Raw genomic sequence first — 123,858 nt, 5'->3', positions numbered from 1 at the left:
GGGGAAAGATCTACCTTTGCTGTGCCAGTTATTGACAAATGTCAGCCACTATGCAACTAAATCAAGGTGCACCAAGGCATGCAACTGTTGGGGCATGCCTAAAGGGGTCTGCTCAAAAGGGAATAATAATTTTATTTCTTATATACCGCTAAAACCATGGTAATTCGAGGCGGTTTACAATAAGAAGAGCTGGACAATCAGCGACATAGTTACATTGAAGAAGCAATGAATTCAGTATACAGAATAGGAGAGATAATGAACAACAAACAAAAAAACAAAGCTTTGGAGCAACTTTGGGTAATGGGGAGAGATTGTGAGATTTATTGGTACAGAGGTGTTTCTGTCTTGAAGATGACTCCCTTTCAAAGAGATTGAGTTATGTTCTTGGGTCATTATGAGACAGAGGAAGAAAAAGAAGGAACCAACTGGAGAAAATATTTCTTCACTCAATATGTAATTAAACTCTAAGATTAATTGTTGGAGAATATGGTAAAACGCAGTTAGCGTAGCAGGGTTTAAAAAGGGTTTGGAGGAGGATGTTGGGGGGGGGGGGGTTGGGGTAGGGAAATGTGTTGTGCACTTTTGTAAGACTTCGGTTATGCTTTATAGTTTACATTTCTAGCACTTCTTTGAAACTTTAATAAAAAATATTTGAACATAAAAAGGGTTTGGAATGGATAACTTCCTAAAACAAAAGTCCATAAGCCTTTATTACGATGAACTTGGGGAAAATCCATGATTTATTCCTAGGATACGGTCAGCTTGGAATGGTTACAGTGAGTTTGTTTTGGAGGCTATGTTGAGCATTGAAGAGGAAAAGGAGAGAAGAAATGAAGTGAAGAAGATATTGAAGATCAGAGGGATGAAAAGACGCCGCTTGGAGACAGACCCAGGAAAACACCATCTATCAACACTAAGGCAATTACATTCACCCAATTATTTGACTGGAGCTCTGAAGTCTCTGAGCCTCCTCTTACTTGTCCTGTATCATTACAACAGTATAGATCAAGGCATATCTGAGCAAGCCCATGGCGGTTCCAGATAGGCTATCACACACCCATCATATGTACAATCAGGAGAGGCGGGATCAGATGGTCCTCAGTGAGTTCATGAGCCAAAATAGAAGCAAACAAGATATGGCCTCTTTGCTGGATTTTGACATTTTACTACAGATGTGATTCAGACTATTTGTACATTCAAATAAATATTACTTAATTGCTACGTATTACAACTGTGATTTGATGTAGGTATGGCTCATTTTAAGCAGTTCTGAAGATAGCTTTGATTTGAAGGCACATCCAGATATGGAAATCATGGTCATATGAACTTTTTACAACTGTTATTTTGTAACCTGCCAAAAATAAGACATTCAGAAAAGTGTGCTGAACATTATTTGATATAAATAAGATGTGTGAGTATTATGCCTTATTAAAGTTATGAGGTAAGAAGTGAAATAATTCAACCCCGAAAGCAAGTATTCACTCTGCCAAAACACTTTTGAACCTTCTTGCTATCATGATATTTGCTATTCATGTTGAACTTTACTCTGTTAAAATTATCGTCAGCATAATGTTTTTTCTGTGTGTTTCTTCATAGTGGAAGATCAATTGTTAGTATGTGGTGGTCAGAATTGCTTCAGATAAGTATTTGCCTGCCATTTAACAATTCTCTCTCTTTTTAAGTTTTGGATGCACATTTCAGACACTATTTATTTTAAAAACTAACAGGCAGATGACTGAGAAAAGTTTGGTCTGGACATCCTCAAAGTTTTACCCCTGGGATAGTCTTTTGACCTTCTTTAACTGTAGGAATCTCTGAAGCCCAAGAAACATTTTTCCATTGTTTGAAGTGTTGGATAGAAATAATCCCACATCAAGGCAGAACACAGAAAGTCTTGAAAACCCATATAATTTCTACATTATAGCCACACAAAATGCTGTAAGTTATGCAATATTGCCATCTTGTGGTAGAGATAGAAATGTTGACACAAACTACATCCTGAAAGTGCTGTAAGATTGCAGTCACACATAGGGCAAAAGTCTGAAATTACTGGAATGGTCCACAAATTTAATATCTGAGCTCTAACTTTTTTCTTTTCTTTCTTTTTCTTTTTTTTTTGTAAGAGATGCAAATTAGAAATTACAGATTTTTAACTACCTCTTTAATCTGATACTGTACATGAAGACAGGATGATGGCTGAAATGTTGGTTCTATCTACTCAAATGCTACTGCGAAACTCAGACAACTGCAACAATCATGACGTCAGCTGCAAAAGAACATGGAACTAACTTGATGGAAAAATAAATCTCCAGACATCAGAGGTATAGAATAGGAATTTACTGATTGAAATATGTTAGCTTTAGGAAATGTATATAGCATAGTAGATATCTTTGAATTGTGTTCAACAGAAAAGGAAATGCTTTTCTGTTTTATTTCTCCAGTGTAGCTGGTGGGGATCCCCAAGCACCATTGAGGACCTCCTCCAAAGGTGGCCAGAACTCCCTTCTACCAAGCAGAGCAGTTGCTGGCGGCATCCTTGAGCCACTGAGGTTCCACTACCTGTGGGTTAGGGATGTAGCTGCTGCTTGCCAAGATTGGTTAAAGGGATTATCCCAGGACAAGCAGGCAGGTATTCTCACATATGGGTGACGTCATTGACGGAGCCCGGATGCGGACACCTCACAAGCAGACTTGCTTGAAGAAACTCAAAGTTTCAAGTCACCCGCACCGCGCATGCGTGAGTGCCTCCCGCCCAGTGCAGGGCGTGTCTCCTCAGTTCTCAGTTTTCCACAGAGCAAGAAGTCCGTCTTTGACTCTCTGCATTTAACTTCGTTCCTTTGTGCCTTCTATCAACCGCGGTTTATATTTTTTTCCTCACGAATCGCTGTTTTTAGTTTATTTTTTTTATTTTTAGCAAAAAAAAATAAATTTTTCTTCTTCCGATTCAAGACAAATTTAGATAAGTTTCTGTTGAACAAGAATGTGCACTGGTAGGGCTAGTCTCAGTTAGGGTGCTGGGCTTAGACCAGAGGGCCACCGCTTAAGCAGACTGCAGGGCATGATGGACCACTGGTCTGACTCAGCAGTGGCAATTCTTATGTTATTATGTTTATTTTCCGGGACAGGCCGCTCGGCCGCAGCCCGAGGGCTTCGATTTTGTGGCGGCTATTTTTCCTTCTATGTCCCGGCCTGCCACGGGCTTCAAGAGGTGTAGCAAGTGTCAATGCGTGATCTCTCTTACGGACCCTCACGGACGCTGCCTCAAGTGCCTTGGGCCGAAACATCATCCTAGGTCGTGCCTGCCTTGCCAAACACTTCAGCCTCGTGCTTTCAAGTGTCGTTGTATTTTGGTGGACAAGCTCTTCGAGATGGAGTCTTCTACTGATCCCTCAACTTCAAAGGCATCTTCGGCCTCGACTCCCACCGAGGCTCCTTCTGCGCCTCCTGCTTCCACCTCGAGCCTCATCAGACCTTCATCATTTGCAGCGGCTCTTGCTTCGACGTCATTTGCTGTATCTTCCCCTGTTTCCTCAGGTCAAATAGCTCAGCAGTCAGTTTCGCCGGTGGTGATTAAAGTGTCTAAGACTCCCAGGTCGAAGCACACTGACACTACCTCGAAGGAACCTCCAGCCAAAGCAGGTGGTCCAGTTTCAGATGTGGATCCATCCTTGCCAGCTTCTTTCCAGACCATGTTAGAGAAGCAGTTTATTCAGTTCCTTACTAACATGGGACCCAAACTGCTTCCTCTTATCCAGCCTGGGCATTCAGCAGACTCCTGTGAGGTCGAGCCGCTTCCTTTGTCCCAGTCTGACCTTACACATTCTTTGCAGGGAGCAGAGTCTCTGCACGTGTCTGGTCTTGCATCCAAGCACGTAAAGCAAGGAGCAGATTCTTTGCGAGTGCCTCGATGGGACTCCTCACACTCTATACAAGGAGCAGAGTCTTTGGGAGTGCATTGAGGTTCCTCCACCAAGCCTCTGGAGTTTCAATCTACAGCCTCTAGTCCTATTCATCCGATGGCTTCGGCTGCTCTCGTCTCTGAGGCAAAGTCTCCTCGATCCTCGAGATCTGGTTCCAGACACAGTTCTCATCGAAGTTCGAGGCCTTCCTCGAGGCATCATTCCAGGCATAGTTCTTCTTCTCAGGACAGACCATAGATTCAGGGGCAATGTTAGGAAATTCTACTTTACGGAGAGGGTAGTGGATGCCTGGAATGCGCTTCCGAGAGAGGTGGTGGAGAGTAAAACTGTGACTGAGTTCAAAGAAGCGTGGGATGAACACAGAAGATTTAGAATCAGAAAATAATATTAAATATCGAACTAGGCCAGTTACTGGGCAGACTTGCATGGTCTGTGTCGGTGTATGGCCGTTTGGTGAAGGATGGGCAGGGGAGGGCTTCAATGGCTGGGAGGGTGTAGATGGGCTGGAGTAAGTCTTAACAGAGATTTTGGCAGTTGGAACCCAAGCACAGTACCGGGTAAAGCTTTGGATTCTTGCCCAGAAATAGCTAAGAAGAAAAATTTAAAAAAAATTAAAAAAATTTTTTTAAATTGAATCAGGTTGGGCAGACTGGATGGACCATTCGGGTCTTTATCTGCCGTCATCTACTATGTTACCATCTTCCTCTAAGCTTCGATCTACTCCAACCTCGACCAGACTACCGACGCCTCGTTCGAGATCTCCGATGCCGGACCTCGAGAATATACCGGTTTCGATTGCCTCGTCCAAATCACCAGGTTCCTTTGATGCCGAAGCTTGATCTTCAACTCAGGCTGTCTTGACGTCCTCGAGTCCTTCGCGAGGCAAAGCATTGGCAGATCAGCTATCTTTCTCGTCTTTCCTCTGTCAGATGGCTGTGGACTTGAATCTTCAATTAGATACTGGCTCAAAATACTCTTAGGAGTATCTAGAAGTCATGCATCTTCCTCAACCTCCGGCAGAGTCTCTTAAGCTTCCACTTCATAAGCTTTTGAATCAGACTTTTGGTCGATGCATGGAAACACCTTTTTCCATACCAACTGTTCCAGGCAAATTGGACTCTAGGTACAAAATTGTGCATCGCAAAGGATTTGACAACACTCAGTTATCTCATCAATCCCTCCTTGTTGAGTCCTCCTTAAAGAGGTCCCATCCTTCCAAGGTTTATGCCACGTTCCTCTTGGAAGGGAAGAGAAAACTATGGACAAATTCGGATGTCGCATCTATCAAAATGCTATGATGTCCTCTAAAGTCCTCAATTCATCACTTATTTTGAATTTTTTATTTCTTTATTACCGAATTTTTGCGTTATCTGGATACTCAAATGCACTTTGAATTTCAAGAGGTTATTGCTTCTTTGTCTCAACTCAGGTTGCATCTCCTCCAGTCATCTTATGATGCATTCGGGTTGTCAGCTCGAGCAGCTGCTTGCTCTGTAGCTATTCGTCGTCTCGCCTGGCTTCGAACCATCAATATGAACCCTAATCTTCAAAACCGCTTAGCTAACATTCCTTGTGAGGGCAATGACCTCTTTGATTAATCTATCGAGGCAGCCACCAAAAAATTGTCTGACCATGAGAAATCTTTTGCTTCAATTGTCAGACCTAAGCCAAAGCCAGCTCCTGCCAAGCCTGCACGCCCTACTCTGATCTATCAATGGTGTTATGCTCCAAAGCCGGCTCCATACACTCGCCCTCCTCTTAAGAAACAACAACCTCAGAAGCAGGAAAAACCCCAACCTTCTGCTGCACCTAAGGCTTCTCAGCCTTTTTGACTGTTTAACATAGAGCATAACCTCCACCGTTCTGTCTCTGTCTCATTTTCCCCCTATAGGAGGTCGTCTCCATCATTTTTACGACCGATGGACGTTAATTACCTCCGACCTCTGGGTGCTTACCATCCTGAGAGAAGGATACTCTCTTCATTTCACTCAGGTTCCACCAGAGCTTCCTCCAAGAGAGTATCCTTCCAATCCATCCCAGACCGCCCTTCTTCTTCAGGAAGCTCAAGCTGTACTTCGACTCCATGCCATTGAACCAGTTCCTCTGGAGCAGCAAAACTGGGGGTTTTACTCCTGTTACTTCCTTGTTCTGTAGAAGACGGGCGATCTGTGACCCATTTTGGATCGCAGGGCTCTCAACAAATTTCTAGTCAAAAGTTTTGAATGTCCCTGGCATCCCTTTATCCCCTTTTCGAGCAGAACAACTGGTTATGCTCTCTGGATCTTAAGGAGGCCTATACTCATATTCCCATTCATCTGGCCTCCTGTCAGTACCTCAGATTTTGGGTGGGGAATCTGCATTATCAATACAGAGTACTACCCTTCGGCATGGCCTCGTCTCCCAGAGTGTTTAGCAAGTGCCTGGTAGTGGTAGCAGCAGCTCTACAGAATCATGGTCTTCAGGTGTATCCCTACCTCGACGACTGGCTCATTATAGATTCCACGTCTCAAGGGGTTATTGTAGTGACCCAACAGACTATCTGGTTACTACAGAGTTTGGGATTCGAGCTCAATTTTCCCAAATCTCAGCTTCAACCCTAGCAGACTCTACAATTCATTGGAGCTGTTCTGGACACTGTCCAACTCAGAGCATTCCTTCCACAGCAACGTCTGGAAGCTCTATTTCAACTCTGTCATACATTGTCTTCCCGCTCTTCCATCTCAGCGAGACACATGATGGTACTCCTAGGTCACATGGCCTCCACAGTACATGTGACTCCTTTTGCCAGACTTCACCTCAGAATTCCTCAGTGGACCCTGGCATCTTAATGGATGCAGGTTTGCGATCCTCTTTCTCGACATATCACAGTCACTCCTTCTTTGAAACAGTCTCTCCATTGGTGAATGCTCTCTTCCAATCTTTCGAGAGGCTTGCTTTTTCAAACGCCCCCTCATCAGAAGGTCCTCACGACATACTCTTTGACCTACGCTTGGGGCGCTCATCTCGATGGTCTCTGTACTCAAGGCCTCTGGACCAGTACGGATCGTCAGTGTCATATCAATCAGTTGGAACTCAGAGTGATCCTCAAAGCTCTCCACACTTTTCAACATCTTCTTCACGACCAAGTAGTCCTTGTTCGGACGGACAACCAAGTCGCCATGAATTATGTCAACAAACAGCTAGGGACTGGGTCTGCCTCCCTTTGTCGAGAAGCTCTGGTGGTTTGGGACTGGGCAATCCGCCACAACACCTTTCTCAAAGCTGTCTACATTCAAGGGGCAAAGAATTGCTTGGCGGACAACTTGAGTCGTCTACTGCAACTCACGAATGGACTCTCCATTCTTCACCTCTTCATCACATTTTTTCACAGTGGGGAACGCCTCAGATAGACCTCTTCGCAGCTCCCCACAACCACAAACTGCCTCAGTTCTGCTCCAGGATATACTCTCCTCATCACCTCGAGGCAGATGCTTTTCTTCTGGAATGGACGAATCTCTTCCTATATGCATTCCCTCCATTTCCTCTCATTCTCAAGACTCTGGTCAAGTTGAAGAACGATCATGTCACCATGATTCTAATTGCTCCTCGGTGGCCAAGACAACCTTAGTACTCCCTTCTCCTTCAACTCAGCAGCAGGGAGCCATACCTTCTACCAGTTTTTCCTTCTCTGCTTACACAGAGTCAAGGATCTCTGCTTCATCCCAACCTGCAGTTTCTACACCTGACAGCTTGGTACCTCTCAACATAACCCCTCTTCAGTTTTCTCAATCTGTAAGAGACATTTTAGAAGCTTCTAGGAAGCCTACCACTCAACAATGCTATCACCAAAAATGGCCTAGATTTTCTACATGGTGTTTTTCTCATCATAAGGAGTCTCAGCATTCCTCCTTATCTTCTGTTTTGGACTATCTTTTGCACTTATCTAATTCTGGCCTCAAGTCTACATCTATACGAGTCCATCTCAGTGCAATTGCGGCTTTCCATCAGCCTATTGAAGGGAAACCCCTCTCTGCTCATCCGGTGGTTTCCAGATTCATGAAAGGACTTTTCAATGTCAAACCTCCTCTCAAACTGCCTCCTGTGGTTTGGGACCTCAATGTTGTCCTTTCTCAACTCATGAAGCCTCCATTTGAACCAATTGATAAGGCTCATCTGAAGTATTTCACTTGGAAAGTGTTGTTTCTCATTGCCCTCACTTCTGCTCGACGAGTCAATGAGCTGCAAGCTTTAGTTGCTGACCCACCATTCACGGTGTTTCATCATGACAAGGTGGTTCTTCGTACTCATTCCAAATTCTTCCCTAAAGTGGTCTCTGAATTTCATCTCAATCAATCCATTGTTCTTCCAGTGTTTTTTCCAAAGCCTCATTCTCATCCTGGAGAATCAGCTCTTCATACTCTGGACTGTAAAAGTGCTTTGGCCTTCTACTTGGAACGCACCAAACCACACAGAACTGCTCAACTTTTTGTTTCCTTTGATTCCCAATAAGTTGGGACATCCTATTTCTAAGCTTGTATCTCTTTCTGCTATGCCCAGGCTAGATTACTCCTTCACAGTACAGTCACAGCCCATAAAGTCAGGGCAATGGCAGCTTCAGTAGCTTTCCTCAGATCTACACCTATTGAGGAAATTTGCAAGGCTGCTACTTGGTCCTCGGTTCATACCTTCACTTCTCACTATTGTCTGGATGCTTTCTCCAGACGGGATGGACAGTTTGGCCAAACAGTATTACAAAATTTATTCTCCTAAATTGCCAACACTCCCACCATCCCATTCTGGTTAGCTTGGAGGTGACCCATATGTGAGAATACCTGCCTGTTTGTCCTGGGATAAAGCACAGTTACTTACCATAACAGGTGTTATCCAGGGACAGCAGGCAGCTATTCTCATGACCCACCCACCTCCCCTGGTTGGCTTCTCTGCTAACTATCTGAACTGAGGAGATGCGCCCTGCGTTGGGCGGGAGGGCACTTGCGCATGCGCGGTGCAGGCGATTCGAAACTTCGAATTTCTTCAAGCAAGTCTGCTTGTGAGGCGTCCGCATCCGGGCTCCGTCGATGACGTCACCTGTATGTGAGAATAGCTGCCTGCTGTCCCTGGATAACACCTGTTACGGTAAGTAACTGTGCTGTTTTGGCTACCTTCAGAGGAAGTCTTCAGCTGACATAGCTTAGGGGAGGGTGGACCACCCTGGGCGGCATCTCTGTGGGGCGCCAACACCTCTCTGCCCCATGCCATGCTCGCACTCTACCTTCCATGCCCACATACCTCTTTAAAACCTTTGCCAGCATGAGCAGCTAATTCGAGCCTAATGCTTATGCAGACCTGGCTCCCTCTGAAATCACTTTCAGGTCGCTGAGCCAGGAAGTGACGATAGAAGTAAAGCCAATGCCAGTGCGACCAGCAGGCTGAAGAAGCTGCTCGTGCTGGCTAAGATTTAAAGAGGTACAGGGGTGGGAAGGGAGGGTGTGAGTGTGGTATGGGAGCGCTGGAATGGGAGGGGGTTGGTGCGGATGGAGTGGGGGGAGTAGATAGGAGTGCTCCGGAGGCACCTCCACCTCAGGCGCCTCCTACCCTTGCTACACCACTGCTTGAGGGTCCTCATCAGCTGGAGCATTTATATTTTATATTTACATTAGAGGCTCTGGTAGAGAGCCATTTACAAAGTATGTATTCTTCCAGATTAATATTTCTAAATGAATAAAGTATCTTTTTAAAAAAATTTGTAAATGGCTCTCTAATTCAGCAGCACAATCAAATAACTACTTTGAAGTTTATGAGGACGGGCAGGGATGGAAGAGATTATTTGTGGGAACAGATGGAGATTGGTTCTATTCCAGTAGGGATGGATTTGATTTCTGTCCTCGCACAACTCTCTAGGTGAAAGCACTCCAGCCCATACTGATATGTCTTGGCCATATATGGAATCCAAAAGCAAAACAAAAAGAACCAACAAAAACCTGCAGGGATAGTACACAACAAAAAAACAAAACAACAGCAGGAAAATGTACAGGACGGAAACTTTTTTTTAATAAAATGAGAAAAAGTTAAAAACAAAATAAACACATAAATTACCCAACAATTGGTACTAATGTTCTGGTGGACCGGACCCAACACGGTCCGTGTTTTAAAGAAACACTTCTTCCTCAGGGGTCCCGATCGTTGATACATTACTTTACATTACATTAGGGATTTCTATTCCACCATTACCTTGCGGTTCAAGGCAGATTACAAGTGGTTTGTCAGGACATTAGAAGTATTTAGGGAGTAGTTTGTACATTTCTTTGAGTTGCTAAGGATTACATTTGAATTGTCATGGTATTAGAAGTACATATGGAGTAGTTGCAGGTGATGCTTGGGACATTTCTGATTTAGTTAGTTTGATTTTATGTGTTTTTTGAATAGAAGGGTTTTTTATTTTTTTTTTGAAGGTTTTATAGTCTGTGGTCGAGGTCGAGTGTTGCAGCTCGAGTGGCTAGGAGGTTGTCGGACAGTTTTTTTCTTTTGATGTTTTTGGTTGGAGGGTGTATAAATAGTGCGTGGGTTTTCTTATGTCTGTTTGAGGTGGATTGAATTAGTCGATTATTCCAATAAGCTGGGCTGTCTCCGTTTATTGCTTTAAATAGTAGGCAGTAAAATTTGAAGTGTACTCTCGCTTGTATTGGGAGCCAATGTGAGTCGTGGTATGCCTCTGTGATGTGGTCGAATTTTTTCAGTGAGTAAACCAGTCTTAGAGCTGTGTTTTGTATTGTTTGTAGTTGTTTTATCATGGTTGTTGTGCAGGGGAGATATAGTATCTAGGATTAGGGATTGCACCAAGAGTTAGAATTTTTTTCTGTCAAAGAATTTTCTGACTTGCCTCAGGTTTCTCATGACTGTGATGTTTTTTTATTGTTTTGTTGATTTGTGGCTGCATTGTACAGCCTCTGTCTATTAGCACTCCCAGGAGTTTTAAAGTGGGTTGGATGTGGTATGTTGTAGAGTTTATGACAAGGTTTGTTATGGTTGGGGTTTTGTTATTTTCGAGTAGGATGAAGTTAGTTTTGTCCTGATTCAGTTTCAGTTTGTGGACTTTTATCCATGCTGCCGCTGTTTCAAGTGTTCTGTGTATTGTGTCTGCCATGGATGGTGCTGGTTGATCGAAAGGAAGGAGAATGGTGATGTCTGCATAGCTGTAGGAGGTTAGACCTTGTTTGTCTAGGTAGGAGCCGAGGGAGACAATGTTTAGGTTGAAGAGTGTGGAAGACTTTGACCTATGGGCCGCAGCGTGGGCGGACTGCTTGGCACGATGGACCACTGGTTTGACCCAGCAGTGGCAATTCTTATGTTCTTATGATTACTAAGAACATAAGAATTGCTGCTGCTGGGTCAGACCAGTGGTCCATCGTGCCAAGCAGTCCGCCCACGCAGCGGCCCTTAGGTCAGAGACCAGTGCCCTGAGACTAGCCTTACCTGCGTATGTTCCGGTTCAGCAGGAACTTGTCTAACTCTGTCTTGAATCCCTGGAGAGTGTTTTCCCCAATAACAGGCAAGTAGAGAACAGTAAATTATTTAGAGAACACTAAGTAGGAAAACCCTATTAAAGGCCCCTTTTTTCAAGCAGCGTTAAAGGCTTTTAGCATGAGCCAGTGCAGTAAATGCTCCAACGCTCATAGAATTCCTACAAGCATCAGAGCACGTACCTTGCCGGCCTGCGCTAAAAACTTCTAGCGCAGCTTGTTAAAAGAGGGGGGGGGAGTAAGATTGGTCCTTATCTTCTGAGTGAAAGATTAAAATCTGGCTGTAATTTTCTTTCCTTATAAGCAGAGAAATAGCCTTGCCATTGTTAAGGTTTTTAGTGCTGCTCATTGCAGGAGTGGTGGGAGGATTACATTAATTTTCCACATTTCTGAAATAGGCACCCTCATAGGCAGAGGGAAGAAGTCATTTTGCTGAATATTGCTTGTTCCTACTTTTCTTTCTTTCTGTGGCGAGTTAAGTTTTCAGACTACAGCTTCCAGGCTAGATTGAGAAGCTTTTAGGAGCTGCAGTAGGTGGCTGAGCCTTGATGCTTATTTGTGGTCCTCTTCTGAATAAAAAAAGAAAGCTGCAGGCTTTTCTATCTTGCCAGGTTTCAAAGAAGAATTATTTTCTTTCTTTTTAAGATTTGCAGACCCCAGGAGGCAAGACGTCCAGAATAGAAAGCTCTCAAGGCTAAGAGCTGAGAGCGAGATCGAGATATACATCGGACATTAATTTTATTTTTAACATTTCTATTCTGCATAAAACCTATGCAGATTACAATAAAACAGACATAAAATATTTACACTACATATACAATAAATGAATAAAAATAACCAACATCCATCCTATGGATATCAATAATTTCATCTAGTTACAGGCTTTCCACTTCATCCCTCCCATCATCATATTGAGAAGAATGCTTGAGGAAACAAAAGTACTTCTTAAAGGTGGACTTTACAGTGCACAAATGTTACATTCTATACAATGTGTTCCACAGTACAGGAGCAGAGTGGAGAATGGGTACAAGTGGATCGATTTTTCACTCCATCAAAGATTACAAAGACTAGGGGATACTCGAAGGAGTTAAGCTCTGGAACGCATTGCCAATTGTGTTGAGTGGATAGGTGGAGGAGGGGAGATCCCACCCTGTTCCACATCTTCTTCATCTATAGGTGGGTGTGGGGGATGGGAGATTTCACCCTGTGTTCCATATAGTCATCTATAGGTAAAACTGGGGTCTGGGAGAGCCCACCCTGTCTGTTCCACATCTTTATCATCTATAGGTAAAACGGGTGTGGAAGAGCCCACCCTGTCTGTTTCACATCTTCTTCATCTATAGGTGAAACAGGTGTGGGAGAGCCTACCCTATCTGTTTCACATCTTCATCTATAGGTGAAACTGGGATGTGGTAGAGCCTGTCCTGTTTCACATCTTCATCTATAGGTGAAAATTGGATGTGGTAGAGCCCGTCCTATTTCACATCTTCATCTATAGGTGAAACAGGGGTGTGGGAGAGCCCATCCTGTCGGTTCCACATCTTCATCTATAGGTGAAACAGGTGTGGGAGAGCCTTCCCCATGTTTCACATCTTCATGTATAGGTGAAACGGGTGTGGAAGAGCCCACCCTGTCTGTTTCACATCTTCATCTATGGGTGAAAATGGGGGTGTGGGAGAGCCCACCCTATCTGTTTCACATCTTCATCTATGGGTGAAACGTGGGTGTGGGAGTGCCGACCCTATCTGTTGCACATCTTCATCTATAGGTGAAACGGGTGTGGGAGAGCCCTCCCCATGTTTCACATCTTCATGTATAGGTAAAACGGGTGTGGGAGAGCCCACCCTATCTGTTCCACATCTTCATCTATAGGTGAAACAGGTGTGGGGGAGCCCACCCTGTCTGTGCCACATCTTCATCTATAGGTGAAACAGGTGTGGGAGAACCCACCCTGTCGGTTCCACATCTTCTTCATCTATAGGTGAAACGGGTGTGGGGGAGCCCACCCTGTCTGTTCCATATCTTCATCTATAGGTGAAACGGGTGTGGGAGAGCCCTCCCCATGTTTCACATCTTCATGTATAGGTGAAACGGGTGTGGGAGAGCCCACCCTATCTGTTCCACATCTTCATCTATAGGTGAAACGGGTGTGGGAGAGCCCACCCTATCTGTTCCACATCTTCATCTATAGGTGAAACAGGCGTGGGAGAGCCCACCCTGTCGGTTCCACATCTTCTTCATCTATAGGTGAAACGGGTGTGGGGGAGCCCACCCTATCTGTTCCACATCTTCATCTATAGGTGAAACAGGCGTGGGAGAGCCCACCCTGTCGGTTCCACATCTTCTTCATCTATAGGTGAAACGGGTGTGGGAGAGCCCACCCTGTCGGTTCCACATCTTCTTCATCTATAGGTGAAACGGGTGTGGGGGAGCCCACCCTGTCTGTTCCACATCTTCATCTATAGGTGAAACAGGTGTGGGAGAGCCCACCCTGTCGGTTCCACATCTTCTTCATCTATAGGTGAAACTGGGGGTGTGGGAGAGCCCACCCTATCTGTTTCACATCTTCATCTATAGGTGAAACGGGTGTGGGGGAGCCCACCTTGTCTGTTCCACATCTTCATCTATAGGTGAAACAGGTGTGGGAGAACCCACCCTATCGGTTCCACATCTTCTTCATCTATAGGTGAAACTGGGGGTGTGGGAGAGCCCACCCTATCTGTTTCACATCTTCATCTATGGGTGAAACGTGGGTGTGGGGGAGCCCACCTTGTCTGTTCCACATCTTCATCTATAGGTGAAACAGGTGTGGGAGAGCCCACCCTGTTGGTTCCACATCTTCTTCATCTATAGGTGAAACGGGTGTGGGGGAGCTCACCCTGTCTGTTCCACATCTTCATCTATAGGTGAAACAGGTGTGGGAGAGCCCACCCTATCTGTTTCACATCTTCATCTATAGGTGAAACAGGTGTGGGGGAGCTCACCCTGTCTGTTCCACATCTTCATCTATAGGTGAAACGGGTGTGGGGGAGCCCACCCTGTCTGTTCCACATCTTCATCTATAGGTGAAACGGGTGTGGGGGAGCCCACCCTGTCTGTTCCACATCTTCATCTATAGGTGAAACAGGTGTGGGAGAACCCACCCTGTCGGTTCCACATCTTCTTCATCTATAGGTGAAACTGGGGGTGTGGGAGAGCCCACCCTATCTGTTTCACATCTTCATCTATGGGTGAAACGTGGGTGTGGGGGAGCCCACCTTGTCTGTTCCACATCTTCATCTATAGGTGAAACAGGTGTGGGAGAGCCCACCCTGTTGGTTCCACATCTTCTTCATGTATAGGTGAAACGGGTGTGGGGGAGCTCACCCTGTCTGTTCCACATCTTCATCTATAGGTGAAACAGGTGTGGGAGAGCCCACCCTATCTGTTTCACATCTTCATCTATAGGTGAAACAGGTGTGGGGGAGCTCACCCTGTCTGTTCCACATCTTCATCTATAGGTGAAACAGGTGTGGGAGAGCCCACCCTGTCGGTTCCACATCTTCGTCTATAGGTGAAACTGGGGGTGTGGGAGAGCCCACCCTATCTGTTTCACATCTTCATCTATAGGTGTGGAACCAACAGGGTGGGCTCTCCCACACCTGTTTCACCTATAGATGAAGATGTGGAACAGACAAGGTGTGCTCCCCCACACCTGTTTCACCTATAGATGAAGATGTGAAACAGATAGGGTGGGCTCTCCCACACCCACAGTTTCACCTATAGATGAAGAAGATGTGGAACCGACAGGGTGGGTTCTCCCACACCTGTTTCACCTATAGATGAAGATGTGGCACAGACAGGGTGGGCTCCCCACACACCTGTTTCACCTATAGATGAAGATGTGGAACAGACAGGGTGGGCTCCCCCACACCCGTTTCACCTATAGATGAAGATGTAGAACAGACAGGGTGGGCTCCCCCACACCCGTTTCACCTATAGATGAAGAAGATGGGGAACCGACAGGGTGGGCTCTCCCACACCGGTTTCACCTATAGATGAAGATGTGGAACAGATAGGGTGGGCTCTCCCACACCCCCAGTTTCACCTATAGATGAAGATGTGGAACAGACAGGGTGGGCTCCCCCACACCTGTTTCACCTGTAGATGAAGATGTGGAACAGACAGGGTGGGCTCCCCCACACCCGTTTCACCTATAGACGAAGAAGATGTGGAACCGACAGGGTGGGCTCTCCCACACCGGTTTCACCTATAGATGAAGATGTGGAACAGACAGGGTGGGCTCCCCCACACCTGTTTCACCTATAGATGAAGATGTGGAACAGACAGGGTGGGCTCCCCCACACCTGTTTCACCTATAGATGAAGATGTGGAACAGACAGGGTGGGCTCCCCCACACCTGTTTCACCTATAGATGAAGAAGATGGGGAACCGATGTGGGAGAGCTCACCCTGTCTGTTCCACATCTTCATCTATAGGTGAAACAGGTGTGGGAGAGCCCACCCTGTCGGTTCCACATCTTCTTCGTCTATAGGTGAAACTGGGGGTGTGGGAGAGCCCACCCTATCTGTTTCACATCTTCATCTATAGGTGAAACAGGTGTGTGGGAGCCCACCTTGTCTGTTCCACATCTTCATCTATAGGTGAAACAGGTGTGGGAGAGCCCACCCTGTCGGTTCCACATCTTCTTCATCTATAGGTGAAACGGGTGTGGGGGAGCCCACCCTGTCTGTTCCACATCTTCATCTATAGGTGAAACAGGTGTGGGAGAGCCCACCATGTCGGTTCCACATCTTCATCTATAGGTGAAACGGGTGTGGGGGAGCCCACCTTGTCTGTTCCACATCTTCATCTATAGGTGAAACAGGTGTGGGAGAACCCACCCTGTCGGTTCCACATCTTCTTCATCTATAGGTGAAACTGGGGGTGTGGGAGAGCCCACCCTATCTGTTTCACATCTTCATCTATGGGTGAAACGTGGGTGTGGGGGAGCCCACCTTGTCTGTTCCACATCTTCATCTATAGGTGAAACAGGTGTGGGAGAGCCCACCCTATCTGTTTCACATCTTCATCTATAGGTGAAACAGGTGTGGGGGAGCCCACCCTGTCTGTTCCACATCTTCATCTATAGGTGAAACCGGTGTGGGAGAGCCCACCCTATCTGTTTCACATCTTCATCTATAGGTGAAACAGGTGTGGGGGAGCTCACCCTGTCTGTTCCACATCTTCATCTATAGGTGAAACAGGTGTGGGAGAGCCCACCCTGTCGGTTCCACATCTTCTTCGTCTATAGGTGAAACTGGGGGTGTGGGAGAGCCCACCCTATCTGTTTCACATCTTCATCTATAGGTGAAACAGGTGTGGGGGAGCCCACCCTGTCTGTTCCACATCTTCATCTATAGGTGAAACCGGTGTGGGAGAGCCCACCCTGTCGGTTCCCCATCTTCTTCATCTATAGGTGAAACGGGTGTGGGGGAGCCCACCCTGTCTGTTCCACATCTTCATCTATAGGTGAAACAGGTGTGGGGGAGCCCACCCTGTCTGTTCCACATCTTCATCTATAGGTGAAACAGGTGTGGGGGAGCCCACCCTGTCTGTTCCACATCTTCATCTATAGGTGAAACAGGTGTGGGAGAGCCCACCCTGTCGGTTCCACATCTTCTTCATCTATAGGTGAAACTGGGGGTGTGGGAGAGCCCACTCTCTCTGTTTTACATCTTGGTTATATATAAGTACATCCGTACTGGGAGGGGGAGAAGGGTCCCATCGATGTTGTTACACGTCTTCGTTAGAAGCAGCTGATTCCGTTTCCAACAGCCACCGGAAACTCCGGGTATAGGGAAAGGAACCGCGTCGGTTACACTCCTTGTGCTGAAGAGGAGGAGGAGGAGGAGGAGGCGGGGCTTCGGTTACCTAGGCGACAGCGTCCGCCCGTACGCTTTGAAAGAGTAGCGTAATAGACAAACGAGCGTTGCAAACAGAAATTATCTTTTCCGGACTGAGCCCCGCCCCATGTTTTAGAACCCTGAGCTGATTGGCTGAAGGCATGAACGGCGGTCGAGTCATTGAGCTTAGCCGCTCCGTCTGTTATGCACCTGATTGGCTCGCGAGGCAGTGGACGGTTTTCCTTCGCAATTGGTTGCTCTGAATGCGGAAGCGGAAGCGGCAGTTATGTTGTAGGTGAGATGTTCTGCGGGAATGGCCGTTTTGGTAGAGTCAAGGCTCGGTAACGGGGTGCGGTGGAGGGAGATCAGTGAGGCTTCTGGGGTACAATTTGGCTGTAGGAGGAGTTGGTGAATGTGTTGGCCGTGAACTTTTAGTCATTGATCAGTGGAGTAACTGTGAGTCTGACAGAGGCCACATGCATTGTTTGGGGGGAAGGGATGGTGATACCATGTGGTTGAGGGAGGAGAGGTTGTTAAAGCATCATTTCACTTTGTAGATTACCAGATTAATAAGGCAGATAGGCAATTACTTGGGCAAAATAAATTCAAAGACGTGCAGCAACCTGGTGTGTGTGCTTGTTCATATCTTTATATAATTATGTCTAGAACAGTGTTTAACTCTCTCCTAAAGATATACCTATCTAGTAGAGAAAAGAAGATATTGATGCCCCTGTAAAATCTAATAATAATAAATTTATCTATATACCTCACGGTTCAGTACGGTTTACAATAAGAGGTAAGAACTGTAAAAACACAGCAAATTTACACCACAAACACAGTACATTATATATAAAATAAGAAATTATTAACTTATCTAGATTACATATTTACCAAACAGATAAGTTTTTAACGATCTTCTAAAAGCCTGGTAAAAAGAATTTAAGATCAAACCACCAAAATTTTTGTTCCAAAGTCCTGCCTGAAAGGATAGGGTTCTATTAAGAAATTTTTTGTTTGCACAACCTTTTATTGAGGGGGGGAAAAGAACGTCTGTTTTCTACTAGTTCAAAATGATTTAAAACAGTGGTTCCCAACGGGGGCACTGAGAAGTTTAATGGGAACATTTTGTGTCAAAGTCATATTGGGGGGGCGTTGAGGACCAGCCGCACTCCCACTTGAGCATTTGGCAAAACCAATGGTCACTGATGGCAGCACTGTCATCTTTGTTTTGACTCTTCAACTTATTGCCACCACGCAAAGTTCTCACCACGTACTGTGCAATTTCACCAAAGCTTCTCCTCTGACACAAGCCGCCCAGGTAGAAACAGGAAGTGTGTCACAGGAGAGGCTTTAGGGCAGTTGCGCAGGACTTGATGAGAACACCTCAGAAAGAGAAAACTATGAAGAGCGCCCGCAAAGGTGAAGGGAAGGAAGGAAGGTGGCCCGATGAGGGGAAGAGGTTGAGTAGCACTGAAGAGAAGTGAAGAGGGAAGGGTAACAGACACTGAAGGGAAGTGAGGGAGGGGAGAGAGATTGAAGCAGATGCCAAAGGGGCAAGGAGAGAGAGGAAGGAGCAGGCATTGGATGGAAGTTTCATCCGGGTGAGGAAGGCCACCGCAGCCTCGCGGCTAGGTAGGGGGACAACAATGGCGCTTATGCTCAAGCCCCCACCACAGCTCCTCTCTCGATCCTGGTGCGGTTCGAGAGAGGAGTCGTGGCGGCGGCTTGAGCATAAGCGCGATTGTTGTCCCCCTACCTAGCCGCGAGGCTGCGGCGTCCTTCCTCACGCGGCTCTCACGGCTGGCAGCCGGCAAACCCTAATGCTGACATTGAATCCAAGTAAACAACCGGGGCTGCCTAAAGAAACATGGTAATCATATTCTGTCCTGAAAGCCCCCGCCGCAGCTCCTCTCTCGATCCTGCTGCAGTTTGAGAGAGGAGCCGTGGCGGCAGCTTGAGCATAGTGCACAGTGAGAGCCAGGGGCGCGCATGCGCAGTCGTATTTCCGCAACGGATCAGGGAACACGACTTTTGAGTGCGCATGCGCGGCCTAGCATTTTATTATATTAGATACAGGCCAATTTAAAAATTATTCTTGCCTCTACCAGAAGCCAATGTAACTTTCGATAGTATGATGTTACATGTTCTGATTTTTTTAGATTGAAAATTAGACGCACAGCCATATTTTGGATGATTCACATCCTCCTAATAATTAATCTTGGATTTATGAGTTGCACTATGCCTGCAAAGGTTCAAGGTGACTTACAGTAAAGATGGAGAAATAGATATGCATTACAAAACAGGTATGGATAGTCGTTATAGATCAAGAATGCATTGAAGATACATTAAGACCTTTTTGGAATTTTTGAGACAGAGATTGTTGTATTAAGCAATTAGAAAAGTTGTCAGTCTTTTTTTGCTAGTTTGTAAGAGGTGTTAGAAGCTCATCAGGAGAGGTTATTGTTAATTGGGGGGGATTTTAATATGTCCTTGAACCCCTTGTTGGACAGTTCAGCCGTGGGTACTGTAGCGGGGAGTCGTGATAGAAGAAGGTTGTCTACTTTGCTTTCGCGTTGGGGGCTTTTGGATTTATGGCGTATTTTACATCCGGATAGTCGGGAATATACTTTTTATTCGGCGGTTCATGGTTCTGATTCGCGGATTGATTATTGGTTTGGTGATAGCTTATTTTCTCGGAAGGTTTTGTCCTGTTTTATTCATATTGCAGTGTTTACGGATCATGCAGCGGTGTTGCTGGTAGTGCAGGGGGGGAGTTGGGTACGTCGGATGGTACCTTGGCGGTTTAATGATGTTTTGTTAATGGATTCGCAACAGGTAGATTATTTGGCAAAGGAATTGCAGGGTTATCTGGAGCTTAATGATCTTGAGGATATTGATCCTATTTTGTTATGGGAGGCATTGAAAGCGGTTATTCGTGGTCGGGTGATTTCACGAGCCGCATTTCTTAAGAAAGTTTGGGATCAGGCGATTGCTCTTAAACGTCAGGAATTATTGGATTTAGAAGGAGAGGTTCGTGGGCGGCGGCGCTCTGCGGAGGAAAAAGAGCGGCTGGCCTCTTTGCGGTTGGAGTTGAAAGATTTGGAATTGGCTCAGATGGCTGAGGCTTTGAATAAGATTCGTCAGGAATATTTTGAATTTAATAATCGGAATAGTAGACTTTTGGCTCATAAATTAAAATTGCAGGCAACACGGAATGATATTTCTAGTATTGTGGATGGATCTGGGGTTCGTTGTACGACCCCATAGGATATAGGGGAGGCTTTTAATTTATTTTATAAGGAGCTTTATCAGGCCAATCACTCGATAAGGGTGGAGGAGGTTGACTCTTATTTGCTTGGTTTGCCTTTACCTGTTCTTTCTTTGGAGGAGTCTTTGTATCTTTCTCGTCCGATAACGGCTTTGGAGATTGAGGAAGTAATTGGGGCGCTTCCTTTGCATACCTCTCCGGGTTTGGATGGGTTTACGAATCAGTTTTATAAAGTGTTTCAAAAAATTTTGATTCCTGTTTTGGTTCGAGTGTTTAATACTTTTGATGAGTATCATCCGTTACCGAGATCTTGGCGGTTGGCGGCTGTGACGTTGATACATAAACCGGGGAGAGATCCAGAGAGTTGTGCGGTATATCGCTCGATTTCGTTACTTAACACAGGTTATAAAATTTTCACTAAAATATTAGCGGTGAGATTACAAACTTATATGCCTAAACTGGTGCATTGTGATCAAGCGGGTTCTATTGTTCAGCGTCAAACATTTGATGATATTAAGTTAGCTTTGCATTTGATGTGGCATGCTCGTACTGTGGGGGACCCGGTAGTGGTATTATCGCTTGATGCGGAGAAGGCGTTTGATCGGGTGGGTTGGCTTTTTCTTTTTAAGGTGCTTGAGTATATGGGCTTTGGTTCGCAGTATTTGCAGTGGCTTCGCCTTCTTTATGATCATCCCCTCTCTTGTTTGAAAATTAATGGAGTGCTCCAACCGACGATAGAGTTAGAGAGAGGGACTAGATAGGGCTGTGCGTTGTCGCCTTTATTGTTCGCCCTCTCCATGGAGCCGTTGGCTTGTCGGATACGATTACATCCTTCTATTGAGGGTATTGAAGTGGGCTCCCATGCTTATAAAATTTTGTTGTATGCTGATGACATTTTACTTTTATTATGACAGCCGGAGAGTTCTTTGCCTGCGGTTCTAGGAGTTTTGGGAGAATTTGGTCAACTCTCTGGCTTTAAAGTAAATATGGCAAAATCTGAGTTATTAAATGTCACTTTATCTGATTCTCAGGTGCGTTGTTTGCAATCTCGGTTTGTGTTTTCTTGGGCACCTCATTTTATTAGGTATTTGGGAGTCAATTTGACGGCGGATTATCGTCAGTTATATGTGGTAAATTATCCTGCTCGATTACATCAGCTTTTTGAAGATTTGGAGCGCTGGGAGGGTATTTCTTTGAGTTGGATGGGACGTATTTCTGCTCTTAAAATGATGCTTTTGCCCAAATTATTATATCTTTTTTTGGCCTTGCCTATTTTGATTCCTGAGGATTTTTTTCGAAGGTTATCCCGAAAAGTTTTTGCTTTTATTTGGCGAAAGAGGCCGCCGCGGGTGCGCCATAGTGTATTATATCGAGCCAAATTGCAGGGGGGTATGGGAGTCCCCAATTTTCAGTTGTATTATCATGCGGTGTTGTTACAAGAGATTCTCATTTGGGTGTCTTTTGATAATAAACCCTGGGTACAGGTTGAGCAATATTTTTTGCCTCGGATTTCGTTATGGAAATTACCCTGGGTGCCTTTGGAGCATTTGCGATCTGCGCTTCGGACTCCTAATCCCTTTTTGCGTACTATTGTTACTCTTTGGTATAAGCTTAGGAAGAAGATGTTTCCAGAGCGGTGTTTTTTTGCTCAGATGGCCCTGTCGATTTTGCCAGGTTTTTCAGCATTGCGAGAAGGGGTGATCACGAGGCGTTGGGTTCATTTGGGTTTACTGTTTTGGGGACAGATTTGGGAGGATATGCATTTTGTTTCGTTTGAAGAGTTGCAAGCTGAGTATGATTTGGAGGCGAGAGACTCTTTTTTTTATATACTAGATTACGATCTTTTCTTTTGAAAGAGGCTTTTTGGGAGATCTCGTTGGGTACTACACGGCTAGAGATGGCTTTTCAAGGTGGTTCAGGTCCTGGGGAGGTTTCGAGAGTTTATCAGGCTTTATTGTATAGAGAGGATCCTTGGGATCCTTATCGTGTGGAGTGGGAGCGAGTGTTTCTCCATGGTAGGGGGTCCCTTAATTGGGAGGTGGTATATGAGTCTTTTTACTCCAACTCTTTCTATTAATTAGGTAGAGAATGGGTATAAGCTTTATTATATGTGGTATTTGACTCTGGTTAGGTTACATCGGATATTGGGGAAAGGTACAGAGGGTTGTTGGAGAAATTGTGGGGAGCGAGGGGATTTTTTGCATATTTGGTAGGGTTGTTCCTTGGTTAAAGAATTTTGGCATTTAGTGGGTAGTTTATTAATGCGTATTTTGAAGAAGCATTGTGTGGTGTGTATTGAATGTTGTTTATTGAATGTGGGAGTGCCTGGTTTTTTGAAGTATGAGCGGAAATTTGCTACTTGTGTGTTTACGACAGCTCGCATGGCTTTAGCTTCTTATTGGAGATCTTCGGAAATGCCTGAGATGGGTGATTTATGTCGTCGGTTGGATTACCTTCAGCTGATGTCTAAATTAACAGCTTTACGACACAATACCTTTAGTATTTATTCTAAGATTTGGGATCCTTATTTAAGTTGGAGAGCGAAGTAATTTATGTTAATTGGTTTTGCTATTGCTATCCCCTTATTCGTGATAAGGCGTAGGGGACAGACTTAAAGATCTCAATCTTTATACTTTGGAGGAAAAACTGGAGAGAGGAGATATGATAGAGACATTTAAATAACTACGTAATATAAATGTGCATGAGTTGAGTCTCTTTCATTTGAAAGGAAACTCTGCAATGACAGGGCATAAGATGAAGTTAAGAGGTGATAGTCTCCGGAGTAATCTGAGGAAATACTTTTTTACAGCAGGGGTGGTTGATGTGTGGAATAGTCGCCCGGCAGAGGTGGTGGAGACAAAGACTGTCTGAATTCAAGAAAGTATGGGACATGCACATGGGATCTCTTAGGGAGGGGAGGAGATAGTGGATACTTCGGATGGGCAGACTGGATGGGCCATTTGGCTTCTATCTACCATCATGTTTCTAGTCCAGATCTCAAGATCACTACAGTGAAAATACATTGAGGTTTGCATCCAGTGGGTTTTCAATACTTGAAAATCTATCTCATACATGTTTCTTTTAAAAAAAAAATAAAAAAATTCTTTATTCATTTTTAAAACATATACAATAAGTGAAATACAGAGTAAATTAATCTTTTTACAATATAGACATCACTTAGGTCCTACGCATTGTCTTTTGGGGCTCATCTGAGTCCAGGGCCTAAATGTTTTGCTTTCGCTTTGGTCACGGTCAGACCTCAGTTTGGTGGGTTGGGATGCTTGCTCTTTCAATGATAATCTGCTGCTGGTTTCTCTTATCTTATCTTTGCAAAAAGCTTATCTTTGCAAAAAGTAAATTCGATCAAGTCTCACCACTCCTTTCCAAGCTTCACTGGCTTCCGATAATTTCCAGAGTCCACTTCAAATGCATCTGCCTAACTTTCAAGATCCTCCACGGCATCCTTCCTCCATTAATCCCACTGTCTTGGAATTCCTCGAATCTTAGTACCACCAGACCTACCCAAAAATCGAAACTATCCTTCCCCTCATTAAAAGGCATTTCCCACCCAGGAAAACTGGGGGACTTCCCTCCTCTTTAGATTTACCGAGCTCTGGAATAACCTTACCTCCCCTCTTCGGAACCTGAGTGCTCTCCAACCCTTCCGTAAATATCTGAAAACCTGGCTTTTCTCAAAAATTTAATCACTCCCTCCTCATTTGACATCCTAGCTCTTTCTTTCCTCAGATCTCCATCTAACCCTTTCCCTGGAGTTCCTTTCTCATTACAATCCCTGTAAACCGTGCCGAGCTCTATCACCATGGAGATGGCGCGGTATACAAACCTAAGGTTTAGTTTAGTTTGTGTCTGCAATGGGCTTGATACGCCCCCCCTTTTTCTTGTTGCCTTTTCGAGTAGCAATTGCTGTATTTTTATATTTTGGTCTTTTGTTATGTGGGGTGGGAGTTTGGGGGAGGGGGAGTTGGGTGGTGGGTGGGGGTGGGTTTTTGGAACTGCGGGATTTCTGTTGTATGGTTTCTTGTACCGCTTTATCTGCCGTTGTCTTCATTGTTCCTTTTCTGGTTTGTTCAATGAAAAATTGTTACACCTTAAAAAGGCACGGGGGTGGTAAAAATTTGTATCTTAGTTGCATAAGACGCACCGACATTTCCATCCACTTTTGGGTGGAAAAAAAAGTGCGTCTTATGGAGCGAAAAATACAGTACATTTGTTTTTTTCCTATTTGAGAAATCACTTGATCAAACTTTATTTGTGAAGGTGTTTTACAAATGATAAAAAGTTGAATTTCTCTTTAAATATTGCAAACCAATAATTTTGGTTTTATCTAGTTGCTAGTTCTATCAAAGTATCTGATTATTTCAAAACTATAGCTTAAGTATTCCTTTTATGAAAGAGATTGCTAAATATTTAACTTATCTTAATTCTACTTTATCTTCACAATCATATTTCAAACATAATCAAAATATTGGGTTTTTTAAAATTACTACTCCTGGTGAAATTCTGCGCACAACCACCCCCCCCCCTCCTTTTTTGCAAAACTGCGCAAGCTGGCTTGCTGAATGCTCTGCATTGCTCTAATACTCATAGTTTTATGAATGTCAGAGCAGCACAGCATTCAGCACGCTGGCCGGTGCTAAAAATTGCTTGTGTGGTTTTGTAAAAAAGGGGGAAAATTAGCAAATTCTGCAAGTTTTATATGTCAAAATTTAAACTATTTTTGCTAATTATCATATTCCATTTAAAACGTTCAATAAAATGCTTTATTTTTCTATCTTTGTTGACTTGGCATTTTATTTTATCATGTTGTTTTCAGTTTCTATTTTCTGCTTTCCTGGCTGTTGCCTGCTTATTCTCTTTCAAGCAACTGCTATTTGTCTTTTCTCTTCTGTCCTATTAGTGCTGCCCAATTCATGATTCAAATCGGTTCACCGATTCACTTCGGGTGAACCGATTCGAATCGATTCAAAACAAGCAAACAAAAAAATTGGTTACTGATTTGGCTGACCCTCCCCCCTCACCCCCTAAAGCAGGAGCGGCAGCGCTGCTCTTGCTGGCTGGCTGCTACCACACCTGCTTTAGAGGGTGAGGGGGGAGGGTCAGTCGGGAAGTACTGCTGTCCGGCTTCCCCCCGGCGTCCGTTCCCCCCCCCCCCAGACTCCCCGCACCGTTTACCTTTGAGGAACAGCCTGCAGATAAAATCGCGATGCTAGCGATCTTTGCATTGCTTCTGAGCTGTTTCCTCCGCCGCAAGACCGCGGCAGAGGAAGCAGCTCAGAAGCAGTGCAAAGATCACTAGCATCGCAATCTTATCTGCAGGCTGTTCCTCAAATGTAAACGGTGCGGGGAGGCCAGGGGTGAGCTGGACACCAATGGGAGGCCAGGGGGAACACGCAGGCCTTCCGGAGGGGGGGGGGGGGGGTTGAGCAGCCCTTTGGGGTGGGGGATGGGACAGGCCTTCAGGAAGGACAGGCAGGCAGGCCTTCAGGGATACAGGCCTTTAAGGGGGGGGACAGGCCTTCAAAGGGGACAGGCAGGCCTTCACGGGTGGGATGCAGGCCTTTAAGGGGGGGACAAGCCTTCAATGGGGGTAGACAGGCCCTCAAGGGGGGACAGGCCTTCAGGGGGGACAGACCTTCAAGGGAGGGACAGACAGGCAGGCCTTCAGGGGGGATGCAGGCCTTCAAGGGGGCGACAGGCAGTCCTTCAGGGGTGGGATGCAGACCTTTAAGGGAGGACAGGGCTTTAAGGGGGGGGGACAAGCCTTCAGGGATGGTGGTACAGGCCTTCAGGGGGACAGGCAGGCCTTTAGGGGTAGGGTGCAGGCCTTCGGGGGGGACAGACCTTCAGGGGATGGGGGCACTAGTGTAGAAGTACATGGAGGAAGAGAAGGAAGGGGGCAGTTCAAAGTGACGTGCATATGCCGAACGTTGGTGGGGGGAAGAAATAATGGGTCTGAAAACAGAGGAGAGGGAGAGAGATGATGGACAATGGGATTTAGGGAGGGAAGGAACAAAAAAGGAAAGAAGTTGGACACAAGGGATGGTGTGGAGGGGGGATAGAGATACTGGATAGGAGGGTAGTTGGGAAAAGAAAAGGAGAGATGGTGGACCCTGGGGTGGTGGGGAAGGAGGGAGAGATGCTGGATGAAAGGGTAGTTAAGAAAAGGTGGATCTGTAGAGGGAGACGAAAAAAAGGAAAGATTCCAGACCTCCTGGGGAGGGAAGGGAAACGGAAGGGGAGGACAGAAATGGCAGATGGATGGTTAGCAAGCAGAAAGAAGGAGACCCTGGCAAGCAGGTTATCAGAAGACAACCAGAACCTGGGACCAACAAGATTTGAATAATGACCAAACAAAAAAAGGTAGAAAAACTAATTTTATTTTCTATTTTGTGATTACAATATGTCAGATTTGAAACGTGTATCCTGCCAGAGCTGGTGTTAGACTGCAAACGTGAGCTAGGATTTAACAGAGAGAGGAAAAGTCTTTTTTGTTTGTTTATTTTGTTTACACCACAGTACCAGTGTGGTTAGGAGAAGGCAAAGGGGGTGAAGAGGCTATAAAATAAACCCACCAGGATGTTTGGAAAAAAAACCCCAAAAGGCTGAATCGAATCAAAATTATTTTTCCTGAATCGGGCAGCACTACTGTCTATTCCCTCATTCCACCTGCCTCTGACATATTGATCATTCCTTTTTTGCTCTTTTCTGCCTCTCTCACCCTTCTTTTAACTTTTCAGCTACCTATCAAATTTCTATCTTATTTACCATTTCCCATCTCATTCCTTTCTCAGCCCTCCATTCCCTTTCATCTTCAAAATACTCCCAATTTCCATATTTCTGCCCTCTGTAATAACTATCCTTCCATCCGTTTCCTTGCCACCGTCTCTTTCTGGGTACTTCCATTCTCAGTGTATTCCTTTCTCCACCTATTTAGCCCAGCATCTGTTCCCTGTCCCTTCTCTCTTCCCTCCTGAACTCGCCCGCATTCTCTCACTTTCTTCCCTTACTCCCGTTTACAAGCACCTCTCCATCAACCCTGCTGCTCTTGCATCCAACATCGTCCTCTTTCCTCCCTCTCCCTCCCTCTCATCCACTCCCTTGTCCATCTGTGTTGTCTTCCTTCCTTGAGCCCTTGGTCCAATATCTCTCTTCCCCATCACTCAGTGCAGCATTTTCTCCCTTCTTCTGCCATATCCAACATTTCTATTTCTTTCCCCCTGTCCACCATCTCTCTCTGTCTCTCCCTTCTGGATTTTTGTAGGATTAATATGAGGTTGTGTGTTTGCAGGTTTACCAATCACTGTGTGGATGAGGGGGGGAGTTAATTACTTCTGCTGCTGCTGGCCGCTCATCTTTAGCACCCGGAATGCAGGACATGCTGTGGAGTTGTTCTCTTGGTCCTACGACTGAGTGCATTTAGCTAGAAATCTGTTCACAGCAACTTCCTTCTCTGCTTTTGAGTGTTCCGAGGCTGGCCATCATCACCCAGCACAGCAGGAATGATGTCAGAGAATCCAGAGAGGCACGAAGTAGAAGATGGTGAGACCCTAGTGTACCACGAAAGGCAACGGCTCGAGCTCTGTGCCATCCACGCATTGAACAATGTCCTACAAGAGAAGCATTTCAGCCAGGAAGCGGCAGATGACATCTGTAAGAGGTAGGCCGTAGTAGTGATCTTTGATGACAGAGTGAAGAGCGGGAGGTGATGGATCCACTCCTCTACCTCTCTGGGTAGAACCAAACCCTGGAGACAGTACAGATAGGCAGGGCACTCTGAGAACAGGCATCTTGTGGTGCAAGAGGGCTTCGTACTGAGAGAGTTTGCTTTGTTTTTCAGGCTCGCACCAGATTCACGCTGGAACCCACACCGCAGTGTCCTGGGCACAGGCAATTATGATGTTAATGTGATAATGACAGCTCTTCAGTCTCTGGACTTTGCAACTATATGGTGGGATAAGCGCAGGTGGTGAACCTTATTTCATTCTGTCTTGTACATCCCATTAATTTCCCTCTGCAGGGCAGAAATCTCCTCTACCTCCAGTGTAGTCTCTGTTTCTTCCTTCCCAGATATTGGAGAGCGCCTCTAAAAAAAACCTGGGGTGTCCCCAGTTTGCTCTTTGTTTTATTCCCCCACCCATTGGGACTGACCGATTTTTGTTTCCTTCTCTTAGGAATCTCAGCGATTAAAATCTTTTGTTCTTTTGTAACACGTAGGTCCTTGGAGCAACTGGAACTATGCAATATCCATGGTTTTATTGTGAATATCCCGTCAAGAGTCTCCTTGGGCTTACTTTCACTACCATTCCGGCGTAGACACTGGATTGCTGTACGGAAGATTAATGGACTTTATTATAACTTGGATTCAAAGCTGAAAGTGCCACTAGTGATTGGAGATGACACAAATGTCAGGTAATCCTTTTGCTCCTCTTCCATATAATCTGGAAGGAAACTTTGTGCTGGTTAAAATAGTCTTTCATCTCCTCCTTGTAATACTGTTGTTTAACAAAAAGGCAGAGATTACAAGGGAGGTGGTGGAGAGGAAAATGATGACATGATTCCAAAAAGCGAGGGAAGAACACAGAGGATCTCTAATCAGAAAAGGAATGGTACAAATTGAAGAACTAAGGCTGGTACGGTCTGTGTCCTGTATATGGCAATTTTGTTTAGGATGGGCAGGGGAGGGTTTGGATGGGGACTCCAGTAATTTGGAACATGAGGACAGTGCTGGGCAGACTTTTAGGGGCTGATTCTATAAATGGGCGTCTCGATGTCCTGGCCTGTCACGGGCTTCAAGAGGTGTAGCAAGTGCCAGCATACGATTTCTCTTATGGACCCACACCGTCAGTGCCTCAAGTGCCTTGGGCCGAAACATCAACCGCAGTTGTGCCTGCGCTGTGCTACGCTACAACCTCGAGCCTTCAACCGTCGTATTTTGGTGGATCAGCTCTTCGGGATGGAGGGATGGATTATTCCTCTGATTCCTCGACTTCGAAGGCGGTCTTGACTTCGACCGAGGCCCCTCCTGCTTCAGTGACTTCCACCTCGAGCCTCATCAGACTTCCGTCGTTTGCAGCGGCTCTCTCTTCAACGACATCTGCTGTATCTTCCCCTGTTTCCTCAGGTCAGATAGTTCAGCAGCTATTTCCACCGGTAGTGATTAAAGTGCCTAAGGCACAATCACACTACCTCGGTGGAACCTCCAGCCAGAGCAGGTGGTCCGGTTTCAGACGCGGATCCAACCTTGCCGGCTTCCTTCCAGACCATGTTGGAGAAGCAATTCATTCAGTTCCTTACTAATATGGGCCCGAAGCTTCTTCCTCTTTTCCCCCCTGGGCATTCAGCAGACTCCCACGTGGTCGAGCCGCTTCCTTTGCCTCAGTCTGAGCTTATACACTCTTTGCAGGGAGCAGAGTCTCTGCGAGTGACTGGTCTGGCATCAAAGCACGTAAAGCAAGGAGCAAAATCTTTGCAAGTGCCTCAGCAGGAATCCTCACACTCTATACAAGGTGCAGAGTCTTTGGGAGTGCATCGAGGTTCCTCCACCAAACCTCTGGAGCTTCAATCTACAGCCTCCAGTCCTATCCATTCTTCGATAGCATCTGCTGCTTCTGTCTCCGAGGCGAAGTCTCCTCGATCTTCGAGATCTGCTTCCAGGCACAGTTCTCATCGATGATCGAGGCCTTCATCGAGGCATACATCCAGGCATGATTCTTCTTCTAAAGAACGACCTTCTTCAATTAAGCCTCAGTCTCTTCCTCTTTCGACACCGTCTCCTCGAACGAGGTCTCCAATGCTGAACCTCGAGGAAGCAGCGGTTTCAATTACATTGTCTAAGTCTCCATATTCTTTTGATACCTTTTTTCATGCCGAAGCTTCATCTTCGACCCAGGCTGCCTCGACGTCCTCGAGTTCTTTGCGAGGCAAACCATTGGCGGATCAGCTATCTTTCTCATCTTTTCTTCGTCAGATGGCTGTGGACTTGGATCTTCAATTGGATACTGGCTCCAAATACTCTAACGAGTATCTCGAAGTCATGCATCTTCCTCAACCTCCAGCAGAATCACTTAAGCTTCCTCTTCATAAGCTTTTGAATCAGACTTTTGGTCGATGTCTGTAGACAACTTTTACCATACCAGCTGTTCCAGGAAAATTGGACTCTAGGTATAAAACTGGGCATCGCAAAGGGTTTGACAACTCAGTTATCTCAATCCCTGCTTGTCGAGTCCTCCTTGAAGAGGCCCTATCCTTCCAAGGTTTATGCCACCGTTCCTCCTGGTAGGGAAGGGAAAACTATGCACAAATTTGGACGTAGCATCTATCAAAATACTATGATGTCCTCTAAAGTCCTCAATTATAATTTCCATTTTATTACTTATTTAGAGTTCATTTCTCTATTACCAAAGTTCTTGACTTATTTGGATACTCAAAAGCACTTTGAATTTCAAGAAGTCCTTGCTTCTTTATCTCAACTCCGATTGCATCTCCTCCAGTCATCTTATGATGCCTTCGAGTTGTCTGCCCGAGCAGCTGCTTGCTCTGTAGCTATGCTTCGTCTTGCCTGGCTTCGTACCATTGACATGGACCCTAATCTTCAAGACTCCTTAGCTAATATTCCTTGTGAAGGCAATGAATCTATCGAGGCAGCCACCAAGAAATTGTCTAACCATGAAAAATCCTTTGCTTCTATTGTCAGACCTAAGCCAAAGCAGGCTCCTGCCAAACCTGCACGCCCTGCTCCTATCTATCAACAGTGTTTTACTCCGAGGACGGCTCCTTACACTCGCCCTCCTCTTAAAAAACAGCAGCCTCTGAAGCAACAAAAACCTCAACCTTCTGCTGCACCTAAGGCTACTCAGCCTTTTTGACTGTTTACAATAGAGCATAACCTCCACCGTTCTGACTCTGCCTTCTTTTCCCCCTATAGGAGGTCGTCTCCATCTTTTTTACCATCGATGGATGACAATTACATCTGACCTCTGGGTACTTACCATCATCAAGGAAGGATACTCTCTTCATTTCACTCAGGTTCCTCCAGACCTTCCTCCAAGAGAGTATCCTTCCAATCCTTCCCAGACCGCCCTTCTTCTTCAGGAAGCTCAAGCTCTGTTTCATCTCCATGCCATCGAACCAGTTCCTCTGGATCAGCAGAACAAGGGGTTTTACTCCCGTTACTGGATCTCAAGGAGGCCTACACTCATATTCCCATTCATCCGGCCTCCCGTCAATATCTCAGATTTTGGGTGGGGAATCTGCATTATCAATACAGAGTGCTGCCCTTCGGCCTGGCTTCATCTCCCAGAGTGTTCACCAAGTGCCTGGTAGTGGTAGCAGCAGCTCTAAGGAACCATAGTCTTCAGGTATTTCTCTACCTCGATGACTGGCTCATCAAAGATTCAACATCTCAAGGGGTTATTGAAGCGACCCAACGGACTACCTGGTTCCTACAAAGTTTGGGATTCGAAATCAACTTTCCCAAATCCCAGCTTCAGCCCTCTCAGAATCTACAATTCATTGGAGCTATTCTGGACACTGTCCAACTCAGAGCATTCCTCCCACAACAACGTCTGGAAGCTTTTCTTCAACTCTGTCACACAGTGTCTTCCATCTCAGTGAGACACATGATGGTACTCCTCAGTCATATGGCCTCCAAAGTACACGTGACTCCTTTTGCCAGACTTCACCTTAGAATTCCTCAGTGGACCCTGGAAACTCAATGGACGCAAGTTTGCGACCCACTTTCTCAACACATAAGTCATTCCTTCATTGAAGCAATCTCTCCGTTGGTGGATGCTCTCTTCCAATCTCTCCAGAGGCTTGCTTTTTCAAACGCCTCCCCATCAGAAGGTCCTCACGACAGATTCTTCGACCTACGCTTGGGGAGCTCATCTCGATGGTCTCCGTACTCAAGGCCACTGGACCAGTACGGATCGTCAGTGTCATATTAATCTGTTGGAACTCAGAGCGATCCTCAAAGCTCTCAACGCTTTTCAGCATCTTCTTCACGACCAAGTAGTCCTCATTCGGACGGACAACCAAGTCGCCATGTATTATATCAACAAACAGGGACAGGATCTGCCTCCCTTTTGTCAGGAAGCTCTGAAGGTTTGGGACTGGGCAATACGCCACAACACCTTCCTCAAAGCTGTCTACATTCAAGGGGCGAAGAATTGCATGGCGGACAACTTGAGTCGTCTTCTGCAACTCACGAATGGACTCTCCATTCTTCACCTCTTCATCACATTTTTTCACAGTGGGGAACGCCTCAGATAGACCTCTTCGCAGCTCCCCACAACCACAAACTGCCTCAGTTCTGCTCCAGGATATACTCTCCTCATCACCTCGAGGCAGATGCTTTTCTTCTGGAATGGACGAATCTCTTCCTATATGCATTCCCTCCATTTCCTCTCATTCTCAAGACTCTGGTCAAGTTGAAGAACGATCATGTCACCATGATTCTAATTGCTCCTCGGTGGCCAAGACAACCTTAGTACTCCCTTCTCCTTCAACTCAGCAGCAGGGAGCCATACCTTCTACCAGTTTTTCCTTCTCTGCTTACACAGAGTCAAGGATCTCTGCTTCATCCCAACCTGCAGTTTCTACACCTGACAGCTTGGTACCTCTCAACATAACCCCTCTTCAGTTTTCTCAATCTGTAAGAGACATTTTAGAAGCTTCTAGGAAGCCTACCACTCAACAATGCTATCACCAAAAATGGATTAGATTTTCTACATGGTGTTTTTCTCATCATAAGGAGCCTCAGCATTCCTCCTTATCTTCTGTTTTGGATTATCTTTTGCCCTTATCCGATTCTGGCCTCAAGTTTACATCGATCAGAGTCCATTTCAGTGCAATTTCGGCTTTCCATCAGCCTATTGAAGGGAAATCCCTCTGCTCATCCGGTGGTTTCCAGATTCATGAAAGGACATTTCAATGTCAACCCTCCTCTCAAACCGCCTCCTGTGGTTTGGGATCTCAATGTTCTTGCTCAACTGATGATGCCTCCATTTGAACCAATTGACAAGGCTCATCTGAAGTATTTCACTTGGAAAGTGATGTTTGTCATTGCCCTCACTTCTGCTCGATGAGTCAGTGAGCTGCAAGCTTTAGTTGCTGATCCACCTTTCACGGTGTTCCATCATAACAAGGTAGTTCTTCGTATTCATCCGAAATTCCTCCCTAAAGTGGTATCAAAATTTCATCTCAACCAATCCATTGTTCTTCCTGTGTTCTTTCCTAAGCCTCATTCTCATCCTGGAGAAGTAGCTCTTCTTACTCTGGACTGTAAACGTGCTTTGGCCTTCTATTTGGAACGGACCAAACCGCACAGAACTGCTCCTCAACTTTTTGTCTCCTTCGATCCAAATAAGTTGGGACATCCTATTTCTAAACATACCATCTCCAACTGGATGGCTGCTTGTATCTCATTCTGCTATGCCCTGGCTGGATTACCCCTACACAGTAGAATCACAGCCCATAAAGTTCAGCTTCAGTAGCTTTCCTCAGATCTACTCCTATTGAGGAAATATGCAAGGCCTGCTATCTGGTCTTCGGTTCATACCTTCACTTCTCACTATTGTCTGGATACTTTCTTCAGATGGGATGGACAGTTTGGCAAACAGTATTACAAAATTTATTCTCCTAAATTGCCAACACTCCCACCATCCCATTTTGATTAGCTTGGAGGTCACCCTTATGTGAGAATAGGCTGCTTGCTTGTCCTGGGATAAAGCACAGTTACTTACCATAACAGGTGTTATCCAGGGACAGCAGGCAGCTATTCTCACAACCCACCCACCTCCCTTGGTTGGCTTCTCTGCTAGCTATCTGAACTGAGGAGATAGAAACATAGAAGATGACGGCAGAAAAGGGCTACAACCCATCAAGTCTGCCCACTCTGCTTACCCCACCCCCTGTCTATGCCCTAATGACCCAATTTCCTTATCTTGACCCTCGTAGGGATCCCACATGGGTATCCCATTTATTCTTAAAGTCTGGCACGCTGTCTGCCTCGCTCACCTGCACTGAAAGCTTGTTCCAATGATCAACCACTCTCTCTGTGAAGAAATACTTTCTGGTGTCGCCATGAAATTTTCCGCTCCTGAGTTTGAGCGGGTGCCTTCTTGTGGCTGAGGGTCCCTTGAGAAAGAAAATATAATCTTCCACTTCGACACGTCCCGTGAGGTACTTAAATGTTTCGATCATGTCTCCCCTCTCCCTACGTTCCTCGAGAGTGTAGAGCTGCAATTTGTTCAGTCTCTCTTCGTACGAGAGACCCTTGAGCCCCGAGATCATCCTGGTGGCCGTCCGCTGAACCAATTCAATTCTGCGCACATCTTTAATGTAATGTGGCCTCCAGAATTGCACACAGTACTCCAGATGAGGTCTCACCTTGGCCCTGTACAACGGCATTATGACTTCAGGCTTTCGGCTAACGAAACTTCTATTGATACAACCCAATATCTGCCTTGCCTTAGATGAAGCCTTCCCCACTTGATTGGCAGTTTTCATGTCTGCACTGATGATTACTCCTAAATCTCGTTCTGCTGAAGTCCTAGTTAAAGTTTCTCCGTTCAAGAAGTACGTCCTGCATGGATTTCCGCTTCCGAGGTGCATGACCTTACATTTCTTAGCATTGAAGCCTAGCTGCCAGGTTGAGGACCAACTTTCCAATGTAAGCAGGTCCTGCGCCATATAATTCTGTAAACTGCATTCACTTACTATATTACATAATTTGGCGTCATCGGCGAATAGTGTTATTTTACCTTGAAGCCCTTGAGTCAGATCCCCTATGAATATGTTGAAAAGGAGTGTACCCAGGACCGAGCCCTGCGGCACTCCACTGGTCACATCCGATGTTTTAGAGAGGGTACCATTAACCACCACCCTCTGAAGTCTGCCACTCAGCCAATCATTGACCCATGCAGTTAGTGTCTCTCCTAACCCCATCGATTCCATCTTGCTTAGCAGCCTGCGGTGTGGGACACTGTCAAAAGCTTTACTGAAGTCCAGGTACACGACGTCCAAAGACTCTCCCAAGTCCAACTTTCTTGTTACCCAGTCAAAGAAGCTGATGAGATTGGATTGGCAGGACCTACCCTTGGTGAATCCATGCTGACTGGGATCCCGAAGATTCCCTTCATTCAAGATCGTGTCCAATTTGCTTTTAATTAGTGTTTCCATGAGTTTGCACACTATTGATGTGAGACTCACCGGTCTATAATTCGCAGCCTCTGCCCTGCAATCCTTTTTATGCAGAGGAACAACATTAGCTAATTTCCAGTCCAGGGGAACTTTCCCCTTACTTAGGGAGAGATTGAATAGCTCAGCCAACGGTTTCGCCAGTATATCGCTCAATTCTCTGAGTACTCTTGGGTGCAAATTGTCTGGTCCCATGGCTTTGTTCACCTTGAGTCTTGCCAGTTCACTGTAAACTTCACCTGGTGTGAACTCAAAATTCTGGAACGGGTCTTCTGTGCTTTGTGTTGCCTTCAACTGCGGACCGTGTCCCGGTGCCTCACAGGTGAAGACTGAGCAGAAGTATTCATTCAGTAGTTCGGCTTTATCGGAATCTGCTTCCACGTAACTTCCGTCCGGTCTTCTAAGGCGTACTATCCCGCCTGTGTTCCTTTTTCTGTCACTAATATACCTGAAGAAGGATTTGTCCCCCTTTTTAATGTTTTTTGCCAGAATTTCTTCCACTCGAAGTTTTGCCTCCCTAATTGCCATTTTGACAGCTGTAGACCTGGTCCTATATTCTACCTTTGCCTCTCTTTTCTCCGTGCGCTTGTAGGAGAGAAACGCTTTTTTCTTCTCCTTAATGAGGTGCGAGATCTCCGCGGTGAACCATTGGGGTTCATTGTTTCTTTGTCGTTTATTTACTGATTTTATGAAGCGGCTAGTTGCTTCATGTATGGTTGATTTCAGTGTTAACCACTTAGCTTCTACATCATCGGTCTCCGCTTGGTCCTGCAGCATCTGATGGACGAAATCTCCCATGCGTGCAAAGTCTGTGCCCCGGAAATTGAGTACCATTGTTTTCGTGTTTGATCTAGGGAAGCCTTTCCTAAGGTTGAACCATACTATGTTGTGGTCGCTGGAGGCTAGCGTATCTCCTACTGAGACCTCTGAGACGCTTTCCCCGTTGGTGAGTACCAGGTCGAGGATCGCCTGGGCCCTAGTGGGCTCCGTTACCATTTGTTTGAGAGGGAAGGAGGGAGGGAAGGTGTGTTTGCATTGTCCTGTTGTCCACAGAGAACACCTGCTACAGGTAAGCAACTTTAGTTTCTCTTTAGATTCTATTAACAAACTGTTTCTAAACCCAAAGTCCAACTGGCAAAGAAGTCTTGGGGGGGGTAGTGTTCAGCATACCATTCCTATCTGTGGAAAGCACAGTTACTTACCGTAACAGGTGTTATCCAGGGACAGCAGGCAGATATTCTCACAACCCACCCTCCTCCCCTGGTTGGCTTCATAGCTAGGTATCTGAACTGAGGTTCCTCACAGGAGACGCGCGCCCTAACTCGGGCGGGAAGGCACTCGCGCATGCGCAGTGCAGCACTCGGAAGCTCTTACAAAGATCTTCAAGCAAGTCTGCTTTTGAGGCTGTCCGCTGCGGGGCTCCGTCAGTGACGTCACCCACTGTTGAGAATATCTGCCTGCTGTCCCTGGATAACAACTGTTACGGTAAGACTACGGTCTTATTTAGGTAAGACTAGAGAATTTAGGTAAGAACTAGGGTCCGTTTACTAGGTTTATTTAGGTAAGACTAGATAATTTAGGTAAGAACTAGGGTCCGTAAACCGTGGTCACTGCAGTAAATCCACAGGAATGGAGACATGTGCAACTGGTTTACCGCAGGAATGGGGAAAAGACCTTTCACCGTCCCGCAGGAATGGACACAAGACCTTTTACCGCCCCACAGGAGTGGTGAAAAGTCTTGCTCCTGTGGTAAAAAAATTGCACCCGTGTCAGACTCAGCATCTCCTCCCCAGACAACAAAAGGTAGAAAAAATAAATTTTATATTGTGATTTTAATATTTCAGATTTGAAATATGTATCCTGCTATAGCTGGTATTAGATCGGGGACCCCAAAGCCCAGGCTGTGCTTCTTTAGCTTCCAGTTGGCTTAGGGCTCTCTCTCTGACCAGGGGGTAGTTGCCTTAGTTGCTCTCCCCTAACACTGTTCCTGCCATGTGTGACTGAAGTATTCTGTTAGCTTGATTTTTCTATGTAGCAGCTTTCTGTAGTAATTTGGTTTCTTCAGTTTTCACAATAGTGGAGGGGATATTTGTGAAAGGGAGGGGAGATGGGTTTTGTTGATCCTTGCTCTGTATTATTTGTTTATAATAATAATAGTAATAATAAACTTTTACTGATAAAGACAGGAGTCGCCATTCAACATATAACAAGTAATTGGAAAAATTATAGTAGATTAAATTATACCTTTTGGTGGAATTCTTTATGTCACATTTATAAAATGGAAAGCATAATTGCTTTACAAAAAGATAATTATAATAAATTTATAAAGATCTGGGGGCCATTGACAGCCTACTGTAATGAATAGATGCTGTTTTATATTGGAAGTATATTGGTAAAAGGGGGGAGAGGGGAAGGGTGGGTTGTCTAAATTATATAGAAGGTTTGAACATATAAATAAGAGTATTTATATATTTTTGTTTAAATATGAATGGAGTGGGTGGGAAGGGAATAATCTTATGTATCTGAATATATTAAGAAAATTCAAGAGATGTATTTAATCTTACATGTTTTATTAATTGTACACTTGATGTAAGTTTTTAAAAATGAATAAAGAATTATTAAAAAAAAATGACAATTGTACAGAGTATTCTCTTTTTATACTTTAATAAAATAAGTTGGTATAAAATCATAACTATTCGAGGTTTGTGCAGATGGGATCTGACAGTTTGCAGGGTGGGGACGGGAACTGAGCTCGCGGGGACGGGGTGGGAACGGTGATAAATTTTTTCCCGTGTCATTCTCTAGGTAAGACCTTAATCTCTATTTCTGGTTTGGTTTTCTTTTCCAGGCTTTTTCTTCAGGAACTTATCTCGCAAGGACTATGTGAAGTTCTGCTTGTTGTACAGAAAGATGTTGAGGCCTTTGGGACTTGGCTGAATTCTGAATGATGAAAGTTTTGGACAGAATTGTGCATGAGAACCAAACAGTGAAACAACTTTTTAATCTTCTTAACTCTCTGTTTTTACAAAACTTTGTGCAAGCCGAGCTGCCACTCCTGTGCCTGTTAAGGAACTTGACGAATAGAGATGCTGCCTTTTCACTTGAGTGCCTCTCGAGGATAGCGCCTGTTATTACTTGAAGAAGAGTGTCTACCCTGGCTTTTCCAGACAGGGCTTCTGAAAACCATGCTGCTCACCCTATAGCCAGACAGGTTTTCTGGGTAGCTCACTAAATGTATAAGGGAAGGATTAGCGTGGCCCAGAGCATTGATTATTAATTTATTTCTTGTGCCTATCTTGAAAACCTGACTTAAGGCTGTCTCATTGGATGGAAAGCTACTGCCTTGGGGTTATCCTTGCTTTTGCTCATTTTTTGCTTGCAGCTGAAAGGATCATTTATTTTCCCTGCCATAAATATGAATGAATTTCTCTTCTCACAGTTATTGTATACTCAGTACTTTTATCTTCCACACAGGGGTGCAAGTGGAACTATTTATTTATTGTTTTTGGCGTGGGCTGAAATCCTGGCAGCACCATCCTGTTCTCTGAGAGTCTGATAATGAACCCTTTGCACCAAGTAGCTAAACATCCTAAAATGTGTCTTCATAGATTTCCAGTACCCCAAAATGCTCACTCCAAAACCTGCTATGGTGGGTCTCATTTGTTTCCCAAAAGCAAAACTGGCAAGGGGTTTAAGGACGGTGCCTTACCCAATCTTAAGGGATCAGTAGTTATGACTTAAAGAACATTACCAAAGGAGGTCCAGACCCTGGACATCAGATACTCAGTCTGTCACTTGGAGGGAACTCTGCTGTGACTGGCCAGTTGCAATGTTAAAGGGTAAAGGACGGGGGATTTGATATACTGCCAGTGAACATTTTATTCTATGCAAGTACATTCTCTGTCCCTAGTGGGCTCTTAGTCTGGGGCAATGAAGGGTTAATTGACCTTGCCAGAGTCACAAAGAGCTGCAGTGGAAATCAAACCACTGAAAAATGCACCTTCAGATATGGGGAGACCCACCAGGTCACTTTGATAGGAATTTCGGAAGGACAGACTGACTGCTGTGGCAATCTTGGCTCACCGCGAGACTGCCCTGTCACAGACCCTTGAGTGAAATACTGGAACAGATGCCAGGCTGTTCAATGTGTCCTCTAGGCTCCAGGGTGAAAGTGATAGGGACAGACAGCTGCTGGCTCTGATTTTGGTTCCTTTGCTGTCGGACTCCACTGTCTCTCTCACTCCTTCCTGAGCAGTTTGTAGAGTTCCTGGTCCTGTCAGCTGTGGATTTGGGGGTCTTTTTCCTTGTGTCCAGGGGGTTATAGACTATGCTATCCTCTCCTGCGGTAGTGCTACACCCTTACGGTCTTCCTGTATATCCGCAGGCTCCTCCCTGCTACCCTGGCGTAGTTCAGGTAAAAACCTTTCACATTCTTTCTGATCTTTGTCTGCTTTAGCCTCGCAGCTTTTTCTTCATCTATAATTCTGCTGTTTGATTTCTTTCCCTGTGAGCCCTTTTCATGTCTGAAAGGTTTCTTAAGCTTTCTCTTTTAGGATCTTGCCAGGTACTTGGACCTAGATTGGCTACTGGGCTTGTTGGACCTTTGGTCTGACCCAGTGCTTCTGTTTTTGTGGTGTTTACTTTCCTGATAAACTGCCCAAACTTTGTGGCTAAAACATCACTCTGAGTTGGATAATGTACATAAGCTGCTTATCTCTTAAGTGCCGGACTTGTAGAGGAAACAATTTTCAGGGTACGTTGAAGGCCAACTGTTTTTTTCTAAAATGCTTTCCCTAGAAGGGCAAATGGAGCATTTGGAGCAGAGCATTGTCTTAAGTGACAGCTGGTAATTATCCTCTTGGGGTCACGTCATATCGATGAGGGTGAGAGTTCTCTAGCAGTAGAAATGAAGGATGTTTTATGTCCAGAGAAAGCTCTGCCTTTCCCCAGCAACTGGATTTGGTACTAAAGCCCAATTAAGGTCAACCTGAGGATCTGGAAAACAGGGGCTATAAATACATGAATGGAAAAAAGACCTAAGAAACAAGCGTGTGTGACACTGGTTACCCACAGATCCATCCCAGCACACAAAAGGCAGTTCATCAAATTTGTAAATAATTGTAAACCTGTCCAAGAGATGACCTGTTACGTGCAGAGGCTTCCACTGATAAGGAAACCAAAAATAAGTGTCTGTTTCAATGTTGTTCGGTGTTGTCTTCCACCCACCCCCCAAAAAGGCATTATATCAAGCAAAAGAATAAGCTATCCCCCCCCCCCCCAAAAAAAAAAAAAAACCAAAACAACCCGGAGATTTGTATTGGCATTTTTTGCTGATTAAGTTTTGTTTTGTAATAAATCTTTGAAAATTGTGATTTAGACAATGCAAAACCCTGACTCTTTTCATTGCCTTGGAGCAGTGTGTGTGTTTTCCCTGAAATTGAGAGGGGATCCCCACCTACAGAAAAGGATTTTAGTGTTGCATTTTCTCAGGAATGCTGATTATCACTCCCATTCTGTTCTGTCAGAAGTTCATGAAAACCTCGCGCTTTCAGCAAACATCAGAGGGAAAACGTGAAAATTGACACCTTTTGTGCAGGGAGCAGTGAAAATGCAGTCTGTGGGTATCATTTGCCACAAGCAGGGCTCATGGGCGACATTCTCTGAAAATGTTTTTGGAGAATGATGCCCATAGGCTTCAAACTGACCTGCTTCTCTTACACGGTGGAGCACTGCATGTCCGTCCGCCCCACACCTCACCCCCCCCCCCCACACACACACTCTTATACTGCGGGAGAGCACATTTTTATACCATGAATTTAGGCAAGAACTGCTGTTTAGCAGGATGAATGGATTCAAAACTTCCCCTCTATGTCCCATCAGCATGTAAGTGTTGTGAAAGAGAACAAACCTAGAGAGTTACACCAGTTTCCAAGTTTATTCCAATTTGAGTTACAACCCATCATTAAAATTTCTGAGCGGTTTACAAATATCTCAATAATAGTATAGAATAAAGAGGTGGAGGAAACTGGGTTAATGCTGTCAAGTCATCATGGCAGAAAAAGAAGCCATAAAGAAAGGTAATGGATTTTCCTGAATGACGGACACGGGCTAAATGCATCATTGAAAAGGAATATTTTAAGTTGGACTTTGAAGGGAGATTATTCTATAACCCAGGACCAACTGCTAAAATAAACACGATGATAGATGGGGAGGAATAACTGAGAGATATTGTTGTGATCAGCGAAGTGGTGTTGGGGAACAAAAAAGTATTGTGAGGGTGAAATCCATGGAGCCTTTTGCCTAGATTTCAGAGAGAATGGTTCTGCCAAATTTCTGCACCTGTTTTTTTTTTATGAGGCTAAAATGTTTATGGAAAATAGCAGCTGCATGTTACGGCATTTCTTGATCAGCCCAAGACACATCCCTGGAAATTCTGCCTCTAGATGCTGGTGAAAGTGTGTGTACTTTTAGCCCCTCGGAGGAGAGCCGTAGAAATCAGAGGAGAGTATTTGCCCAAGGGAGGGTAGGTATGCAACAGCTGGATCTGAGTGACTTGTGATTAGACAGAGCTTAGAGTTATCATGCAGCAGATATGAGTTTCCAGTTCTTCAGTGGTCAGGAGACGAGATTAGGACTGTGCCCCTCGCAGCTGCCGGACTCTATTTATAGGAAAGGTAAAAGAGGACTGAGACCCGCATCCAGGCGCTGTCTCTTGACAGCTGTCAGCTCATTAATCTGGGCTGTAGTGTAGACAGAACAGACACTGGGCTTCTTCATTCTCAGCTGCCATGTAGTAGCAGTATACCTGATATGAGGACAGCTTTTTAAATGCCCCACAGGGATGGGAAGTATATGGGACGTTTAGCATTGCATAGGTTACCCTCTTTTAAAGGTTTCTAAAAATAGCTTTGTTTTCTGTTGGCACTGGAGAGAAGCAAGAACAGGTCGAGTACTTTGACAATATATACATACTTTTTCTTTCCTGATCTACGCACATTTTCACTGTAACATACTAGGGGGGTGGCAGAGAGACATAGGAGGGGAATATGGCCCCCTGCACAAAATCCTGAGGGGGGATCCACAACAGTACCTGGAAGAGGAGATGCAGCCCCTGTCATTGCAGATTCATGGTATGTGACTGCCTAAAACGCCAAGTATCAGGGAAACCTGCACATAGTTTTAACCAGCACAGGCACTAATCTGTTTTAGTGTGGTTTTATTCTGTTGGAAAGGCGCTCACAACAGCAAAACTAGTATGAAGCAACCAGCAGTGTCCTGGTGGAGTCTGAAAAAGTGTGCTTTGCACAGACGGTGTTTGGCTGCAGCATCCTGGCCGACTTGAGGGGAAATGACAGGGCTCATAATTCAGCCTGTAAGGTTTGTTTTTGTTTTGTTGGTTTTTTTTACCATAATGGCAGGTTATCTTTCCTTCCATGAGCAACACCTGATTCTGGTCAGCCCTAATGGACAAATTCAAACCTGAGCCTTCTGTTCTGCAGAGTTGTCCAGAATTACCCATAATTTATACAGTAAATAGATATTGTGTGTCATTCAGAAGAGGTGGTAAATCCCCATGGAATGAGAGTCATCAGGTAAGATACATAAATTTGCTGAATTATAAGTGTCACAGATTTAGTTGAGATGTTCTGTGTTTCACTGTTGGCTTCAGGTTGGTTTAGTTATACATTTTCATAAACTGCAGGATCCTCTTAGTTATAGGCCCACCCAAGCTCTGCCCCAGATCCCATCCCCTTTACTTATTGTAATGCAATTTTTTCCATTCACTTTTTGCATACCCAGCAGATATAAATTCTCAAAACTGACACATTTCAATCACTATATTGAAAATAAAATCAGTTTACCCACTGGCGATCCTCTGCAGGCTGCTGTAATTAGCTTTAAAGGTGAGACCAGGAGGGAAGCTGGAGGACACTAGAGAGAAGGGGGAAACATGCAGGCCTTTGGCGAATCGGGCAGCGCTGGCGCTTTACCATGTAGGGAAGTCAGCTGGTAGGCACCTCTCTTCCTCCTCAGTATGCTGTGGCAAAGGTACACTAGTGTGCCTCGGCATACGGTTTGAGATACACTGCTCTAAGGAGTGGCCTGGTGTGTGCAAATAGTTTTTCATGTCAGCAACAAGTTCTAAAACCCACCCCAAAAAAATCACACATAGGGTAATTAATTTGGTTTAGTTAATTTTTTATTGTTTATTTTTGTGAGCGATCAGGTAAAATGTCAGCAATTGCTCACTTGCTCCAATTATAGGGAACGTAGTTCCTAACCCAGTCTGTCCCTTTGGGGCTCACACTGAGGGCACAGACTCCTGCGTGAAACAGCGTCAATGGCTTTGCCAAAATTAAATACACCACATCTAGCATTCCTATCTATCTATACTGCAGTTGCAGAAGTACTTACACCTGATGAAAGAAAACAGAAAAAGCCCTACCAAAGTCCCTAACTTTTCCTCAGCAGTTCTGTAAGTTAAGAGAAGCAGCTACCTTCGAAATCTTATTAAAAAAAATGCATTGTTAGTTCAATAAAAAGGTATTATCTTATTTCCTTTGTTCTTTGTTAAAAAAAAAAAAAAAACCCAAAGAGGGAGGGGAAAGAAAACCGTTTGCAATGTCTTCTAAGTGGCTGTAAATCAAAGATCAGTGCATAGATCTACTCAGACATGTTTACCATGCTCACATAGTAACATACATACATAGTAACATAGTAGATGACGGCAGATAAAGACCCAAATGGTCCATCCAGTCTGCCCAACCTGATTCAATTTAAATTATTTTTAAAAAAAATTTTTTTCTTCTTAGCTATTTCTGTGCAAGAATCCAAAGCTTTACCCGGTACTGTGCTTGGGTTCCAACTGCCAAAATCTCTGTTAAGACTTACTCTAGCCCATCTACACCCTCCCAGCCATTGAAGCCCTCCCCTGCCCATCCTCCCCCAAACGGCCATATACAGACACAGACCGTGCAAGTCTGCCCAGTACTGGCCTAGTTCAATATTTAATATTATTTTCTGATTCTAAATCTTCTGTGTTCATCCCACGCTTCTTTGAACTCAGTCACAGTTTTACTCTCCACCACCTCTCTCGGGAGCGCATTCCAGGCATCCACCACCCTCTCCGTAAAGTAGAATTTCCTAACATTGCCTTTGAATCTACCACCCCTCAACCTTATTATGTCCTCTGGTTTTACCATTTTCCTTTCTCTGGAAAAGATTTTGTTCTACGTTAATACCCTTCAAGTGTTTGAACGTCTGAATCATATCTCCCCTGTCTCTCCTTTCCTCTAGGGTATACATATTCAGGGCTTCCACTCTCTCCTCATACGTCTTCTGGCGCAAACCTCCTATCATTTTCGTCACTGAGCTCATCACTTCTGAGCTTCATTTATGTTTTCAATGCTCAACACGTGGTAGCGATTTGTAGTCCAAATATTTTAATTTCATAGTTTCCTATGTTTTGGGGGAAATGTTTTAAATTGATGCGCATCTCTACTGAATGGCCTTACCTTCATGCATAGGCCTTTAAGAGATTTCACTGCACATGAGCCACGTGTGGCAGTACCTCCATAATACGATAGACCAGTGATTCATGAACCTGTCCTGGGGGATCCTCAGCCTGTCGGGTTTTCAAGATATCCCTAATGAATATGCATGAGGCAGATTTGCATGCCTTCACCTCACATTCTACTCAAAATTCAGACCAAGGGAGATAGCTGGCTGTCTCCCGTGGTCCACGGCAAACCCAGAAAATCAATTGTATCGTATTTGGTAACAGGCATTGAATTTCCGGGGTTTTTTTGACTGGCTGAGACACAGCCGGCTAAGTTAATATTCATTGGCTGACTGGCTAAGTCCTAATGGCCAATGAATAACCTGTTTCTTAGGCGGGTCTATCTAGCCACTGAACTTAGCCATTTGCAACGTGGCAGCCAATCACCGGTCTATCCACCGAATGAGAGATTCAATGGGAGAAATCCAGCCATCTGCTGAATATCGGTAGACAGTCGTCTTTGTGTTATTTAGCCAGTTGGGAGCCATTTCCGGCTGGCTAACTTGCCATGGACATGTTTTGTGAGTACCTGAGCAATGTATATGATAAATGGGGTTCATATGCTGTGAAAACTTTAAGACAAAAAATAGAACCCTATATGGAGGAGGTACAACAACAAGCTAACAAATGAAAGAACCTCCCTCACCCCAAGAAGTCTACAAAGATTAGGGAAAAGAGATGAAGTCCAACTCCAAACTGAGTAAAAAATGAAAATAATTCTATAATTTAAGAGTATTAACCGGACAAGCCCTCAGTCACACAGCAACCTCTGGAAACTCCAGGGAAAAGCTGTCGCGGGTTTACACCCAGAAAGGTGTTAACTGCGAAACATCCCCGGGCTTGCTCCGGATAATATTTGTAGTGCTTAACTAGTGCAAAATGTGCAATGTGTGAAAAAACTCAAATGAAAAAAACACACATTATCAAAATAAAGAAGGAATTCATCTCTTACCCCTAAGCTGGGGGCCAAACTGGAAAGTTAGTGTCCAAATCCAACCAAGCTCAAAAATACACAGCCTGTAAGAACTTAGCTTCTCCGTGTGTAGTGGAGATGGTGATCCATAAGCAGTAAATGAAGTAAACGTCCAACGGACTCCGTTTTGGGGGTGAACACCCCCTTCCTCAGGAACCGCACTGCTCGATGACTCTCAAGTTCGTGAATGAAGCAGGTTTCCCTGGAGTTTCCAGAGGTTGCTGTGTGACTGAGGGCTTGTCCGTTTAATACTCTTAAATTATAGAATTATTTTCATTTTTTACTCAGTTTGGAGTTGGACTTCATCTCTTTTCCCTAATCTTTGTAGACTTCTTGGGGTGAGGGAGGTTCTTTCATTTGTGAAAACTTTAAGAACATAAGAATAGCCTTACTGGGACAGACCAGTGGTCCATCAAGCCCAGTAGCCTGTTCTCACGGTGGCCAATCCAGGTCACTAGTACCACTAGTACTGGCCAAAACCCAAGGTGTAGCAGTATTCCATGCTACCAATACAGGGCAAGCAGTGGCTCCCACCATGTCTTTCTCAATAACAGACTATGGACTTTTCCTCCAGGAACTTGTCCAAACCTTTCTTAAAACAAGCTAATGTGTGCTTTCAAAATTTAAAAGGAAATATTAATATTTTTTGACTTTATAAAGGAATGCCAGGGACAGGACATTTTAATTGGAATGCGCAATCAATCTCTCAGAAGTATTTGGAGGGGGTGATGGTGGTGTAAAGTGAGGTTACTTACCTGTAACAGGGTGTTCTCCAGAAGAGGTGCTGTAAGAGGACTTGCAGAGACAGAGATCTTCACTGGGAAATCATTGCTGGGGAAAGGAAAACTGTACTAGGTAAGCTCAGGGACTTTATTTTAAGTACTAGCAAGGGAGTTTAAGAAATAGTTTTTTCTTAGCATAGAAAGTCTCTGTTACAGTTCATAGCTAGCATTTAAAGGGGCTGTTTTAAAATTGCTATAGTATTGGTATAAAGCACAGCTAATAGGCATAGGAAGCCTCCGTTTAGACCAGTGGTGTCAAAGTCCCTCCTCGAGGGTCGTAATCCAGTCAGGTTTTCAGGATTTCCTCAATGAATATGCTTGAGATCTACTTGCATGCACTGCTTTCATTGTATGCTAATAGATCTCATGCATATTCATTGGGGAAATCCTGGAAACCCGACTGGATTGCAGCCCTCGAGGAGGGACTTTGACACCCCTGGTTTAGACATTTTTTCCCTCCCACCCACCCCATATCTCAACTCTTCACCAGCAACCATATACCCGAGCCAGCCTCAGCTCTTCCTAAGACATCACTTTCTAGTTCTATGGCCAGGAAGTGATGTCAGAGGGACAGCCGAGGCCAGCATGATCTGCAGGCTGAAGATGCAGCTCGTGCCTGCAAGGAGTTAAAGTATGGGAGGGCAGAGAGGTACTGGTGCCCTCACATCAAGTTTCAAGTTTATTAGTGTACTAGCTGATGCCCCGGCATTGCACGGGTATTTAATTATAGCAATAACACTGTAAATGGATTCAAATAAAGACACTTTATAGTGGTGAATGAAATTATTTTTTTACAGCTTAATAAAAAGTACAATATTCAAATTATAATGTGAAATATTTGACAAAATGAATACAATACAACTAACACAAAACGTGATTATAAACAACAATTTTAGTTTCACCTCCTGGAGCAAGAACATATAAATTCTTGGGTGAACCCACCCTTGAGCAAGCAACATAGAGTTGTGGGCCGCGAGACCCCCAGAACATATCACCCCAGGTAGTGAGGGATCAGCATACCAAGTTTCGTTCAAATCGGTCAAGCCGTTTTTGAATTACTGTGAGAATGGCAGCTTTTTACATTTTTTCCATTGACATGAATGGGTGAAATCTGATTTTCTGTTTGTAGCTCCGACCACGTGTGCAGGTGGGCCGCGAGACCCCCAGAACATATCACCCCAGGTAGTGAGGGATCAGCATACCAAGTTTCGTTCAAATCGGTCAAGCCGTTTTTGAATTACTGTGAGAATGGCAGCTTTGTACATTATTTCCATTGACATGAATGGGTGAAATATGATTTTATGTTTGTAGCTCCGCCCATGTGTGCAGGTGGGCCGCGAGACCCCCAGAACATATCACCCCAGGTAGTGAGGGATCAGCATACCAAGTTTCGGTCAAATCGGTCAAGCCGTTTTTGAATTACTGTGAGAATGGCAGCTTTTTACATTTTTTCCATTGACATGAATGGGTGAAATCTGATTTTATGTTTGTAGCTCCGCCCACGTGTGCAGGTGGGCCGCGAGACCCCCAGAACATATCACCCCAGGTAGTGAGGGATCTGCATACCAAGTTTCGTTCAAATCGGTCAAGCCGGTTTTGAATTACTGTGAGAATGGCAGCTTTTTACATTTTTTCCATTGACATGAATGGGTGAAATCTGATTTTCTGTTTGTAGCTCCGCCCACGTGTGCAGGTGGGCCGCGAGACCCCCAGTACATGTCACCCCAGGTAGTGAGGGATCTGCATACCAAGTTTCGTTCAAATCGGTCAAGCCGGTTTTGAATTACTGTGAGAATGGCAGCTTTTTACATTTTTTCCATTGACATGAATGGGTGAAATCTGATTTTATGTTTGTAGCTCCGCCCACGTGTGCAGGTGGGCCGCGAGACCCCCAGAACATATCATCCCAGGTAGTGAGGGATCTGCATACCAAGTTTCATTCAAATCGGTCAAGCCGTTTTTGCGTGATCGAGGCACATACATACATACACACATACATACCTCCAATTTTATATATATATATAGATTTGATTAATCGCCTATTAAAATTACTAAGCGATGTACAAAATCAATAAGGAGCAATAAAAAGAAACTAACAATATACATAATGGTTACATATTATACATACATGAGTCGGGAGGAAAAAAGGTTAAAAGTTACAATTTTTAAATTTTTCAGTAGAAAAATAAAGGAAAATACAAAAGGAAGGGGAATTAAAACCATAGCATTATTAAAAGCATATCCAAAAAGTATAAAAAGTTTCAATTATTAAAAGCGTCATTAAATAAATAGGTCTTTAATAATTTTTTAAAAGTTAAGATATCTTTTTCAATTCTAATGTGTTGTGGTAGGGCGTTCCACCATTGAGGTCCCATCACGGTGAACATGTCTGATCTACGTGTTCCGATAATTTTTAGAGAAGATACTGTAAGCAGATTTTGTCCAGATGAGCGAAGTGTTCGCTGTGTATTATGTGGGATTAAGTATCTAGATATAAATAAAGGTTCATTTGATGCTAGTGTTTTAAAAATGAGTAATATTATTTTGAATGTAGCCAGTGAGCATCTATTAGCAAAGGTGTAACATGGTCATATTTTCTTGCATTAAATATTAATTTGATGGCCGTATTTTGTATTAATTGTAATCTCCTTTTTTCTTTCTGTGTGATATTGAGAAGAAGGGCGTTACAGAAGGATAAATAGTGGGGTTTCTTCAATGGTCTATGCTGGGACCTTTGCTTTTTAACATATTTATCAATAATCTATAGATAGGAATAACTAGCAAGATATTTAAATTTGCTGATGACACACAGTTGTTCAAAGTTGTTGAATCGCAAGAGGATCTTGTGAGACAAAATGACAGATGACGTTTAATGTGAGCAAATGCAAAGTGATGCATGTGGGAAAGAACCCCAACTACAGCTTTGTGATGCTGGGTTCTCTTTTAGGAGTCACTGCCCAGGAATAGGATTTAGGTGTCATTATTGAAATGTGCAGCGACTATTAAGAAAGCAAATAGAATATTAGGAAAGGAATGGAAAACAAAGATGAAACAGTTATAAAGCCCTTTTATTGCTCTATATTATGGCCGCATCTCGAATACTGTGTGCAGTTCTGGTTGCTGTGTTTCAAAAAAGATATAATGGAATTAAGAAAAGGGCAACAAATGATTAAAGGGATGGGAAGACTTCCCTATGAGGAGAGGCTAAAGTGGCTAGGGCTCTTCAGCTTGGAGAAGAGACAGCTCAGGGGTGATATGATAGAGGTCTATAAAATACTGAGTGGAGTGGAAAGAGTAGATGTGACTCACTTGCTCACTCTTTCTAAAAATACTAGGACTAGAGGACATATGATGAAGCTACTAAGCAGTAGATTTAAAACAAACCGGAGAAAATATTTCTTCACACAACGTGTAATTAAACTCAAGAGAATGTGCTGAAAGCAGTAAGCGTAGGGTTTAAAATGTTTGGATAATTTCCTAAAAGTCCATAAACCATTATTAAGTTGAACTTGGGGTAATCTACAAAGATAAGCTGCATACAAATCTGTTTTTACTCCTTTGGTTCTTGCTAGGTATTTGTGACTTGGGTTGAATACTTGGCTTGATGGACCTTCGGTCTGTCCCAGAATGGCAATTCTTATATGAGCCGAGTATAGGACAATCGAGTCATTGTGACATCACTGCTGAGGTTGGCTCTTAGGTATTGGTGGAATGAAGCATTATGACATCACAATGTCAGCTCTGGAATGTTACTACTCTTTGGGTTTCTGCCTGGTACTTGGGACCTGGGTTGGCCACTGTTGGCTTGATGGACCTTCGGTCTGTCCCAGTATGGCAGCTCTTATGTTCTTATGTGAGTCATTGTGACATCAATGATGAGGTTGGCTCTTAGGCATTGGCGGAATGAGGCATTATGACATCACAATATCAGCTCTGGAATGTTGCTGCTCTTTGGGTTTCTGCCTGGTACTGGGGACCCGGGTTGGCCACTGTTGGAAACAGGACACTGGGCTTGAAGGACCTTCTGTCTCTCCCACTATGGCAGCTCTCTTTGGGGGCTGTGAAGATATAACATTAAGGGCCCCTTTTACAAAGCTGTGATAGCGATTCCCAACATTGCAAATGCAATGCAACCCATAGGAACTGAATGGGCTGTGTTGCATTTGCTGCACCAGATCTCACTGCCGTTGCTTTGTCCTAAGTCTCTTAGAATGCTAACATCATAACTCCAGGAAAACCTATAACAGTGAATAAACAATACAATAATTATCAAAACATAAGTATCTAAAATACATAATAAAAATTTATGAAATAATCAAGTTATAAGATTTTTCTTAAATGTAAATAAGAACAAGATTTTTGAAAAATTACTTCCAAAATTGTGCCACTTGAAAACCGAAAGAGAGCGCGACCTATTTAAGATGTTCCCTACCCGTTAAAGATGAAAAACAGAACAGACTGGAATTATTGGACCCACTCAAGTGGTACCCGAGTATCATCATAGAAACACAAAGGTACCAACCCTTGTAATAGGCCAGTTTGAGCGAGTCCTGGCTGTTACTGGGAGTCAGTGAAGATGGATATTGTTTATTGAAAGCTTCTATACCGCTACTGGGGAATCAATTCTATACCGTGACTGGGGAATCAATTCATATATAACAACCCGATATTCCAGCAGACTTTTATTTTTAAACAAACCGGGTTGGTTGCAATTTCTTTGTACATAAAAGCTATTTGGCCCTGATGTAGTTTCCAGAGGCCAGAGCGATTCAGGCAAAGTGCTTCTAGAGCAGATATAGCCCAAACAGGCTGACATGGTGTCCTTGAGTTTGCCATCACCTCTTCCTGCTATCAAAATTCTTTCCTAATCTGCGTTCTTGAGCTTTATCTTTGGAGCTTTTATGTAGTTCAATGATTGCTTTGAGCAGCTGAGTGCATATCTCTATGCTTCTGCTTGTCAGAAAAGAATTTCACCTGTTCAAAGAATCATTTGCAGAAACATGGGATGACAAGCAAGGAAGACAAATTTAGAAGCCTGAAGTAGGGCTAAGACACTGTCCAATGAGCAGCTAAGTCTCTCGTGCCTTCTCCTGTCTAATTGGCCTCTTGGAGCAATGTATCTAGACAGTGGGAGCTTTATAGTCTTGCTCTGGAGTTAGGCCCACTTCCTGGCCCTGCTTCTATGCCAAAGTGGGACAGCGATGCTTTGCCATGTAACTGGGAAGCTGGACAGCATGTCTGGCAGGTGGGTGAATATTTCTGCAGCTCAGCTCTGCTTGGTGAGTGAAGTTTAGAGGTGATTAAAGGTTAGTTAAGAAAGCAATTTGGAAATCACCTCCTACAAACTTGAACTGTTAGAAACTTCAGCTGCCTCTGAATTTGCTTGTGTGTCTTTTTTTTCTCTCTAGGGCAGCCAGGAGGCTGCGCCCTCAGCAGATGCGCTATCACAGACGTATCCGGCTCAGTATCCTCCTCCCCCACCTCAGCCACGGCTTCCACCACCTTACCACCCAGTTCATCACCATAGCAGCAGCCAGGAGTATCCAGTGCCAGCCATAACAGAGCACGGTATACAGATCTATCCACCGAGTCAGCCACATCCGGACCTGAACCAAAACGTAGACCCTGGCGTGGCAGGACTACCCCTGCCTTCAACAGTAAGACTTTTCACTGATTCAGCAGGATGGGAGGGATAGGATGAGTAGTTGTGCTTGTGGGATTTTGAGAATATTTCTGTGCTGGGGAAGGGAAGGGGATTGGGACTCATCTACCACCTTTTTGTAATTTTACAACCTATCTGTCCCAGCAGGCTCACATTCTGTCTAATTTACCTGGAGCAGTAGAGGATGAAGTGACTTGCCCAGAGTCGCAAGGAGTAGAGCGAGGTTTGAACTTAGAACCTGAGGCTGTAGCTCTAACCACTAAGCCACACTCTCCTCCGCAAGGGGTTGAATTTTAACAAGTCAGACAGACAGACAGACAAATGAGTCTAGGAAGGCTCTTATATATGAGTGATTTTGAATTTCTGCGGAGGGTAGAAGGGTGATGGTTTAACATGAGGGAAGCTAACATTCGTGTAGATATCAAAATGTACACTTTCTCTACTTTTTTTCTTCTGTAATTTTAAGAGGATGTGTCTAGTTTTAGGGAACAATCTTAACTTGAGGCTAGTCTTAATTTTTCCACAAGCAGATTGAAATGGTCTAAATGTTTTCTGATTTGGTTCATGTTAACATGAATGAGGGATGGATCAAAGGTTTGTAATGACAGCTGCTAAAAAGTCTTGTAGTGAGGCTGAGATAACTCAGATGGGCAAAATTTAATCACCACACCCCAGGGTGACTAAGCTGAGAGCAACTCGCTGCTGAAACTGAGCCTCTGCCTCCCTTTTCAGTTAAACTCTGAAGTCTTTCTGAGTTTTAACTGTGTGGAAAAAAATGATTCACGGCTTTTTTTTTTTTCATCATTAGATCCAGAAAGAGATGCAGTACCCTGTAGAGCACTGAGGCACTGTCCCCTCTATAAGTTTCACAGTAATTAGAATCTGCCCTTAATGAAACAAACACAAAACTTCTTTCATCCTCCTTGTTGAATTCATTGTTGTACACAAAATCAAAGAACTAGAAAATACATCCTTTTTCAAGATTAAGGAGGACTAGATAACAGGAGAGAAACATGAGGAGGAGGTTCAGTGACTTTATAGACAAGATTTAAATCCAGCCTCTACTGGTAACAATTAGGGGCCTACATGAAACTCATATTAGTGGACTCCAGACAGTATAAAAAAAACTTGCTGTGATCCTGGAGGACTCAAAATAGGACTGTCTGTTTCTTGGGTGAATTATTTTTTTTTTCTTTTCTTTTGTTGGTTTAAGGAAGAGAAAAAGAAAAATCATAGCTTTGAATTGATTGACCTCCATAGGTCACTGCTTTACCCCAGGGCACCATCTGCCCCTCTAGCAATCTTCAATTAGTTAGGAGGTTGTTGCCCTCTAGTGGTTGTTATTCGAGAAGCTGATTTCAGAAGTTTCTCAGCCATTAAAAAAAAAAAAAAATCCCCAAACCTTAAAAGGACTAGCAGAGGTGATTGCAGCTGGAGCAGGAGCTGACATCAAGGGGTAGGCAGCATCTCATTTCCAAGGACCTCAGAGAGCAAGCTGGGTATTTGCCAGCAGGGGAATCTCCCTGGGGATTGGGGGAGGTTCTGTGGTTTGATATCCAACCTTTAGAATAAAGCCCACAAGAGAATTGCTTTTTCCAGAAACTGCATGTAATGAAAGTTATTTGGAGCGCTGCTGTGGTGGGTGAGCTGTTATTAAACCTAAAATTTAAAACTGGAACATTTGCACTCTTCCTTCACTCCCTTTCCCCAAGAAAAAATGATCTTAGAAATGGTGTGAATGGTGAGAGTATGTGAACAAACATGACAAAAAATGTTTTGCTCTTCAGGAGAAACAGAAGCCCGTCACCAAAAAAAAAAATTAACCTCGTGCGGATAACAAAAAGCTAGAGCAAAAATCCAAGAAGGAGCAGCCAAACAACCAGTGACTGAACAGTTCAATAAAGGTTATTAAGAACAGCCTCTGATACAACAGTAGTCGTCTACCATACAGGAGTGTTAGAAAAAAACAAACACACGTTTATCAAAGGTTGCTTTTAATAAACTTTATTAAACTGTTAAGCTGCTCCTTATAGGATATCAATTTCCTTATGAGATCACTGGGGTAACACTAGTTTAGAACTAGAGGAAGTCAGAAAATACTAGAATCCAAACAAAACAAACTGACCTCACATTTAAATAAGTGACCCAACCATAGGTTTGTAACCAACAATTTCAGAGTCACTCAGAGATATGAAACTCTTCAAGGGGGGACCGCACCCCCCTAGTGGTGAACCAGAGTTTACTTTCCAGTCATTGCAACTGGTTTGCCTGGGCATTGCACGTAAGAGGACTTCTCATCGCAAAATTTCGAGACCCCCAATCTGTCATAAAGTTTAGTTATTGTGCTACAGCTAGCTCATTTTAGAGCGATGTTTACTTGAAAAGTTTAAAAAAAAAAAAAAGAAGAAACTCTACACAAGTGTTTGCAAAATTGTAACAAGCTTTATTTATTTTTTTATTTAGTGTAACCAACCTTGGAGCGCAACCAGCATTGAAACAGTTGCAATGACTGGAAAGTAAACTCTGGTTCACCACTAGGGGGGTGCGGTCCCCCCTTGAAGAGTTTCATATCTCTGAGTGACTCTGAAATTGTTGGTTACAAACCTATGGTTGGGTCACTTATTTAAATGTGAGGTCAGTTTGCCTTATAGGATATCTGCAGATAACAGAGACAAGAATGCAAGATTGAGAAAATGAGCCCCTGGGATAGCAGAGTGCTTTTCAATATTTCCTTAAAAATATCTAGCGTTTGTACAGAAACAGAGCAAGAAGCGTAAGAGGTTTAAGACACTGTCTCACTATTAGAATCATGTATTGCTATAAGCGAGAAACCCCAGAGTCAGTAGCGGTGTAAGGAGAGTGCGGGGAGGGGGAGGTGGTCCACCCCAGGCATGGTCATGCTAAGGGCGCGGCACCCTTCCTCGGTGAGAGGTTGCTGCCCATTTCGGCATCGCCACTCTGACATCAATTCCGGGACCCGCACCTAGGAAGTGACGTCAGAGGGCGAGCTGGCACTGACGTAGGCATGCTGCTCTTGCCGGAGAAGTTACAAAGTTATGGGGAAAGAGAAGGGTCGGGGTGCCGCTCACCCTTACTAAGCCACTGCCTAGAGTAAATATAAGCTTTCCTCTAAACTCCCTAGAGCAGTGGTCTTCACTAATTTCTAAGATGGGGCCACTTTTGCATCCAGTGAGCTGAAGAAGAGCAGCCAAACATCACCCCAAGGTATGACAGTGACATTCACTCCACCATTCCTCCTTCAACCCTGTTTATTGGGTGTATCCTTAAGCCATTTCCAAATTAATTTTCTTCCCCTCTTGAGAAATTCCTTGTCCTTCCAGCATGGAGCTCTTCCTTCCATCCACTTTCCTCTTTCTGTCTAGTTAGAGAGGCAGAGAGTAACAGAAAAAAAAGTCAGATTGAGGATGAGAGCCACCTCAGTGGTCTCTAAGGGCTGGCACTGAACAACACTGCCCCAGAGTAATAATGTGAACATAAGCAGTCTTCTTAAGACAGACTTTTAGACAAGCTTAGATTTTACATGGAGTTTGACCCAGTGGTTCCTGCTTCAGGTTCCAGATTGGGTCTTTAGCTTAGCTGATTAATAAGGAGATGCTGAAGAGGTGGCCATGATAGTCCGTCCCCCCACCCAAGAGGAAGCCTGGGATGAGACCAAACTTTGAAAATGCACTGCTTTGGCGTTCTGACCCCCATTGCTAAAATCCTGTGTGCTTCTGGACCTTTTCCGCCCAATATTCAAGGAGAGAATTTGCCGCATCAGGAGTGACATTAGCTTTATAAATGAGTAGAGATTTAATATCGAAAATATATTTTGTATTTAATAAAAGTCCTTCCTGGGTCAGAATATTAGATTCTTCCTGGCAGTGCAAAGGTGGATTTCAGATATGAGGCATGAAGGACTGGAAAGTGCAGGTCAGAGTTTGTTAAAGTTTCTTCTGTGTATAAAGATATTCTTAAAAGTTTTTCATATCATTTTCCTGATCACTTTGGGAAGGATAGTTGTTCATTTCATGATTAGAAGCTTAGTCTGTTATTAAGACAGACATAGGGGAAGCCACTGCTTGCCCTGTATCGGTAGTACGGAATTTTGCTACTCTTTGGGGTTCCGAAATCCTGCTATTCTTTGAGATTCTGCATGGAATCTTGATACTATTTGGGATTCTGGAATGCTGCTACTCTTTGGGTTTTGGCCAAGTATTAGGTACTTGGATTAGCCACCATGAGAACGGGCTTTTTGGTCTGACCCAATAAGACTAGTCTTATATTCTTATGACTGTTTTATATTTTGTTCATTGGGTGCACTAATGAGTTGTAAAGCATCAAACTGTTTAGTGTTGTTTTTTATTTTAATTTCCCCTTTTTGAGCTGCAGGTGAGTTAGATTTAGGTACAGCAGGTAGTTAATCCCTGCACTGGCATGCTTACACTTAAAGACCTCTATTTACTGAGTGGCCCAGAGGCAAGAAAGTGGGATATAGCCAATTAATACATGTTAATGAATTTTTTATTTCCCTTCTCCGTCCTGTTGGAAGGTCTCCTTATGGCCCAGCCGGGCATGGATCTTGCAGCAGAAATGGATACCTGCAGTGTGGTTGGTTTAAATCTCTGCATGAATGCTTCGTGACTGATTGTGACTGACTTTGCACTGGGATGGGCAGGTTTGAAAATTGCTTTCTCAATGTATACGTCCATGTTGTGTGGGTGGGAAAAGGTCACATCCTGTTTGTCTTGTTGATTACACAGTAAGCTCTACTGAGCAGGAACTGTCTCTTGAGTGTTTAATGTACAGCTAGTAGAACTATAGAAATGAGAAGGAGATAGTGTCATAGGGCAAAACACCCTCCAGGGATTCAAGACAAAGTTAGATAAGTTCCTGCTAGACCAGAACGTACGCAGGTAAGGCTAGACTCAGTTAGAGCTCAGGTCCTTTACCTAGGGGTCGCCGTGAGAGCGGACTGCTGGGTACGATGGACCAATGGTCTGACCCAGCAGTGGCAATTTTTATGTTCTTATTCCTGAGCAGAAGCTGGTGCTGTTTGCTGAATATGTAGGAGGATAAGGAAATAGGAAAATAAATGTATAGACCAGAGCAGATCCAACACGAAGGACCTTTTTACAAAGAAATGTGCGGCGTCACAAAAGTTCCATTTCACTCGGAACAATCGGGTCTCTCTCGCTCACATAAGACCCTGGTTCAAACAAGCAGTCAGCTGGAACCACTGCCCATGCAGGTGCAGATCTTGTAGGGTTTATTTACCACCTGTTGAAGAATAAGGCAATACAGGCAACAGACAATTTCAGCAGTGAAAATATGACACAATACATAGTAAAAGACAAGAAAGGATGTAAGCAAACATAAAAACTCAGATAAGACAGAGTAACAACAGCTAGAGAAATAAGAGGGACTAACTTAGGGAAAAATCGCACATGGAGTAAGAAAGGTACCTGAGAATGATCTCAGCTACTGTAGGAGTTGATAAGCAACTCCAGTGTTAGTCCCTGTGTGTGTGTGTGTAGTTTTCTGTGTATTTTTTATTGCTGTTGCAAAGTGAGGAAGTCAAGACATTTGTGGTTCCCAGCACATAACTAGATCCATTCTGGGCACAGGCAAACCTAAAAGTGATCCCCCACCCCCCAGAAGTTGAACCTGTTGCAACTATTCCAGATAACATGGTGCTTGCCCAGTGCTAAGTGTAATATCCCGCAGACTCCTTTGCTTTCTGTGTGTTTTCTCTTTTTGTGCCTATTTCAGGAATGTGGGTGTTGGAAGAGAGGCATTTTCTATCCATATCGGTCCTGTCAGCTGTCACTGATCATGTTTCTTGGGCCCCTCAGCCATCTGTTATCTCTGCTTTTGAAACAGAAACACATTCTTGCTGTTACTAGCCTGACAGGCCACTGCAGTCAAAGGTCAGACCTCCAAGTTCTCATATATGAACAGAGACAGCTTGAACCAGGGCTTAATTTATGAGCAGCAAAAGTATCGAGCCCAGCCCCTCCACTCCAGGAAGCCAGCAGGGGAGAGGAGGGTGTGAATCTGGGCAGGACACTCAGCTTTCTAAACCCAGACAGACCCTCTTCTCCTTTTCTGCCCCTAGCCTGCCTCTCTTCCACCTCCACAGCTCCCAGTGTTTTTTGTCTAGGGGTTAAGCTGTGACTTAAACAGTCCCAGGAAAGAAAATCTCTCTGAAAACTGCCCAAAAGACTTTGCATTAAACAAGGAAACAGACTGAGCTACAAATAAACAATTTCAATTGATCAGACAGTTTCTGAATTGCTAATTAATTGGTTTCATATCCTTTTATTTTATTACAGAATGATTCTCCTCTCTTTTTTTTTTTTTAACTCCCTTCTCTGCTTTTCCTCTTTTCCTGGTCTAGCGGCCATCCCTGGGTGTTAAGACCAACGGTGGTGGGACATTCGTCAGCCTCAGGTTTTCAGCAGGCATCTTGCGCTCTTGTAACATTTCTTCCCTGTTTCTATTAATCTGATGAATTTCAGTAATCGTACTCACTTTAGAGCACATGCCTGTTTCGAGACTCATCTGCACCCCCAAAAACCCTGACTGGCTTTTTTCTTGCAGTCTTCTGCTTGCCCATTTGTTGAAATCTTTGCTGAACTTGTCTTTACGAAAAACCTTGTCCTGGAGTTGGATATCAGGTCTGCAGAAAAGGTCTGGGACAGCAGGTTTGTGTTCATAGGGATTTTTGACTGCACAGTGGAGTTCTGCAGTCTTGGACTCGCAGCTGTAGCTCAGAAAACGGGACAAATTAAACAGAATCCTTGATTGCCAGGAAAGAAAATTAATTCTACCTATGGTTTGATGCATCAAGACATTTCCTCACAGAAAATGTGGGAAAAAAACAAAAAAGTTTCAGCAGTTAGCCTTGAATCTGACATCTCATTCATACCATGAAATTAGCTCTCCAAACCTACCATTTTGCATGTATTAAGCAATTAGATCATGAAGGGCATAGAGAGAGTGGAGTGGGACCGATTCTTCAAACTTTCGAATAATAAAAGAACAAGAGGGCATTCGGAAAAGTTGAAAGGGTACAGATTCAAAATGAATGCTAGGAAGTTCTTCTTTACCCAACGTGTGATGGACACCTGGAATGCGCTTCCAGAGAGCGTAATAGGGCAGAGTACGGTACTGGGGTTCAAGAAAGGATTGGACAATTTCCTGCTGGAAAAGGGGATAGAGGGGTACAGATAGAGGATTACTGCGCAGGTCCTGGACCTGTTGGGCCGCCGCATGAGCGGACTGCTGGTCACGATGGACCTCTGGTCTGACCCAGCAGAGGCATTGCTTATGTTCTTATTTATTTACTCATAAAATTGCAGCCACCAAGACAGGAAAGGAATTTCTGGGTGAAATATCCCTTAAGAATGAGCTAGAACATGAGTGGATTGTTAAATATGAAGCAGTATGGGGCCAAAAATTAAGGATTTGAAAACAATACACAAGAGCCCCTGTCGGCCTCCAAAATTAAATTAATTGGAGAGGCAAGAAATGTGCAAAGTTGTGGATTAGAGATGGCATTTCTTGCAGGTCACAAAATGTCATCTTGCGCACTCAAGGAAATGTCTAGCCAAGTTTTAGGATATCCCAAATGAGAGAGGTTTGCTGGCCTCACACCTACACTGTCCTAGGTACCACTTTTCCATATTTGAGCCAGTGAAAAATGATTCTTTGCGTCTTGTTCCTGTAAAGCAGAAACCCAGCCATTAGTCCCCAAAGGACCAGTAGGAATTTGAAGACATTAGCATACTGTATGTCATCTCTCTCTGCTTAGCTGGGTTTATTTCTGATAGAAACCGCTTTAAACCTGCAAAAGAGGGAAAAGAATGGGGTAGCCAATTTGTGAAATGTGGAAAGGGTCAAGCACTGAACTAAAAAGTAGAGAATGACACAGGGACAAATTTTTCCCATCCCCATGGGAACCAATTTTTCCGTCCCATCCCTGCGAATTCTTTTCCTGTCCCTGCCCCATTCCTGCAAGCTCCATTCTCATCTACACATGCTTCAAACACTTTAAAATTACAAGTGTTTCTTATGTGGTTAAGGCAGAGCTTACAGGACTGGGGCAGGGACAGAGACACAGCTCGCAGGGATGTGTTGGGGAAATTTGAGTTCCTATGGGGAAAAATTTATTGCCATGTCATTCTCTACTAAAAAGTAAGTGGTTTGGAAGTTAGTTTGCAACTTGTGTCAAGGTAACTTTCTCTCAGCTTTTCAAAGGGCAAAAGTTGTGTCAGGAAAAGTGTGTGGACAGCCCAGGTTTAGAGGGCGTTTTGCACATGGCTTGCTTGCCGTACTCTTTTCTAAAACAAAACCGCTTTTGTCTTTTTGATGTAGCTTTGGGATGTTAAATATTTATTTCAGAGCAGTGAAAAAAAACAGACTGGTGCCATTTTTAACATTTCTCTAGTACGTATCTAGAAATGGTTCTGTGGTCAGGTTTATCACCTTATTGCAGAAGAAAGGCTAAAAGAAAGGGGGGGCCAAGCTATGAGAAGAACCCCAGTAAAAGGGGAAAATTGAGTGTCAGGTTTCTAGAATTTCCACAACGAATATGCATGAGAGAGATTTGCATACAATGGAATCTCTGGTGGACGTGTTTGTGACCCGTTGAGTGAAAAGGTAGCAAACAGGGGTAATGAATAACCGAGATAAAAGCTAGACAAGTTTGAAGGGGTAAAATATTAGCAACTTTCATTTTAAATGTTTTGCACTAGAAAGGGACGATGCAATTCTTTCACAGCTTCGATTTGATTTTAATACTTAATATACCGCCGTAAACTGAAGTGCAATTCTAAAAACAGCTCATCATAACAAGTTACAAACGTGGATGGGCATAATAAAAAAAACGTCTAAGTCCCTTTTTGGCCTAAGGCCTTAAACTTTGAAAGCAGAAGCAGGGAAAGTGTCCATAACCAAAACAAACGTCCTTCTTTTGATAATGGCCTGCCTCTACTAAACACCCAGACCACCACTACGTCTACACTTGTATCCAAACGATGTCAACACTTGACCATAATGAACCAAAAAAAACGCATAAGCCCAAAACGTCCAACACAAGGGCTTTTAGGCGAAGGAGGAGCTAGTCCTTCGCCTAAAAGCTGGATTTTTTAACCGGTGTCTGTCAAAAACACCGGTTACAGAATCCACACCAACAACCCCCCCCCACAACATCATCAAGGCAGGAAGGAACCCAAGCCCCCCTGTCCCGGGCACCCGCGGCACCCCACGACGACATCGGGGCAAGAGGGAGCCCAAGCCCTCTTGCCCTGGCCATCGTGCCCCCCCACACTGAGTACGATCAGGCCAGGAGGGAGCCCAAGCCCTCCTGGCCCTGGCGACCCCCTACCCCCCACTCCCCACTACAGTAAGGGCAGGAGGGATCCCAGGCCCTCCTGCCCTCTACACAACCCCCTCCTTCCATTGACCGCCTCCCCTGAACCCCTGTTCGCCCCCCCCGGCCGACCCCACAACCCCACCCCCACCCCTTCCCCGTACCTTCAACATTGGCCAGCCAGCCAGCCGGCTCTGGATGGGGCCGAATTGGCCCAGGCGTCTGAAACCCTGTCCACAGGTGGGGCCTAAGGCGCTTGGGCCAATCAGAATAGGCCAGGGAGCCTTAGGCCCCTCCTGTGGGCGGGGCCTTAGGCACATGGGCTCAACCCGGTCCACGTGCCTAAGGCCCTGCCCACAGGAGGGGCCTAAGGCTCCCGGGTCTATTCTGATTGGCCCAGGCACCTTAGGCCCCACCTGTGGGCGGGGTTTCAGACACCTGGGCCAATCCGGCCCCATTCCGGAGCCGGCTGGCCTGCCGGATGGGCGGGCTTGGCACTCGTCCGTCCAACGTTGAAGGTACGGGGAAGGTGGGGGTGGGGATGTCGCGGGTCGGGCCGATCAGGGGTTTGGGGGTGAGGTCATTGGGGGGAGGGGGGTTGTGTCGAGGGCAGGAGGGCCTGGGATCCCTCCTGTTCATATTGTAGTGGGGGTGGGGGTAGGGGGTCGCCGGGGCCAGGAAGGCTTGGGCTCCCTTCCTGCCAGATCGAGTCGGGGGGGGGGGATCGCCAGGGCCAGGAGGGCTTGGGCTCCCTCCTGGCCCGATCATACTTGGCAGGGGGAGGGGCACGATCACCAGGGCAAGAGGCTTGGGCTCCCTCTTGCCCCGATATCGTTGGGGATGCCGCGGCTGCCGCGGAGCGAGGGCTTGGGCTCCCTCTTGCCCCGATGTCGTCGGAGGGGGGGATGATGTATCGCGGCAGGAGAGATTGGCCATCTCCCCTGCCGCGATGCGATCACTCCTCTACCCGAACTGCCACAACCCGCGGCAGGAGAGATTGGGTATCTCTCCTGCCGTGGGTCGCAGCAGTTCGGGTACAGGTGTGATCGCATCGCGATAGGGGAGATGAAGCATCTCTCCTGCTGCGATGGGTGGGTGGATAGGTTGCCAGGCCGCTGAACTGATCGCGCCAGCGGCCATCAGCTCAGCGGCCCCTTTTTCGGCACTTAGACCTGGTTTGATTTCATCTAAGTCAAAAAGGTATAAGTGCCAACTAGGCAACCTGCCTACGGTTTTGGTTATACCTACTGCACGCCTAAGTGTAGGTCGGCCCTTTCCCCTCCTCTAAACACGCCTCTTTTCTCTCTGTGCATTTAGAGGCAGGGGAAAGGCCTAAGCTGGTTTTAGATACATCTAAAAACCAGCTTTGGTTATGGGTACTTGGACGATCAGGCTTTTTGATTGTCCAAGTAGCTATTTAGGACACTTTTTAGACTTTTTTTTTTTTAATTATGAACCCCTTAGTAACATACTAATTATACAATGACATCCATAGGACCCAACCTAAATTTAATAATCATTGAATTGCAACCCTCGTTATTAAATCCACTCATTAAGAATATATGACCTCAATAAATAGCTCTTACTCCTCAGTTCTACAGCCTAAAAACTGCAATATCTACAGTTGGGGGGGGCATTATGTGATTTCTAGGGCTAATTATTGATTGATAAACTCCTCTCATTTTTTAAAGACATAATTACTTTATATCTGAGGCTTAAATTTGGCAGGATTATTCCGTCGATATTTTTCTATCTTGTTTAAATAAGTTACATTCCTCATTTGTGGATCCTTTTTGTTGAGTGGGCCACACACACGTGTATACATATCTGAATACACTGCTCCCCCGGTCATTCGCAGTTGGCAATTCATGATCTCGGTCATTCGTGGTATTTTCTGACTGCGAATGACCGGGCAGGAGAGAGCAGCTGGAGCGCCGGCAAGTGAAGGAATTCACTTGCGGTATGCTTCGACCGCCTCTTCCTGCACTAAAGTCGGGCCTCATCAATCAGGAGCTGCATGTCAAAGCAGCTCCTAATTGGTGAGGCCCGACTTTAGTGCAGGAAGAGGCGGTCGGAGCATACCGCAAGTAATTTCTGTCATGCGCCGGCTGCCCTCCCCTGTCTCCCCCGCTAAAAACTGTATTCACAGTTTTTCAAGATTCGCGGGGGGGAATACTGTAATGCATATTCTTTGTGGTAATCCTGAAATCCCAGTTGCCTGTTTACCTCCAAATGAGGGCTCAGGGGGCCCCAAGCCTTGCTCAGCTTCGGTCAGGCTTTGGGGTCCCCTGTGACATGGGATCTGTGCAGAAAGCATAGCTGCAAAGCTTTGAAAAGATGTGCCAGAGAGAAGCTGAATCTCATTGTCCCACCCCACTTCTCAGGTCACTCTTCATCTGGCTGGTTGCTGCACATGAGCTCATGATGAATGTCCAGCTAGCTGTCTTGCAGCATCTGGGTCTGTCCTCCGTGGAATCCACTGTGCTGTCTTGTGGAGCCTGTAGATCAGGGGTGTCGAAGTCCCTCCTGGAGGGCTGCAATCCAGTTGGGTTTTCAGGATTTCCCCAATGAATATGCATGAGATCTATTAGCATACAATGAAAGCAGTGCATGCAGATCTCATGCGTATTCATTGGGGAAATCCTGAAAACCCAACTGGATCGCAGCCCTCGAGGAGGGACTGACACCCCTGCTGAAACCAAGCAGCATGTTAAAGACAAGTTCGACTTTTATTCTTACTCCCACCTAGGCATCTTCCATCCTTTCTAAAAAAAAGTTCACAAGTTCTCTTGAATGTACACCTTTCTCTGTCACAGCTTTACTTTATAAGCAAGAGACGGTATTTGTGAATAAGTGGTCACCTGGCATCTTGTAACTGTGCATTGTGGAATGGCTGAAGTTTGAGGTCTTGAATGGAGTCATGCTCTCTGCATGGGAATAACTGGGAGAGCACGGGTGCCGAATAGCTCACTGCAATCCTGGCATTTTGCAGAACAGACTAACTCCCCATGTCAGGGCTGCTTCCTTGGCTTTAGGGATGGAATGTTCAGCCTTGGAAAAGATCTGGTCTGAGAGGATTCCCACTTTCCCACACTAAAACTGTATGCACTGGACTTTCCCACTCTCATCACTAACCCCCCTATTAGTGTTCAGTCAGCAAACCTTCCATTCACTAACGTGACTCCTTGACATGGGGTAATTCTTAACTAATGGTTTTCCTGTAATAGAGTCTGTTCAGGGCTTAACACTGGAATTAATTGCCACTGCTGTTTCATCTTGAGATGGAGGAGAGCTCAGGTGTGTGGGTGTGCTGAGTTTGTCTCTCTCCCGTGCTGTAACATCAACATATATTAGTGTATAATTCATATTGGTGGGGAAGGGTTTAAGTCACTCACCTGACACCCCCCCCCCCCAAAAAAAAAAAATGACATGTATCACACACTTGACATATATGTCCACCCCCAAAAACCAAAGACTTTAAATCATTCATCTGACACACAACACAACTTATATTGGTCATTACTCACTGCACAGCTTGAAGTAAGTTCATTTTACAAAATAATCCCTTGTTTTACAGATTTTTTGCTTTTTATTGATTGTTTTCCCTGTAAGACATTTTTTCCCCCACACATGTATAAATCTTTCTGATAGACATTTGAAATTTAACACAGAGTGATCTAGCAAGAGAGAGTGTGTTCTTGGCAGTACAGAAACAGCTGGGACATGGTGCATTGAGTCTGATCAGAGGAGTCTCTTCCGGGGCTGGAATGCAGCGTTTTCACTTGTGAATGGCAGTCTATGGAAACTGAAGCTGCAAGACACACTTAGAGAAACACATCCTGTCTTTTATATGACAGCTCAATGTATAGAGCAGATGGAGCAGATTATAGTAAAGAGGCAGGGAACGTTTCATTGCTACATGTCAATGAGTGTTTCAGATCCTGCCTTGCATGGCTTTTACTAGTAAACACTTATTTATTCTGGTAACAAAATTAGAAGGAATTGAGCTATAATGATGTTAAGATAGACCTAATTGAACACTTTTGCTAAAAAGAAATGTATGTTTTCACTGTTTGCATAAGTTCCTTTGAGAAGAGCAGAAATGTCATTCAACCCTTAGTTGAACTTAGGGCTCTTCAGTCTGGAGAAGAGCGACTGAGGGGGAAAATGATAGAAATTTATCAAATTTTGAGTGATGTTCTTTACTCTTTCAAAAAGAAGAAAGACACACCATGAACTTACATTTTAAAATAAAGAGGAGAAAATAGTTTTTCACAGGACACAATCAAGCCCTGGAATTTGTTGCCAGAAGATATGGTAAAAGGTTGAAAAAGGTGGTTAATGTAGGACCCGCTTATCCTTGAGGATGGTAGCATGGGATCTTGCCCTTTTTGGATCTGACCCAGGATGCCACTGCATACGTTCTTAGCAACCCCACTATTAAGTAAGTAAGTAAGTGTCTTCCCTGTGTCCAGAGTGGGGTAAGTTGTGCTTTCTTTTGAGAGAACCTAGTGTGACTGCAAGATATTTGGTGGGGAGAAGACTTTAGGGTTCAACCTCACATCCAGTTAAAGACTAGTGAACTTTCCTGTTGAATTCTTCTGGTCGCTTTGTCCTATGCAAACCAATTGGAGGGGGTTTTGCTTTTTAGCTTTTAACCTCAGATTAGGAATGAGGGATAAATGTTGATGCATCGGAACTCTGTCCACTGGCTTTTGTCTGTTTTACTTTACCCTTTCAGCGACCAGATGACTCATCACAGCCCAATGTCCCCCTCCAGCCTCAGGGTCCTGAGAGTGATGACAATAATCCAGCACCCAAGCGTCTGCACGTTTCCAACATCCCCTTCCGCTTCCGAGATCCAGACCTGCGCCAGATGTTTGGGGTGAGTACACTATAATACAGGGAAATGATCCTGGTGCAAATTCTACTCCCAAATCACATGACATTGAGCAGATTCAAAATGTACATCACAATCAAACACAGAACATTTTTTGCCAGTGTAATATCACCAGATTTCATGGTTTCCATGGAAGACGGTGAGGTCCCTGCCCACCCTAGAGAATTACATTGTGAAGGACCTGTAGCTTATTTTCTGCTTCACATTCAGATCCTCGTCCCTGTGTTTTTGGATATTTTATTGCAAGGTTTTCGGTTCTCCTGATGTGTGAAATGCTGTCTCTCTTCTTCTTCGCTTGGAGAGCTCTTGACCCAGCAGCAGTGTACAGGAGTCTGAAATACAAGCGTCTAAGATCTTTGCAGAATTTAAAAAGGATTTTATTTCTGGCAATCATGGGTACATCAACACCCTTTCAGATTCTAGATATGTCACATCCTCTGTGAAGTGTGTGGAAGTGCGTCTTTCCTTTAAATGAGCCTTAAGGTTCTGCTTTTAAATGAGTGAATGATGGGAGGCAGCCTACATAGAAAAGCTGAGAGAGGGTCTTCTCTGTACACTCAGCTCAGCAGGGGGCAATCTAGAGCTGCTGTCTGCATATGACGGAGACCTTTTTTCTGCTTCTGTAAAAGCTACAAGGCAACAGGGTCCGCACAGTCTTCTATTGGATAGAAACTTTACATTATTCTGACTGCCTTTCTTTTTCTATCCAGCAATTTGGAAAAATATCGGATGTGGAAATAATCTTCAATGAGCGTGGATCAAAGGTAACGTGATTCTCTTGCCTGCTGTCGTGACATTTCCTGTGCTTCCCATGCCTAGCTGTGAATGAAGGGCATTTCTCTCTTCCTTCATCCCTAGGGCTTTGGGTTTGTGACCTTTGAGAACAGTGCCGATGCAGACCGAGCCCGAGAGAAGCTGAACGGCACCATCGTGGAGGGCCGGAAGATAGAGGTCCGCAGACTCTGACATGGTTTAGCTGGACAGTGTTTGTCCACTCGGTCCTGGAGTACCCCCCTTGCCAGTCAGGGTTTCAAGATATCCACAATGAACATGCATGAAAGAAATGTGGATATCCTGAAAACTACTACTACTATTATTTCTATAGAGCTGAAATTAGGGGGGGTGGGTCAGCGATTAAATAGGGGGGGGTCAGCGGTGTGGGCAGACTCGATGGGCCTCGGCCTTTTCTGCCGTCACTTTCTATGTTTCTATGAAAGGCGTACACGGTGATGTACATTTTAACATACAATAGACAGTCCCTGCTCAGAAGAGCTTACAATCTAATTTAGACAGGACATTTCAGGGTTGGGGAGGTTATAGGGGGTACTCCAGGACTGAGTTGAGAAACACTGGTTTAGCAGACTCATTTAATGTCCTTGACTACCTTGTGTTTTACCCTTTAGGTGAATAATGCAACAGCTCGGGTTGTCACCAAGAAGCCACAGCCCTCAGTAGTAAACGGTATGTCTTATTGCTGGGTAATCTGGGATAGGGTTCACTTCTGATCTAATTCGTGGAAGCTTTTAAACTCCTGGACTCTTCTTGTAGGATGGAAAATAAACCCAGTCGTCGGTGCTGTGTATGCTCCGGACCTTTACACAGGTGGGTACAACTATGAAATATTCAGGGCTGTAACTTCTGCACCAAGCAGTGGATTTCTCGTATACCTGTGTCAGTTTAATGCGAATTGCAAGTTATAAAAATAAAGTTAATGCTCTTTGATTTACCATTTGAATAGGACAGAATGGATTAAAAATGATAGGATAAACAATATGAATTTCATTGCTGTTATTATAAACTTCTGAAAAAGAGATGTTTTCAGACATTTTCTAAATAATCTGTAATTTGAAATTGATCTTAGTTGGGATGGGAGATTTGCTCCACAGTTCTGCTGCTTGGACAAAAAAAAGGACTAATATACCTCAGTGCATAAGTGGCTGGGTCAGAGTTAAATTGAAAGAATTGTACAGGGAGCCCGGAGCCTCACCTTCTACAGTCTTTAAAAGAAAACTGTAAAACTTGAATAATAATTTTGCGTTGTTGACTGGAAGCCAGTGAAGATGCAAAAAAATAAAAAAATAACATACAGATGTGGTCTTTCAAGCTCTGCAATGGGTTCCATTCTGCTGTCTTTGCAATTACTAAACAAAGCCGGAGGGCTGCAGGCTACCTCCCTTTCTCCTACACAGTAAACCTAAAGGCAGGCATTGGTTTGGACACCTATGTCAGTAGGACTGTATATTCTAGGGACCATTTTACATACCCTATACCTCTTTCTTGCTCCTAAAGGAGACATCTTTTTGAAGTGTTTTCATAGACAGGAAAGAGAGGGTGAGAACAGACTTAGAAATTCACTTTCTGTGGTTGGGCAGAACAGAGGCGGTGTCGTGAGCAATGTGTGTGCTTTTGTTCTTGGAGGTGCTGGTGTGAGCCTTTGTGTATATTTTGTAAAACATGCAGACGTTAATTTGTGGGAGAGCATCTGTGTGAACGGGACAGTTCTGGGAGCTGATATTTACAGAGGGATTTAGGTTCTACTTATAAAATGAGCTCTGAAATGCTGGGCTTTCTCTTTCCTTCATTTCTTTCTGTCTCAGTGGCCAGTATCCCATACCCAGTCGTTGCCCCTGCCTTGGCGTACAGAGGAGCACATCTGAGGGGCCGCGGAAGAGCCGTGTACAGCACGATTCGAGCAGGGACAGCAGCGTCATCTCCGGTCCCAGCCTACGGAAGGTGAGGGAGTGTTGTGTGTCCAGAGGACTCATCTTCTCAGGGAATAAAAGATATTACAATGTGTCACTGTTTCTCTTTCCTCAGTGTGCTCTGCCAGGATGGTGTGTACACTACTGATATGTATGTAAGTACTTTCTGAAGGCTTAATAACTGAGAGTGTGTCTCTGTCATACTGAATGTTGTGAGGTGTCATTGTGGACAGGAAGCTGCAGCCAAGAAAGCAAACAGGATGCTAGGAATTCTTAGGAACAGGAGGGTAAATAAGACTAAAAATGCTATAATGCGTCTGCAACGCTCCGTGGGGCTACCTTACCTTGAGCATTCCACTCAGTTATGAGCTCCTGATCGGAAAAGAGATATAGCAGAATTAGAAAGGGTTTAACCAAGAGTGATCAAGATGATATAGGGGATGGAACTCCTCTCGTTTGAGGAAAGACTAAAGAAGTTGGGGCTCTTCAGTATGGAAAAGAGATGGCTGAGGAGAGAAAGAACTGAGGTCTTCAAAACCCTGAGTGTTGTAAATTACATGGAAATACTTTTGAACAAATAGGAGGAAATATTTTTTCGCTCTGGAATGTGTTGTCAGAGGATGTGATAAGAACGGTTAATGTAGCTGGTTTTAAAAAGGGGTTGGACAAGTTCCTGGAGGAAAAGTCCATAGTTTGCTATGGATACAGACATGGTGGAAGCCACTGCTTTCCTGGGATTGGTAGGAGGAAATGTTGCTACAATTTGAGTTTCTGCAAAGTACTTGTAACCTGGATTGGCTTTTTTATGGAAACAGGATACTGAGCCAGATGAACCATTGATCTGACCCAGTAAGGCTGTTCTTAGTGGACCAGGGAATCTGAGTTCAAAGCCTTTTGTGGCTACTTTTGATCTCACTTAATCCTCCATGCCTCAGGTACAAACTTCCAGGGACTGGGAAATACCTACTGAATCTGAATGTAATTCTCCTTGAGCTACTATAGAAAAATGTATGACCTAAATGCAAATGAGTAACTAACATTTACAGAGATTAGCGATGCGGAGTCCCACTCTCCCCAGTATCTGGCGAAGAGAAACTTGGATTTTTTATTCTGCTTATCCCAAAGCCTGAGAGACTTGAACTGGGGACAGGGAAGGTCCTAGCCTGTCATTCATGCCTGCTGACTTGCTATTTGTGTGTCCTCTCTCTCAGGGTTACACAACCTATCGTGTTGCGCAGCCACAAGCAGCAGCGACGGCGTACAGTGACGGGTAAGTACAGAAGATGATATGGGTACAGTGCAACTGTTAATCCCCTGTATCCATTCTCCCCCTGGGGTGAACTAGCAGATGAACCCAATTTCTGTTTCCCTATCTGCTGAGCCGTCAAGCACACAGACATCACCAGTACAAACTACAGTACTGAAATCCCTCTTCTGAAATGGAGTGATATGTAATTCTGAGAGCAAACATGTTAGGATTTAACTGGAAAAAGTCATTTCTGTATCTCAGCAAATTTGCAGTTTGGAATGCATTCCTGGTGAGACAAGGGCCCTCATTTCACCATGTTACTATTTATTTATTTATTCGATTTTTAGCCCGTCCTCCCAAAGGAGCCCAGAACGGGTTACAAAATACATCCATAATAATCCAGACAGAGCAGAGATGACAGTTTACATAAATTACAATATAGATGACAGTTTACATAAATTACAATATAGACATGACAATAAAACATATGTACTAAGTAGCATCTGGTGAGACTAAGTGACATAGGTACTTTGACTGAGTGGCATTTCAGGGTGAATGACTTTAAGGCGCCAACCATTCATGTGAAATTATCCGCAAGCCTCTTTTCTGATAACCCTGGAAAAAGCTCTTCTGTCCGTAGGTTTGGACGTGTATATACAGCAGATCCCTACCACCATGCAGTGGGTCCCGCGTACGGTGTCAGTGCGGTGGTAAGACCTGGAAATTTATCTTTCTTTCATAGCCTTTCTATGATGTTAGCTGTTTCTGGGGAATGGTAAACTTATCCTTAAAATTATTTTATTTACTTCCTTGAGGCATAAGAAAATCAGTTACTTACCATAACAGGTGTTATCCAGGGACAGCAGGCAGCTATTCTCACATGTGGGTGACATCATCCGACAGAGCCCCGATGCGGACGCCTCACAAGCAGACTTGCTTGAAGAAACTAGAAGTTTCGAGTCACCTGCACCGCGCATGAGCGAGTGCCTTCCCGCCCAGCACAGGGCGCATCTCCTCAGTTCAGATAGCTAGCAGAGAAGCCAACCAGGGGAGGTGGGTGGGTTGTGAGAATAGCTGCCTGCTGTCCCTGGATAACACCTGTTACGGTAAGTAACTGTGCTTTATCCCAGGACAAGCAGGCAGGTATTCTCACATGTGGGTGACCTCCAAGCTAACCAGAATGGGATGGTGGGAGTGTTGGCAACTTAGGAGAATAAATTTTGTAACACTGTTTGGCCAAACTGTCCATCCCGTCTGGAGAAAGCATCCAGACAATAGTGAGAAGTGAAGGTATGAACCGAGGACCAAGTAGCAGCCTTGCAAATTTCCTCAATAGGTGTAGATCTGAGGAAAGCTACTGAAGCTGCCATTGCCCTGACTTTATGGGCTGTGACTGTACTGTGAAGGAGTAATCTAGTCTGGGCATAGCAGAATGAGATACAAACCGCCATCCAGTTTGAGATGGTACGCTTAGAGATAGGATGTCCCAACTTGTTTGGATCGAAGGAGACAAAAAGTTGAGGAGCAGTTCTGTGTGGTTTGGTGTGTTCTAAGTAGAAGGCCAAAGCACGTTTACAGTCCAGAGTATGAAGAGCTGATTCTCCAGGGTGAGAATGAGGCTTTGGAAAGAACACTGGAAGTACAATGAATTAGTTGAGAAGAAATTCTGAGACCACTTTAGGCAGGAATTTCGGATGAGTACAAAGAACCACCTTATCATGATGAAACACAGTAAAAGGTGGGTCAGTAACTAAAGCTTGCAGCTCCACTGACTCATCGAGCAGAAGTGAGGGCAATGAGAAACACCACTTTCCAAGTGAGATAGTTCAGATGAGTCTTATCAATTGGTTCAAATGGAGGCTTCATGAGTTGAGAAAGGACAAAATTGAGGTCCCAAATCACAAGAGGCGGTTTGAGAGAGGTTTGACATTGAAAAGTCCTTTCATGAATCTGGAAACCACCGGATGAGCAGAGAGGGGTTTCCCTTCAATAGGCTCATGAAAAGCCGCAATTGCACTGAGATGGACTCTTATAGATGTAGACTTGAGGCCAGAATTGGATAAGTGCAAAAGATAGTCCAAAACAAAAGATAAGGAGGAATGTTGAGGCTCCTTATGATGAGAAAAACACCATGTAGAAAATCTAGTTCATTTTTGATGATAGCATTGTCTAGTTGTGAGCTTTCTAGAAGCTTCTAAAATGTCTCTTACAGATTGAGAAAACTGAAGAGGGGTTATGTTGAGAGGTACCAGGCTGTCAGGTGTAGAGACTGCAGGTTGGGATGAAGTAGAGATCCCTGACTCTGTGTAAGCAGAGAAGGAAAAACTGTAGAAGGTATGGCTCTCTGCTGCTGAGTTGAAGTAGAAGGGAGTACCAGGGTTGTCTCGGCCACCGAGGAGTGATTAGAATCATGGTGGTATGATCGTTCTTCAATTTGATCAGAGTCTTGAGAATGAGAGGGAATGGAGGAAATGCGTAGAGGAAAAGATTCGTCCATTCCAGAAGAAATGCATCTGCCTCGAGGCGGTGAGGAGAGTATATCCTGGAGCAGAACTGAGGCAGTTTGTAGTTGTGGGGAGCTGCAAAGAGGTCTATCTGAGGCGTTCCCCATTGTGAAAAAATATGATGAAGAGGCGAGGAATGGAGAGTCCATTCGTGAGGTTGCAGGAGACGACTCAAGTTGTCCGCTAAGCAGTTCTTCGCCCCTTGAATGTAGACAGCTTTGAGAAAGGTGTTGTGGCGGATTGCCCAGACCCAAACCTCCAGAGCTTCTTGACAAAGGGAGGCAGACACTGTCCCTCCCTGTTTGTTGACATAATACATGGTGACTTGGTTGTCCTTGCGAATGAGGACTACTGTGTCATGAAAAAGATGTTGAAAAGCATGGAGAGCTTTGAGGGTCGCTCTGAGTTCCAATTGATTGATATGACACTGACGATCCATACTGGTCCAGAGGCCTTGAGTACGGAGACCATAGATATGAATGCCCCAAGCATAGGTCAAAGAATTTGTCGTGAGGACCTTCTGATGAGGGGGCGTTTGAAAAAGCAAGCCTCTGGAAAGATTGGAAGAGAGCATCCATTAACGGAGAGACTTCTTTAAGGAGTGACTGAAATGTGTCGGGAAGGAGGGTCGCAAACTTGCGTCCATTGAGATGCCAGGGTCCACTGAGTTATTCAGAGGTGAAGTCTGACAAAAGGAGTTACGTGTACTGTGGAGGCCATGTGACCCAGAAGAATCATCATGTTTCTCGCCGAGATGGAAGAGCGAGAAGACACTGTGTGACAAAGTTGTAGAAAAGCCTTCAGATGTTGTTGAGGAAGGAATGCTCTGAGCTGGACAGTGTCCAAAACAGTTCCAATGAATTGCAGATTCTGTGAGGGTTGAAGTTGAGATATGGGAAAGTTGATTTCGAATCCCAAACTTTGTAGGAACCAGATAGTCTGTTGGGTCGCTACAATAACCCCTTGAGACGCCCACCCGAAATCTGAGGTATTGACGGGAGGCCGGATGAATGTTAATATGAGTATAGGCCTCCTTGAGATCCAGAGAGCATAACCAGTCGTTCTGCTCGAGAAGGGGATAGAGAGATGCCAGGGACAACATTCGAAACTTTTCTTTGACTAAAAATTTGTTGAGAGCCCTGAGATCTAGAATGGGTCGCAGATCGCCCGTCCTCTTTGGAACAAGGAAGTAACGGGAGTAAAAACCCCTGTTCTGCTGTTCCAGGGTAACAGGCTCAAAGGCATGGAGATGAAGCAGAGCTTGAGCTTCCTGAAGAAGAAGGGCAGTCTGGGATGGATTGGAAGGATACTCTCTTGGACGAAGCTCTGGTGGAACCTGAGTGAAATGAAGAGAGTATCCTTCCCTGATGATGGTAAGTACCCAGAGGTCAGATGTAATTATCGTCCCATCGGTGGTAAAAATGATGGAGACGACCTCCGACAGGGGGAAAAGGAGACAGAGACAGAACGATGGAGGTTATGCTCTGTTGTAAACAGTCAAAAAGGCTGAGAAGCCTTAGGTGCAGCAGAAGTTTGGGATTGCTGTTGTTTCTGAGGATGCTGCTTTTTCAAAGGAGGGCGAGTATAAGGAGCCGGCTTTGGAGGAAAACGCCTCTGACAGATGACAGGAGGGCATGTAGGTTTGGGTGGAGTCGGCTTTGGCTTGGGTCTGACGATGGAAGCAAATGATTTTGCATGGTCAGATAACTTCTTAGTGGCTGCCTCAATGGATTCATCAAAGAGGTCGTTGCCTTGACAAGGAAGATTAGCCAGGCGGTCCTGAAGGTTAGAGTCCATGTCAATGGTTCGAAGCCAGGCAAGACGACGCATAGCCACTGAGCAAGCAGCCTCTCGGGCAGATAGCTCAAAAGCATCATAAGATGATTAAAGGAGATAGAGACGCAATTGAGAGAAAGAAGCAATCAGTTCTTGAAACTCAAAATGCATTTGGTTGTCCATATAAGCCAAAAACTTTGGCAGAAGGGAAAGAAGAAATTCAAAATAAGTAATGAAATATTTATAATTGAGGACTTTAGAGGACATCATAGCATTCTGATCTTTGCAAAACATAAATTTGATCATGTCTCCCCACTCCTGGCCAATCTTCACTGGCTCCCAGTGATTTCCAGAATCCAATTCAAATGCTCTTGCCTGGCTTTTAAGATTATTCACGGCATCCTTCCTTCCCTAATCCCACTTTCCTTCAACTCCTCGTGCCCTGACTCCATCAGGACCGCCCATAAATTAAAACTATCCTTCCCCTCCCTACATGGTATTCTCCACGCAGGTAAACTGGGAAAATCACTTCTATTCAAAATCACAGGTCTCTGGAATGACCTTACCATCCCGCTGCGGAACCTGAGCTCCCTCCATTTATTCCGCAAGCAACTAAAAACCTGGCTTTTCTCTAACATGTAATTTTTTTTTTCCCTTACTTTTCCACTCAACTTATAAACTTATGTAAACCTTTTCCTACCCTTTCTCATTTTTAAGTTCTTGTAAACCGTGCCGAGCTCTACTTCCGTGGAGATGATGCGGTATATAAACTTAAGGTTTAGTTTAGATGCGATGTCCAAATTTGTCCATTGTTTTCCCCCCTCTCCCAGGAGGAACTGTGGCATAGACCTTGGAAGAATGGGATCTCTTCAAGGAGGATTCAACAAGCCCTTGTGATGCAGTTGTCAAAGCCCTTGTGATGCAGTTTCATACCTCGAGTCCAACTTTCCTGGAACTGCTGGTATGGAAAAAGGAGTCTCCATGCATCGAGCAAAAGTCTGGTTTAAAAGCTTATGAAGTGGAAGCTTGAGACTCTCAGCCGGAGGCTGAGGGAGATGCATGACTTCTAGATATTCCTTAGAATATTTGGAGCCAGTATTCAATTTCACATCCAAATCCAGAGCCATCTGTCGCAAGAAAGACGAAAAAGATAGCTGATCTGGTAAGGCTTGGTCTCGAGAAGGACTCGAGGACGTCAAGGCAGCTTGTGTAGAAGAAGCTTCGGCATGGAAAAAAGCATTGAAGGAACCTGGTGACTTGGACGAGGCAACTGACAGCGGAACATCCTCGAGGTCCGGCATCAGAGACCTCGACCGAAGAGTCGGTGGTCTGGTCAAGGTCGGAGAACGAGGTTTCGAGGAAGATGGAATATCCTGCGAAGAACGATGCCTGGAAGAATGCCTCGATGAAGGCCTCGAGGGATAATGAGAGCTGTGTCGAGGAAGTAGCCGATGCCAATGTGTGAATAGGGCTAGAGGCTGTAGATCGAAGCTCCAGAGGCTTGGAAGAGGAACCTCGATGCACTCGCAAAGACTCTGCTCCTTGCTGAGAGTATGAGGATTCTCGTCGAGGCACTCGCAAAGAATCTACTCCTTGCTTTTCGTGCTTGGATGGCAGACCAGACACTTGCAGAGACTCTGCTCCCTGCGAAGAGTGTGAAGGCCCCGACTGGGACATAGGAAGCGGCTCGACCTCGCGGGAGTCTGCTGAAAGCCCAGGCAGGAAATAGGAAGCAGTTTAGGACCCATAATAGTAAGGTACTGAAGAAACTGCTTCTCTAATATGGTCTGGAAAGAAGCCGGCAAGGTGGGATCCGCATCTGAAACCGGTCCACCTGCCTTGGCTGGAGGTTCCTTCGAGGCAGTGTGAGTGTGCTTCGACTTAGTAGTCTTGAACACTTTAATCACCACCGGTAGAACCAACTGCTGAGCTGTCTGACCTGAGGAAACAGGGGAAGATACAGCAGGTGAAGTCGAAGCAAGAGCCGCTCCAAACGATGAAGGTTTGATGAGGCTTGAGGTGGAAGCAGAAGGCGCCGAAGGAGCATCAATGGAAGTCGAAGTCGAAGACGCCTTCAAAGTCGAGGGATCAGTTGGAGACTCCATGTCGAAGAGCTTATCCATCAAAATGCAACGACGCTTGAAAGCTCGAGGCTGAAGTGTTAGGCAAGGCAGTACGAGGTTGGATGATGTTTCGGCCCAAGGCACTGGAGGCAGGGTCTGTGAGGGTCCTGAAGGAAGATCGTGCACCGACACTTGCTACATTTCTTAAATCCTGTAGCAGACCGGGACATAGGCCGAAAAATAGCCGATGCAAAGTCGAAGCTCGTGGGCTGTGGCCGAGCGGCCTGTCCCGGAGAACGGACGGAAGATAAAAAATTTTTTTTCTTTTTAAAGAATACAAATTAAAACAGCGATTCGTGAAGAAAAAAACACAAACCGCGGTCGAAGCGAAGGCAAAAGTAAACGAAGTTGAATGCAGAGAGTCAAAGACGGACTTCTCGGCTCCGTGGAAAACTAAGAACTGAGGAGACGCGTCCTGTGCTGGGTGGGGAGGCACTCACGCATGCGCAGTGCGGGTGACTCGAAACTTCTAGTTTCTTCAAGCAAGTCTTCTTGTGAGGTGTCCGCATCGGGGTTCCGTCAGATGACGTCACCCACGTGAGAATAGCCTGCCTGCTTGTCCTGGGATAATGTTCCACAGTACAGGACTCTCAGCCGTTTTGAGATATCTAAACTCTGGTCTGAAGTAGTGTAAAAAAAAATAAATAAATAAATCCTAGAGCTCCCCATCCTTTATTTCAGTGGTTCCCAAATCCTGTCCTGGGGGACCCCCAGCCAGTCGGGTTTTCAAGATATCCCTAATGAATATGCATGAGAGAGATTTGCATACCTGTCACTTCCATTATATGCAAATCTCTCTCATGCATATTCATTAGGGATATCTTGAAAACCTGACTGGCTGGGGGTCCCCCAGGACAGGGTTTGGGAACCACTGCTTTATTTGAAGGTTTAGTTTCCTATGATTGTGAGGTGGCAAATAAAATCCCCAGAGATGGTTAAGGTAGCAAACAGGCTGTGGCCTGAAAGTGCTAAGTTTAAGAATTAGACTACTACCTAAGGGGTGTGTACCATTTTTACAAGTGCTGGCTCTGGGGTGAGAAATCAATCAGCTCTGTCTGGCCAAGGGAAACTCCTTATCTATGTGTGTACAGGATGTCAGGACTGTTGGGCCTTCAATCATCTTGGATTTTTAGGGATTATCCCTGATTATAAAGACTAGGGGACACTCAATTAAGTTACGTGGAAATATTTGTTTTCACTCAATGAATAGTTAAGTTGTAGAACTTGTTGCCACAGAATGTGGCATATCTGAGCTAAAAAAAAGGTTAGGACAAGTTCCTGGAGGAAAAGTCCATATTCTGCAATTGAGACAGACATAGGGGGAAGCCACTGCTTACCCTGGATCGCTGGCATGGAATGTTACTACTCTTTGGGTTTCTGCCTGGTACTTGGGATGGCCACTGTTGGAAACAGGATACCGGGCTTCATGGACCTTCGATCTGTCCCAGTACAGCAGCTCTTATGTGAGCTAAGTATAGGACAATGAAGCCATTGTGACATCACCAATGAGGTTGACTCTTAGGCATTGGTGGAATGGGGCATTATGACATCACAGTACGAGGGGCCATTGTAAAGTTAGTCCAGCCAAGAAGAGAATGTTGTGGAGCCATGAAACTTACAAGTTATTCCACATGTTTCTTGACACTTTGTTTCAATGAGGCAAATGCATCTAGTAAATGGGACAAGTCTAGGACAATCGAGCCATTTTGACATCACTGATGAGTTTGGCTCTTAGGCATTGGTGGAATGAGGCATTATGACATCAGCTCTGGAATGTTGCTACTCTTTGGGTTTCTGTCTGGTACTTGTGATCTCAATTGGCCACTATTGGAAACAGGATAGTGGGCTTAATGGATTATTGCTCTGACCTAGTATGGCTATTCTTATGACAGTGTCAGAGATTAGACCTGCTCTTTTCTCCGCCACTCCTGCCTTCCCCCCCCCCCCCCCAGTATACTACATAAAGCAAGAATTACTGGGGAGAGGGCGCAAAGATTCTGCATTGTCCTCAGGAAGAATAGTTCATGTTTATTTGATGTATGCATATCAGGTAAATATCTAAATGGTTTACACATCGCATAACCTATAAAATCATTCTGCTTACTTTTAAAATAAACCTTTCACACCAGCCTTTATATCTTTATAAGAAACTCATCCCCCATTATTCTCTACGTACTCTGAGGTCAACAGACCAAAAACTTTTACAAATTCCTTCAATCAAAGAATTCTATTATATCCGGAAAACAAACGCTATGCAATGCTTTACCACAACAACTTAAAGAAGAACAACATCTAGACAATTTCAAGACCAATTTGAAGACATTTTTATTTCGAGATGCTTTTGCCTGTTCTTAGTTCCACCTTTTTCTTCTTCCCTTTTTCTTTTTTTCTTCTAAATTCTTTCTTTTTCTTCCCCTAATCTTTCGATCTTTTCCTACCTTTTTCCTCTCTATTTCACCCTTTTCCTTATCTTTTCTCTTCTTCATCTGATTGGTTCCAACTTATTTAACCAACCGCTTTAATAAAAGCGATCCTACCCAATATGTTTTTCCCCATCCCCACTATTTCCCTCTCTTCTCCAAAATATGTAACTTTCCCCCCCCCCTTTCCCTCATATCCTCACTTTCATGTTAGTCAAGTTATGTCTTTAATGTTCACCCACTACATTTTATATTTAATTTTTTCTTCTTCTTTTTTCCTCTGTATAAATTTTATTGTGAACCGGCCAGATACTTGGTGATGGTCGGTATATTAAAAAGTTAATAAACTTGAAACTTGAAACTTTATAAGAAATTCCTTAAAGTTAATGTAGACATTCAGTACCAGAGAGGATTGGGAAGCCTCCATTTCTCTGCAATCATTTGGGAGGGACAGGGGCATTTATCACTGTTTTTCCTCTCATTGGAAGAAAGTGGCTAGTTGATTTCATAAAGGGTGGAAATCCTTCCTAGTCATCATATTCAGGATAAAGTAACATACACCTCACGCAAACACATCGAACCCTCCATATTCTGGTCTAAAATAGATGAAACTTTTCTAGAAAACAACCCCGAGGACTTCATCTTCCATTGGGAAAGACTTTGCTCCAACACCCTTGATGATTTAGCCCCATTGCAAACCAAATCCAGACCCAGCAGGAGATCAGATAAATGGTTCGACTCCGAACTACTACAACTCAAAAGACAATGTAGACGACGAGAGAGAAAATCGAACTCGGATCATACAAAATCCGCCTTGAAAAAAATCAACAAACAATACAAATCACAATTAAAGGACATGAGAAAAGCACACTACACCAACTTAATAGGCACTGAAACCCAAGACACCAAAAAACTATTCCAAATACTAAAAACCCTAACCGACACCAAACCCTACCTGACCACTAACAATACTGCCCCCCCCAGCCACTCTATTAGCAGAACACTTCCAAAATAAAATTACCAATGCAAGAGCTATCCTCAATGACACCTCTACCCATCCTAACGAATTCACAATTCTCCCCATAGATAGAGATTCTACTGTAGCAGATAGAATATGGTCTCAATTCCCCAACATACAATAGCCCGAATTCAACAAATACTACAAAAAATACAGCCATGCATCCTGTGACCTCAACAACTGTCCAACATATCTCCTAAAAACATCCAGCACAAAATTCCGCGCTCTTCTTCTAAACTGGATACAAATCTCGCTAATAAACGGCCACTACCCTACCAACCTCAGCAAAATCATCATCACCCCGATCCTCAAAGACCCCAAAGGACCGATAGACCAAACAGCCAACTACAGACCCATTGACTCTATTCCACTCTACGTCAAAATAATAGAAGGACTAGTTGCCAAATTCCTCTCCAATTACCTAGAAAACCATAACATACTCCATCCCACACAATCCGGCTTCAGAAACAACTTCAGCACGGAAACACTACTAGGATCTCTCTTGGACACAGCCAGACAACATCTCAGCACAGGAAAAAAAATGATGCTCATACAACTAGACCTTACCGCTGCATTCGACTTGGTGGACCATAACATTCCACTACAAATCCTGGATACAATAGGTATCACAGATAAAGTATACACATGATTTGAATGATTCCTTAAATCAAGAACCTATAGAGTAAAATCAGACAAACAAAAATCTAAACCTTGGTCAAACCCCTGCAGAGTTCCCCAAGGATCCCCTCTATCCCCGACTCTCTTCAATCTCTATACAGCCTCCCTCAGCTCTCACCTGGACAAACAAGGCATAACTTCCTACAGCTATGCCGATGACATTACCATTCTCATACCCTTCGATCAACCTGAACTCTCCATGACGAACACAATATACCAAACACTAAAATCAATAGCAACCTGGATGAAAGATCACAAACTGAAATTGAACCCAGATAAAACGAAATTCATCCTCCTAGAAAACAACAAAATACCAACCATAACCAACATTGAAATCAACGCAATCAACTACCCCATACAAACCACCCTAAAACTGCTAGGAATAACTATCGACAGATGCTGCACCATGCAACCGCAAATCAATAAAACAATACAAAAGTCATTCTTAGTCATGAGAAACTTAAGACAAGTTCGGAAATTCTTCGAGAAAACTCAATTCCAGCTCATAGTTCAGTCCTTAATACTAGGCCTACTTGACTACTGTAATATCCTCTACCTCCCATGCCTTACAACCATAACAAAACAACTACAAACTATCCAAAACACAGCACTAAGACTCATCTACTCATTAAAGAAACATGATCACATTACAGAAGCATATCTCCAATCGCACTGGCTTCCGATCCCAGCAAGAATACAATTTAAATTCTACTGCCTACTATTTAAGACTTTATACGAGACAGTCCAAACTACCTGAATAATCGCCTCATCCACAACACTGCAACCAGACATAGGAAAACTCACACCCCATTCTCATATCCCCCAATTAAGGAGGTCAAACGGAAAAAACTATATGATGGCCTCCTGGCCATTCAAGCAGCCAAACTAGACAACCAAATCGCCAATCTACTGACGGCATCCCTTGACTACAAGACTTTTAGAAAAGAAATAAAGACCATACTCTTCAAGAAAACTCTGAAAAAAGAAATAATACCACAAGTCTCAAACTCCACCTCTCACTAAAGCCAACTACCCCAAACAAATAACCTTACCCATTTCTCACTCTTTTTGAAAATGACCAATTTTTTTTTTTGTAAGTTCTTGTTGTAATACATCTTGGATGATTATTTTGTAATCCGCCTTGAACTGCAAGGTAATGGCAGAATAGAAATCCCTAATGTAATATGGCTAATCAGTGCACAGAGGGTCAGGGGCCATCTTTCTCTATAACCCCAAGAAGAATGTGGTCAGTCAACACATTGGTCTTGAGAGTTGTTTGTTTCTTCTTTTTGTCTGAAGACGGTCAGGTTTCAGGTTTTATTAAAATTTGATAAATGCACTTATAAAAAGTGTCTCCTGCTTCTGATCTCTTCCTGGGAGAACAGTTGTAATCTGAGTGGAAAGCAGGACCCAACAGCCTCTTCCCTCTAATGTCCACTGAACAAACAAAGATGAGTTGGGAGGAAACTGTTCTGATCTTTTTGCTTTTCACCATTTCTATGAGCAAGAGAGACAACGGTGGCCCAGACTTAGGTAGCTGTCTCCAGTGTCAAATTTTGGAAGGTGCCATAGAATTGTATTTCACTGCCTCTTGCCATAATCGAAGCCTCTTGCCACATTCTCCTGCCACTACTGGCTTGCAAGAGTCTCGGTACCGGCCCACTACACCCTGCCCCTCCTCTGCAAAATTCTCCTGTTATCATGAAAACCCAGGCAAGGACAGGGCTTCCATAGGGTATGTGCACTGGTGATAGGCCCAGAGGTAAGGGGTTTCTTCCCACTACACCCTGGGAAGAAACCCTTTTCCCTCCCTGGTGTCCATGGGTTCTCAAATTTGAAATCTATACCTGGGGTGGGATCAAAGGAGTGAGAAGCAAAAAGGACAAAGAAGTGAAGGAGAAAGTGGGCTGAGGAGGAAGGAGAGAACTGTGAGAAAGTAAGAGTGGAGAGATAAGTGAGGGGGGAAATGAGGGAACAGGGAAAAGAGGGCATGCAGAGAGAGGAGGAAGAAAAGATAGAGGAGAGAAGACAGGGCTATGAGAAAACATGATGACAAGCAGAGATGAGGGTAAAGAAGGACGAGGAGAGAAATGGAAGAGACAGTGAGGTAATGAAGCGAGAGACAGTGGGTGTGAGTAACTGCGTGCATTTCCGTGCTCTGTTCTAATGGCCTTTTCCTTTCTGTTCCAGGCAAGTCTCTATCGAGGGGGTTACAGCCGCTTCACACCTTATTGAGGACCAACCACCTCCTGGTTGGGGTTTCGTTGACATGGCCACAGCTGTCCTCAAAAAAACAAGAGGGGAAGTTTTAAGAACGCATTTAGCGGTTTACCATTGGACCTCTCTTTCAACTTCCCTGTAATCATGACTGCCTGTGTGCTGGAGTCCAAAGTGGGTGAATTTCATGGAGACTTAGGAAATTTCAGTTACCAAACTGTCTTCCGAGAGCTTTATGAGCTGATAGATATCTTGGACCAGTGAGTGAAAGTGTAGTAGAAGGATGTGGCCTGGGGCTTCAATGTCCTTTTCTTATACTGGTAAACACTGTCTGCTGCTGTCTCTCCAAACAAAACCTCCTTCCACTTCTGCCTCAATGCAACTCAAACCTCATCTCTCCAAACTAAAAACACGTCACAGAGGAGACCTTTCTGAAATCTTCTGGCGGAAGGTGACTTCCTTCTCACATAACGGCTGATTTATGTACAGACTTAAAAGGACTGGAAGGGAAAATATTATATTTAGCTTTATTATCAGATGTATTTAATAACATTAGAGCTTGTGTTACACTTTACAAACACCAGAGATTCCAGCTTACAACGAAAAGCCCTGAAGAGTGACCGGTCAGAATTAGGGAGACATTAGCCACTGCATTGCAGCAGCTTAGTCCACTGGACACAACTGAAAGAAGCAGCCAAAAAATCTCAAAGGTGTCAAAATATTTCTCTGTGCCTTCAGTTAATTTCAGTCTTTGGACTATAGGGACTCTGTGGTTTAAGAGGCAACAGGCTAAGTTTTATTTACCAGCACCGGGATCCTAAAAGCCACTGGACGGACTCTCACATGATCTATAATAACATTTTGCGTTATATTGGATTTATTAGTGCAGAAGGTTTGAAGTGTGATGCTGGCCAAAATATTCCTACTTTTGGATGAAAATGTTCACTCTTGAAATTATAGAACGTCTTATGCTACTAAACATATCAGTGGCAGGCGGGAAGCTGTCTGAGGGTTTGTCCAAAATATTTCTCTAGTAACACTGAAAACAGTTCCAGACTTCATCTGTCACCTCATTTAGCAATCTGTTATTTCTACATCAAAGCCACTGTTGTACGACTACCTATTATAACACTGTTATTTCTTCTCGAGGACTACCAGATTTGTAGCAAACCTGCTTCTAACACAGCCTCATGTCTACTTTAAAAGTGTTTTACCTCAGCTGATTTACAGCATATAAAAATGCAATTTCTTCTTGAGAATGTCACCCTTCTGACCTATATCTACTGTTAACTCATTTCTTTTCTAGAACTGTCACCTTTTTGTTCCACGTTAATTAATAACATTTCTTCTCTAGAACGATATCCCTTCTGTTCTATTGCCACTCGTACTACTGTCATGTCTTCTCTGTTTTATATCATTTCTCAGCCCTTCTGCTCTCTTTCTGCTTGTAACACTGTTTTTACTCTAGAAAGGTACCTGTCTTCTGCCTTACATTTGTTCCTACCACTATCATGTGTTCTATAGAATCCTTTCTGCTTTGTGTATGTTGTACCACTTATTTCTTCTCTGGAATTGTAACCCATCTGTACTATATTTCTAATTTCATTTTTGCACTAGAGCTGCCTATAATACTGTAATTTCTATTGTAAAATTGTATCTGTTCTATTGCAACTCTGTACACTTTACTTCCATCTACCCTAAACGTTTGTGTAATTCTGCATCATTTCCAGGGTAAAACTGTAATTTTTTTTTAATGTTACCTGTAATACTGTCATTTCTGCTTAAAAACTTTCTGTCATTCTGACATTTCTACTCAAACTAATTTTGTTCAAAAGTTTCTTGTAAACCTATCTGCCTTTTCTGAAGGACTCCGTCATTGTTGTAAAACCACATGTCACCTCTAGAACTGTGTATTTCTGCTCTGAAACTGCATAGTCTACTCTTTCTTGTTTCTCTGAAAGCTACAGGTAGTACTTGGAAGATCTCTGGAAAACTGTTGCATTTCTACTCTGGAACTGTTTTTTTCTGCTTTGCAGTGCACAATATCTGCTTTTTCTGTTTTGGACTTCTCTAATATTGTAAAACTGTCATTCTGCTCTAAAGCTCCCTGTCCCTGAATCATTTCATTTCAAACGCTAGATAGTTCATTTCTATTCTACATTGGTCTCTCTTGCTGTTTGTTTTCAAATGGCCATATTTTCACTAGAGTGTATTACGGCAATGTTAATTAGTCTTCCAAACACAATAATTCCATTTTCCAAAGGCATGATCTCTGCAAAAATAGTTTGAATATTGTTCTTTTCAGGGTATTTGTACGCATGTAACTTTCAGAATAAGGTTAAAACCCCGCTAATCAAGAAATCCATCAAGGCAAACATGAAGCATTTCAATCTCCCCCAGATCCCACAACCTTCTAACTAAATTATCTATCTTGTAATGACCCTGAAGTAACCTGCTCTACTTTGTAACTCTCCTGGAAATGTCCAAATAACCTCTTGTGTAATCCGCCTTGAACCGCAAGGTAATGGCGGAATAAAAATCACTAATGTAATGTTATAATTTACACACTTAATGCTTCCATGAGTACTTTAAAACAAATCATGTTAGGCCTGTGTTGAGAGCTTACACCTGTGAGCCCATAAATTCCTCACAGAATTGGACTGTGCCAAGCAGCACATGCAGTGAAATCGGAGAAAACACCTCCCCTTTCCTAAGTGTGACTGTCATTAGCTTTATAAATAGTGCCTGATATGCCGTTCTGCTACAACAGCCTCTTGGTATAATTCAATCACATCTCAAGCTTCTCCAGGTAGTGTCTGGATATGCAGTTTGCACATTACTCGTAATTTCTAGCAGGAAAGAGTAGGTCAGTAATTAGCAACTTAAGATGAAGCGTATCATAATTGTAATCAAGCTTTTGCAGCTCATTTAAAACATTAAAGAATAATGTAACAATATTACTGTCCATTCACATCCCTATATTAGCAATATAACCAGATTATAAATGGTGGAATATCATGTTTGCTTCTATCTCAATTTTCATTGTTTCCTTGTTCTGATTCTTATCTTATTCTTTACTGTTGATGTTCTGATTCTCTCCTGTTTTCTTCTGCTTTTGAAATAGCACTATTGCTTTATATTATATTTCCACTTTTCTCTGTCAAGTGCCAATTTTTATCTTTATTATCTGACTTGCACTTTCTCTCTCTTCATTCTCATTTTGTTCTCACTCAAACCTGGCTGTTTAGCACATCTCTTCTCAAACCCATTTTTTCTTCCTTCTTTCAGATTCTCTACACATTTTATTCTTTTCTGCTACTTTTATTATATTACGCTATTCCTTTACAGAACCACCCCTCAAACACTGCTCCTTATTTCGATTATACTGTGCTTCACTTTCTTACACCTATACTACTCTTCTTTCACGGCCTTATTTTTCTCTTTCTTACACCCCTGCTTTTCTTCTATCACTGCACCTTTTTTCTCTTTCTTACACCCATGCTTTTCTTTTACTTTGATTCTCTTCTATCACTGCGTCTTACTTCTCTTTCACATATGCTTCTGTTCTATCACTGTGTCTGTTTTCTCTTTCTTACAACCATGCTTCTTTTCTATCCCTGTGTCTGTTTTCTCTTTCTTACACCCATGCTTTTCTTTTGTACTGATTTTCTTCTAACATTGCATCTTTTTTCTCTTTCTTATACCCATGCTTTTCTTTTATTCTGCTTCTCTTCTATCACTGTGTCTTTTTTCTCTTTCTTACACCTATTCTTCTCTTCTATCACTGCCTCTTTTTCTCTTTCTTACACCCATGCTTTTCTTTTACTCTGATTATCTTCTATCAGTGCGTCTTTTTCTCTTTCACCCTTGCTTCTGTTATGTCACTGTCTTTTTTTTCTTTCTTATACCTATAGTACTCTTCTTTCACTGCCTCTTTTTTCTCTTTCTTACACCCATGCTTCTCTTCTATGACTGCCTCTTTTTTCTTTCTTACACCCATGCTTTTCTTTGATTCTCTTTTATATCAATGCGTCTTTCTTCTCTTTCACCCATGCTTCTGTTATGTTATTGTCTTTTTTTTCTTTCTTACACCTATACTACTCTTCTTTCACGGCCTTATTTTTCTCTTTCTTACACCCCTGCTTCTCTTCTATCACTGCACCTTTTTTCTCTTTCTTACACCCATGCTTTTCTTTTACTTTGATTCTCTTCTATCACTGCATCTTACTTCTCTTTCACATATGCTTCTGTTCTATCACTGTGTCTGTTTTCTCTTTCTTACAACCATGCTTCTTTTCTATCCCTGTGTCTGTTTTCTCTTTCTTACACCCATGCTTTTCTTTTGTACTGATTTTCTTCTAACATTGCATCTTTTTTCTCTTTCTTATACCCATGCTTTTCTTTTATTCTGCTTCTCTTCTATCACTGTGTCTTTTTTCTCTTTCTTACACCTATTCTTCTCTTCTATCACTGCCTCTTTTTTCTCTTTCTTACACCCATGCTTTTCTTTTACTCTGATTATCTTCTATCAGTGCGTCTTTTTCTCTTTCACCCTTGCTTCTGTTATGTCACTGTCTTTTTTTCTTTCTTACACCTATAGTACTCTTCTTTCACTGCCTCTTTTTTCTCTTTCTTACACCCATGCTTCTCTTCTATGACTGCCTCTTTTTTCTTTCTTACACCCATGCTTTTCTTTTACTCTGATTCTCTTTTATATCAATGCGTCTTTCTTCTCTTTCACCTATGCTTCTGTTATGTCATTGTCTTTTTTTTCTTTCTTACACCTATACTCTTCTTTCACTGCCTCTTTTTTCTCTTTCTTACACCCTGCTTCTCTTCTATCACTGTCTTTTTTTCTCTTTCTTACACCCCTGCTTCTCTTCTTTCACTGCCTTATTTCTTTCTTACACCTATGCTTCTCTTCTATCACTGCCTCTTTTTTCTCTTTCTTATACCCATGCTTCTCATCTATCATTGCATCTTTTTTCTCTTTCTTACATGGCTGCTTCTCTTCTATCACTGTCATTTTTTCTCTTTCTTACACCCATGCTTTTCTTTTACTTGGATTCTCTTCTATCACTGCATCTTTTTTCTCTTTCTTACACCCATGTAATTTTTACTGATTATCTTCTATCACTGCGTCTTTCTTCTTTTTCACCCATGCCTCTATTATGTCACTGTCTTTTTTCTCTTTCTTACACCTATGCTACTGTTCTTTCACTGCCTCTCTTTTCTTTCTTACACCCCTACTTCTCTTCTATCACTGTCTTTTTTTCTCTTTCTTACACCCATGCTTCTCTTCTATCACTGCCTCTTTTTTCTCTTTCTTATACCCATGCTTCTCTTCTATCACTGCATCTTTTTTCTCTTTCTTACACCCCTGCTTCTCTTCTATCACTGCATCTTTTTTCTCTTTCTTACACCCCTGCTTCTCTTCTATCACTGTCTTTTTTTCTCTTTCTTACACCCATGCTTTTCTTTTACTTTGATTCTCTTCTATCACTGCGTCTTACTTCTCTTTCACATATGCTTCTGTTCTATCACTGTGTCTGTTTTCTCTTTCTTACACCTATGCTTCTCTTCTATAAGTGCCTCTTTTTCTCTTTCTTACACCCCTGCTTCTCTTCTATCACTGCCTTTTTTCTTTCTTACACCTATGCTTCTCTTCTATCACTGCCTCTTTTTTCCCTTTCTCACACCCATGCTTCTCTTTTATCACTGTCTTTTTTTTGCTTTCTTATTCCCATGCTTTTCTTTTACTCTGATTCTCTTCTATCACTGCCTCTTTTTTCTCTTTCTTATACCCATGCTTCTCTTCTATCACTGTGTCTGTTTTCTCTTTCTTACACCCATGCTTCTTTTCTATCACTGTGTCTTTTTTCTTTCTTACACACATGCTTTTTTTACTGATTATCTTCTATCACTGCGTCTTTCTTCTCTTTCACCCATGCATCTGTTATATCACTGTATTTTTTTCTTTCTTACACCTATACTACTCTTCTTTCATGGCCTTATTTTTCTCTTTCTTACACCCCTGCTTCTCTTCTATCACTGCACCTTTTTTCTCTTTCTTACACCCATGCTTTTCTTTTACTTTGATTCTCTTCTATCACTGCGTCTTACTTCTCTTTCACATATGCTTCTGTTCTATCACTGTGTCTGTTTTCTCTTTCTTACAACCATGCTTCTTTTCTATCCCTGTGTCTGTTTTCTCTTTCTTACACCCATGCTTTTCTTTTGTACTGATTTTCTTCTAACATTGCGTCTTTTTTCTCTTTCTTATACCCATGATTCTCTTATATCATTGCATCTTTTTTCTCTTTCTTATACCCATGCTTTTCTTTTATTCTGCTTCTCTTCTATCACTGTGTCTTTTTTCTCTTTCTTACACCTATTCTTCTCTTCTATCACTGCCTCTTTTTCTCTTTCTTACACCCATGCTTTTCTTTTACTCTGATTATCTTCTATCAGTGCGTCTTTTTCTCTTTCACCCTTGCTTCTGTTATGTCACTGTCTTTTTTTCTTTCTTACACCTATAGTACTCTTCTTTCACTGCCTCTTTTTTCTCTTTCTTACACCCATGCTTCTCTTCTATGACTGCCTCTTTTTTCTTTCTTACACCCATGCTTTTCTTTGATTCTCTTTTATATCAATGCGTCTTTCTTCTCTTTCACCCATGCTTCTGTTATGTTATTGTCTTTTTTTTCTTTCTTACACCTATACTACTCTTCTTTCACTGCCTCTTTTTTCTCTTTCTTACACCCCTGCTTCTCTTCTATCACTGTCTTTTTTTCTCTTTCTTACACCCATGCTTTTCTTTTACTTTGATTCTCTTCTATCACTGCGTCTTACTTCTCTTTCACATATGCTTCTGTTCTATCACTGTGTCTGTTTTCTCTTTCTTACACCTATGCTTCTCTTCTATAAGAGCCTCTTTTTTTCTTTTACACCCATGCTTCTCTTCTATCACTGCCTTTTTTCTTTCTTACACCTATGCTTCTCTTCTATCACTGCCTCTTTTTTCCCTCTCACACCCATGCTTCTCTTTTATCACTGTCTTTTTTTTGCTTTCTTATTCCCATGCTTTTCTTTTACTCTGATTCTCTTCTATCACTGCCTCTTTTTTCTCTTTCTTACACCCATGCTTCACTTCTATCACTGCCTTTTTTCTTTCTTACACCTATGCTTCTCTTCTATCACTGCCTCTTTTTTCCCTTTCTCACACCCATGCTTCTCTTGTATCAGTCTTTTTTTTGCTTTCTTATTCCCATGCTTTTCTTTTACTCTGATTCTCTTCTATCACTGAATCTTTCTTCTCTTTTTCTATCACTTCATCTTTCTTCTCTTTCACCTATGCTTCTGTTCTATCACTGCATCTTTTTTTCTTTCTTACATCCATGCTTCTCTTCTATCACTGTCTTTTTTTTGCTTTTCTTTTACTCTGATTTTCTTATATCACTGCGTCTTTTTTCTCTTTCTTACACCTAAATTTTTTTATTCTGATTCTTTTTTTTCTATCGCTGCCTCTTTTTTTCTTTCTTACACCAATTCTTTTCTTTTACTGATTGTCTTCTATCACTGCGTCTTTTTTCTCTTTTTTACTCTGACTCTCTTCTATTACTGCGTCTTTCTTCTCTTTCACACGTGCTTCTCTTCTGTCACTGTCTGTTTTCTCTTTCTTACACCCATACTTCTTTTCTATCACTGTGTCTTTTTTCTTTCTTACACACATGCTTCTTTTGTCAGTGTCTTTTTTCTCTTTCTTACACAGCCTCTTTTTCTCTTTCTTACACCCATGCTTCTCTTTTATCACTGTCTTTTTTTCGCTTTCTTATACCCATGCTTTTCTTTTACTCTGATTCTCTTCTATCACTGCATCTTTCTTCTCTTTTTCTATCACTGAGTCTATCTTCTCTTTCACCCATGCTTCTGTTATGTCACTGGGTCTTTTTTCCTTTTTTACACCTATGCTTCTCCTTCTATCACTGCCTCCTTTTTCTCTTACTTACACCTGTTTTTTTTTACTCTGATTCTCTTCTATCACTGCATCTTTCTTCTCTTTCACCCATGCTTCTGTTCTGTCACTGTCTTTTGTCTCTTTCTTACACCCATGCTTCTCTTCTATCAATGTGTCTTTTTTCTCTTTCTTACACCCATGCTTTTCTTTTACTCTGATACTCTTCTGTCACTGCAATTCTCTTCTGTCACTGTGTCTTTCCTCTCTTTCACACATGCTTCTGTTCTGTCACTGTGTGTTTTTTTTTTTTCTAACACCCATGCTTCTCTTCTATCACTGCTTCTTTTTTCTCTTCCTTACACCCCTGCTTCTCTTCTATCACTGCGTCTTTCTTCTCTTTCACCCATGCTTCTGTTCTATCACTGTCTTTTTTTTCTCTTTCTTACACCCATGCTTTTCTTTTACTTTGCTTCTCTTCTATCACTGTGTCTTTTTTCTCTTTCACACATGCTTCTGTTTTATCACTGTGTGTTTTTTCTCTTTGTTACACACATACTTCTCATCTATCACTGCCTCTTTTTTCTCTTCCTTACACCCCTGCTTGTCTTCTATCACTGTCTTTTTTTCGCTTTCTTATAACCATGCTTTTCTTTTACTCTGATTCTCTTCTATCACTGCGTCTTTTTTTCGCTTTCTTATACTCATGCTTTTCTTTTAATCTGATTCTCTTCTATCACTGTGTCTTTCTTCTCTTTCATCCATGCTTCAGTTTTATCAGTGTCTTTTTTCTTTCTTACACCCCTGCTTCTCTTCTATCACTGCCTCTTTTTTTCTCTTTTTCTTTCACTGCATCTTTCTTCTCTTTCACCTATGCTTCTGTTCTATCACTGTATTTTTTTTCTCTTTCTTACACCCATGCTTCTCTTCTATCACTGTGTCTTTTTTCTGTTTGTTACACCCATGCTTCTCTAATTTCACGGCGTCTTTTCTCTCTTACTTAAACCCATGCTTCTCTTCTATCGCTGCACCTTTTTTCTGTTTCTTACACCCATGCTTCTGTTCTATCGCTGTGTCTTTTTTCTCTTTCTTATACCTATGCTTTTCTTTTACTCTGCTTCTCCTATCACTGCGTCTTTTTTCTCTTCCTTACACCCATGCGTTTCTTTTACTCTGATTCTCTTCTATCACTGTGTCTTTCTTCTCTTTCACCCATGCTTCAGTTTTATCACTGCCTTTTTTCTTTCTTACACATATGCTTCTTTTCTATCACTGTGTCTTTTTTCTTTCTTACACACATGCTTTTTTTACTGATTATCTTCTATCACTGCATCTTTCTTCTCTTTCACCCATGCATCTGTTATGTCACTGTATTTTTTTATTTCTTACACCTATACTACTCTTCTTTCACGGCCTTATTTTTCTCTTTCTTACACCCCTGCTTCTCTTCTATCAATGCACCTTTTTTCTCTTTCTTACACCCATGCTTTTCTTTTACTTTGATTCTCTTCTATCACTGCGTCTTACTTCTCTTTCACATATGCTTCTGTTCTATCACTGTGTCTGTTTTCTCTTTCTTACACCCATTCTTCTTTTCTATCCCTGTGTCTGTTTTCTCTTTCTTACACCCATGCTTTTCTTTTGTACTGATTTTCTTCTAACATTGCGTCTTTTTTCTCTTTCTTATACCCATGATTCTCTTATATCATTGCATCTTTTTTCTCTTTCTTATACCCATGCTTTTCTTTTATTCTGCTTCTCTTCTATCACTGTCTTTTTTCTCTTTCTTACACCTATTCTTCTCTTCTATCACTGTCTTTTTTCTCTTTCTTCCCACATGTTTTTATTTTACGCTGATTCTCTTCTATCACTACGTCTTTCTTCTCTTTCACCTATACTTCTGGTCTATCACTGTCTTTTTTTTCTCTTTCTTACACACATGCTTCTCTTGTATCACTGCCTCTATTTTCTCTTCCTTGCACCCCTGCTTGTCTTTTATTCTTTCTTAAACCTCTGCTTGTATATCACAGCATCTTTTTTCTGTTTCTTACATCCATGCTTTTCTTTTGCTGATTCTCTAACATTGCGTGTTTTTTTCTCTTTCTTATACCCATTCTTGTCTTATATCACTGCATATTTTTTCTCTTTATTACACCCATGCTTCTCTTCTATCACTGCCTCTTTTTTCCCTTTCTTATAGCCATGCTTTTCATTTACTCTGATTCTCTTCTATCACTGCATCTTTCTTCTCTTTCACCTATGCATCTGTTCTATCACTGTCTTTTTTCTGTTTCTTACACCCATGCTTTTCTTTTACTCTGATTCTCTTCTGTCACTGTGTCTTTCTTCTCTTTCACACATGCTTCTGTTCTATCACTGTGTGTTTTTACTCTTTCTTACACCCCTGCTTCTCTTCTATCACTGTGTCTTTCTTCTCTTTCACCCATGCTTCTGTTCTGTCACTGTGTCTTTTTTCTCTTTCTTGCACACATACTTCTCTTCTATCACTGCCTCTATTTTCTCTGTCTTACACCCATGCTTGACTTCTATCACTGCGTCTTTTTTTCTTTCTTAAACCTCTGCTTGTCTATCACTGCATCTTTTTTCTCTTTCTTACATCCATGCTTTTCTTTTGCTTATTCTCTTCTAACATTGCGTCTTTTTTCTCTTTCTTATACCCATGCTTGTCTTCTATCACTGCATCCTTTTTCTCATTCTTAAACCTCTGTTTCTCTATCACTGCATCCTTTTTCTCATTCTTAAACCTCTATTTCTCTATCACTGCATCTTTTTTCTCTTTCTTAAACCTCTACTTCTCTATCACTGCATCTTTTTTCTCTTACACCCATTCTTTTCTTTTACTCTGCTTCTCTTCTATCACTGTGTCTTTTTTCTCTTTCTTACACCCATGCTTTTCTTTTACTCTGATTCTCTTCTGTCACTGTGTCTTTCCTCTCTTTCACACATGCTTCTGTTCTATCACTGTGTGTTTTTTCTCTTTCTTACACCCATACTTCTTTTGTATCACTGCTTCTTTTTTCTCTTCCTTACACCCCTGCTTCTCTTCTATCACTGCGTCTTTCTTCTCTTTCACCCATGCTTCTGTTCTATCACTGTGTCTTTTTTTCTCTTTCTTACACCCATGCTTCTCTTCTATCACTGTCTCTTTTTTCTTTTTCTTACACCCATGCTTTTCTTTTACTGATTGTCTTCTATCACTGCATATTTTTTATCTTCCTTATACCCCTACTTGTCTTCTATCAATCTATCTTCCTTAAACTTCTGCTTCTCTATCACTGCATCTTTTTTCTTTTTCTTACACCTATGCTTTTCTTTTGCTCTGATTCTCTTCTATCACTGCGTCTTTCTTCTCTTTCACCCATGCTTCTGTTATGTCACTGTCTTTTTTTTTCTTTCTTACACCTATGCTACTCTTCTTTCACTGCCTCTTTTTTCTCTTTCTTACACCTCTGCTTTTCTTCTATCACTCTTTTATTCTCTTTCTTACACACATGCTTTTCTTTTACTTTGATTTTCTTCTATCACTGCGTCTTACTTTTCTTCCACATATGCTTCTGTTCTATCACTGTCTATTTTTTCTCTTTATTACACCTATGCTACTCTGATTTTACTGCCTCATTTTCTCTTACACACATTTTTTTTTTTACGCTGATTCTCTTCTATCACTGCATCTTTCTTCTCTTTCACCCATGCTTCTGTTCTGTCACTGTCTTTAGTCTCTTTCTTACACCCATTGCTTCTCTTCTGTCACTGCATCTTTTTTCTCTTTCTTACACCCATGCTTTTCTTTTTCTCTGCTTCTCTTCTATCACTGGGGTTTATTTCTCTTTCACACATGCTCCTATTCTATCACTGTGTCTTTTTTTTCTCTTTCTTACACCATTGCTTCTCTTCTATCACTGTCTTTTTTCTCTTTCTTCCCACATGACTATCTTTTACGCTGATTCTCTTCTATCACTACGTCTTTCTTCTCTTTCACCTATACTTCTGGTCTATCACTGTGTCTTTTTTTCTCTTTCTTACACACATGCTTCTCTTGTATCACTGCCTCTATTTTCTCTTACTTACACCCCTGCTTGTCTTTTATTCTTTCTTAAACCTCTGCTTGTCTATCACGGCATCGTTTTTCTGTTTCTTACATCCATGCTTTTCTTTTCCTGATTCTCTAATATTGCGTGTATTTTTCTCTTTCTTATACCCATGCTTGTCTTATATCACTGCATCTTTTTTCTCTTTCTTACACCCATGCTTCTCTTCTATCACTGCCTCTTTTTTCCCTTTCTTATAGCCATGCCTTTCATTTACTCTGATTCTCTTCTATCACTGCATCTTTCTTCTCTTTCACCTATACTTCTGGTCTATCACTGTGTGTTTTTACTCTTTCTTACACCCATGCTTCTCTTCTATCACTGCTTCTTTTTTCTCTTCCTTACACCCCTGCTTCTTTTTTCTCTTCCTTACACCCCTGCTTCTCTTCTATCACTGCGTCTTTCTTCTCTTTCACCCATGCTTCTGTTCTGTCACTGTGTCTTTTTTCTTGCACACATACTTCTCTTCTATCACTGCCTCTATTTTCTATGTCTTACACCCATGGTTGTCTTCTATCACTGCGTCTTTTTTTCTTTCTTAAACCTCTTCTTGTCTATCACTGCATCTTTTTTCTCTTTCTTACACCCCTGCTTCTCTTCTATCACTGCGTCTTTCTTCTCTTTCACCTATACTTCTGGTCTATCACTGTGTGTTTTTACTCTTTCTTACACCCATGCTTCTCTTCTATCACTGCTTCTTTTTTCTCTTCCTTACACCCCTGCTTCTTTTTTCTCTTCCTTACACCCCTGCTTCTCTTCTATCACTGCGTTTTTCTTCTCTTTCACCCATGCTTCTGTTCTGTCACTGTGTCTTTTTTCTTGCACACATACTTCTCTTCTATCACTGCCTCTATTTTCTCTGTCTTACACCTATGGTTGTCTTCTATCACTGCATCTTTTTTTCTTTCTTAAACCTCTGCTTGTCTATCACTGCATCTTTTTTCTCTTTCTTACATCCATGCTTTTCTTTTGCTGATTCTCTTCTAATATTGCGTCTTTTTTCTCTTTCTTATACCCATGCTTGTCGTATATCACTGCATCTTTTTTTTCTTTCTTAAACCTCTGCTTGTCTATCACTGCATCTTTTTCTCTTTCTTACATCCATGCTTTTCTTTTGCTGATTCTCTTCTAACATTGCGTCTTTTTTCTCTTTCTTATACCCATGCTTGTCGTATATCACTGCATCTTTTTTTTCTTTCTTACACCTGTTCTTCTCTTCTATCACTGCATCTTTTTTTTCTTTCTTACATCTGTTTTTCTCTTCTATCACTGTGTCTTTTTTTCTCTTTTTTACACCCTCATGCTTTTCTTTTACTCTGATTCTCTTCTGTCACTGTGTCTTTTTTTTCTTTCACACATGCTTCTGTTCTATCACTGTGTCTTTTTTCTCTTTTTTACACCCTCATGCTTTTCTTTTACTCTGATTCTCTTCTGTCACTGTGTCTTTCTTCTCTTTCACACCTGCTTCTGTTCTATCACTGTGTGTTTTTACTCTTTCTTACACCCATGCTTCTCTTCTATCACTGCTTCTTTTTTCTCTTCCTTACACCACTGCTTCTCTTCTATCACTGCGTCTTTCTTCTCTTTCACCCATGCTTCTGTTCTGTCACTGTGTCTTTTTTCTCTTTCTTGCACACATAATTCTCTTCTATCACTGCGTCTTTTTTTCTTTCTTAAACCTCTGCTTGTCTATCACTGCATATTTTTCTCTTTCTTACATCCATGCTTTTCTTTTGCTGATTCTCTTCTAACATTGCGTCTTTTTTCTCTTTCTTATACCCATGCTTATCTTATATCACTGTCTCTTTTTTCTTTTTCTTACACCCATGCTTTTCTTTTACTGATTCTCTTCTATCACTGCATCGTTTTTCTCTTTCTTACACCCATGCTTCTCTTCTATCACTGCCTCTTTTCTTTCTTATACCTATGCTTCTCTTCTATTACTGCCTCTTTTTTCCTTTACACCCATGATTCTCTTCTATCACTGCCTTTTTTCTTTCTTATACCTATGCTTCTCTTTTATCACTGCCTCTTTTTTCCCTTTCTTAATCCCATGCTTCTCTTCTATCACTGTCTCTTTTTTCTTTTTCTTACACCCATGCTTTTCTTTTACTGATTCTCTTCTATCACTGCATCGTTTTTCTCTTTCTTACACACATGCTTCTCTTCTAACACTGCCTCTTTTTTCTCTTTCACCCATGCTTCTGTTATGTCACTGCCTGTTTTTTCCTTTTCTTACATCCATGCTTCTCTTCTATCATTGTCTCTTTTTTCTCTATCTTAGATCATGCTTCTCTTCTTCACTGCCTCTTTTTTCTTTTTCTTACACCCATGCTTTTCTTTTACTGATTCTCTTCTATCACTGCATATTTTTTCTTTCTTACACACATGCTTCTCTTCTATCACTTCCTCTGTTTTTTCTTCCTTACACCCCAACTTGTCTTCTATCAATGCGTTTTTTTCTCTTTCTTAAACTTCTGCTTCTCTATCACTGCATCTTTTTTCTCTTTCTTACACCTATGCTTTTCTTTTGCACTGATTCTCTTCTATCACTGCGTTTTTCTTCTCTTTCACCAATGCTTCTCTTCTGTCACTGCATCTTTTTTCTCTTTCTTACACCCATGCTTTTCTTTTTCTCTGCTTCTCTTCTATCACACATGCTCCTGTTCTATCATTGGGTCTTTTTTTTTTCTTTCTTACACCCATGCTTCTCTTCTATCACTGCCTTTTTTCTTTCTTACACCTATGCTTCTCTTCTATCACTGCCTCTTTTTTCCCTTTCTTACTCCCATGCTTCTCTTCTATCACTGTCTCTGTTTTCTTTTTCTTACATCCATGCTTTTCTTTTACTGATTCTCTTCTATCTCTGCATCTTTTTTCTCTTTCGTACACACATACTTCTCTTCTATCACTGCCTCTTTTTTTTCTTTCACCCATGCTTCTGTTATGTCACTGTCTTTTTTCTTTTTCTTACACTCATGCTTTTCTTTTACTGATTCTCTTCTATCACTGCGTCTTACTTGTCTTTCACATATGCTTCTGTTCTATCACTGTCTTTTTTTTTTCTCTCTTTCTTACACCCATGCTTCTCTTCTATGACTACCTCTTTTTTCTTTTCTCACACTCATACTTCTCTTCTATCACTGCCTCTTTTTTCTCTTTCTTACACCTATGCTTCTCTTCTATCACTGTCTTTTTTTCGCTTTCTAATAACCCATGCATCTGTTCCAACACTGTGTCTTTTTTTTCTCTTTCTTATACCCATGCTTCTTTTCTATCACTGCATCTTTTTTCTTTTTCTTACACCTCTGCTTCTCTTTTATCACTGTAATTTTTCTTTTTCTTATATCCATGCTTCTCTTCTATCACTGGGTCTTTCTTTTCTTTCACACATGCTTATGTTCTGTCACTGTGTCTGTTTTCTCTTTCTTACACCCATGCTTCTCTTCTATCACTGTCTCTTTTTTCTCTTTCTTACACACATGCTTCTCTTCTATTACTGACTATGTTTTTTCTTCCTTACACCCCTAATTGTCTTCTATCAATGCGTTTTTTTCTCTTTCTTAAACTTCTGCTTCTCTATCACTGCATCTTTTTTCTCTTTCTTACACCTATGCTTTTCTTTTGCTCTGATTCTCTTCTATCACTGAGTCTTTCTTCTCTTTCACCCATGCTTCTGTTATGTCACTGTCTTTTTTTTCTCTTTCATACACCTATGCTACTTTTCTTTCACTGCCTCTTTTTTCTCTTTATTACACCTCTGCTTCTCTTCTATCACTCTTTTTTTCTCTTTCTTACACATATGCTTTTCTTTTACTTTGATTCTCTTCTATCACTGCGTCATTTTTTCTCTTTCTTACATAAATGCTTTTCTTTTACTCTGATTCTCTTCTATCACTGCGTCTTTTTTCTCTTTCACACATGCTCCTGTTCTATCACTGTGTCTTTTTTTTCTCTTTCTTACACCCATGCTTCTCTTCTATCACTCACTCTTTTTTTTCTTTCTTACACCATTGGTTCTCTTCTATCACTGTCTTTTTTCTCTTTCTTCCCACATGCTTTTCTTTTACACTGATTATCTTCTATCACTGCGACTTTATTCTCTTTCACCTATAATTCTGTTCTATCATTGTGTCTTTTTTTTTTCTTACACCTATGCTTTTCTTTTACTGATTCTATTCTATCACTGTGTCTTTTTTCTCTTTCGTACACACATACTTCTCTTCTATCACTGCCTCTTTTTTTTCTTTCACCCATGCTTCTGTTATGTCACTGTCTTTTTTCTTTTTCTTACACTCATGCTTTTCTTTTACTGATTCTCTTCTATCACTGCGTCTTACTTGTCTTTCACATATGCTTCTGTTCTATCACTGCGTCTTTTTCTTTTTTTCTCTTTCTTACACCCATGCTTCTCTTCTATGACTGCCTCTTTTTTCTTTTCTAACACTCATACTTTTCTTCTATCACTGCCTCTTTTTTCTCTTTCTTACACCCATGCTTCTCTTCTATAACTGTCTTTTTTCGCTTTCTGATATCCATGCTTTTCATTTACTCTGATTCTCTTCTATCACTGCACTATGCATCTGTTCCAACACTGTGTCTTTTTTTCTCTTTCTTATACCCATGTTTCGCTTCTATCATTGCATCTTTTTTCTTTTTCTTACACCTCTGCTTCTCTTTTATCACTGTAATCCATGCTTCTCTTCTATCACTGTCTATTTTTTCTTTTTCTTACACCCATGCTTTTCTTTTACTGATTGTCTTCTATCACTGCATATTTTTTCTCTTTCTTACACCCATGCATCTCTTCTATCACTGCTTCTTTTGTCTCTTCCTTACACTCCTGCTTCTCTTCTATCACTGCGTCTTTCTTCTCTTTCACCCCAGCTTCTGTTCTGTCACTGTGTCTTTTTTCTCTTTCTTACACCCATGCATGTCTTCTATCACTGCTTCTTTTGTCTCTTCCTTACACCCCTGCCTCTCTTCTATCACTGCATCTTTTTTCTCTTTTTTACACCCATACTTGTCTTTTGCTCTGATTCTCTTCTAACATTGCGTCTTTTTTCCCTTTCTTACACCCTTTCTTTTTTCCCTTTATTACACCTGTTCTGTCACTGTGTCTGTTTTTTCTTTCTTAAACCTCTACTTCACTATCACTGCACCTTTTTTCTTTTACTCTGCTTCTCTTCTATCACTGCACCTTTTTTCTTTACTCTGCTTCTCTTCTATCACTGTGTCTTTTTTCTCTTTCTTACACCAATTCTTCTCTCTATCACTGTGTCTTTTTTCTCTTTCATACATCCATGCTTTTCTTTTACTCTGATTCTCTTCTGTCACTACGTGTTACTTCTCTTTCACAAATGCTTCTGTTTCATCACTGTGGGTTTTTCTCTTTTTACACCCATGATTTTCTTCTATCACTGCGTCTTTCTTCTCTTTCACCCATGCTTCTGTTCTGTCACTGTGTCTTTTTTCTCATTCTTGCCCATATGCTTCTCTTCTATCACTGCCTCTATTTTCTCTTCCTTACACCCCTGTTTGTCTTATCACTGCATCTTTTTTCTCTTTCTTACACCTATGTTTTTTTACTCTGATTCTCTTCTATCATTGCATCTTTCTTCTCTTTTTCTATCACTGCATCTTTCTTCTCTTTCACCTATGCTTCTATTCTATCACTGTATTTTTTCCTCTTTCTTACACCCATGCTTCTGTTCTATCTCTGACTCTTTTTTTTCTCTTTATCTATCACTGCATCTTTCACCTATGCTTCTGTTCTATCACTGTCTTTTTTCTCTTTCTTATACCCATGCTTTTTTTTACTCTGATTCTCTTCTATCACTGAATCTTTTTTCTCTCTCTTATACCCATGCTTCTCTTCTATCACTTCCTCTTTTTTACACCCCAGCTTGTCTTCTATCACTGCATCCTTTTTCTCTTTCTTAAACCTCTGCTTCTCCATCACTGATTCATTTTTCACTTTCTTAAACCTCTACTTCTCTATCACTGCATCTTTTTCTTTTTTTTTACATCCATGCTATTCTTTTACTTTGATTCTCTTCTATCACTGCATCTTTCTTCTCTTTCATCTATGCTTCTGTTCTATCACTGTCTGTTTTCTCTTTCTTACACCCATGCTTGTCTTCTATCACTGCGTCTTTTTTTCTTTCTTAAACCTCTGCTTGTCTATCACTGCATATTTTTCTCTTTCTTACTTCCATGCTTTTCTTTTGCTAATTCTCTTCTAACATTGCGTCTTTTTTCTCTTTCTTATACCCATACTTGTCTTATATCACTACATCTTTCTTACACCCATGCTTCTCTTCTATCACTGCCTCTTTTCTTTCTTACACCTATGCTTTTCTTCTATTCCTGCCTCTTTTTTCTTTTACACACATGCTTATCTTCTATCACTGCCTTTTTTCTTTCTTACACCTATGCCTCTCTTCTATCACTGTGTCATTTTTCTCTCTCACACCCAAGCTTTTCTTTTACTGATTCTCTTCTATCACTGCCTCTTTTTTCTTTCTTACATCCATGCTTCACTTCTATTATTTCCTTTTTTCTTTCTTATACCCATGCTTCTCTTCTATCACTTCCTCTTTTTTTCTTTCTTACACCCATGCTTTTTTTTACTCTGATTCTCTTCTATCACTGCATCTTTCTTCTCTTTCACACATGCTTATGTTCTGTCACTGTGTCTGTTTTCTCTTTCTTACACCCATGCTTCTCTTCTATCACTACCTGTTTTTTTCCTTTTCTTACATCCGTGTTTCTCTTCTTTCACTGCCTCTTTTTCCCTTTCTTATACCCATGCTTCTCTTCTATCACTGTCTCTTTTTTCTTTTTCTTACACACATGCTTCTCTTATATCACTGCCTCTTTTTTCTCTTCCTTACACCCCTACTTGTTTTCTATCAATGCGTTTTTTTCTGTTTCTTAAACTTCTGCTTCTCTATCACTGCCTCTTTTTTCTCTTTCTTACACCTATCCTTTTCTTTTGCTCTGATTCTTTTCTATCACTGCGTTTTTCTTCTCTTTCACCCATGCTTCTGTTATGTTACTGTCTTTTTTTCTCTTTCTTACACCTATGCTACTCTTCTTTCACTGCCTCTTTTTTCTCTTTCTTACACCTCTGCTTCTCTTTTATCACTCTTTTTTTTTTCTTTCTTACACACATGCTTTTCTTTTACTTTGATTCTCTTCTATCACTGCGTCTTATTTTTCTTTCACATATGCTTCTGTTCTATCACTGTCTTTTTATTCTCTTTATTACACCTATGCTACTCTTCTTATACTGGCTCTTTTTTCTCTTACACTCATGCTTCTCTTCTATCACTGCATCATTTTTTCTCTTTCTTACATAAATGATTTTCTTTTACTCTGATTCTCTTCTATCACTGCGTCTTTTTTTGTCTTTTTTACACCCTTGCTTCTCTTTTATCACTGTCTTTTTTGTCTTTCTTCCCATATGGTTTTCTTTTACTCTGGTTCTCTTCTGTCACTGCGTCTTTCTTCTCTTTCACACTTGCTTCTGTTCTATCACTGTGTGTTTTTTCTCTTTCTTACACACATGCTTCTCTTGTATCACTGCATCTTTTTTTCTCTTTCTTACATCCATGCTTTTCTTTTGCTGATTCTCTTCTAACATTGCTTCTTTTTCTCTTTCTTACACCCATGCTTCTCTTCTTTCACTGCCTCTTTTATCACTTTCTTAGAGCCATGCTTTTCATTTACTCTGATTCTCTTTTATCACTGCATCTTTCTTCTCTTTCACACATGCTTCTGTTCTATCACTGTGTGTTTTTTCTCTTCCTTACACCCATGCTTGTCTTCTATCACTGCTTCTTTTTTCTCTTCCTTACACCCCTGCTTTTCTTTTACTCTGATTCTCTTCTGTCACTGTGTCTTTCCTCTCTTTTACACATGCTTCTGTTCTATCACTCTGTCTTTTTTCTCTTTCTTACACCCATGCTTTTCTTTTACTCTGATTCTCTTCTGTCACTGTGTCTTTCCTCTCTTTTACACATGCTTCTGTTCTATTACTGTGTGTTTTTTCTCTTCCTTACACCCCTGCTTCTCTTCTATCACTGCCTCTATTTTCTCTGTCTTACACCCATGCTTGTCTTCTATCACTGCGTCTTTTTTTCTTTCTTAAACCTCTGCTTGTCTATCACTGCATCTTTTTTCTCTTTCTTACATCCATGCTTTTCTTTTGCTGATTCTCTTCTAACATTGCGTCTTTTTTCTCTTTCTTATACCCATGCTTGTCTTGTATCACTGCATCTTTTTTTTCTTTCTTACACCTGTTCTTCTCTTCTATCACTGTGTCTTTTTTCTCTTTCTTATATAGATGCTTCTCTTCTATCACGTCCTCTTTTTTCTCTTTCTTATACCCATGCTTCTCTTCAATCACTGCATCTTTCTTCACTTTCACACATGCTTCTGTTTTGTCACTGTGTCTTTTTGCTCTTTCTTACACACATGCTTCTCTTCTCTCACTGCATATTTTTTCTGTTTCTTACACCATGCTTCTCTTCTACCATTGCCTCTTTTTTCTCTTCCTTATACCCATGCTTTTCTTCTATCAATTCATTCTTTTCTCTTTGTTAAACTTCTGCTTCTCTATCACTGTATCTTTTTTCTCTTCCTTACACCCCTACTTGTCTTCTATCAATGTGTTCTTTTCTCTTTCTTAAACTTCTGCTTCTCTATCACTGCATCTTTTTTCTCTCTCTTATACCCATGCTTCTCTTCTATCACTTCCTCTTTTTTACACCCCAGCTTGTCTTCTATCACTGCATCCTTTTTCTCTTTCTTAAACCTCTGCTTCTCTATCACTGCGTCATTTTTCTCTTTCTTAAACCTCTAATTCTCTATTACTGCATCTTTTTTCTCTTACACCCATGCTTCTCTTCTATCACTGTCTTTTTTTCTCTTTCTTACACCCATTCTTTTCTTTTACTTTCATTCTCTTCTATCACTGCATATTTTTTCTCTTTCTTATACCCATGCATCTCTTCTATCACTGCATCTTTTTACTTTTTCTTACATCACTGTGTCTTTTTTCTTATATCAATGCTTCTCTTCTATCACTGGGTCTTTATTGTTTCACCCATGCTTCTTTTTTATCACTGTCTTTTTTCTGTTTCTTACACCCATGCTTCTCTTCTATCATTGCCTCTTTTTTTCTTTCTTACACCCATGCTTTTTTTTTTACTCTGATTCTCTTCTATCACTGCATCTTTCTTCTCTTTCACACATGCTTATGTTCTGTCACTGTGTCTGTTTTCTCTTTCTTACACCCATGCTTCTCTTCTATCACTACCTGTTTTTTCCTTTTCTTACATCCATGTTTCTCTTCTTTCACTGCCTCTTTTTCCCTTTCTTACACCCATGCTTCTCTAATATCACCGTCTCTTTTTTCTTTTTCTTACACACATGTTTCTGTTATATCACTGCCTCTTTTTTCTCTTCCTTACACCCCTACTTGTCTTCTATCAATGCGTTTTTTTCTGTTTCTTAAACTTCTGCTTCTCTATCACTGCATCTTTTTTCTCTTTCTTACACCTATGCTTTTCTTTTGCTCTGATTCTCTTCTATCTATGTGTTTTTCTTCTCTTTCACCCATGCTTCTGTTATGTTACTGTCTTTTTTTCTCTTTCTTACACCTATGCTACTCTTCTTTCACTGCTTCTTTTTTCTCTTTCTTACACACATGCTTTTCTTTTACTTTGATTCTCTTCTATTACTGCGTCTTACTTTTCTTTCACATATGCTTCTGTTCTATCACTGTCTTTTTATTCTCTTTATTACACCTATGCTACTCTTCTTATACTGCCTCTTTTTTCTCTTACACCCATGCTTCTCTTCTGTCACTGCATCTTTTTTCTCTTTCCTACACCCATGCTTTTCTTTTTGTCTGCTTCTCTTCTATCACTGCGTCATTTTTTTTTCTTTCTTACATAAATGCTTTTCTTTTACTCTGATTCTCTTCTATCACTGTCTTTTTTGTCTTTCTTCCCACATGGTTTTCTTTTACTCTGATTCTCTTCTGTCACTGCATCTTTCTTCTCTTTCACACTTGCTTCTGTTCTATCACTGTGTGTTTTTTCTCTTTCTTACACCCATGCTTCTCTTGTATCACTGCATCTTTTTTTCTCTTTCTTACATCCATGTTTTTCTTTTGCTGATTCTCTTCTAACATTGCTTCTTTTTTCTCTTTCTTATACCCATGCTTCTCTTCTTTCACTGCCTCTTTTATCACTTTTTTATAGCCATGCTTTTCATTTACTCTAATTCTCTTCTATCACTGCATCTTTCTTCTCTTTCACCTATACTTCTGTTCTATCATTGTCTTTTTTTCTCTTTCTTACACCCATGCTTTTCTTCTATCACTGCGTCTTTCTTCTCTTTCACCCATGCTTCTGTTCTGTCACTGTGTCTTTTTTCTCTTTCTTGCACACATGCTTCTCTTCTATCACTGCTTCTTTTTTCTCTTCCTTACACCCCTGCTTCTCTTCTATCACTGCATCTTTCTTCTCTTTCACCTATACTTCTGTTCTATCACTGTCTTTTTTTCTCTTTCTTACACCCATGCTTTTCTTCTATCACTGCGTCTTTCTTCTCTTTCACGCATGCTTCTGTTCTGTCACTGTCTCTATTTTCTCTGTCTTACACCCATGCTTGTCTTCTATCACTGCGTCTTTTTTTCTTTCTTAAACCTCTGCTTGTCTATCACTGTATCGTTTTTCTCTTTCTTACATCCATGCTTTTCTTTTGCTGATTCTCTTCTATCACTGCCTTTTTTCTTTTTTACACCTATGCTTCTCTTCTATCACTGCCTCTTTTATTCTCTTTCTTATATAGATGCTTCTCTTCTATCACGTCCTCTTTTTTCTCTTTCTTATACCCATGCTTCTCTTCAATCACTGCATCTTTCTTCTCTTTTACACATGCTTCTGTTCTGTCACTGTGTCTGTTTTCTCTTTCTTACACCCATGTTTCTTTTCTATCACTGTGTCTATTTTCTCTTTCTTACAACCATGTTTTTCTTTTGCTGATTCTCTTCTAACATTGCTTCTTTTTTCTCTTTCTTATACCCATGCTTCTCTTCTTTCACTGCCTCTTTTATCACTTTTTTATAGCCATGCTTTTCATTTACTCTAATTCTCTTCTATCACTGCATCTTTCTTCTCTTTCACCTATACTTCTGTTCTATCACTGTCTTTTTTTCTCTTTCTTACACCCATGCTTTTCTTCTATCACTGCGTCTTTCTTCTCTTTCACCCATGCTTCTGTTCTGTCACTGTGTCTTTTTTCTCTTTCTTGCACACATGCTTCTCTTCTATCACTGCTTCTTTTTTCTCTTCCTTACACCCCTGCTTCTCTTCTATCACTGCATCTTTCTTCTCTTTCACCTATACTTCTGTTCTATCACTGTCTTTTTTTCTCTTTCTTACACCCATGCTTTTCTTCTATCACTGCGTCTTTCTTCTCTTTCACCCATGCTTCTGTTCTGTCACTGTGTCTTTTTTCTCTTTCTTGCACACATGCTTCTCTTCTATCACTGCTTCTTTTTTCTCTTCCTTACACCCCTGCTTCTCTTCTATCACTGCATCTTTCTTCTCTTTCACCTATACTTCTGTTCTATCACTGTCTTTTTTTCTCTTTCTTACACCCATGCTTTTCTTCTATCACTGCGTCTTTCTTCTCTTTCACGCATGCTTCTGTTCTGTCACTGTCTCTATTTTCTCTGTCTTACACCCATGGTTGTCTTCTATCACTGCGTCTTTTTTTCTTTCTTAAACCTCTGCTTGTCTATCACTGTATCGTTTTTCTCTTTCTTACATCCATGCTTTTCTTTTGCTGATTCTCTTCTATCACTGCCTTTTTTCTTTTTTACACCTATGCTTCTCTTCTATCACTGCCTCTTTTTTTCTCTTTCTTATATAGATGCTTCTCTTCTATCACGTCCTCTTTTTTCTCTTTCTTATACCCATGCTTCTCTTCAATCACTGCATCTTTCTTCTCTTTTACACATGCTTCTGTTCTGTCACTGTGTCTGTTTTCTCTTTCTTACACCCATGTTTCTTTTCTATCACTGTGTCTATTTTCTCTTTCTTACAACCATACTTCTCTTCTATCACTTCTTCTTTTTTCCCTTTCTTATACCCATGCTTCTCTTCAATCACTGCATCTTTCTTCACTTTCACAGATGCTTCTGTTTTGTCACTGTGTCTCTTTTCTCTTTCTTACACGCATGCTTCTCTTCTATCACTTGTTTTTTCCTTTTCTTACATCCATGCTTCTCTTCTCTCACTGGATATTTTTTCTCTTTCTTACACCATGCTTCTCTTCTACCACTTCCTCTTTTTTTCTTCCTTACACCCATGCTTTTCTTCTATCAATGCATTCTTTTCTCTTTGTTAAACTTCTGCTTCTCTATCACTGCATCTTTTTTCTCTTCCTTACACCCCTACTTGTCTTCTATCAATGCGTTCTTTTCTCTTTGTTAAACCTCTGCTTCTCTATCACTGCGTCATTTTTCTCTTTCTTAAACCTCTAATTCTCTATCACTGCATCTTTTTTCTCTTACACCCATGCTTCTCTTCTATCGCTGTCTTTTTTTCTCTTTCTTACACCCATGCTTCTCTTCTATCACTGCCTCTTTTTTCCCATGCTTTTCATTTACTCTGATTCTCTTCTATCGCTGCATCTTTCTTCTATCACTGCCTCTTTTCTTTCTTACACCTATGCTTCTCTTCTATTCCTGCCTCTTTTTTCTATTACACCCATGCTTCTCTTCTATCACTGCCTTTTTTCTTTCTTACACCTATGCTTCTCTTCTATCACTGCCTCTTTTTTCCCTTTCTTACACCCATGCTTCTCTTCTATCACTGCCTCTTTTTTCTTTCTTACATCCATGCTTCTCTTCTATCACTGCCTCTTTTTTCTCTTTCTTATACCCATGCTTCTCTTCAATCACTTCCTCTTTCTTCTCTTTCACACATGCTTCTGTTCTGTCACTGTGTCTTTTTCTCTTTCTTACATCCATGCTTTTCTTTTACTCTAATTCTCTTCTATGACTGCGTCTTTCTTCTCTTTCACACGTGCTTCTGTTCTGTCGCAATGTCTGTTTTCTCTCTTACACCCATGCTTCTCTTCTATCACTGCCTTTTTTCTCTTCCTTACTCCCCTGCTTGTCTTCTATCACTGCGTCTTTTTTCTCTTTCTTAAATCTGTTTTCTATCACTGCATCTTTCTTTCTTACACCCATGCTTTTGTTTTGCTCTGATTCTCTTCTAACATTGAGTCTTTTTTCCCTTTCTTACAGCCTTTCTTTTTTCCCTTTCTTACACCTGTTCTGTCACTGTGTCTGTTTTCTCTTTCTTACATCCATGCTTCTTTTCTATCACTGTCTGTTTTCTCTATCACTGCGTCTTTTTCTCTTTCTTACACCCATGTTTTTTTTACTCTGATTCTCTTCTATCACTGCGTCTTTCTTCTCTTTCACCCATGCTTCTCTTCTATCACTGTCTCTTTTTTCTCTTTTTCTATCACTTCATCTTTCTTCTCTTTCATCTATGCTTCTTTTCTATCACTGTCTTTTTTCTCTTTCTTACACCCATGCTTTTCTTTTACTGATTCTTGTAAACCGTGTCGAGCTCCATTCTCATGGAGATAATGCGGTATATAAACTTAAGGTTTAGATTAGATTAGATTAGATCACGGCATCTTTTTTTCTCTTTTTTATACCCATACTTCTCTTCTATCACTGTCTGTTGTTTCTCTTTCTTATACCCATGTTTTATTACTCTGATTCTTTTCTATCACTGCATCTTTTTTCCTTTCTTACACCCATGCTTCTCTTCTATCACTGTTTTTTTTTTCCTTTTCTCACACTCATACTTTTCATCTATCACTACCTCTTTTTCTCTTTCTTACACCCATTCTTTTCTTCTATCACTGCCCTTTTTTTCTTTCTTACGCTCATGCTATTCTTTTACTCTGATTCTTTTCTATAAGTGCGTCTTTTTTCTCTTTCTTACAGCCATGTTTTTTTTTACTCTGATTCTCTTCTATCACTGCGTCTTTCTTCTCTTTCACCCATTCTTATGTTCTTTCACTGTGTCTTTTTTTTCTTTCTTACAGCCATACTTCTTTTCTATCACTGCTTCTTTTTTCTCTTTCTTACACCCATGCTTCTCTTCTATCACTGCATTTTTTTTCTCTTTCTTACACCCTTGTTTCTCTTCTATCACTGTCTTTTTTTGCTTTGTTATATCCATGCTTTTCTTTTACTCTGATTTGTCTTCTATCACTGCGTCTTTTTCTCTTTCTTACACCCATGTTTTTTTTACTCTGATTCTCTTCTATCACTGTCTTTTTTTTGCTTTGTTATATCCATGCTTTTCTTTTACTCTGATTTGTCTTCTATCACAGCATCATTTTTCTCTTTCTTACACCCATGCTTTTCTTTTTCTCTGATTCTCTTCTAATACTGTGTCTCTTTTTCTCTTTCTTACACCCATGCTTCTGTTCTATCACTGCATTTTTTTGTCTTTCCTACACCCTTGTTTCTCTTCTATCACTGTCTTTTTCTTTTTCTTACACCCATGCTTCTCTTCTATCACTGCGTCTTTTTTCTCTTTCTTACATCCATGCTTCTCTTCTATCACTGCGTCTTTTTTCCTTTTCTTACACCCATGCTTTTTGTGTTTAAATCTTTATTGATTTTCAAACTTTGATAGTGGAATACAATACTGCACAGAACTCACTAATAACTGTACAATTATTAGATTAAACAGTTATTTACTCCCATCCTCATCTTAATTATTAATACAATAATGCATGTGAATGTGATTTCAATATTATAATTAAATAATTTAACTCCTCAGAGTACATTTCCCTCCCCCCACCCATCCACCCTCCCTGGATGTGTAAAGAAATCTAATGAAAAAGAAAGAAACATGACTCTTATTGTAATGCATCAAAAGTAGTCTATGGACTCCATACATCATTAAAGGACTTACTAGTCCCTAAACGTTCCGCCATCATTCTTTCATACTTATATATGGTTCACACATTTACACACCAAAAAGTGTAATTAATCCTGTCATGGTTCTTCCAATTATGTGTGATCAGTTGAACAACTATTCCTGTCATGATCAGGAAAAGGTGACTTTTATACTTATCTAAAATAGGCTTAACATGTAGTAACGTACCACAAATTACAGCTTCATACGTTAAGGGAATAGATGACTCAAGAATAAGATTTATTTGTCCCCAAATTGACTTCCAGAAACTAAGTATCAATGGACATAAATATAACAGATGATCCAAAGTCCCTATGTTAATATGACAAAATGCCAGCATCTATTAGATTTAGAATTATCTATTTTTTGTAATCGAACTGAGGTCCAAAAAATCCTATGTAATAAAAATAACTATGTTTGTCTCATAAATGCTGATGCTGTACATTTCAACCTTTAAGTCCAAATTCGTGGCCAACGAGACACAGAAATATATTGTTTTATCTCGATGCTCCAAATATCTCTAAGACTATTTTTTGGCTTTTTATTTAAAAATTTAGAAATCTATTTGTACCACTGGGCGGCCTAATGCCCTACTAGATCTGTCTGGTAGCAAAGGATCTGGAAGTAGAGAATAACACGGTGAAAAAATTCATCATCGTTCCCGTCCCCGTGGATAACCATGGTAAACTATCTTCATGTCATTCTTTAAGGAGAGAGGGAAGAATCAGAGTATGAATGGCTTTGCTTTGAAGAATACTGGTGTAGAAGGACTGAGGTTGAAATAGACACTAGAAAATGACATGGGATTATTTCCCGTTGTTATCAGCAGGGATGGGAACGGTGATGAATTTTGTCACCGTGTCATTCTCTATCTGGAAGCTGAATAAGTTTTTAAGTTTTTTCATTCCGGGAACCCACTCTGAATAGCCTGCTTCAACTGCAACCACCAATACTGTTGAGACTTTAGAATGCCAAATGATTGTTGCAGCCATGAAAAATCAAGCAGTTTCTCATTAGATATAACATCATCCAATGTCCGAATACCTGCCTGCATCCAGTTCTTCCAGGCGATCCCAGCACCGCCTACTTGAATCTTGGAGTTTAATCATAAGGACTGCAAAGTAGATTTCATTATAGGAACATCTGTTAGTTTATCAATAAATTTAATTGTTTTCCATGTATCCAATAAAATTATGTTGTCCTTAGCATATCTAGGTAGTCTGATACTTAATACATGAGATAGTCGCATAGGAGACATAATTTTCCATTCTAGATTTAGCCAGTCTGGAAGATGCTCCATGAGCTCAGGGAGGATCCAATATATACCCTGATGCATTATATAGGCTTGATGATACCTATAAAAATTGGGAAAATTTACCCCACCTTCCACAATTGGTTTTTGTAAAGATACTAGAGCAATTCTCACATTTTTCCCAAGCCAAATAAATTTTGTCAGAATACTATTTAATTTTTTATAAAAGGACCCCAGAAAAATAACTGGCAAAATACCCATTTGGTAACAAACCACAGGCAAAATCATCATTTTAACAGTTTGTACTCTTCCCCCACCAATACAGATGTAATTGATTACAATGCTCACACATTTCTGTGACCTTCTGCAATAAAGATTTTTCATTTACTTTCATTGTATCTTCCAGCATATTTTTTATCCAAATACTTAGATATTTTATCCCTTCTCCCTTCCAAAGGGGAATAAATCAAATAAACCTTTTGTACAATGTACATTAAACGGAAGCACCTCTGATTTACTCTAATTTATCTTATATCCTGAAAATTTCCCAAATTTCTCAATCAACTCCAGTAAATGTGGAATGATTGTTCTAGGATTCCTCAAATGAAGCAATATGTCATCTGCATAAGCAGAGACCTTGTATTCCCAACCTGCGTAAGGAATACCCTGGATCTCCTCTGCCTGTTGAATAGCTAATAACAAGGGTTCCAGTACAATGTCAAAAAGCAAAGGAGATAAAGGACATTCTTGTCTTACACCCCACTGCAAACAGAAACGCTCTGAAAAATTATTATTAATATATAATAATTACATATTATATATTAATATATTAATTATTAATATATAATCTAGCAGTAGGGGAGCTATACAAAGTTTGAATCATTTGAATAAATCCAGAACCAATACCAAACCAATCCATTGCTTGATACATGAAGGTCCATTCTACACGATCAAAAGCCTTCTCTGCATCCAAGGACACAGAAAAGGCTGGATCATTCATGTCTTTTGTTAAATTTAACATATGAAAAGCCAATCTGGTATTATTGGAAGAATGTTTCTGAGCAACGAACCCTGTTGGCCAAGCGTAAAGCGAATAACTTAGCCAGAAGTTTTCCATCTACATTAATCAACGAAATAGGCCTGTAATTTGAAACCAACAAAGAATCTTTATTTGGCTTTGGCAAAACTATAGTCAACGATTCTGCCATAGTACCTGTAAAACAAGCATTAGTCAGTTGAGCCTAATATAAATTTAATAAATGGGGTAATAGGGTACTTTGAAATGCCTTATAGAATTCTATAGTGAAACCATCACCACCTAGAGCAGATCCAACTCAAAGGGACCACAATGCTGTTTGTAAATCCTTTATTAATAAAGGCGCCATAAGAACATAAGAAGTGCCATCTCTGGAACAGACCCTAGGTCCATCAAGTCCGGCGATCTGCACACGTGCAGGCCCCGCCAGGTGTACCCTGGCATAGTTTTAGTCCCCATATCACTCTAAGCTTCTCATAAGGAGATGTGCATCTAGCTTACCCTTACCTATGTCACTTTATGCCACTCATAAGGAGATGTACATCTAACTTACCCTTAAATCCTAGAACGGTGGATTCCGCAATTACCTCTTCTGGGAGAGCATTCCAGGTGTCCATCACTCATTGCGTGAAGCAGAACTTCCTGATATTTGTCCTGAACTTGTCCCCCCTTAGCTTTAGTCCATGTCCTCTTGTCCGTGTCACATTAGACATTGTAAATAATTTTTTTTCCTGCTCTACTTTGTCGATTCCTTTCAGTATTTTGAAAGTCTCGATCATATCCCCTCGCAGTCTCCTCTACTCAAGGGAGAACAATCCCAGTCTCTTAAGTTGTTCCTCGTATTCCAAGTTCTAAGAGAGACAGAACACTAACACTAAGAGAGACAGAACACTAACACTGAGAGAGAAAGAACACTAACACTGAGAGAGAGGGAACATTAACACTAGCGAGAGAAGAATTGAAAACTGAGAGAGACTGAAAATTAACACAGAGAGAGAGAACATTAACAGAGAAAGAGAGAACATTAACACACAGAGGGAGAGAACACTAACAGTGAGAGGGAACACTAACACTGAAAGAGACAGAATACTAAAATGAGAGTGAGAGAACACTAGCACTGAGAGAGAGAGATCCCTAACGTTGAGAATGAACACAGAGTACACTTGAACACTAAGAGAAACAGAACACTAACACTAAGAGAGAGAACACTTGAACACTGAGAGAGACAGAACACTTGAACACTGAGAGAGACTGAACACTAACACTAAGAGAGAGAGAACATTAAAACTGAGAGAAAGAGAACACTAACAAAGAGAGAGAGAGAACGCTAACACTGAGACTGACAGAACACTAACACTAAGAGAGAGAGAGAACATTAAAACTGAGTGAAAAAGAATACTAACACTAAGAGAGAGAGAACACATGAATACTGAGAGAGACAGAACACTAACACTAAGAGAGAGAGAACATTAAAACTGAGAGAAAGAGAACACTAACAAAGAGAGAGAGAGAACGCTAACACTGAGACTGACAGAACACTAACACTAAGAGAGAGAGAGAACATTAAAACTGAGTGAAAAAGAATACTAACAGTGAGAGAGACACAACACTAATACTAAGATTGACAGAACACTAACATTGAGAGAGAGAGAGAACACTTGAACACTGAGAAAGACAGAACACTAACACTAAGAGAGAGAGAACACATGAATACTGAGAGAGACAGAACACTAACACTGAGAAAGAGAACACTAATATTGAGAGAGAGAACACTAAGACTAAGAGAGAACACTAACAGTGAGAGAGAGAGAACACTAGAATACTGAGAGAGACACAACACTAACGCTGAGAGAGAGAGAACACATGAATACTGAGGGAGACAGAACACTAAAACTTAGAGAGACAAAACACTAACACTGAGAGCAAAAGAACACTAACACTAAGAGAGAGAGAAAACATGAATACTGAGAGAGACAGAACACTAACACTGAGAAAGAGAACACTAATATTGAGAGAGAGAACACTAAGACTAAGAGAGAACACTAACAGTGAGAGAGAGAGAACACAACACTAACGCTGAGAGAGAGAGAACACATGAATACTGAGGGAGACAGAACACTAAAACTTAGAGAGACAAAACACTAACACTGAGAGCAAAAGAACACTAACAGTGAGAGAGAGAGAACACTAAAATAATGAGAGAGACACAACACTAACGCTGAGAGAGACAGAACACTAATGCTGAGAGAGAGAACATTAACATTGAGAGAGACTGAACACTAACACTAAGAGAGAGAGAACACATGAATACTGAGGGAGACAGAACACTAAAACTTAGAGAGACAAAACACTAACACTGAGAGCAAAAGAACACTAACACTAAGAGAGAGAGAACACATGAATACTGAGAGAGACAGAACACTAACACTGAGAAAGAGAACACTAATATTGAGAGAGAGAACACTAAGACTAAGAGAGAACACTAACAGTGAGAGAGAGAGAACACTAAAATAATGAGAGAGACACAACACTAACGCTGAGAGAGACAGAACACTAATGCTGAGAGAGAGAACATTAACATTGAGAAAGACAGAACACTAACACTAAGAGAGAGAGAACACATGAATACTGAGAGAGACAGAACACTAACACTGAGAAAGAGAACACTAATATTGAGAGAGAGAACACTAAGACTAAGAGAGAACACTAACAGTGAGAGAGAGAGAACACTAGAATACTGAGAGAGACACAACACTAACGCTGAGAGAGAGAGAACACATGAATACTGAGGGAGACAGAACACTAAAACTTAGAGAGACAAAACACTAACACTGAGAGCAAAAGAACACTAACACTAAGAGAGAGAGAAAACATGAATACTGAGAGAGACAGAACACTAACACTGAGAAAGAGAACACTAATATTGAGAGAGAGAACACTAAGACTAAGAGAGAACACTAACAGTGAGAGAGAGAGAACACAACACTAACGCTGAGAGAGAGAGAACACATGAATACTGAGGGAGACAGAACACTAAAACTTAGAGAGACAAAACACTAACACTGAGAGCAAAAGAACACTAACAGTGAGAGAGAGAGAACACTAAAATAATGAGAGAGACACAACACTAACGCTGAGAGAGACAGAACACTAATGCTGAGAGAGAGAACATTAACATTGAGAGAGACAGAACACTAACACTAAAAGAGAGGTAACACATGAATACTGAGAGAGACAGAACACTAACACTGAGAAAGAGAACACTAATATTGAGAGAGAGAACACTAAGACTAAGAGAGAACACTAACAGTGAGAGAGAGAGAACACTAGAATACTGAGGGAGACAGAACACTAACACTGAGAAAGAGAACACTAATATTGAGAGAGAGAACACTAAGACTAAGAGAGAACACTAACAGTGAGAGAGAGAGAACACTAGAATACTGAGAGAGACACAACACTAACGCTGAGAGAGAGAGAACACATGAATACTGAGGGAGACAGAACACTAAAACTTAGAGAGACAAAACACTAACACTGAGAGCAAAAGAACACTAACACTAAGAGAGAGAGAACACATGAATACTGAGAGAGACAGAACACTAACACTGAGAAAGAGAACACTAATATTGAGAGAGAGAACACTAAGACTAAGAGAGAACACTAACAGTGAGAGAGAGAGAACACTAAAATACTGAGAGAGACACAACACTAACGCTGAGAGAGACAGAACACTAATGCTGAGAGAGAGAGAACATTAACATTGAGAGAGACAGAACACTAACACTAAAAGAGAGGTAACACATGAATACTGAGAGAGACAGAACACTAACACTGAGAAAGAGAACACTAATATTGAGAGAGAGAACACTAAGACTAAGAGAGAACACTAACAGTGAGAGAGAGAGAACACTAGAATACTGAGGGAGACAGAACACTAACACTGAGAAAGAGAACACTAATATTGAGAGAGAGAACACTAAGACTAAGAGAGAACACAAACAGTGAGAGAGAGAGAACACTAGAATACTGAGAGAGACACAACACTAACGCTGAGAGAGAGAGAACACATGAATACTGAGGGAGACAGAACACTAAAACTTAGAGAGACAAAACACTAACACTGAGAGCAAAAGAACACTAACACTAAGAGAGAGAGAACACATGAATACTGAGAGAGACAGAACACTAACACTGAGAAAGAGAACACTAATATTGAGAGAGAGAACACTAAGACTAAGAGAGAACACTAACAGTGAGAGAGAGAGAACACTAAAATACTGAGAGAGACACAACACTAACGCTGAGAGAGACAGAACACTAATGCTGAGAGAGAGAGAACATTAACATTGAGAGAGACAGAACACTAACACTAAAAGAGAGGTAACACATGAATACTGAGAGAGACAGAACACTAACACTGAGAAAGAGAACACTAATATTGAGAGAGAGAACACTAAGACTAAGAGAGAACACTAACACTGAGAGAGAGAGAACACTAAAATACTGAGAGAGACACAACACTAACGCTGAGAGAGACAGAACACTAATGCTGAGAGAGAGAGAACATTAACATTGAGAGAGACAGAACACTAACACTAAAAGAGAGGTAACACATGAATACTGAGAGAGACAGAACACTAACACTGAGAAAGAGAACACTAATATTGAGAGAGAGAACACTAAGACTAAGAGAGAACACTAACAGTGAGAGAGAGAGAGAACACTAACACTGAGAGAGAGAACATTAACATTGAGAGAGACAGAGCACTAACACTAAAAGAGAGGTAACACATGAATACTGAGAGAGACAGAACACTAACACTGAGAAAGAGAACACTAATATTGAGAGAGAGAACACTAAGACTAAGAGAGAACACTAACAGTGAGAGAGAGAGAACATTAAAATACTGAGAGAGACACAACACTAACGCTGAGAGAGACAGAACACTAATGCTGAGAGAGAGAGAACATTAACATTGAGAGAGACAGAACACTAACACTAAAAGAGAGGTAACACATGAATACTGAGAGAGACAGAACACTAACACTGAGAAAGAAACACTAATATTGAGAGAGAGAACACTAACACTAAGAGAGAACACTAACACTGAGAGAGAGAGAACACTAAAATACTGAGAGAGACACAACACTAACGCTGAGAGAGACAGAACACTAATGCTGAGAGAGAGAACATTAACATTGAGAGAGACAGAACACTAACACTAAAAGAGAGGTAACACATGAATACTGAGAGAGACAGAACACTAACACTGAGAAAGAGAACACTAATATTGAGAGAGAGAACACTAAGACTAAGAGAGAACACTAACAGTGAGAGAGAGAGAACACTAGAATACTGAGAGAGACACAACACTAACGCTGAGAGAGAGAGAACACATGAATACTGAGGGAGACAGAACACTAAAACTTAGAGAGACAAAACACTAACACTGAGAGCAAAAGAACACTAACAGTGAGAGAGAGAGAACACTAAAATACTGAGAGAGACACAACACTAACACTGAGAAAGAAACACTAATATTGAGAGAGACAAAACACTAACACTGAGAGCAAAAGAACACTAACACTAAGAGAGAGAGAACACATGAATACTGAGAGAGACAGAACACTAACACTGAGAAAGAGAACACTAATATTGAGAGAGAGAACACTAAGACTAAGAGAGAACACTAACAGTGAGAGAGAGAGAACACTAGAATACTGAGGGAGACAGAACACTAACACTGAGAAAGAGAACACTAATATTGAGAGAGAGAACACTAAGCCTAAGAGAGAACACTAACAGTGAGAGAGAGAGAACACTAAAATACTGAGAGAGACACAACACTAACGCTGAGAGAGACAGAACACTAATGCTGAGAGAGAGAGAACATTAACATTGAGAGAGACAGAACACTAACACTAAAAGAGAGGTAACAAATGAATACTGAGAGAGACAGAACACTAACACTGAGAAAGAGAACACTAATATTGAGAGAGACACAACACTAACGCTGAGAGAGACAGAACACTAATGCTGAGAGAGAGAGAACATTAACATTGAGAGAGACAGAACACTAACACTAAAAGAGAGGTAACACATGAATACTGAGAGAGACAGAACACTAACACTGAGAAAGAGAACACTAATATTGAGAGAGAGAACACTAAGACTAAGAGAGAACACTAACAGTGAGAGAGAGAGAACACTAGAATACTGAGAGAGACTCAACACTAACGCTGAGAGAGACAGAACACTAATGCTGAGAGAGAGAACATTAACATTGAGAGAGACAGAACACTAACACTAAAAGAGAGGTAACACATGAATACTGAGAGAGACAGAACACTAACACTGAGAAAGAGAACACTAATATTGAGAGAGAGAACACTAAGACTAAGAGAGAACACTAACAGTGAGAGAGAGAGAACACTAGAATACTGAGAGAGACACAACACTAACGCTGAGAGAGAGAGAACACATGAATACTGAGGGAGACAGAACACTAAAACTTAGAGAGACAAAACACTAACACTGAGAGCAAAAGAACACTAACAGTGAGAGAGAGAGAACACTAAAATACTGAGAGAGACACAACACTAACGCTGAGAGAGACAGAACACTAATGCTGAGAGAGAGAACATTAACATTGAGAGAGACAGAACACTAACACTAAAAGAGAGGTAACACATGAATACTGAGAGAGACAGAACACTAACACTGAGAAAGAGAACACTAATATTGAGAGAGAGAACACTAAGACTAAGAGAGAACACTAACAGTGAGAGAGAGAGAACACTAGAATACTGAGAGAGACACAACACTAACGCTGAGAGAGACAGAACACTAATGCTGAGAGAGAGAACATTAACATTGAGAGAGACAGAACACTAACACTAAAAGAGAGGTAACACATGAATACTGAGAGAGACAGAACACTAACACTGAGAAAGAGAACACTAATATTGAGAGAGAGAACACTAAGACTAAGAGAGAACACTAACAGTGAGAGAGAGAGAACACTAGAATACTGAGAGAGACACAACACTAACGCTGAGAGAGACAGAACACTAATGCTGAGAGAGAGAACATTAACATTGAGAGAGACAGAACACTAACACTAAAAGAGAGGTAACACATGAATACTGAGAGAGACAGAACACTAACACTGAGAAAGAGAACACTAATATTGAGAGAGAGAACACTAATACTAAGAGAGAACACTAACAGTGAGAGAGAGAGAACACTAGAATACTGAGGGAGACAGAACACTAACACTGAGAAAGAGAACACTAATATTGAGAGAGAGAACACTAAGACTAAGAGAGAACACTAACAGTGAGAGAGAGAGAACACTAAAATACTGAGAGAGACACAACACTAACGCTGAGAGAGACAGAACACTAATGCTGAGAGAGAGAGAACATTAACATTGAGAGAGACAGAACACTAACACTAAAAGGGAGGTAACACATGAATACTGAGAGAGACAGAACACTAACACTGAGAAAGAGAACACTAATATTGAGAGAGAGAACACTAAGACTAAGAGAGAACACTAACAGTGAGAGAGAGAGAACACTAAAATACTGAGAGAGACACAACACTAACGCTGAGAGAGACAGAACACTAATGCTGAGAGAGAGAGAACATTAACATTGAGAGAGACAGAACACTAACACTAAAAGAGAGGTAACACATGAATACTGAGAGAGACAGAACACTAACACTGAGAAAGAGAACAGTAATATTGAGAGAGACACAACACTAACGCTGAGAGAGACAGAACACTAATGCTGAGAGAGAGAGAACATTAACATTGAGAGAGACAGAACACTAACACTAAAAGAGAGGTAACACATGAATACTGAGAGAGACAGAACACTAACACTGAGAAAGAAACACTAATATTGAGAGAGAGAACACTAACACTAAGAGAGAACACTAACACTGAGAGAGAGAGAACACTAAAATACTGAGAGAGACACAACACTAACGCTGAGAGAGACAGAACACTAATGCTGAGAGAGAGAACATTAACATTGAGAGAGACAGAACACTAACACTAAAAGAGAGGTAACACATGAATACTGAGAGAGACAGAACACTAACACTGAGAAAGAGAACACTAATATTGAGAGAGAGAACACTAAGACTAAGAGAGAACACTAACAGTGAGAGAGAGAGAACACTAGAATACTGAGAGAGACACAACACTAACGCTGAGAGAGAGAGAACACATGAATACTGAGGGAGACAGAACACTAAAACTTAGAGAGACAAAACACTAACACTGAGAGCAAGAGAACACTAATATTGAGAGAAAGAGAACACTAAAATACTGAGAGAGACACAACACTAACGCTGAGAGAGACAGAACACTAATGCTGAGAGAGAGAACATTAACATTGAGAGAGACAGAACACTAACACTAAAAGAGAGGTAACACATGAATACTGAGAGAGACAGAACACTAACACTGAGAAAGAGAACACTAATATTGAGAGAGAGAACACTAAGACTAAGAGAGAACACTAACAGTGAGAGAGAGAGAACACTAAAATACTGAGAGAGACACAACACTAACGCTGAGAGAGACAGAACACTAATGCTGAGAGAGAGAGAACATTAACATTGAGAGAGACAGAACACTAACACTAAAAGAGAGGTAACACATGAATACTGAGAGAGACAGAACACTAACACTGAGAAAGAGAACAGTAATATTGAGAGAGACACAACACTAACGCTGAGAGAGACAGAACACTAATGCTGAGAGAGAGAGAACATTAACATTGAGAGAGACAGAACACTAACACTAAAAGAGAGGTAACACATGAATACTGAGAGAGAGAGAACACTAACACTGAGAAAGAAACACTAATATTGAGAGAGAGAACACTAACACTAAGAGAGAACACTAACACTGAGAGAGAGAGAACACTAAAATACTGAGAGAGACACAACACTAACGCTGAGAGAGACAGAACACTAATGCTGAGAGAGAGAACATTAACATTGAGAGAGACAGAACACTAACACTAAAAGAGAGGTAACACATGAATACTGAGAGAGACAGAACACTAACACTGAGAAAGAGAACACTAATATTGAGAGAGAGAACACTAAGACTAAGAGAGAACACTAACAGTGAGAGAGAGAGAACACTAGAATACTGAGAGAGACACAACACTAACGCTGAGAGAGAGAGAACACATGAATACTGAGGGAGACAGAACACTAAAACTTAGAGAGACAAAACACTAACACTGAGAGCAAAAGAACACTAACAGTGAGAGAGAGAGAACACTAAAATACTGAGAGAGACACAACACTAACGCTGAGAGAGACAGAACACTAATGCTGAGAGAGAGAACATTAACATTGAGAGAGACAGAACACTAACACTAAAAGAGAGGTAACACATGAATACTGAGAGAGACAGAACACTAACACTGAGAAAGAGAACACTAATATTGAGAGAGAGAACACTAAGACTAAGAGAGAACACTAACAGTGAGAGAGAGAGAACACTAGAATACTGAGAGAGACACAACACTAACGCTGAGAGAGAGAGAACACATGAATACTGAGGGAGACAGAACACTAAAACTTAGAGAGACAAAACACTAACACTGAGAGCAAAAGAACACTAACACTAAGAGAGAGAGAACACATGAATACTGAGAGAGACAGAACACTAACACTGAGAAAGAGAACACTAATATTGAGAGAGAGAACACTAAGACTAAGAGAGAACACTAACAGTGAGAGAGAGAGAACACTAGAATACTGAGGGAGACAGAACACTAACACTGAGAAAGAGAACACTAATATTGAGAGAGAGAACACTAAGACTAAGAGAGAACACTAACAGTGAGAGAGAGAGAACACTAAAATACTGAGAGAGACACAACACTAACGCTGAGAGAGACAGAACACTAATGCTGAGAGAGAGAGAACATTAACATTGAGAGAGACAGAACACTAACACTAAAAGGAGGTAACACATGAATACTGAGAGAGACAGAACACTAACACTGAGAAAGAGAACACTAATATTGAGAGAGACAGAACACTAATGCTGAGAGAGAGAGAACATTAACATTGAGAGAGACAGAACACTAACACTAAAAGAGAGGTAACACATGAATACTGAGAGAGACAGAACACTAACACTGAGAAAGAAACACTAATATTGAGAGAGAGAACACTAACACTAAGAGAGAACACTAACACTGAGAGAGAGAGAACACTAAAATACTGAGAGAGACACAACACTAACGCTGAGAGAGACAGAACACTAATGCTGAGAGAGAGAACATTAACATTGAGAGAGACAGAACACTAACACTAAAAGAGAGGTAACACATGAATACTGAGAGAGACAGAACACTAACACTGAGAAAGAGAACACTAATATTGAGAGAGAGAACACTAAGACTAAGAGAGAACACTAACAGTGAGAGAGAGAGAACACTAGAATACTGAGAGAGACACAACACTAACGCTGAGAGAGAGAGAACACATGAATACTGAGGGAGACAGAACACTAAAACTTAGAGAGACAAAACACTAACACTGAGAGCAAAAGAACACTAACAGTGAGAGAGAGAGAACACTAAAATACTGAGAGAGACACAACACTAACGCTGAGAGAGACAGAACACTAATGCTGAGAGAGAGAACATTAACATTGAGAGAGACAGAACACTAACACTAAAAGAGAGGTAACACA

The 123,858-nt window shown here is 42.0% G+C and overlaps 3 protein-coding genes across 11 annotated transcripts; all 3 read left to right on the top strand.

The window, feature by feature from the left end:
• Window positions 1-2,164: 2,164 nt before the first annotated feature.
• On the top strand, window positions 2,165-39,227 carry JOSD2 (Josephin domain containing 2). 3 transcript variants are annotated; one of them, XM_033959847.1, is made up of 5 exons: window positions 2,165-2,321; window positions 27,882-28,250; window positions 28,431-28,556; window positions 28,808-29,002; window positions 38,640-39,227. In XM_033959847.1, exons 2-5 carry the CDS (start codon window positions 28,093-28,095, stop codon window positions 38,737-38,739), a joined length of 579 nt encoding a protein of 192 aa, XP_033815738.1. In that variant the 5' UTR covers window positions 2,165-2,321; window positions 27,882-28,092; the 3' UTR covers window positions 38,740-39,227. The 3 variants fall into 3 exon arrangements, with proteins under 3 accessions (XP_033815738.1, XP_033815737.1, XP_033815736.1); XM_033959846.1 differs by lacking the exon at window positions 2,165-2,321 and adding an exon at window positions 17,454-17,599; XM_033959845.1 differs by lacking the exon at window positions 2,165-2,321 and adding an exon at window positions 17,625-17,760.
• A 156-nt stretch (window positions 39,228-39,383) lies between these two features.
• On the top strand, window positions 39,384-85,832 carry LOC117367378 (RNA binding protein fox-1 homolog 3-like). Of its 7 annotated transcripts, XM_033959838.1 has the most exons (12): window positions 43,237-43,383; window positions 52,514-52,762; window positions 66,885-67,028; window positions 67,754-67,807; window positions 67,902-67,994; window positions 68,447-68,504; window positions 68,592-68,645; window positions 69,641-69,776; window positions 69,861-69,900; window positions 70,957-71,015; window positions 71,635-71,704; window positions 83,704-85,832. In XM_033959838.1, exons 1-12 carry the CDS (start codon window positions 43,255-43,257, stop codon window positions 83,746-83,748), a joined length of 1,131 nt encoding a protein of 376 aa, XP_033815729.1. In that variant the 5' UTR covers window positions 43,237-43,254; the 3' UTR covers window positions 83,749-85,832. The 7 variants fall into 7 exon arrangements, with proteins under 7 accessions (XP_033815727.1, XP_033815733.1, XP_033815726.1 ...); XM_033959836.1 differs by lacking the exons at window positions 43,237-43,383; window positions 71,635-71,704 and adding an exon at window positions 39,384-40,205; XM_033959842.1 differs by lacking the exons at window positions 43,237-43,383; window positions 71,635-71,704 and adding an exon at window positions 42,261-42,921.
• An 18,830-nt stretch (window positions 85,833-104,662) lies between these two features.
• LOC117368488 lies at window positions 104,663-106,018 on the top strand. Its single transcript, XM_033962195.1, has 2 exons — window positions 104,663-105,674; window positions 105,857-106,018. Exons 1-2 carry the CDS (start codon window positions 104,697-104,699, stop codon window positions 105,992-105,994), a joined length of 1,116 nt encoding a protein of 371 aa, XP_033818086.1. The 5' UTR covers window positions 104,663-104,696; the 3' UTR covers window positions 105,995-106,018.
• The last annotated feature ends 17,840 nt before the right edge of the window (window positions 106,019-123,858 follow it).

Source organism: Geotrypetes seraphini, chromosome 10 (genome assembly GCF_902459505.1).
Source record: "Geotrypetes seraphini chromosome 10, aGeoSer1.1, whole genome shotgun sequence".
NCBI lineage: Eukaryota > Metazoa > Chordata > Amphibia > Gymnophiona > Dermophiidae > Geotrypetes > Geotrypetes seraphini.
Note: the sequence above shows the minus strand (reverse complement) of the source record. Positions and strands in the feature narration are given on the sequence as shown.

What these genes read in the sequence shown, in the direction of transcription:
- JOSD2 (XM_033959847.1), top strand. Translation starts at nt 28,093, where the DNA reads ATGATGTCAGAGAATCCAGAGAGGCACGAAGTAGAAGATGGTGAGACC. An exon ending in GCAGATGACATCTGTAAGAG is followed by an intron (nt 28,251 to 28,430) that starts GTAGGCCGTAGT and finishes TTTGTTTTTCAG; the next exon opens with GCTCGCACCAGATTCACGCT. An exon ending in ATATGGTGGGATAAGCGCAG is followed by an intron (nt 28,557 to 28,807) that starts GTGGTGAACCTT and finishes TGTAACACGTAG; the next exon opens with GTCCTTGGAGCAACTGGAAC.
- LOC117367378 (XM_033959834.1), top strand. Translation starts at nt 43,255, where the DNA reads ATGGACAAATTCAAACCTGAGCCTTCTGTTCTGCAGAGTTGTCCAGAA. An exon ending in CCGGTCCCAGCCTACGGAAG is followed by an intron (nt 69,777 to 69,860) that starts GTGAGGGAGTGT and finishes CTCTTTCCTCAG; the next exon opens with TGTGCTCTGCCAGGATGGTG. An exon ending in GCGACGGCGTACAGTGACGG is followed by an intron (nt 71,016 to 83,703) that starts GTAAGTACAGAA and finishes TTTCTGTTCCAG; the next exon opens with GCAAGTCTCTATCGAGGGGG.
- LOC117368488 (XM_033962195.1), top strand. Translation starts at nt 104,697, where the DNA reads ATGCTTCTCTTCTATCACTGTCTTTTTTTCTCTTTCTTACACCCATTC. An exon ending in CTTCTCTTCTGTCACTGCAT is followed by an intron (nt 105,675 to 105,856) that starts CTTTTTTCTCTT and finishes CTGTCACTGCAT; the next exon opens with CTTTCTTCTCTTTCACACTT.